General features: G+C 50.7%; 3 protein-coding genes across 6 annotated transcripts; 2 read left to right on the top strand and 1 right to left on the bottom strand.

The window, feature by feature from the left end:
- Positions 1–3069: 3069 nt before the first annotated feature.
- On the top strand, positions 3070–81758 carry FBXL20 (F-box and leucine rich repeat protein 20). 3 transcript variants are annotated; one of them, XR_003997635.1, is made up of 17 exons: positions 3070–3177; positions 18104–18175; positions 21632–21693; positions 34655–34709; positions 50841–50915; positions 54374–54468; positions 55087–55155; positions 57972–58067; positions 59489–59615; positions 64202–64276; positions 66748–66878; positions 68368–68428; positions 69057–69101; positions 71632–71688; positions 74621–74833; positions 75911–80366; positions 80440–81758. XR_003997635.1 is itself a non-coding variant. In XM_030541725.1 (16 exons), the coding sequence occupies exons 1-16, from the start codon at positions 3136–3138 to the stop codon at positions 76016–76018; spliced, it is 1383 nt and encodes a 460-aa protein (XP_030397585.1). In that variant the 5' UTR covers positions 3070–3135; the 3' UTR covers positions 76019–81758. The 3 variants fall into 3 exon arrangements, 1 of the variants encoding a protein (XP_030397585.1); XM_030541725.1 differs by having other exon boundaries at positions 75911–81758; XR_003997636.1 differs by lacking the exon at positions 18104–18175 and having other exon boundaries at positions 3071–3177.
- Positions 81759–84108: 2350 nt separating this feature from the next.
- Positions 84109–95840, bottom strand: LOC115639207 (transcription factor CP2-like protein 1). 2 transcript variants are annotated; one of them, XM_030541680.1, is made up of 15 exons: positions 95713–95840; positions 94317–94471; positions 94044–94117; positions 93767–93872; positions 92579–92685; positions 92341–92493; positions 91311–91421; positions 90613–90710; positions 90488–90542; positions 89209–89302; positions 88461–88551; positions 86921–87003; positions 86178–86323; positions 85551–85602; positions 84109–84943 (listed from the first exon to the last, which is right to left on the bottom strand). In XM_030541680.1, the coding sequence occupies exons 1-15, from the start codon at positions 95793–95795 to the stop codon at positions 84906–84908; spliced, it is 1446 nt and encodes a 481-aa protein (XP_030397540.1). In that variant the 5' UTR covers positions 95796–95840; the 3' UTR covers positions 84109–84905. The 2 variants fall into 2 exon arrangements, with proteins under 2 accessions (XP_030397540.1, XP_030397541.1); XM_030541681.1 differs by lacking the exons at positions 84109–84943; positions 85551–85602 and having other exon boundaries at positions 86194–86427.
- A 15786-nt stretch (positions 95841–111626) lies between these two features.
- STAC2 (SH3 and cysteine rich domain 2) lies at positions 111627–133957 on the top strand. Its single transcript, XM_030541306.1, has 11 exons — positions 111627–112020; positions 123149–123455; positions 124279–124376; positions 124790–124874; positions 125398–125510; positions 125901–125964; positions 126089–126150; positions 127381–127478; positions 127912–127963; positions 130556–130693; positions 132248–133957. Exons 1-11 carry the CDS (start codon positions 111931–111933, stop codon positions 132350–132352), a joined length of 1212 nt encoding a protein of 403 aa, XP_030397166.1. The 5' UTR covers positions 111627–111930; the 3' UTR covers positions 132353–133957.
- Positions 133958–140991: the final 7034 nt, after the last annotated feature.

A 140991-nucleotide genomic window follows, 5' to 3' on the forward strand; every position in this document is an offset into this window, starting at 1 on the left:
CAGGATACAGAGGGTACTCACTGGCCCAACTGAGGTCTGATGTGAGGACAAAGATGGTGTTAAGCAGAAGCACAAGACTGGGTGTCAAGGAATCTGGGTTCTAATTCCAGCTATACCACAGCCTAACTGTGATCTTGCGCAAGGTCCTTTTCCTCATTGTGCCTTAGTGTCTATCTGTAAATGACATGGACCTCTCTCACAATGCTATTGGGAAAGTTAAGTGAAGTTTCTAAGGTCCCTTGAGATCCTGTGAAGGAGGGCACTGTAGATGTACAGTGTGTATTAAACTGGTATTTGCCCACGGTGTAGCAGAGAATAAAAAAGGCTCCACCAGCCCTAATTTTCTTTTCGCTTCTACGCTGGAGTTTTATAGTAGATTCTAGGGTGCTGCTCCTGTTGAATCTGTTTCCCCGCAGCTGAAGGAATCTGTCATTCCCTAACCCAGAGACTTCTCAGATGGATTTTCGGTCAGAATGCTTCAGCACGTCTGGGATTCTGTCTGCAGCTAACGTTCAGCTGAGTCTGTCCCCAGAACCACCGCCCCTCGTCCCCTACGTCGCTCTTGTGGCTCGCTCTATTTAAATACCCCCCGCCACGCTTGATTTTCCCGCCATCGCGACGTCATCCCAAAGCCGCGCCCAGCGGGGAGGGGCTGTTCTTAGCGGAAATTGAGGCGGAGGGCGCCCCAACGCATTACGCTGCAAAGCGGCCCCCCCCGGGAGGCGGCCGAATAAGATGCACGAGGGCGCGACCGTGCAAAGCAGGGGACCAAAGCGTGGGAAGGGCTCTGCTACCTCCCGGGCCTGGACAGGGCTGCAGTCGGCCCGGAAGCCACAAACGCTTGGGGATGATGTAGTCTGCTCTGGCACCACAGGGGGGAGCGCTTCAGGGCAGCACAATCAGCCCCAGCTCGGGGTAAACAGTCTCAGCCCCCTGGGTGCAGGAGGGGGACAGTTCCTCGCAGGATAGGTCAAGGGGGTAAAGCTCCGCGGTGCGGGGGTTGCAATCTCCCGCGGGGCAGGTTTGGGGCATGTGATCTTGGGTAGATATGGGGTGATGGTTGAAGTTTCCCTGGGGGGTAGATGCAGCCCTCTAGCCGGGGTGGGAGGCGTGGGGCTCCTGGAGGACCGGAGGCGATCCCCCCGCTTGCAGGTTCCGCGGGATAGGTGCAGGAGGGGATGCACATGGTGTGGTGAGTCCCCCGGAGAGGGGTGTGTGTGTGTGTGTGTGCGCGCGATCTCCACGGAGAGGTAGAGGTGGGGTTAAAACCGACCAGTTGCAATCTCCCCTGGATTTTAGATGCGTGTGTAAGGAGAGGGGGTGTTGCTCTGTGCCCTGTATTGAACGGGGAAGGGTGCGTCCTCGGGTTGGGGATTACACGGTCCTGGGAAGGGGTGCAGTCTCCCCTCTGGTGGGGGGATGCAGGAGCTTGGGAAGGGGTGCAGTGAGTCTCTAGGATGGGGGGGTGCAGGAGCTTGGGAGGGGGTACAGTCTCTCATATTTGGGGGGTTGCAGGAGCTTGGGAAGGTGTGCAGTCACTCTAGGGTGGGGGGATGCAGGGCCTTGGGAAGGGGTTCAGTGAGTCTCTAGGATGGGGGGATGCAGGAGCTTGGGAGGGGGTACAGTCTCCCATATTTAGGGGGTTGCAGGAGCTTGGGAAGGGGTACAGTCTCTAGGGTGGGGGGATGCAGGAGCTTGGGAAGGGGTTCAGTGAGTCTCTAGGATGGGGGGATGCAGGAGCTTGGGAGGGGGTACAGTCTCCCATATTTGGGGGGTTGCAGGAGCTTGGGAAGGGGTACAGTCTCTAGGGTGGGGGGATGCAGGAGCTTGGGAAGGGGTTCAGTGAGTCTCTTGGCTGGGGGATGCAGGAGCTTGGGAGGGGGTACAGTCTCCCATATTTGGGGGGTTGCAGGAGCTTGGGAAGGGGTGCAGTCTCTCTAGGGTGGGGGTATGCAGGGCCTTGGGAAGGGGTTCAGTGAGTCTAGGCTGGGGGATGCAGGAGCTTGGGAGGGGGTACAGTCTCCCATATTTGGGGGGGATGCAGGAGCTTGGGAAGGGGTGCAGTCTCTCTAGGGTGGGGGGATGCAGGAGCTTGGGAAGGGGTGCAGTCTCTAGGGTGGGGGGATGCAGGGCCTTGGGAAGGGGTTCAGTGAGTCTCTAGGCTGGGGGATGCAGGAGCTTGGGAGGGGGTGCAGTCTCCCATATTTGGGGGGATGCAGGAGCTTGGGAAGGGGTGCAGTCTCTCTAGGGTGGGGGTATGCGGGGCCTTGGGAAGGGGTTCAGTGAGTCTAGGCTGGGGGATGCAGGAGCTTGGGAGGGGGTACAGTCTCCCATATTTGGGGGGGATGCAGGAGCTTGGGAAGGGGTGCAGTCTCTCTAGGGTGGGGGGATGCAGGAGCTTGGGAGGGGGTACAGTCTCCCATATTTGGGGGGGATGCAGGAGCTTGGGAAGGGGTGCAGTCTCTCTAGGGTGGGGGGATGCAGGGCCTTGGGAAGGGGTTCAGTGAGTCTCTAGGCTGGGGGATGCAGGAGCTTGGGAGGGGGTGCAGTCTCCCATATTTGGGGGGGATGCAGGAGCTTGGGAAGGGGTGCAGTCTCTCTAGGATGGGGGGATGCAGGAGCTTGGGAGGGGGTGCAGTCTCTCTAGGGTGGGGGGATGCAGAGTCCTGAAGGGGGATATGGTCTGCCCTGCGATAGGTGGGACATGGCACCCTAGGGTAGGTGGAGGGGTGCAGCCCCCCCAAGGTACGTGGGGAGATGCTGGGCCACGGGGGTGGTGGGGGAGTTACACGCTGCTGGGGGGGATGCAGGGGCCTGGGCACCTGGCTCACGAGCTGGGTGCATTCCCCCGGGGGTGGGATCGCTGGCGCGGCCCTGCTGCAGCCCCCCTCCCTCCGGCGGGTCCGCGCGTGCTCCCCACCGGCCGGGCTCGCGCCGGGGCTGGCTCCCCCCCCGCCGTGCCCGGCGCTGGCCAATGAGCGGCGCTGTTGCTGGCAGGTGCGGAGTGTTTTTGTTTTGGGTTGAAGTTGAGGCCGGAGGAGACGCGGCGGCGGGCGGAGGCCGCACCCCGCCCCCCCCCCTGCCCCGGCGCGAGGAGACACCCGGGGGGAGCCGCCCCGAGCCACCGGCCCCGCCATGAGGAGGGAGATGAACGGGGTCACCAAGAGCAGGTTTGAGGTGAGGCCCGGCCCGGGGGGGCCCGGCTGCGGGCTCCCCCCCGGAGGGGACCCGGCCTCGGCTCCGTGGGGGGAGGGGCTGGCAGTGGCCGTGCTGCCATAGGGACTGCAGGGGAGGGGGCTGCCCCACTCCGGGGGGGGCTGATGGTGAGGAAAGGGGGGATGGGGGGGTTCTGGTTGTGCAAGGCAGAAAGGAGACTCCTGTTTCGGTAGAGGGGGGACACGCTGGGATGTGGGGGGGGAGGTCCGGGCTTCCGAGGCCCTACAATTGCAGGGGGTGGGGGGCAGCGTCTATCTGGGGTGGGTGGGGGGGTGAGGTCTGGCGGGGCGGCCTTGTAATTGTAAGGAGACTATTACTGGGGGGCGTCCTTTTGTCCCCTTGGTGTGTAATACTGGGGGCGAGGGGGGTGCATGTTGTTTGCTGCTCGTGACATTATTAGACGTGAACTTCCTTGTAGGGACTGCGGCGAGGGGAGAGTCGCTGATGTGTGGCTGGCTTATTGTGTGCGTGTGCGCTTCTTGCGGAGTCGATGGCGGAGAGAGAGAGGTGAAAATACCTTCTTAAAAACAGACCAGCTGTAGATAGCCTGAGAGATACTTGAGGGGGAGGAGGAAGCTTGGAAAGAGGAAGGAGGTGCCACATTTGCATTGCTTTGAGCTGTCGATATGCTGCACAGGCAGTTGCGGGCAGAATTTGATTACTCGGGGTGGGGGATGGAGAGGGCGGAAGGAGCACAAGGAGCAGAGGGTAAACAATAAGAGCTATTCAAAGAATATGCCATGTAATCAGTCTGATCTGGGATAACACAAAGCACCCCAGCTAAGTCAGGGTTGTTTCCAGCACTTCACTGTTGTAACAGCTGTCTTTTTCTGAAGAGGGGGAAGAGGCAGTGTTGGTGACAGAAATGAGGGCAACTGCAAGGTTTACTTCTCATTTTATGGAGATTGTACGCAGGGGGGAAGTATCTTCCATTCAATTTTTCACCTGCGCGGCTTGTTGCTCCTTTTGCTCTTGAGAACAGCTTGAATGGGGGGAGAAGAGCAACCTAGAAAGGGACTGGACCAACGTTGGGTATGGCAGTGTTCTCTTTGCTGAGGGGGAGGGTCAACACCATCAAGCAAAAATATTTGTTAATGACAACTTGAGGAGTGTCTGATAACTGCAATGAAGAAGAACAGAGTGTTTATCCAGAAACTGACCAGTGGATTGAGACAGGTATAGAAATCAAATATAATCATGAAAAAACTTGAAATTTTTTTTACAACAGCTGATGCTGATTTGATGCGGAGACCATAGCGATCAGTAAGCATCCTTGTTTACAGTGACTTCAGATTATATCCTAGTAAAAGTCAGATTTCCTTAACCTGTGTATGATTTAACTTCTGAATGGAGTCTGATGTATGATTAGCCACTGTGTGAAGTCTTGCAGTTGATAGGCATTCAGAGAGAAAAGGCCGAATGCAAAAAGTCTCAGGACTGTGGTTATTGTTTTTTACCTTTCTGGTCCATTCTTGGTTGCATAGTTCTTCTTTACCACAGAGTAGCTTGAAAAGTAAGCACATGCTAGTAGCAGCCTTCTGTGGGAAATATTTATTTGATGTTGCAGGGACCTTTCATCTCTCCTGCCTTTCGATGTTCTTATTCATTTTAGTCTTCAGGTTAGCTGCCGATAAGTGATGTACCAAAACAAGATTAATGTGAATCATTGCAAAAGTAATGCTTTTTCTGAAAATGTGTACATTCACGAAACTGGAAGGAGGCAGGGAAGAAATGAAAAATCTAAAATTAAGCTAAGTGCTAAAGGACTATTTGAGACCTAAATTCATGTATTTCCATGTGCAGGTGAGAACTCTAAAAACATTTTAGTAGCAAATAGAATGATGGAAAATAGACCAAATATTATCCAAAATTTTAATTAGTTTCAGAACTGAATTGTCATGTTTCCTGAGCATATTTTCACTGGTTTAAAGTTATTGTTAGTAATTTGAGGGCATGGATGCAGTGACATGGTTTTGTTAGTGAGGGTTGGAGATTAGCAGTGCTGTCAAAAAAGTATTCTAAAGCAGTGAAGTTACTTACTGCTACAAAGAAGCATAAATTCTATTTGTTGACAAGAAAATGTTTTTAATGTAATGTGTTATATAGATATATAAAAGCAGACCTGACGAAGAACTTGTCTAAGCTCAGAAGCTTGTCTTTCTCAACAACAGAAGTTGGGACAATAAAAGATATTATCTCAGCTATCTCGTCTCTCTAATATCCTGGGATTGACGGGGCTACAACAATGATGTGTGTATGTGTATAAAATGTGCAGTCGTGCAAAACAGTATGTACACTGGAAGCTGCTGTTTTCTATTCAGTTATGGCATATTGCGAGATAAACAAAGATAGTACTGATTACGTCTACATAGCTCTGTTTAGTACCTTTTAAGTTAGGCCATGTCTACACTACCACTTAGGTCGGCAAAACTTATGTCGCTAAGGGGTGTGAAAAAACCACACTCCTGAGTGACGTAAGTTTCGCTGGCATAAATGGTAGTGGGCACAGCACTATGTGGCAAGAGAGCTACTGTTGCTTGTTGAAGGGTTTTTATTATGTTGATGGGAGAGCTCTCTCCCATCTGCTCATGTAGCCGCTCTGTGCCATCTTACAGCTGCTCAGCTGCATCGATACAACTGTGCTGTTGTAAGCTCGCTAATGTAGACATGGCCTTGGAACTCTGACGTTAATAGGATCCTTAACAGGCTGATGCCCCGTCCTGAAAGGTAGTGTGTTGTAGAACTATGAATAATAATGATGAACATCTTTAAATAAAAAGTAAATTGTTGAGTTTGTCTGCCCAGTTATTCAGACTTAATGTACATCTTTTGTTAAGCCGTACAAACAGTTTCTTGAATTTTTTGTTGTTGTGAGTTTTAAAATACAATCCAGGCTACTTTTGGGAATGGTCTTTTACTTTAGTAGTAATGTACAGTGATAAGATATTGGCTGTATTTCCTAAACATGTATTTCAGATGGATTTCTCATACCAACACATCAGCAGCTAAACTCTTAAGAATGAACTCTTCGGCAAGACTAGCTGAACAAGAGCGTATTCTAAATCTGCTCCCTATGGGAGGTTTGGCCACCACAAAGAAAATAAAGCAACTAAAAAAAGGAAAACATTACCCAGATTGACTCTTAATTCATTTGGCTGTGCTTTTATATAGGACAGTGCATCAGAACACTAGCCTACATCTGGTATCCTGCCTCCAGCAATAGCAAATACCTGATGCTTAAGAGACAAAATGTACCTATGTTACAGTATACTAGGGGGAGAGGAGGGAGTCTTTCCTGATGCTTGTGGTAATCAATTTGTACCCTACAGCATGAAATTCTGTTAACCTTAAGAAAGGTCCTAGTTCTCATCACTCCTTTAGTATCCTTTGCCCATTCTGTCCCGATGGCCTGGAGCGCCATCCCTGTACTCTGTGCCCTAGGCACCCTGCTCTCTTTTTAGATCTCTCAACTTGCGCCTTCCGTGAAACCCATGTCTGCAAAAAAAATTCTGTCACTAACCCATCACGAAACATAGACTCATAGACTCATAGGTCAGAAGGGTCTCCTGGTGTGTTTTGTGATATACAGTAACTCCTCATTTAACGTCGTCCCGCTTAACGTTGTTTCAGTGTTACGTCCCTGCTCAATTAGGGAACATGCTCATTTAAAGTTGTGCAGTGCTCCGTTATAACGTCGTTTGGCTGCCTGCTTGTAAGATTCTGTGGCAGAGCAGCGACTTTACAAGGGAGCATTGCAGAAGTTCTGCTTCTCTGCCTCCTCCCCCTCCCTCCCAACGTTTAGGACTTTTGTAGGGGAGGGATGTGATGTGCTCCGGAGAGGAGATGGAGTGGGGGTGAAAAGAGGTGGGCCGGGAACATTCCCGGCAGAGTCCGAGCCTGTTCTTCGGGGAAGCTGCTGCTGCAAAGGTGCTTCCTAGCGTCCTTGCCTGCAGCAGGCTGTGCCTGTGTGGGATAAGCCAGGGGCATGTCTCAATCACAGTACAGTACAGTATATAGTGGCTTTTGTCTGCCCCCCAAAATGTCCTTGGAACCTAACCCCCCGCATTTACATTAAATCTTATGGGAAAATTGGATTCGTTTAACATTGTTTCACTTAAAGTTGCATTTTTCAGGAACATAACTACAACATTAAGTGAGGAGTTACTGTATTTGTTTAGGCTGCACTACACTGAGAATTTTTATCAATACTTCCATTTTAATGCAGGCAATGATGGAAGCATTATCATCGAGCAGCTCTAGATGGTAAAAGGTGGTTAAAAACACCAGTGCCTGGTCTACGCTGCACATCTACCATTGCTAGTATGCGTTGTGCTGCCCTGGTGCTCGACTCCTGAAAATTTTCAGCACAAACAACAGTGTAAGCTGCTCCTGAGCAAGGGCTATGTCATGTTCTGAGTTTTGTACAGTAGTGAGCCACGTTGTTGATGCTTAAATAATTATAGCATGAAAAAATGCTATGGCAATATACTTAGTCTCCAATATAGTCTCAAAAGTAATAGCCAACCTTTCCAGCTTCCTCAAGGAGACTCCACACCCTCCAATTAGTGGGAGTTGTTTCTGGCCATAACGTCATTCTTTATGAGGAAGTTAATTGGCCTACCAAGAAAGATTCTAAACAACTTGGATATTTGCATCAATAAGCGTTATCCATAATAACCCTGCATACTAAAGCAGTTTGAGTACATCATCTTTATTCTTTTCTTAGCATCCATTGCCTATCAATATTTCAGATTCAAAATATTATTCTTCCTTCCAAGAGTTTTAATGGCCTACATGTCTGTTAGGCCTTGTCCGGAGTTAAACCTGCTATGAAATGATGCAAATGGAAATCAAAACTAAATATTTCAGCTGTTTCAAAATACAGTTGCAGACTATTTCATTCTGTATCTATACATTTTTCTAAGCAGAATCATCTAAATTTAATTTACACCCTAGCATCATCTCAATTCTTTTGAGGCCACTCTCCCCTCCCCTTTTTAAATGGATTAGCCATTGCTTGAAGTCTCCTCCCTCCAGATGAGATGTAGCTAGTGAAAAAATAACTGTATTGAATATTTCTATAATCTCAGATGGGTCTTGGACACCTCAGGGGTATCTGAATTACTCAGTCTAAAGTCTACTGAAATGCAGTGAAACTAAATTCTGGACAAATTGAACAAGGAATGCCAATAAATGCTTGAATCTCACTGTGTGCTCCTCTCACTCCTCTACCCAGAAAATATAAATTAATGTGTAGCCAGCGTTGTACTTACTATTGTGTGGTGTATTGCATAACAGAAAAAGAAGAGAAGCTACTGTTGGCATGCCATTGACACAGAGCTAAACTATAGAACAAGGTGGGAGTCGTCAGGTGGTGGTCCTGAGTCACATAACAGCATTTGCTTTTGTCAGATCTCTGCTAATAACATAAAATGTATTAAATAGTGATAGGAAATGGTGAGTAAATAGCAAAAACATCAATTTAAACTTTCCTGAATAAAGTTTTTTTCCTTAAAGGTCGTGGCCTCACCATGCTGCTGCCCTTCTGTCCCATATACATCTGTTTTAAATTTATCCCCAGCATACCAAAATAGACTTTATTTCCCCCTCCCCCCCAAAAAAAAACCCAACAAAAACAAAACTTCAGTGATTTGAGGACCTAGGGACTCAGTTTGTTGACTGACTCATATTAAAATCCTTTTATGTTTTAGAGGTGAGTGAAGAGTCTGCCTGAAGCTTAGCAGATTGTTTAACCTTTTGAGAGTTTATGCATCACTCACATGTGGCTTTGTCACTATAGAGGTACAGTGACCACACCTACATACTCTACCAAAGGGGCTGGGTGGAATTTAACCAGATTCAGAAGCAAAAGTCAGTTTAGCTGAGCTGTGGAGGAGTAGGATTAAACCGGAAGACTTGGCATTTTGTTGGAGGGAATGGGGCAAGAGATGGTAACATGAATCGTCCCCTATTTATCTCCCTTGTGCAGTATTGCCCATGTTTTGCAACTCTGGATGCCATATAGGCAACTTGCCAAGAGCCTGAGAATCTTGCATATTTTGCATGTAAACACAGGGCTTTTAGTAAAGTTTCTGAACACCCAAAATATGTTTGAATCTTGCTCGAGAGAATAACTGAAATTGCCTCAGGTTTGAGTTTACCATTGGTTACAATCCTGCTGTCTATCAGCTTTTGCCATTATGTTGTCGTTATAGTGGAGACAGTGGCCACGTGCAATGCTTCATATATCCCTACTGCAGTGTGGGAGACTATTGCTCATCCTTCCAGCTACTGAGTATAATGGCTTTAAAGGTGATGGGGAGCTGAGAGTTGTACCAAGAAAAAAGCATGTACCTTGATTGACCTCAGCCCTCTGGCCCCAGAGTCCATGCTCAGATGTCTCAAACACCTTTTGCTACCAAAGAAGGGTACTTGCAGACTGCTGACAGCTAAAGTGCAGACACTGGCAAATGACTTTTGGGGGGACAAACATGGGCAGCTGAGCAGTGGAGCATACGACCATGTGCAGGGTTTCTCAGAATTGTTGTGCATTGCAGCACGGATGTTTCTTTTTCTTAAAAATAGTGGATGTTGATATTGATATTATTCCAGAATAGATTTTCTGCTCTGGAAAAGTTAGAGCGCTTTTTATTTTTTGAGGGGTGGGGGAAAATGTGGGGAAGGAACCGTATGCTTGAAATTAAGGCCTTTGATTGGCTAAAGGTAAAGTGAAGTACAAGCCTGTACTGCAAGTGTCACGTGTTACATGATCATTGACCGAACATCTCCTCTTTAGATTCAGCAATGATATCTCCCTGTTGATTGCATATTACTTCTCCTGGCTAGGCCCTTTGACACATATGTTAATAGTCATTTTTCTTGCTTGTTACTGAAACAGGCATTCTTTGTATGCTAGGCTCATTTTGATTCAGACTATAGATATTCACTTGAGGCCTAAGACATATCAGGTAATTTGTTTTCCTTTCCCCTGCTGGATTGCCTTGCTACTTAATTTGTTCAAACTAATTTAGCCCCGTTATGTAAGTAATCTTGATGTGTGTTTTTGCCATATGAATGTGGTATGGTGCACTTAACTGTAATAATATACTGTCATAAATCTGCGTGTGGGTGTATCACTCATGCATGTTTTACCTTAACCTGTTGATCTTTCAATTGGAAGTACACTTTCAAATAGCTGATTCTCTAAAGTTTGGCAAACTTGCCCTGTCCCCTCCCCAGCACCCCATGTTAATAATGGGAACCATATAGCTTGATTTCTTTTATTTTCTAGCAAATGCACCAGTAATAGCAACATCAGCATAGCTCGGGTAATGGGATTTTCAAGAACTTGTGGTCCCTCTATTGGTTCTCTATTAGCCGAGTATAAAACACTAGGCCTTACAGAAACAGATTGTCTATGGTTTTGCCTTTCTAAGAGGGGATCATCGTTTGAATTATATGTATAATGTAGTATTTACAACTTGGAGACCTACCAAAGTCAAATAACTTTGACAAGTGAAGTTTTGGCCCCGATAATGCTGGACCATTTCTCTTAGATATGTCTTAATATCTGACTATATAAAACTTTATGGAAAACCACTGGAATTTTCTTGTAATTGTTTTAAAAAACAAATGGTGAAAGGAATATATAGCTTAGCTCAAACACTATGATAGTGGATGACCTATAGCATACTTCATGGAGAAAGCCATGCCCCTGTGAAGTCAGGAAGTCTGATAAACTGTAAGGGAGAGAATAAAAAGGAAATCTACTGTGAATACTAAATGTATGGCTATTTCAGTCTCTGTATAAAAACTCCTAACCCTAGCGCGCACACCTTCTCTTCCCCTCCCCCCCACATACATATGTAAGTTGAAGCAAGATATGGAGTAAGCCACCTAATTCTTTACAGTGAGGCTAATTCCCCCTTCAGGGGCTTGATTTTCTATTGTTACGAAGAGGAGTCAAATGCTTTTAGCACTGTCATTAACTCTTAGGGCTATTCTACACTAGAAATGCTACAGCAGTGCAGCTGCACCACTGTGCTGCTGTAGTGCATCTGGTGAAGACACTCTCTGCTGACAGGAGAGAACTTTCCTGTCGGCATTTTAAAACCACCTTGCCAAGAGGTGGTAGCTATGTTGATGGGAGAAGTTCTGCTGCCAACATAGCACTGTCCACACCTGCGCTTAGGTTGGAGTAATTTAGGTCACTCTTGGGGGGTAGTCAGTTCACACCCCTGAGCGACATAGGTTATACCAGCATAATCTGTAGTGTAGAGAAGTCCTTATAAATTTGACCAAAAAACCTTTTTGCACCTTATTCAGTAATCACTCATTAGAGGCTGGTTATACAGGCAGGGATGAAAACATCTTTCTCTGATACTTTTAATTACCAGTCTTTCGTAACAGACTGTCAAATCACTTTTCCTCATCAGCTGTCACTTGCGTGTTGAGTAAATTGCATATTAAACTATTTCTAGGACTAATAAGCTTATGAGAAGCCTCAAGGGCTAGGGTCTGTTTCATACCACTTAGTCACAACTTTGGGTTTGGCATTTTATGGCCTATGTCTGGTGCTAAGCCAGGATTCTCTCTGAAGGTATGTCTACACAGCAGCTGGGAGGTGCAGTTCCCATCTGCTCAAGCTACTGCACTAAAAATAGCAGTGGAGATGTTGCAGCATGGGTGGCAGCTAGGCTAGCCACCTGTGTCCCCATGCCACAGTGTCCGCACTGCTATTTTTTGCATGCTAGCTCAAACAGAGCTAGCTCAAATCTGTCTACCCATTTTGCAAATTGCACTGCTCAGCTGCATTGTAGACATATCCTGAACATGGGGAGTGTGGAATGAGGGCAGTTATCTATGTAATCGACAGTAAGATTCCTGTTCCCTGGTCCTATTGACGCATATTCTTAGAGAGGATGTTAAAGCAGTGAGACTGCTAGTGACAGCTTTATTCAGTAGACTGGGGTAGGCAACTTATGGCACGCGTGCCAAAGGCAGCACACAAGCTTATTTTTCAGTGGCACTCACACTGCCCAGGTCCTGGCTATCGGTCTGGGAGGCTCTGCATTTTAATTTAGTTTTAAATGAAGCTTCTTACACATTTTAGAAACCTTATTTACTTTACATACAACAATAGTTTAGTTCTATATTATAGACTTATAGAAAGAGACCTTCTAAAAACGTTAAAAAGTATTACTGGCATGCAAAACCTTAAATTAGAGTGAATAAATGAAGGCTCAGCACACCACTTCTGAAAGGTTGCAGACCCCTGCAGTAGACCATCATTTCCCTAGGAGATTTTATACAGATTAAACTTGGTAGAAAAAAGAAGCCCCTGGGTAACTGGAAAATTTACAAGAAAAGCTCACCCAGTCGGAACTGCTTGTATTATTTATAAATTAGTATTCACAACAACGTAATGCTCAGAGTCCTGAAAAGCCTTACATTTAAATATCACTTTTAATTGTGTGTCTTTCCTTACCAGAATTTTTCAGCACCTCAAACAGGACAGCACAGTTGGGCTTATATTCTTGTTAAATATAAGTGCCAGTTACAGTGTGTGCTGTGGAAAAAGACCTTCTGAATAAAGGTATTGCTAAATTGGATGATATATATATGTCACTTCATTAACAATAATGTTGAGTTTATTTTACAGGAAACCTGTGGTATATTCCCTAACCAAAGCCAGACATGATATCTGTGCACTTTGAGAGGATGTTAGCAAAAAGTCACAACTAGTATTTTTTTTTCTCAGCAAAAATATTGCCATTAGGCATTCTAAATTGTTCTTCTCCTTTTGGACTTGGTCATATTCCATGTGAGCTATATTTCATTCACTCTCTCACAACCTGTACCAGACTTGTTCATTTATTCCATAAGGGCCCTAAAAGTTAAAGGTAATGTTCTTGAATTCATTGATCCCATTTAATGCTAGATTTTGGACATGAGCCAGCTATTGTAAAGCCAAGAAGCTGTTCATAGGGTTTCTCTGATTAGTGTTTAGAATTGAAAACTGTACTCTTTGACTGTTTACACAGGAGTATCTATTAAATGAAAGTGAAAAAATCACAACATTCCTATATTTTTATAGCCTGGAAGGAACATTATTCATATTTGACCTACCAGACCATAGTTCTTGTAAACAGTCTATTGTTTATCTATATTTTAATATTCTGTTGTTAGCCTATAATGTTCAAACAGACTAGAGTATTTCAGGTGGGGATGTGAATTGGCACCTACAAATACTAAATTTATCAACTACAGTTTCAGTACTTCCAGATTTTAGTCCACAGTCTAGATTAACAACTTGCAAGATGTTTTTTAAAAAACCTCACTTAGTAAAGTGTCAAAATAATCCATGGAAAAGATTTTTGTTTCTAGCTGGTCACATGCCTTTAAAAGAATACTCGTGTCCTATTTAACTGCATTATCAGAAAATGAATTTAAGTGAGCTACAATATTTTTAAATTATATTGAACTGAGAATTTATACCAGTGTTTCATAGACCATCTATTTTAATTTCTATCTTGTTAACAAATCACACTATCTTACATTTTAGATGTCTAGACATGTTTTATAGTAACTGGGAAGCTAATGCCAAAAATGGGCAACTCTACACATTTACGGAAATATCTGAAGTCATCTTATCGTGTCAGGCTGTCTGTGTAGATGCTGCTGTAACTCTCCCATTCTCCCACAGCTTTGTACTTATTGTTAAATCCTGAAAACTAAAATCTCCTTTCTCATTCTCTTCAACTCCCTATTTCTCTGTAGATGCCAGCCCACACTTGGCTGAACACTTGAATATTTGCAATAGGAATAGCATTGCATTTCAGTCTAGTTTCTGTTGGGCTGTTTTAGTTTCTCTCTCACACGCATGCACGCACACTGGAACTATTGTCAGAGGACTGGGATTTGGCAGGCATCCACTGTATTGTCTCTCAGTTGGATGAACGTTAAGATGAATAACAACAGGTCTCAATGTGACAACATAGGCTAGAGGAGGAACTTGCGTCTATCAGCTGTTAGCTTGAAAAGCTCCAGATAAACTGCATCCTTTTTTCTGTGGTGCTTTGAATTTCATGCTTTAGAAGAACAGTGTTCAAGGTCCACATCTAGGCTAACGCTTAGTTAGATTATTGTGTTTGGCACTGTTTCTCTTAATCTTAAAGTCCTGTGTGATTTGATTAAAAAAAAACCAAAACCAACCCCTCACTGATGCTAAAGCCAGATGCAATCTCAGCTGAGAACCGGCTGACTTTGTCAGCAGCATAGGAAACACTCCTGACCTTGCTAATACACTCAACCAGCTGTCTTATACTTCTGACTACTTGGTGTTTAAACCACACAAAGAGCTACCATTGTAACTAGTATTTTAATGTCCACTTTAATTGAAATAAAATATGATTCTTGACCACTAAGCATGTTGCCATTAACTGACGTCTGTCAAAAGGCATTTCCACCTCTTGAGGTTGCTACACACACTCGGAATACTGCCTCTTCTTTCTTCTTTATATATGGTGGTATTTGCGATATGTCTCTTTAAAAGAGTGCATAGAGGATGCCACACCTCTCAGTTGATGTACCCACAAGAGTAAACCGTTTGTTAGTTGGAAATGAACAATGAATAAAATGTCAGCATGCAAATATACATCTTAGGCATCCTTCCAATGAGAGGGAGTGTGAATTTAACCTTGAAATTGCTTGCATATAAATTGCACTTGTTGATAAAGCAGAGACAACACAGGGGGTCTCAGTTCCTCCCTCTGATAACATCATGAATTTGGCAGTTTGGATGCTGCTGTCATTGTCTTGCATGTAGGAGAGAAGAGAATCTGTTTGCTATGCTGTCCAGGGTTTACTGTACATTAACTACATGTTTTTTGGAAGGGGGAAGGGGCAGACTTTCTTTTTAAAGGGAAGATTTTAATACTGTGTGTTACAATACATGTGTCACAGACTGGAAGGTGAACCCAATACTCTGAAAATTGCTTTAAGTTTTTAAGGTGATAAAATAATAAATTTTATGTGGACTTTGTTCTATAGATAAATGTTCTCAAACAGTTTTTGTAAACCAAGTATGTCTTAAAATGACAACTCGTTTTTAAGATGCTTTAATAAAAGTATAAGATTATAAATCTTATTGAAAAGAGAACTTGAAAAACACCGATGGTTAGTTTTTCTTCATAGGTTCAACTTCCTCCTGTTCTTTCTTACACACACTCACTCACTCCTCCACTGTGCCAGAGGTGACATTTATAGAAATTTCTTAAGATTTCACCAGCCCGGAAGACTTTTGCAGCACACAGCCTGGTTAGAATTGGGGTCCTAAACAGTTCATGTTCCTTGTTTTAGACTGTTTTCAGATTCAGGAAGACAGGACTGCACTGGTTTATATTCAAAAAGTTTTCTTCAGAACTGTGAGGACTAGAAGCTTAACCGTTTTCTTAAATTCAGCATTAACTAAATTCTAAGCACCCTTCTCACTAAAGAAAGTTTTCTACTCCCCAGTGCGACATAGGCATATCAGCATGTGGGTCCCTGAGAGAGATGAATATAGAGGTGTTTGTGTTTTCTTTAATTGTACATTTTGTATTTTAAAAGCAAACTTTCCAACATGTTCAGCAAATGGAAATTTCATTCATAGGCAGCATATTATATGCTTCACTAAGGCTTGGTGGGAAGCACAGCCTGGCACCAAACTAAATATACTCACCCACACCATAGTCTGTCAGACTGAAGTTGCAGAACCCAGAGTCTCATTGCACCCGCACTTTTTGAGGCTTTGCCTCTGATCGTGTAAGCGCTGTTGGAAAAGCTCTGAAATAATTGCTGTAATAGTATGATGATGTAGTACTAATGTATATTGTAACTTATTGATCTAGGACATGTACGCTAAGAATTTTCATTTGTACAACTTCACATTTATTATATTCAAATATTCTTTTTGTACATGTATGCAGTATGTTATACATCACTGTTACATATGCAAGAATATTCATAATTATGAAAACATACTCTGGTTCACTTACACATAAGTAGGTTTACCTGAACTACAATGCAGACAGTGCATTTTGCCACCTTATGCAGACACCATTGTCTAGTCCTCCGTTGATGGCCTAAAATATTATCCCATTGTAATCACTATGCCCTCTAATGAATGGTTGGTATAGCAAATGCCTAAGTAGCAACTTCAGCATCCTTACTATATAAAGATGATTAACTGTAGATGAATTTGCTTACACTGGTATGACTTCTTAAAAGTTACAATATTGTCAGTTTGCAGTAACTAATATCCTGAAGAACTAGAGGGGATGATCATAGCATAGTATGCAATGGAGGACGAAGGAAAGTGACAAAACAAACTAGACAGTTTAGGGAATTGATAGTTTTCATTTTCTGCCAAGTGACATCGATGTAAAAGAATCTCTCTTCTCCCCCCCCCCCCTTTCAGTCTGTACACTTTCCCAGGCTGTAAGATTTGTACTTACTTGAGCCTTTCAGATACTTTTGCCCATGGGCATACAGAATCCATTCAGTCAGATTTCTGTTTGGTTTGGATCACTATATTTGTATGCACACACTCATCAGGATTCTGGAAACAAAAGATAATTCTACCCATGAGTCAAATAGGGTTAGAGTTTTTCTTATTTGGCAATCAATGTAGCTTGTAGCCCGATTAATATATTAATACATTGTTAAAAGAGTTGATTGTAGGATAAAATCCATCAGCTTTATAATTTCTTCGGGGTTGCAAAGTCGCACTGCCTAACACATAGTTGCAATTAAATGAATCCTGTGTGTTCTCCCTTTTCCTTCCTGTCTCTTATAATAGGGGAGGTATTTCCATGTAGAAGTATTGCAGAACTGCATAGGCACAATAGCTCAGGAAATATTTCCAGAACAGTGAAATGACTGTGTGTGAAATGTAAAACTTCTAGCTGACATATGCCCTGGAAAATTCCACAGGTTCTGCCAATTTTCCAGCTTTGGCACATGAGCTGGAATATATTTATGGGAAATGCAAGCCATCCTAACCTACTGACGACCAGCTTCTTTAGGTATTGTGACGTTGGCATGTTGTCCACATCTTGGCCATGGTAACAAAAGAATCATTTCAAAATACAAGCAAACATTGCCCTCAGAGGCCAGTAAGAGAATAGCATTATTTAAACAGGACCGTCTTACTCTTGTCTCCCTCTCTCTCCCTTTTTCTGGTTATTTTATTTGGTGCGTCTATCTTGCCAAAATATCTCAGATTTTCCCTAGTCATGTAGCAGGTTATGGCAGCCTGTACAATCCCTGTTTTGAATTCCACTCCGTTTCCATGTTGGAGTGCAGTGTGTTACCTCCTGTCTCAAGAAGATATTTTTGCACCTTAGTTTGTGGTATTAAACACTGATTGCAGTGAAGCTGTGTTCTTTGGGTTATAGTCATCCAAGCGTGGAAGACCTCTGCCAGCCCAACACCGCTGAATCACGGCTGTAGCTGTCCGGTGGGGAGATAGGAAAACTGAGATACTATAGAGGGTCTTGTGCACATCAAAAAAGCTATATACTGCCTCTGAAAAGGGCTGTTTTGGTGGTGGTAGGCAGAGTAGAGAGGTGACTGGGGGGGATGGGAACAGTTTCAATAGATAAACTGGAAAAGTGGCTGGGGAGGGGCGCGTTACTGTGTCGTGGCTTGCCTTCAGGATGGAGGTGTGTGTGTAAATTCTATACTCCCCTTCTACCCCTTTGTTCTTGTGTAGTTCCCAGCACAAACATCCTGGGCTTTACATGGGTGGATTTCATTCTTTGTGGAGGCAGAGGTTTGGGGTAGGTTTTACATTTTATATGGGCAGCAAAATTAACACACAATAAATGCATTTGTTTTCTTTTAGTTTCTGGCAAGAAAACCCATTCAGCAGAAAAACATCTGGTGTTGGAGGGATGTTAAGAAAAGCAAAACCAAGGTCATTAAAAATTACTTCTAGAAATAAAGTCAAAAGATTTGAAGTCCCGGTTAACTTCTTACATTTCAGAAGTTAGCTATATTCTTGGTGCTGACTTGTTCGTGAGCCCCCACACCACAATAAAACTAGTCTCCCTTTTCAAAAGTTGTGCAGGTAAGCAGAGTCTTTACTTGGAACGCAGATTGCTAAACATGGAAGACTGCAGATTTTCACTGTACATCAAATGGTTTCTCTTTACCCTTTTTCTCCCTTTTCATTTCAATTGCACATGGAGAAAATAGGTAAGGACCTCTTACTCTGAGGAATTTGTGTCAGTTCTTGTTTGGCTTATCATTGATACACTGCCAAATAATTAAGGTTAGTTCTTGCCAAACGTGTTCCCCCCTCACGCATATCCATTTAGTGCATAGGGAGGAAATAATGGTGTATAAATAATTCTTGTCTGTATAATCTTATTTTGATTTTTACAATGCATTTATAGAACTTGAAGTGCATGTAAAAATCAGATTTCCAACTGGCCACATTAGCAATCCTAGTCAATCCCTCCCCCCATCACTTGAGTACCATGCTTTCCGACAAGGCTTGTGAAAATAGATGGCACGTTCTCTGTAGCCTGAATGTCACCAAACTCGGATTCTTTCAGAGCAGAATGAGGGCTCTTCACTGAAAATGTCCTGCCTCTAATCCCCTCACTTTAAATTTACAAGCTGTAACCATCAACAATTTGCAACTTCCTCAGTATTGCACAAGGTGAAGGACAGTTTCTGTAGTAGTCAGAAACCAAACAATGGGAAGGGCTTTATAGATTTAGGTCAACACCTTGAATTGCACCTGGAATGGACTGAAGCAAGTGGTCAGGTGTAATATGCTGCCTGTGGAAAACTTGAATCAGGCAGCTGCATTCTATAGTAACTGATTTCCAAATAGCCTTGAAGTATAGCCTCAGCTGGTGACTGGAGATAATTAATGTAATGCATGGGTCACTGCGGTGGTCAGAATCCAAAAGAAACAGTTGTAACTTAATAGCCAAGTTTAGGTGGGTTTGAGGGGTGGTAGATGAATGAGAAGTTCAGTTGTGCACTTCTAGGTGTCATCTCTATTTCAGGACTTTGTGCCTTGGATAATCTCTTCTAGCATGAATCTTTCTAATTGCTATCCTACTGTTATCTGGCTTCTCTCTTCCCACCCCCACAGATTGTGGAATGTTGGTTCAAACATACGATCCTGGCACCGACAATTATGGGAGGAGAAGTCAGGTACACCTCTGTACCTCTGTATTTCTTTGCCAATAGGACTTAATCCAGAATCTCATTTCCTTACTGAGCAGTGGGTTTTGTTGTAGGCAACTCACAGCTCCCAGAATGTTGACAATGCTGCTTTGGCACTCCGGTCATAGTCAGCCCCAAGTACAGCACAACAAACTTGTGATTCACACTATGGTTACCTGCAAGGCATCAGGTGATATTAATAGTAGGGAAATAGAATTTGGGCTTATAAATCACTAAGTGCTATTGAAAATTTTACCCTTATTTCCAAAGAGCAGTTCTGATACCTGCTTGGGATGGTGGTACGTGTGTAACTTTTTATATATGAAAAGAAACCCATATTCTGTGGACTTTCATTTACAGACCACCTTCTACATTACCTCTGCCTGCGGGTGATACTTAGCTAAGAGCCTACATATATGCAGCATGGTTTTTTATCGTGTTAAAGTATGATATATGTAAGGACTGTTTGGAGTTTTTTCTGGTCTCCTGTAGCATTTTTAACGTTCAGATGTCTTTCCTTACTTTGCCTTTTGTATTTCAGGCAGCCTATTTAAGACATAGGAGATTTCTACTGTTCTTTTTTAACTCTTAATCTGATCCTCTGTCAACAGAAGAGTGACCTACCTTGTGGTGTATTAATGCTGGGTGTATTTGCCTTGCATCTATACAGCCAGATTGGTTTAGTGAAGCCCACTTAATCAGCTGATAAGAATTAACCTTTTCAGAATGTAGCTTCACTGCTCATCAGTCTTGTTAGGCTTTGCATTTGTGGGGTATGACTTATCCATACACAACAATTCTTGCATGTGTTCTGGGAGAAAGGTTAGAAACCTTGTTAATGAATTAAACTTGTTGTTTTTAGACTTGTTTGTTTTCCAGGTTTGATATAACACTCTTTCACTGTCAGTTGGAAATGTGCTTCAGTGTTACTGTATGATAGATATAGGAAACTTGAATACTTGACCCAAGAATATAGGGCAGCAAGGCTGCACACATCAGTGATCTGGGTATTCATAGGTATTCTCTAATTGCCCCTCCCCCAGGTTTAAGTGCATTTTTCAATGTGAGGAACTACTAAGCCTTTAAATATGTGCAGATCATCCATGGGAGCACATGAGATTCTGCCCTCCTGCCTTCCTTATAAGACTCGTTGGTAACTAGAAAACTGAGGCTTGGCTAGTCTGTTTTTGATACAGTTAGTGAGATGGTTTTAAAATTGATTAGCTGATAAGCGAGCCCTTTTGTAAATTAGTGGACTGCTGTGTCGTTGAATAATCTTTAGGGATGTGGGGGGGAGGTGAGAGTGTGTGTGTGTGTGTGTGTGTGTGTGTGAGGGAGAGAGAGAACAAACTCTCGCTTACGAGCCAATGAAGAGGAATGTAGTATTCTCCCTGAGTCCTCTCTTCGCATCGCAGATCTATGCGTATCATACTACTCTTCAGGCCATGCTTTGTGGTCACGATCCTGTAGGGGAACAAAGCACTGCTGGTGATTTGTCTTCAAAGCTCTCACAAGCTGTTCTTTTATCCTTTTACTGCAATTGTACAGGCAGTGGTGGTACCCTTATAGTTAGGCTCCTGAGTTGCAATCAGTACCTCCTCCTCATCAGCTCTCCTTGCTCTTTTCTTCACTTTTTGTCAAGGAAACAGGAGCCAGCACACACCCTTCCTGAGTCACCATTGCCTGTACGTGGTGGCTCCCTGAGTGCCTCATTGTTGCCTTTCTTTCCAGTTCTTCTTGTCCCCTGGCACTAGTAGCGCAAGGTTGTTTGGTGTAATGTTCTATTTTTCTCTTTCCTTGGAAATGCCTGTGCTTTGATGCGTCTTCACAGCACTGTGACAGGGATTGAAAGTCCCTTGTTAGCATATGTGAGCAGATGCTCCTTCATAGGGTAGGTTTCAGTCTGTGACACCCAACAACCCCTATTCTCGCAGAACTGTTTATAATTAATCCCTCTTTATCAACCCATGAAGCATTTTTGGCCCAATTGAGCAAAACTACATCAGGCATAAAATACCAATCGCACAACGGTGCCCAATCTAAGAACTTGAGAATTTAAGCACGAAGTTGGCCCTGTTGATGTAGTTGAAACTGTCTTGTTACCCGGCAGTTTTGCTCCTAGAAGTAATGGTTTATAATGAAAATACAGGGTGGCTAAATGGTTTAAACTGTTTGTTTTTGTTTGCAGATGTTCTCAAACAATGACGAAGCTGTGATCAACAAAAAACTTCCGAAAGAACTACTGCTTCGGTAAGCTGCCTTCCCATTTGTGAAATTGGGGAATTACTGTGTCTGTTTACAAGCAATAGCTAATTTAGCTGGTTCATTCATAAGTTATGAGCTTGGATTGCTTCAATTATAAAACCATAAACACTACGCTGATCAAGGGCCTGCATTAGCAACAGTTTATGCTAAATATTTTGCTGTTGCTTTTTATGTCTTTGTGAAGTGTTAAATGAATTTGCTGGTCCTCTGTTTTCATAGATGAAAAGGTATAGGTCAAAAAGGCCTTAAATGAAAATAAGTGCTAGGTATAGGCTAGTCTAAAATAGGATACTCGGCCTATATTCTTGTTAATGTGAAATGTTTCACCTGAAAAAACCCCACACAACCCCTTTCTCCCAAAGACTTAAAATGTGAGAAACTATTGGAAGATGGCCAAGTTCCCACTTGAGCACATTGAGCTGCAGCCGCTGTTAAAAGGAGCCGAGTGCTCAGCATCTCATGGGATGGGACTCCTGTCATGTTGTTGTGGAATCTAGCTTGTGTTAGTATCTCAGTCTATTTCTGATGCTGGGAGTATTACCTTGACATTTACTACTGAAGTGAAACAACATGGAGCAACGTAAGTGGCAGCTACTTTTCAAATCTGGAAACAAACAAACAAAAAATTTCCCTTTTTCCATCTCTTGTTTTGCTCAGACTAGAGCAGAGATGGGCAAAGTACGGCCTGCGGGCCACATCTGGCCTGCAGGACTGTCCTGTCCGGCTCTTGAGCTCCTGGCTGGGGAGGCTAGCCCCTGGCCCCTCCCCTGCAGCCATGCGGGCAGCACAGCTAAATCTGGCTGGGCGATGGGGCTGTGAGCTCCTGCTGCTCTGAGTTGCATGGTAAGGGGGCAGGGTTGGATAAGAGACAGGGAGTTCCATGGGGGGTAGTTGGTGGTTGGATAGGCCCCCGGGACTCCCATGCCTGTCAGTGGGTGGAGGTGTGGATAGGTGTTGGGGTAGTCAGGGGACAGGGAGAGGGGATGTGGGGGTGGGAAGGGACGGTTTGGGGCTTGGGGCCCCAGGAGGAGGCGGTCAGGGGACAAGGAGCAGGGGGCTGGATGGGGTCAGGGGTTCTGAGGGAGGTGGGAAATGGTAAGGGGCGGATAGGGCATGGGGACCAGGCTGTCTGGGGAGGCACAGTCTTCCTTACCCGGCCCTCCATATAGTTTTGCACCTTGATGTGGCCCTTGGGCCAAAAAGTTTGCCCATCCCTGGACTAGAGCATAGCCTGTACAGAATAGTAGCTGTCAGTCTGTGCTGAGGATCTGAATTATTAAAATGAGCAAATTTCTTGATATGCGTATAAGTATTGCTCAGTAATAATCAAGATTTAATGATAGTAAAAAGTCTTTGGAGGTGAGCCCTGGTCTCTGAAAAAAGCACTTGTCCTTTTAAAATAAGATGAATAAAGATTATCTGATACCCTGTAATGTTTGTTACTTCTCACTATACCCCATTAGTTGAAGCCATAGATGTTGGGAAAAGCTTTCAAAAACACCTACGTGATTTTAATGAAAATCATTGAGACTTGAACTCTTAAGTCACTTAATTGTTGTGGAAAAATTTACTTATATCATTCTTGTCATTGTAGCATCTGGACATGTAATTCCCTAATCTTCCTTGAAGGGTAATGTCTGGTTGTTTACTGGCCACAGATTGGGGTGCATCCACCACTCAAAGCACCAACTCTGTTACATTGAATCTTGCTCTGGTCGTTTGAGTTTTCGTCAGGTGGTTTCTATTAAGAAACATTTTTTCCAGAACCATCTCCACAGGCATCTCAAAGCTTCCTAATACGGGAGTAAATCTTGAACTGAAATAACTGATTATTCTATAAAATGTTTAGTTCACAACTGACACCTCAATTCTCCTTGCTGTTGTGAATATTTGTTTTTGAATCTGCAGTGTACGCACTTAGTCCTTTGGGACAGGGACTGTCATTTGCTTACAGTACAAAAGACAACCCACCGTAGGTGGATGAGATAAGCTGGAAGATCAGGAGGCTAGGGTAACAGATATAGAATGTCTTAGCACAGACTAGCTGCGTGTACAGTTCTGAACCAGTTACCACAGATAAGTGTGGCATGGGAGTGAGTGTGGATGAATGGGTGATCAAGTGGCATCACTGGTATAGCAAAGGTAGGAGTCGACCCTCACAATAAGATAATTGGATGTATAGGTAGGTTTGGGTCCAGATTGCAAAGGGTTTTGATAAGGCAAGAATTTTGTGTCTGATGCAGTGGAAGAAGAGGTTCCAGTGGAGGAAGTTAGAAGGGACGACACAGTTGGTGACAAGCTAGAACGACATTAGTAGCATCATTTGAATGGACTTGTGAGGGGGAAAGATTGCAGGCATCAAGACCAGAAGGGAGTAGATGATTAGAGCTTGGATGAGATTTCTGGCACTGTGGTCACAATGGAAAGGTCTCAGTGGGGTCAATAGACCTTTCTGAATCTAGGGAAGTGGTTGTAACTGGAAGTTAAGGACTAGACGTTTATCCTAGATGTTAGCAGGAAGAGCTTTTTCTCTCTTGGTCATGTCTACTAGGGTATTTTGCACTCTCAAAAAACTCCCACTTGTGTTTAGTCAATGGAAGCAGTAATGCAGACAAAGAGCCCAGGGCTGGATGCAGTTTTAGTATGGGAAGGTTACCAGTAGTTCATCCCTTGATATCACTTTTCCTTGGTAAAGTTCATAAGTAAGGGTTGGAGTGCTGGAATCCATCATTTGCATTCTGTGAAAATTAATTAGTGCAGTTTGACAGTGCAGCCTTTGAAAGAGACTTGGATGCATTTATCTAGGGGGATCTCCTCTAAATGAATGTCAGTGTCTACAAGACAAAGACGTGTGTGTGTAAGCAACGCTGCTGGATAATTCCTTGTTCTCCAATTCCGTCATTCTGAGGATGATATTGACATTGCATGTATGTGGTTGTGAAGTGAAAAACTGTACTTGAGCCCATTCGGTTGTGGGAGGGTGCAAAATGGGCAGACAGTAGGCCTTGTCACTCACACAATGTAGAAATCTGTGGGAATTCATTATCATTCTCTCATCCTGCCTAGCTGCTGAGGTTTTTGGTGAAGACCTATAGCACTTTACATCTTCAGATGGTCTCTATCTAAACACTTTTGTGAATATGTAGGAATGGATTCATTGTCCTTTCTACAGATAAGGAAATGGAGGCACAGATTAAAAGTAATTTAAGAGTTCCAGATTGGAAATAAAGCGTAATTTTTGACAGTGAGTAATGAACCATTCGAACAATTTACCAAGGTCAATTTTTAAATCGAGATTGGAACTTTTTCTAAAAGACTTGCTCCAAGAACTATTTTGAGGACATTCTGGGACCTGTTATACAGAAGGTCAGACTAGATAATCACAATGGTCTCTTCTGGGTTTAGAGTCTGTGATTTCCATCCCACTGCTCAATCCAAAAAGCTATGCTTCATTTGAATTTATATGGGAGCAAATCTGCTAAATGCTGCTTCTCTCTCTTGAATCCTGAGCAGGAGATTTTAAATCCGTGACTAAGCAGTTCTGCTGTGGCTACATGGCCCACAGTATTGTTGGAAATAGTGACTTGATTCTTGCATTCTGTGAGTATATCCCTCTTAAGAGAAGCCAGTTGTACAGTGTAATTATCACTCTGTATGATCTTGCTGTCGAAATCTTCATTCAAATTCCAGGGTTTGCCCCAAATATTTTTGTATTATGGTAGTGCCTAGGGATCTCAGTGTGCAAATATAGAATAAGAGCTCTGTCCTGAAGAGTTTACAATCTAAATAGGCAAGACAGACAAAGGGTTGTGGAGGAGAGGGATGTAACATACAAGCAGGTGAACACTATGAAGTTTCACAAAAGCCATATTAGTTCCATTATTATTTTGTTGGGTTTTTTTAATTTTGCAGAGTGGAGCTTTGTTGGGAGAGGATTATTTCAAGAGACAAGGAAGCTAGAGGTCATATTAAAGGGGGGTAGAACATAAGGGGTACATAGAAGACGGGATGTGAGGCTTGAATAAACTGACTGTAAGGGAAGGGGCAGGAAAGACTGGAGTGAATGCACTTAATCCAGCAAAAAGGGAAGAATGTCCACAACAAAAGCTATTTAAAAAGTACACATACGTACACACACGCCTTCTGATGATATCAGAGTCTGCATGTCTCTGCTTCAGCTGCTTCTCTCTCCTTCTGCCCATCCAAGTCTCTGGCTGGCTACTCCCAGCCGTTTTTGCTCCCAATTTTCTGTGGCTGGAGTGAGGGATGGAATGACTTGGACCCTGCTGCACGAAATGTCTCTGCACAGATCTGAGTTCAGGGAGCATTAGGGTTGAGGTACTCGGGCTGGGTCTCTGCTACTCCCTTCTCTCTCTCTCTCTCTCTCTCTCTCTCCTCTCCTCCTTCCCCCCCGCCCCCCCCCAATATTGCTGTACCTGCTTCAGCCGCTTCTCTCTGCGGCTGCCAGATGAGTTTCTAGGGGCTTACACCTTTTTTAAAAATGTACATTTCTAAAAGAGCCAAACCATCAAAAGGTGGAATTCAGTTTATTGACTTCTCATTCCTGCAGAGCTGCCAACTTCTATTTGGACAATGTCTAGCTCCTTGGTTTGTGCAGCAGTGAATTTGGATGCACCCTCCCTGAGACAGGCCAACAGCTGGACTTATTGACTCTGAAGGGTGAATTCGTGTTTCATTTTTGGCACTAGTTGTGGTTAATTTAGACATCTGTTTTGCCAAAATAGCTGCATGCCAATAGTTTCTGTACTATCGAACATGATGAAATCGATAGTCCATTGAGAAAGGGCATTCATACGTTAAGGCAAGCTGCCAATTGACTTTTGAATGTAGGCCAACCTTCATCGGAAAGTCTGAAAGAGGTTTTCCTAGAGAAATGGTGGTATCGGTATCTACTAGTTTCCTAAGGAATTTTTACTTCTCAAATATACACTTCTCTGGCCCTGAGGAGTTTGCCTTTTCCAAACTGGTTCACATAAGGTCATTCAGCTTTAAAATCCTCCCCTCTCATGGTTTGATCACCTTCTGTTCAGTCCCCACTCTGCTGCCCCATAATCTCCTGCCTTGCCTCAGCACACAGCGCAGTGGCTTGCATCTACCTCCATACTGATTTCTCCTTTGCTAGCTTTAATTCTGCTCCAAATGAGTGAAGAACAGAACATAATTGAATGGTTCACCAATGAGAGGCGCAGCAAATGGTAGTCTGTGCCTACGTGGTCAGGCCATAGGAACCAATTTAATAAGAAGGGAACAAAGCTTGACTGTTTCCCTGAAGCTGGAAATGGGCGACAGGGGATGGATCATGATGATTCCCTGTTCTGTTCATTTCCTCTGGGGCACCTGGCATTGGCCACTGTTGGAAGACAGGATACTGGCCTAGATGGACCGTTGGTCTGACCTAATATGGCTGTTCTTATGACTTGAATAGCATTTCACTGGGTTGAAGGTCAAGGTGATAAATTGAATGGTAGTCTTTTGACAGCTGTATATCTTTAAAGGCCCCATTGAGCTCACCTTGAAGTCAAAGGCAAAACTCTCAGGAGCATCAGAGGAAATGGTGGTGGTGATTGGAGAGAGTAAGGAATCTCTTAGAAAATCCTGACTGGATTTGAAGAAGTTGGAACGATAAAGATGTGCTGGACTTTTCTTCATAGAATATATTGTGGCTACTTGCCTTGCTGTAGACTGTGCTAGTATGTCTGGAGAGGGCAGTATCCTGCCCTTTCATAAAGCTTTTCTGAACCCCTCTTGGTCTTACTGTTACTGAAGAATGGTCATAATTTGTTGCTTTCCAATGTAATGACTTAATCTCTATCATAACAAACAGATTTGACTCAGGTTAATGCTGATAATATTTAGAAAAGTATCTGCCTTTCCCCCTCCAGTGACTGTTTGAACAGAAGTTAAACAGCATGTATTAACATTATTCTTGCTGTCACTCCTCTGTGAGGAGGAAAAAGGCCAAGTGCGACAACATAGCAGTCAAATGTCAGCAGATGTATTTCATCAAAATAAATATGCTGTGTAGAACTTAAAAACAGAATGAGTATTTTCATGATTGATTGAAATTATAGCTGATTTTTCTCATCCAGTAAGGCAAAACTAGGAGTCTTCATGCAGATATACTATTAAATAACCTGTTAATTTTTTTTACCAGCTTCTCAAGGTTTGATTCCGAGTGATAGCTGTCTTTATTAGCCTGCTAAATAACAACATAGAGCTGTACAGTGGACAAGAAGGATGTTTTGTGCAACACTTTCATGCTCTGAGGCTTAGCCTCCAAAATAATTTGGAACAACTCCAAGAGGTGGCTCTTTTTAATAAATGAATGTTGCTATATGTAGGATCTAGGAAGGAGTAGGTAGGTCTCTTCCAGACTTCTGAAAGTACAGAATGCTTCCCTGTTGTATATTCTCATTTTAAACCAGTCATGGGATATTAACAAGAAATGTTTAATACATTGTAAGTAGGGTTGGATTATCTGTGCTTGGGTTTTTGTGTTCTGTTTCTACTGTGCAGACTACATAATTCAGACCAGGGTGAAGAGAAGCCCAGTATTTAATTATGACCCATACTGTGTGTGTATTGAAGGAGGAACCCTGTTTCATCATTGCCTAGCCATGCAGGGCAACCTGTTTTTCCCCTCTAGCAGTTTCTCTGAGGAGAAAAGCCTGTCCTTGGAGTTACTTTGGAAAACTAACTTCAGGTCATTCAGCCTATAGGACATTCAGTGTGCTCCTGTGTTCTCTCCAGCAATTGTGGGGTGCTATAGGTTGGAACCACGTTGTAAAACAGCCAAAGTGCAGAGCAGAGTAGTGACTGTTGCTGAAACAGTGTTTTTTTTCAGTCTGATTCTGCTGAGTCATTTTTTGGTATCAATGAGAAAAGACTAGGGAAAAAGTAGTGCAGACAGCATTTAGAAGGATCTTTTTTGCCTTTTTTAAAAAAAAAAAAAAGAAGAAGAAAACAAAGCTAATTTTATTTGCTATTTAAGAGCATGATTTTAAATTCACTGTTTGTCTTTCATGAACCTAGTCATTGTCGGACAACCACTTCCAAGCAACTAGTCTAGCTAGGGCTATCAAAAAACCTACAAGAAGAGCGCAGGGAGGCTATTGAGAGAGATGTGGCAGGAGAAATGGAAAGTAAGAACCCTGTAATCTAAGCATATTGGACCATATAGAGATGGACTTTTAGGATCGGGAAAACTTTTCATGTGCTTTTGTGTTTACTCTGACCTCAGAGGTGTATCCTCGAGGGCGAAAGGGGCAATTGTCAGCCATGTTAGCATCCTTTATACCTTGGGAAGGAGGAAGAGAGGGACAGAGTAGTGAGTTTGACAGCTATCCAACAGTCCTGTTACTGGAATATTTATTAATGGCTTGGAATTTCTATTGAGAAAGAAGATTTATAATTTGTGGAAAGTGATCTTGCCTGATGACTTAGCTCTGATTGTGTTCCTGTAGTTATAGATACTTGTGTGTCATGTAACAAGAATCCAGAGAGACAATAAGAGTATTTTCCTTGCTTCCAACGTGCCCGTAGTCTTCACATGAGGGCTGATACGTTGGGTGATGTCATGCTTAATTTGAGGGAAGATATTTGTATGCTGAGGGTTTATTATAAGTTTTCAAACAAGGTATTGGATTCCTTTCTGAAAACCCAGTATTGGAACCAGAGCTGTGTGTAATTATGAAATGGATGTTAGGACAGAAAATGAGGTTGAAAAAAGCGGTCATATTTCCAGTATGTCAGTGTGGATCCTACAGCAGGTGTGCATGTGCCCTGTGCACATGAGATTGAAATTTTCTGATTAACAGAGTTCTTTTTCCTGCATAACTTCATACTTGTGTGAAGACATAAAGGATAAAGTTATTGCAACCTTCCCTCAGTTCCCTCTGTCTGCCTGTGGCAGTGAGATAGAACTTAAGGGTCCTATCTGCTACTTTTCTTTTGAGCTTCAGACTCCTCTTCTAGACAAGTTTTGTCATAACCAGTCCTTCTTCACCCCCCTTATTTTTGGTTACTACTTTAATTTAGACTGTCCTAAAACAGCACAGAAAGTGGTCTAAAATTTTCACCTAGACCAGTCAGTCAACCTACCTTTCTTCTTCCCAAAACTATGCTCTGTGCTGGGAGATGAGAAATTGCACATCCTAAAAGATAGGAATTATTTTGGTGAAGTTCTCTGGCCTGTTACACAGGAGCTCAGACTAGATGATAACAATGATCCTTCTGGCCCTGGAATCTATGAATGTATATGGAAAGGACCAAACAATTCAGACTGTCTCCCTATCTGCTTATAGCCCTAGCCAGATGTTTTAAAAGTCAAGCCATCTCTTCACAGAGAATATTGAAATGGATAACAGTGTATCTCGCTGTCTTATCAGCTGGCTGGTGAGCCTCTCACTCCACCAGGGCACAAGCAGTGTCCTCCATCTGCTCCAAGAATGTGCCTGTATCAAATCTGTAAGGTGGCAACTCACTGACCTTTGTTAAACACCATGCCTTGGACTGGCTGCCAGGTCAGATGCCAAGTTCAGGAGAGTAGTACTTCAGTTGCTTATCCTGCAGGAACTGTGATCCTTCAAGATGATATGGTCAATGTGGATCCCACTGCCTTCTTTCCCTTCCACTCTTAGTCCTCAGTTACACTGGCCTTTTTTATTGCCTGTGCTCCCATCTTTTATGTCCCTGTACAGGAGCATGAGGCAGCCATGGGTGATGCACTGCCCCAATGGATCCGCTATGCAAAAAAAATCTCATCTTGTGCACGTGAGGCCCACGTGCTCCTATAGCAAAATTCACTCTGACATCTTGAAGAGTCACAGTTACTGTAGAAAGTAACTGTTCTTTTCCCACCCTACTGTGGACTGGCTGCCAAAAAGGTATTTGCAGTGTTGTTGTAGTGTTGGTTCCAGGATAGGAGAGACAAGGTGGATGGGATAATATCTTTTATTGGACCAACTTCTGTTGGTGAAGGAGACAAGCTTTTGAGCTTCCCAGAGCTCTTCCTCAGGTCTGGAGAAAGTAACCAGTGTCCAGGCTAAATACAAGATGGGACAGACTAAGCATAAGCATCATTGAGACGTGACAGTGGCTGTCTACCAAGTCATTCAAAGCTATCTGGCTACACAACTGCCAATACATGTGGAAGACCCTGTCTATATAAATGACTGTCCAGATCACGGCGCTTGGCAGTGTTTCCTCCATGTTGTGTGGAAATGATGCTGGCTTGCAGAAAACAGATGAATTATGGGATGTCAGAAGGGGAGTCATGGGAGTTGTAGATTGACCCCAAGCCACAGAATTCCAGGCGACATTTCACAAATTCACTGAGAAAAATCATAAAATATATAGAATCCAGTGGCAGAGCATTGCACCATGGGGTATGTGCCCAGAATGCTGTGTGGTTATTTATATAAAAAAAAATAAAATAAAAAAAAGCCCTGAGCTTTGTGAATGCAATGATTCACAAGGGAAGTAGCTTAAGCCAGCATAAACAAAGCTGTGTAGAAGCACTCTTTTGCTATAGTTATAGCAGGGGAAAATACACTGAAAAACCTTTCCCTGGAAGACAAGGCCTTAACCGCTTTGCTTATAAAACACTCAGTGCTCTGCTGTAGGTTTCTTGATGTTCTGTCCCACCCGTGGTGCGCTCCTCTCTCTCCTTGTCGTCTGTAGGGGAAAGAGCTACTGAAGAGCCAATGCAGAGTTGTTGAGCACCAGAAGTCAGAAGGTTAATGAGAACAAGGACTTGCAACCCTATTTCCTACAGCAAAGCTAAACGAAATGGCTAATGAGGGTGACCTTCAGCATGTTGACAAATGAGACCTCCAGCGAGGCGCATGTCTATGAATTAATTTTTGCCTGTCTGTATGAGAAGTGGATGTGATAAATATCTTATTTCCTTTCAAGGTAGTCAGCAGACATGCTTCCACTGATGACAGTGTCAGAGTTTTTCACTGTCTTTTGATAATGCTATTTGCTGTAGCAGATCATGTCATTCCGCCCTGCGAGTCTCCGCTTCTGAAAAATTGCAAACCCATGACTTTGCCCCTTACAGATTACCTTGTGCAAATAATTGTACTATCTTTGAATACAAAGTATGCACATTAATGTTCAAAATTTGCTTTGTCCTGCTGGTTTGTTGGCAGCAGCAGCCTTGATAACCCCTCCTAATTCTTACATGGTGTAAAGTGGAATTTGTCAGCAGTACATGTTTGTTCATTATTTTAAATGCCTCTTTCCCCCAGCTTTACCGCTGACTTTATGCAATTTATTCTCTGCATCTATCCCAGGCTGTGGATGCATTACACAATTAATGTAAAACAGTTTCAGCCTAGGGATCTTGCCAGGCTTATAAATCATGCAAGGAAAAACAAACTACCAGCAATATTTTCCAAACTCCCAAGTGTTTCCAAAACCATGCTTTTGTCCCCTTCCCTTCAGTTAGTCTGCCTGTCTTCCCATCTCTTACACTTAGACCAGTGGTTCTCAACCTGCGGCCTGCTGGCTGCTTGCAGCCCAATCAGCACATAGCTGTGGCCCATGTGACATCCACAGGGCCATACAGATAGTATTGGATGCGGCGGCCCACATAACATATTGTGGGCCGCACATGGTTGAGCACCACTGCACTAGACTCTCTTGGGGATGGATGAATGGAGTCTTGCAGGATCTTCTTGAGGTCACTGTATCCAGGCTCTCTCAAACAAAGGAGATAAGTGAAGTCTAGAACAATGGACACCTTACCAAGAACACCATGCTGCCAGCCCCTTCCTACTTATGCTAAAGGACTATTCATTTGAGCACCTCATGGTCCCAACTGTTGCAGTATCTGTGCCCATCAACCAGTAAGCAGTAGGCAGAGAGGTTTGTCAATCATCCACTTTATATAAGGTACTACTCCACCATTCCTATCAGTCTTTGCCTTTTCACTCCTGCTTCTTTTCAGTTTTAGCTTTCTCTCTAGCCGATTTGGAGAAAGATCAGAAGTTGATGAGGCTTGGGAGTGAGAAGGAGTTTTCTGAAGTAAATTCATGGGAGTGAAGGAGGGGAATAACTTGCTGGAGGGTTTCCAAATCCTTGTCCAACTTCTACAGTTCCCTCAGCTCTCGTCCCAGGTCCCTCCTAGTTCAGGTCTGGCAGCAATTATGGCAGCAACTTCCTGCTGTGTTGGGGTGCATTGAGTCTTTAGGTGCCCCCATCTACTTCTGCCATACGTGTCAGTGGACTATCTAGACAGCCTTAATTTTCTGGGTTAGCTTAATGCTCTGAAGCATTTGTTTGTGAAGCTCTCAGTCTTCTTTATGACACTTTGAAACTGTTTGATGTGTATCGGTCATATTGTCTAACCATATTCCTCATTAGCAAAGCCTGCATAATAGTCACAGCAGTTTTAAAATATTACTTAGATATTTCCACAATAAACTAATCCTGTTATGTAAAAGGAAAAAAATAGATGAATCAAATGTGTGCAAAAAATTCTGGGATTTAATAGTTCAATTGACCCCCAAATCCAGTAGAGAAAATCTGGGAATGAATAGAGTTAAATTAGTCATTGATGTTTCTAACCTTATATAAACACTTACTACAGTAACAAAGGCACCTTGAATGAAAGTAAACTGAAAATACCTTGTCAGTAGTTACCTGGAAAAAATAGCTTATCCTCTTAACCCTTGTATAATGCAAATGTTAATAAGTTTCCTTCTTTCTAAAAACTCTTCAATTTTAGATATGAATACACATATTTCATAGATGCATGAGTATGTATGCTGTCTTTTCTCTAACTAAATATGTCTTGTCTTTGCAGTAAACTATTGACCAGTGGTAAATTCAATTTTATAGTTGCCATCATGAGCATTTGCTGTTTAATGTCATTGAGCTCTATTTTCCAAACTCCAAGTGTTTCCCAAACCATGCTTTTCCCCCCTTTTCTGCAGTTAGCCTGCCTGTCTTCCCGTCTCTTACCCCTAGACCAGTGCTTCTCAACAGTATTAATAAACACCTTATTTCCTCTGAGTTTAAGTGGATTTTGTACTTTATTTGTGTATGCTTAAATGACCGGAGAGTAGAAAAACTGATAAACAGTGAAAAATACAACAAAGTGCTTCTCGGATTCTGATAAACAGGGCAATAAGTAGGTGGACTTCTGCACACCAAGCTGTTCCGAATACTTGGGAGTGCCCTCATGCAACGGAACGGCATTCCATGGAGGAGTGACCCAGCCAGCTCACTTCTGACACACGTGACCTAAACAGCTACACAGGCACACTAATGAACTCTGCTGACTTGATGCAAATTGCACTTACCTTCTGTTTCAAAGCAAGATACTCCTTCCACCTCATCCTTGGGGCATGAGGATCACAGTGTTTTTAATCATTTCTCATATTGTAGTATTTAATTCTTAATTATCACAGAAAATTATATATAAATTCCTGAAGTGGGACCAGATCCTCAATTTTTACTGAGGTGTTTAAGTTGTTATGCACTCCACTGAGTGCCATCAGAGCTATGCAATTGTTAAGGATAAAGGGATTTTTCACTGGTAAACAGATTTTTGTACAACTATTGTGTTGAACTGTAATCGTTTATCCTGCTGTTTCCTTAACTAATTGAACTTTTCTGACTGCTGAGCTACAAGGTAGCAGGAAGCGTCTGTTTTGATAAATAATTGTTCAGTTTACTCTGTCAGCAAATACTACAAGGTACAAGATGAAATATTTCATAGCAGTCCAATATCTGGGACTCTTTCATTTGTTAACTGCTTGGTTTGCACTTTTATTTGCAGTCAAGCTTTCATCTGCATTACAACGAAGTTTTCTATCTTCAAGCTTTTTTAAGCTTTCCACTTTCTTTTTATTTTAGATGCAAATAACCAAAATACCTTTTTATAAAGAAAGTTTGTCTTTTGTTTTCTTTACAGAATATTCTCTTTTCTGGATGTGGTCACTCTTTGTCGTTGTGCTCAGGTTTCCAGGGTAAGAGTCTTTATGTATCAGTTAAAATCTATCAGCACTATTTCTCTTATTCCGACTTGGACATTTCCAAATTGCTCTCTTTTTCTCGGATTGGGAAGAACATGCCGGCAAACTCTGTTCAAAGAATGTTTCAGCTATTTATACATATTCCTCTTTCTCAATAGTTAATCTAGTGACGCCAGGAGTTTCTGGTATTTACCGCAGCAGAGCGTGGGTTTGAATGTCTAGGTATATCCCTTTGGTGGCAGCTAAGGCCCTATTGAAGAGAAAAACTCAGCTACATCAATACTTTTAAAAAAATTACCTTATTTTCTAAACAGTTTTTAGAAGGGGAAAATGTGTTCAATTCATGTTAGCTGAATGATGTTTTTAAATGAGTTGTGCTAACATCTGAGCTTTTAATGCAGATGTACCATGTTCATGAATTAAACTTTAACACAGTGAAGAGAGCCCAATGAACAGTTATCCTTCTGCTCCAATGTAGCTGATGCAAATAGAGATGGAAGGAGAACTGAGTATTTCATTCAGTGTTTAATTAGTACAGTAGTTTGTAACTTCATGCAACTCAGCAAACATAGTTCAACTCGAGAATCCTTGAGGGAAAATGAGTGTACAACTTCCACTAACCCGAGTGCCAATTCAGCTGGAGCTACTAGACTTGTTTTATGGACTCTTGTCTAGAATTTCTGCTTTTTATCTTGCTGTCATCTAACAAGACACATACCTTGTTCACAGAAAAATTACCATAATGAATCATAAATTAATCGAGTTCTAAATGCTTATATAAAAATCCTTTTGTCTGTGGAGTCACTAGTATATTGGAATTACCTTATTGGCTGATCCCAGTATCAGCTGACTCTGTAAGAGAAAGCTGAATAGTTTTGGGTCCGCTGGCACATTTCTTTTCCACTTCATATTTTCTGGAGTGAGGGGGGTGGGGGGGGGAGGTAATTAAATGAAAAACAGGACATAAAAGCAATATCACAATTGAGATTTTAAATGCACAGAAATCAGACAATTCCATTATGGTTCCATTGGCTACTGTAAACTCTACCTCCTTGTTCATACAACATGCAGTATTTCATCATACTGTAATGGTAACTTCAGTGCATGTCTTCTGCGATTGTGTATTGTAAATAGAATGATGGCAGAGTTACAGGTGCTATGAGAACATAACTTTATATTTCATGACTCTTATGTATTTAAAACTGCAATCCTAACATTACTTTAATGTACCTTTTTGCATTTAATAAACACAAGCTACAGGCCTCCAATTACTTGTTCTCACTCATAGGGTAAGTAATACATATTTTTAAAAGCCTGTCAATTTCTTCTCGTTTAAAAAAAAATCACTTTTTAAAGTGAACAAAAGCAGTCATGGTGCTACAGAAATGTTTTGCAAAGTGCATTTTATTAAGGAGGTGAAACGTTAACAATGGATTCTTCTTTGGAGGACTGTGTGTATTCCCGCTTGTGGAATATGGCATCCCTGCCATAGAACTGTGAAACTGCTTTATAAAACTCTGTCCTCGGGGGAAACAGGAGAGATCTTGTGCAAAGTGACATACTTGTCCTACCCTACATAAGGGTGTGCACCACCCCACCCCAACTGCCTCAGTTCCTCTGTAGCCTAGTGTAAACAGAATTTACATTTGTGGCCTTGACCTAGATTATTTTTCTTGTAGTTAGAGCAGGGGTCAGCAACTTTTCAGAAGTGGTGTGCCGAGTCTTCATTTATTCACTCTAATTTAAGGTTTTGTGTGCCAGTAATACATTTTAACGTTTCTAGGTCTCTTTCTATAAGTCTATAATATATAACTAAACTATTGTATGTAAAGTAAATAAAAATGTTTGAGAAGCGTCATTTAAAATTAAATTAAAATGCAGAGGCCCCCGACCGGTGGCCAGGACCAGGGCAGTGAGAGTGCCACTGAAAATCAGCTTGTATGCCGTCTTCGGCACGCGTGCCATAGGTTTTCTACCCCTGGGTTAGAGTAGCATAGAACAGTTTAGCGTACACATCTTGTCCTTATCCTGGTATCCTTGGGCCCCCTCACCTGGGCCATCTTGGGACACCAAACCTCATAAGGGCTTCAAGAAATACACCTCCTGCTTGGCAGTCATACAAGAGACTGACTCCTGTGGCCAGTGCCTTCTCTGTCTGTGAGAGACTCTCCGGTAAGCCAATGTGCAGTTTGCTATGCCACCATCCCTCCTTGCACTAGAAGAGAGAAACTTCAGGCTGAGGGCTCATCTGGCTTCTCCATGCCTATACCAGATACTCTGGGCTCATTGAGGGTACTGAAACCAGTCTCTTTGCCAAAGTCCTCTGCAGGGGACCCAAGACTCATTTTACTGCTCTGGCCTTGGCACCGCCTTTTATATCAGTCTCGAGGCCTACATCTCCTCAGCCTCAGGTTGGGATCAAATCCCTTGCCCAGCGCCGCCAATGCCAGCTAAATCAAAAGTATCACTGAAGACTAAACCTACAGTGTGTATTAAGGCCTTCATAGCCATAGTGAATACTCAGAAAGTGCTCGTCTTGGCATATCATGCTTATTATGTACAATTACCCTCAGCCCTGACTCCAGACGTATCTTCTAGCAATGATGCCTCTTTCTCAGCGTTGTAAGTCCATGCAAAAACCATCAGGGTAAAAATAAGGAGAAGAGGAAATGCACTCCTGTGAAAATCATGACTGACGTGACTATAGGGAGTTGTGTGTGTGTGTGAAGAGCCAGAAGAGAATAGGAAGTTTTAGGGCTTCAGCAAGGTTTTCATCTCCTTCTGCTCCCATAACCCCAGCTTATGGAGAAATGCTAATAAATGAAGTTTTGGAACTTGGGAGACACTAACTTGACATATCAAATAGCTTTATAATGGAAGAACCTTTTATGTCCGTGGATTGGACTTACAAAGGAGAAATGCCCAAACCTCCCTGAAATTCCTTAATTCTTTTTTTCTGAGAAGTTAATTTTTAGTGTTGACTGGGTCTTTTCACTTAGTGGCCTGTTAGGAAATTAGTCTCTCCTCACAGTACGTACTCTGTCCTTTCAGAGCAGGAAGGTACTTCTCTGGGCAGTGATTTGTTTGTTCCAAATATGATGGAGTTTTTCCATCATTCCGAGGTAATCTTTGAGATGCAGAGACTTCCAATACAGGTTCCCAACTATATCTAACTGCACTGTCCTTATCATGGAAATCTGGTCTCCAAATATTATAGATGTGGCAAATAGTATAAGCTAAGCATCACTGTATTAATTATAAATGTTCCGTTTCCCCTTCTTCCCCCCACCCCCTACTGGATTTATTAAATTTCTGAAACCTGCTGTGTGCTCAAGTTTGCTATAAGCGGCCTTGAACTATGTATGAACAATTAAAGTTAGCTGATATTTTGCATTAACAGCGTAGTCTTTCTTTTTTCAGATTGTTGTACAATGTGGCTTGAGCCACTCCTTTATTTTAAAAGAAGAGCTGAGTTAATATCTACATGTTGGCTTCTGTGAATGCAAAATAACTCCTCTGCCTTCGTAACTACCATGATGTGCACATGTATGAGATGGTGTATTTACTCGCTTCGCATTTAAAAGATAAAATCCCAAGTACCATATATACTCGATCATAAGCCGGTTCGTTTATTAACTGACACCCCCTACCCCCAGATGGAAAAGTAAAAATGGCAAATGTTTATGACCTATTCATAAGCCAACCCTATAGTTCAGGGGTCGGCAAACTTTGGCTCTCAGCCCATTAGGATAAGCCGCTGGTGCACCAAGACAGTTTGTTTACCTCAAGCGTCCAGGGGCAGCTCCAGGCCCCAGCATGCCAAGCACGTGCTTGGGGCGGCAAAATCCCTAGAGCATCCCCTGCAAGCGTCCGCAGGCATGGAGCTAAACCTAAGTAAACAAAATGTCCCAACCCACCAGCGGCTTACCCTGACAGGCTGGGACAGCAACTGGTGAAGAAATTTGGGGAGAGGAAAGCTGGGGATCAAGGGAGTAACCCCTGTGACCACTCCTACATGACGCCACCCCTAACTCGGGACCTCCCACATGACCCCTCCCTGTGTAACCCCATCCTGCCCCACTCCTAGCCCGGGACCCCCACACTCTCCCCATCCCATCCCATCCCATCCCTTCCCACCTTGCTTGGGGTGGGCCAGGGGAGGATGTCTCTAGCCTGGCCAGAGTTGCCAGCAGGCCGGGCGACGCAGACGCAGCCTGCCAGCCCCAGAGCTTCAGCTGCTTCGGAGACTGGTGGGAGAGCAGCGTGGCCAGAAGCGGAGAGACTCTGACCCTGCCTCTTCCCTGCTGACTGTGCTGCCTCTCATTGCGCTGTCTGTTGTGGGGGGGCTGTGTCCCACCTCTTCCCTTCTCTATACCTGTTCATAAGCCAACCTCCTTCTCTGATGCTTCCCTTTTTTACCAAAAATATTCAGCTTATGAATGAGTATATACAGTATCCTCTGTCTCACTAAATAGCATTGAGTGACTGAAGTTACACTTGGCTGCTTGGATAGCCTGTGAGCACCAGATCGCCCTTCTTGGATGTTTAATCCTGCTCAGATCCCTCTCTCCCCTAGCTATTGAAACCTGCTTAGTCCCAGCCATCCTCACATTTATTAATTTATATTGCAGTATCACCCAAGAGCCCTAGCTGGGCTCAGGATCCTATTGTGCTAGACACTGTAAAAACATGTTACAAAAAGATGGGTTCTGCCCTGAAGAGCTTTCAGTCAAAGTATAAGATTAGCGAACAGGCAGATGCCACAAATGAAATTGGGGAGCACAAGATAACAATGAGACAGTTATGAACAGCATAATGATCAGTGGGGTCACACATCAAACCTTCGCATTGTAGGTATTGGGCACATTTATATAGTTCCCCACCCCCTTCCCAGTGAAGGTCCTTGGTGCATTCCGTAGGCTCAGTTTTTAGGAGTCCTCTCCATTTAGATTAGTTAACAATTTGAGCATTAAATATATACTCTGTGTGTTAAAGTCAGTTGTTCTTTGAGTGGCCTCTGCATATTCCCACTTGTAGGATCCAGAAAGCAGTGTCCATTGAGGCCACTCCCTCTTGCCCTCATCCTAATGAGTTCTGAAGGTGTGAAAGGGGGAGTGGCCCCAACTACCCCTCAGGCCTTTTCTAAATGCTGAAGATGCAGCGAGCTCAGATTGCACCGTGTCCTTGTCAGTTTTTCTTTTTTCTCTTTCTGTCTTTCTGAGGCAAATGTTGTTTGTAATGGGTTGTCATTTAGCCAGGTTTTTCTTTTAAAAGACACAAGGAGCTGCTTGTTGAGCATGGGCTTTGTCCGGACACAAACAAGCAGATTGGGCCTGCTCATGGGGAGGAGCGGGAGGTTCCTCCAGTCAGCCAAGCTGGCACTGGCACTGAATAAGTTTGTAGTCAGCTTCAATGATTGTCTTGCTAGACCAGGTTTGGCTGTCTCTCGCACCCCGGCACGTGGGAGGCATCTCAGGCTGATCACTATAAAAGTCTCTCTGCATTTGTCCAGATTGATCTGGATACCTAACTGTGTGTGCCTAAATTGGCTCTCTGGCTGTTGGATCCAATTTCCAGTGGATCTGGATTCATAGAGCTCAGGTCCAGCAGCCTAGTGTGTATCTACGGCTACAAAACCAAGTTCTTCTTCGAGTGATTGCTCATATCCATTCCAGTTAGGTGTACGCGCCGCGCGTGCACATTCGTCGGAAAACTTTTACCCTAGCAACTCAGTGGGCCGGCAGGTCGCCCCCTAGAGTGGCGCCACCATGGCGCTCCATATATACTCCTGCCGGCCCACCCGCTCCTCAGTTCCTTCTTACCGCCCGTGTCGGTCGTTGGAACAGTGGAGCGCGGCTTAGCTGACCTCCACTTCCCTAGCTACTCGTTTTCTCGTATATAATTATGCAGTTATAACACTTTTATATATATATATTTGTATGGTTATACGTGTTTTCCTTGCTAACATGGTTAGTTTAGTTAGCGGGGTTCAGGAAGTAGCCCCTTCCATGAGCCCAGTGCCGGAGCCATGCATGGCTCACCGGATTTTCAAAAGGGGCCCGGCTTACCAGAAGCCGCGGCCGAAGAGAGATCTACATGACTCCTGTTTGAAGAATCACACTTGACAGATAAGTGCCCCATTTGCAAGGCTTTTAAGCCGAGAACAAAAAGGTGCGGGGCTTTCACTTGCCCCTCCACCTTGGGCGCGGAGCGATGTTCAAGCGGCGGGCAGAAGCGCCTCCTCGGCACCGGACCCCGCCGGTACCACCAAGGCCTTCCGGCACCGACCGTCGCCGGCACCGATGTCGACTCGGCACCGTTCCCTTCTTCCGAGGTCGAGAGAGTCTACGATTCCTGCTGGTGCCTGGCGGCTCCCCGGCACGCGCCGTGGTTGAGCCCCCTGCTCCCGCTACTTCCGTGCCACCTGCATCGCAGCCAGAGAGCTCGCCTCAGTTGCGTTATCCGGCCTGCAGAGGCACCGATGACTTCGGCTCCGTCGATTCCAGTCCCCCAGGACCAGGGAATCCGGTGCCTGGCAGCTCCCCGGCTCGCGCCGTGGTAGAGCTTACTGCTCCTGCTGCTTCTGTGCCAGCTGCACCACAGCTAGACAGCTCGTCTAAGATGGCTCGCCCGGCGCCGACGACGTCGGCACCGTCGATCCCGGTCCCACGAGGGCCGTAGAATCCGGTGCCTGACGGCTCCCCGGCACGCGCCGTGGTTGAGCGTATTGCTCCTGCTGCTTCCGTGCCAGCGGCACCGCAGCCAGAGAGCTCGTCTAGTCGGATCGCCCGGCGCTGACACCTACTACGGCACCGATGACGTCGTCACCGTCGATCCCGGTCCCATAAGGGCCGTACAATCCGGTGCCTGACGGCTCCCCGGCACGCGCCGTGGTTGAGCGTATTGCTCCTGCTGCTTCCGTGCCAGCGGCACCGCAGCCAGAGAGCTCGTCTAGTCGGATCGCCCGGCGCCGACGCCTGCTACGGCACCGATGACGTCGTCACCGTCGATCCCGGTCCCACAAGGGCCGTGGAATCCGGTGCCTGACGGCTCCCCGGCACGCGCCGTGGTTGAGCGTATTGCTCCTGCTGCTTCCGTGCCAGCGGCACCGCAGCCAGAGGGCTCGTCTACGTCGGATCGCCCGGCACCGACACCTACTGCGGCACCGATGGCGTCGGCACCGTCGATCCCGGTCCCACACGGGCCGTAGAATCCGGTGCCTGACGGCTCCCCGGCACGCGCCGTGGTTGAGCGTTTTGCTCCGGCTGCTTCCGTGCCAACGGCACTGCAGCCTGAGGGCTCGTCTACGTCGGATCGCCCGGCACCGACACCTGCTGCGGCACCGATGGCGTCGGCACCGTCGATCCCGGTCCCACACGGGCCGTAGAATCCGGTGCCTGACGGCTCCCCGGCACGCGCCGTGGTTGAGCGTATTGCTCCGGCTGCTTCCGTGCCAACGGCACCGCAGCCAGAGAGCTCGTCTACGTCGGATCGCCCGGCACCGACACCTGCTGCGGCACCGATGACGTCGGCACCGTCGATCCCGGTCCCGCAAGGGCCATAGTATCCGGTGCCGGACGGCTCCCCGGCACGCGCCGTGGTCGAGCTACTTCTCCGGCTGCTTCCGTACCCACGGCACCGCGGCCAGAGGGCTAGTCTAAGTCGGATCGCCCGGCACCGACACCTGCTTCGGCACCGTCGATCCCGGTCCCGCAAGGGCCGTAGAATCCGGTGCCCGACGGCTCCCCGGCACGCGCCGTGGTTGAGCGTATTACTCCCGCTGCTTCAGTGCTGACGGCACCCCAGCCAGACGGCTTATCTAACTCGGTTCTCCCGGCACCGGCACCTACCGAAGCTCTGATGACCTCGGTACCATGGATCCCGGCCCCACGAGGGCCGTCGAATCCGGTGCCTGACAGCTCCCCAGTACGCACTGTGGTTGAGCCTGCTGTTCCCTGCGCGCCGGAGATGTTACCAACGGCGAGGGCTCTCAGTGCCATGACGGAGTCAGTGCTGCCTGACCCGGGCACCGCCGGTACGGGTAATACAGTCTCTTCAAGGGACTGTCCCCTGTCAGTACAGCAGAGCGGCACCGTCTATGATCACGGTCCCGCAGACGCTCCAAGTCCTGTCGGCACGCCAGACACCACTGGCAGTCCCGGTACTGTTTTCCTCGGTACTGGTCACACTCACTGCACCGGTCGGTATCCCGTTCGCCGACCCGCTATCGGCACCGTTCCGACATCTGGCACCGGGGCAGGTACCTTGACTCCTGTAGCTCTTCTCCGAGCCTCGAGATCTCGGTCGACCTCCCGACACCGTTCTGGTTGCGGGTCTGGATCTCGTTCCAGGTACCGATACGCCTCCCGATGCCGGTCCCCGGTGCCGAGTTGGGCAAGGTCCGAGTGAGTCAGGGACTCGGCCCGTGCCCTCTTTTAGTACCTCCATGGCCGTCCGGACACGCATCCGTGTCACCCCATATGCGCGGATTTTATGCTCAGGACCACGATCCTGATATCATGGCCAGCGGGCGCCAGCCCCGAAGCGGAAAGAGCCTTGGCGAATGCAAGGTGTACTCTGCAGGGGCCCTGCACCTCTGGGTAGCAAAGCAACAAGCCTTGCTTAGCTGCGATAATTATAGCACCTGGGTGGAGGAGTTTCTCCCTCGAACCTCCCACCTAGAGTTCGCTGCCGTCTTGGAGGACGGGGGAAAGAATTTACCCTTTGTTGGTAAAGGCATCTTCGCGGCAGAGACAGCCCCAGACTGCGAAGCCTGCTGGACAATAGGGTCCTAATGCGTCTCAGCATGTATACGCCTGCGACCAAACGCAGGCCTTTATGGCCCCAGCCGCCATACTCTGTGCCTAGCCAGAGGCAGAACTCTGGAAAACGGCAAGGCCAAGGTGGTCGCAGACAAACGTCAGGCCCCCTAAAAAGCCAAAGTCGAGGTCCCTCGCAATTACCACTGGGACCAAAGACGGACCTTCCAAGGTTCACCGGAGGACGGTGTACCAGTCGCAGGACGGGATCCTGATCCCGCTTTCTCCTGGCATGGCCCCAGTTACTTTTAGGTCGCTGGGTCCTGCGCACGATGGAGCATAGGTACCACCTTAAAATTGCTCCAGCCCTGTCCCCCTTCAGCGGACGAAAGGGGCTAGGGGTTTTACTCCCGTTATACCCTAGTCCCCCACTCGACCACAGGTCAGACCTTCCTGGTCCTGCATGGACTCAACCGGTTTGGGATAAGGTTGAAGTTCTGCATGGTATCCCTGGGAACCATTATTCCATCCTTGCCTCCGGGGGGCTACTATGCCGCCCTGGATAGGAAGGACGCGTACTTTTGCAATGCCATCTTCCCTCCGCATGGGAGATGCCTCCGCTTTATAGCCAGCGGTGAATACTCCCGGTTTACGGCCATAGTCGCCGCCTACCGTAGCTATGTCGGATATGCGTTTTTCCGTATTGGGACGATTCGCTTATCCGAGGAGACTCTGACACACAAACCACTCAGCCAGTGGGCATCGTCACGGTCTTATTCACAGATCAAGGCCTGATGTTTACTAATAGAGCAATCCGCTCTGGTTCCCACGCAGAGGTTGGGCTTCCTAGGGGCTATCTTGGTCTCCTACCTAGCCGGAGCCTGCTTATCGCAACTGCGGTTTTAGGCGATGGCATCAATCATCTGAGGTCTGAAGGCTTTCCCAACGACCTCAGCTCGTTCTTGTCTCAGTCTCCTGGGTCCATGGTTGCCCGCAAGTTTGTAACCAAACGCGCCAAGCTCCGCCTCCGTCCTCTCCAAGTCCGGCCCACCTCGGCGTACCGCTTGGACAGGGAGCCAATGGTCATGGTAGTCACCGTTCCCTCGAACGCCTTAGGCTCCCTAGAGTGGTGGCTAACTCCCTCCTTGGTGTGGACAGGATGCGGTTTCATCCGCCCCAGCCCTCACTGCCCCTGACGGCGGACGCATCATCTCTCTGCTCGAGTGCTCATGGTCACCTCCGAGCTTAAGGCCTTCGGTCTTCTAGGGAGCTGGCATTCCTCATTAATGCCCCAAGAATGAGAGTAGTCCGCCTGGCATGCCAGGGGTTCCATCGGCAGCTGCGAGGCCGTTGTATCTCGGTGTTTACAGCCAACACAATGGCCAGGTGCTTCATAAGCATTCAGGGGGGACGTAGTCCTCCCCCCTTTTTTTTTTTGTCAGGAGGCCATCCATTTCCGGGTCTTTTGCATGGCCCACTCGATGGAGCTGGCGACGTCCTTTCTCCCAGGCGTTCGGAACGTCTTATCTCTTTGACTCAGCAGGTCTTTCCTGTCTTACGAGTCATCACTCTGCCCCATGTGAGGCGTCCCGCTTTCCGGAAGTGGAAATGGTTCCTCGCACAGACCTGTTCGCTCACCGCGAGTGCAGGAAATGCCAGATGTTCTGCTCCTTCCAAGGTCTCTCCTCGGAATCGACCTTGGTCGCATTCCTGATGCCGTGGAACGGCCAACTGCATTATGCCTTCCCGCTGTTCCCACTGGTTCGTTACGTCCTGCTCAAATTCCGCAGGGGCGGAGCGTGCATCATCATCATGATCACTCCAGAGTGGTCCAGGCAGCACTGACATACCACGTTGCTCGGCCTGTCAGCCCAGACCTCATCACTCAGGGCAATGACAGGCTTCGTCACTTGGACCTGCAGCCTCTTCGCCTCACGTACCTGAGTCGGGGTGACAGGCAGCCTTCCGCCTGGTCAAAGTACCGAGCCAGGTGGAAGCGTTTCCTTTACAGCTGCAGTACGCTCGATCTTGCTCCTGCTGAGGTCTCGATCCCCTCTATTTGGCCTGCCTCTGGCCTTCAGCGGCAGGATCTGGCGGTATCATCGCTGAGGATACTCTCAGCAGCCATCCCTACCTTCCAGCAGGCTAAGATGGACGTTCAGTGTCCCACTATGGGTTCGAGGTCCCTCAAGGGCTTGGAGCGCTTGCACCCTCGGGTGCGCCGCCCAGCCCCGCCCTGGGGCCTCAACCTAGTCTTGGCCAGACGGGTCTCTGAGATCAGAGCTCTTACGAAGGTTCCACAAAGACACGGTGCAGTTATGACCGCACCCGGCTTTCCTCCCTAAGGTGTTTTGGCCTTTTATGTTACCCACAGCTCAACGCAATGGGCATAACCGTTGCACTCCTTGGACATCTGTGGAGTGCTCGCATTAGTTGTGCTGACAGAATCATTTCCTAAGGTGCCCCAGCTCTGCCCCGGTAGCGGGCCAAAGGGAGGGCTTGCTTGTTTTCCTCTCAGAGGATCTCATCTTGGGTGATGGCGGACATCCCCACTTGTTATGATTTGGCTCATATTTCCCCGAGCCACATTACCGTGCATTCTACCAGGGCTCAGGCTTCATCTGCCGCCTTGCTGGCTCATGTTTCTACCCACGAGACCTGTCGCGAAGCTCCATTGGTCCTCGGTCCTTACCTTTGCTTCGCAGTATGCCCTGGTTCAAGAGAGGCTGTAGCCTCTGGCTCGGCAGTTTTATTCTGCCACATTTCACTCCGACCCCACCGCCTTTGTACGGCTTGGGATTCACCTAACTGGAATGGATATGAGCAATCACTCGAAGAAGAAAAGACGGTTACTCACCTTTGTAACTGTTGTTCTTCGAGATGTGTTGCTCATATCCATTCCGCACCCGCCCTCCTTCCCCACTGTCGGAGTAGCCGGCAAGAAGGAACTGAGGAGCGGGTGGGCCGGCAGGAGTATATATGGAGCGCCATGGTGGCGCCACTCTAGGGGGCGACCTGCCGGCCCACTGAGTTGCTAGGGTAAAAGTTTTCCGACGAATGTGCACGCGCGGCGCGTACACCTAACTGGAATGGATATGAGCAACACATCTCGAAGAACAACAGTTACAAAGGTGAGTAACCGTCTTATCTGGTGGCCTAGCATGTATGCAGGGCTGTACAATCTTGATCCAGATCTGGTGGCCTCCTATGGATCTGGGAGCTGGAAAACCTGAATTCAAACAGAGCACAAATCTAGAGTTACCCTACCCGCCCGGGATGGGTGGGGGGAAGCTGTGTTTGGTTTTGGATCCAAATGGGAGGTAGGGCCAGAGCTTGAATCCAGATGCAGCAGTCACACATGAATGACTGGTGAGCACAGTTGCCGAGAAGGGATCTGATTACCTGGGATCTAGCCAGCATGGGGAGCTGACATCTCTTACTGCTGAGTCACTTGTCTAAGAGTTCTGTTCCACTGAGGCCCCAGATCTGCTCAGGTCATTGGACTCTGCTACCACAACACTATAATCTTTGCAGAACTGCTTGCCTGACTGATTCTGTGCCTAACATAGTGGCAAAAGCAAGCAGATCAGTTTGGAGGTCCTCACAAACTAGAAAGGGGAAATGCATTGCAAACTTCTGATCAGGTCTGGAATGCGGGTTCTCTGTTACTGCATAGTATTTTCACATTGTGCTTCGTGTTCAGTCATCTTCAGATGCACTCGCTGGATGCCCTGCTTATCTGGGAGAAGGTTTTCCCCTCCCAATGCTCCATCTATCAGACCCTTACCCTGGAGGTGAGAAGAAGAGGATTGCTCTATTCTTAAACTCTTTTTTACTATGAGGTGTTGTATAAGCCAATTTACTGAGTCCTGGAATTGTCAATTCCCCTTGGTTCTGGGTGGGAACTGCTGAGGCTTTCTTGGGTACTCAGACCATTCCTGAAGGCCAGTTCAGCTGTCCAGGACCAGATTTACAAGAATCTGACAGGCTAAGAACTGATGCCTGGCTCAGAGGCTTCCTTAGGTTGTGAGGGTACTATACCCATCACAGTTCTATTGATTCTGAGATTCACGGCTCCAGAGATTTCTTTGCAACACAGCCTGGATAGGAGGAACAGGATGCAGTGTCACAGGATCCATCTGATGCTCCAGAAAGGATCACCTATTGACTGAGTCACTTTGTAACCCTTGAATGCAAAGGCAAAAAAAGAGAGACTTGTTTCAAAAGGCAGATTGCCAAGAGTCTGCAAATAAGATGCGGTGAACTGTGGGTCCTATTTTAAATTAAGAGCTTTATGTGAGGGACTGTGATATTCCTTGAAGCTGACATCATAATATTTGGTTGCATTCGTGTCTGAGCTCTCATAGGAGAAAATGTTGTTAGAACGTTTCTGGGCTACCTACCTTCAGTTCTAAGCCAGGAAGGAGACTTTTCAGGTCTGCTTCCAGTTCTACCCTGGAGTACGCAGTGCAGTGTCTAGGATTAGGTAGTGTTTTTTTCTAGAACTAGTACAAGGGGCTATCAAACACAGAGGTACCCATCCTTAGCATTACCAAGCTTTCCTTGGAAGAAATAGACCTGGAATCTAATGAAGCAGTTGGCTTAGCACTTTTGGAATTCTCAGTAAACATGGCTTTGATTCCTCTCATCTTGGAAGGAACAGCTGCGTCTAAGGGTAGAGATTTTCATCACCTGCGCTTAGTGGTGCGTGAGATTTGTTTCCTGGCCACCATGGGGCAAGTCTCATTCACCTATCATATAATGTGGACAATAGGACTGTGTTGCATGGGGCAAAGAACTGTCTGGCTGTGCTAATGCTAAGATTCCTGGTGTTCACCTCTGGGTTCCAGAAACAGAACTCTCCTATTTCCAGAAGCGTACTAGTAATACGCGCCCTTTTGTGCCATAGTCACAGATCTATCCCCCTACACATGGCTTTGACTGGAGTACAAGAATACATTTTTAATGAGAGAGGCACCTTATGAATTGGCCCATGCTCTGGCAGCAAGTGTTCTATTAAATGCCTGGCTGTCATGACTACTCTCCGTGAATGGTTGGGTATCCATCTTTCTCTCTCTGTCCTGGGCCTCCTTTACTTACTTCTCTGAATGTATCGTACGTCTTCATATTCAGAAGAACTTGTTGTTGTATCAGGCCACAGCTTATCTATATGTTTCCCAATCCCTTAGAGAAAAGGAACTGACATGCTAGGAGCCAGTCTGTCATGGGCCAAAGGTTGTTCATCTGTTTCACAATTATGACTTCACAGGGCTTCATCTTCCTGGAATTGTCTGTCACTCCTTATCCTGGACACAGGGAGTGTCCTTGGCATGCTGTCACTCTGTCTTCATGGCATCATGTTGCATTACTGATAGTGGAACTATACATGTGTTTAGCACAAACGTTCCCTCATTTACACTTGTTTTGGGAGCGCAAGATTGGTTGCGTCTCCTGCCCTGGCATCCAAAGCTGATGCTTGTGTGGCAGTTCTGCTTTCCTTGTTTACCTACAACTCCACACCCTCCCTTCCTGAGGGTTGTACTGCTTGCTAAACTCCCACAAGTGGAACTATGCAGAGGCCACTTGAAGAAATGAAGGTTGCTTATCTGTAGGCAGAGATCTTCGAGATGAGCCTCTGCATATTTACACTACCTGCCCATCTTTGAGTCCCAGGGTTAGGAATTCCTGAATTAGTGAAACCAGCTAGCTGGGGGGGAGGGGATGGGTAGGAGGTTAGGGCCACTCCCCCTTTCAAATCCTTGGAACCCTGGGGGGAGGGGAGGAAGAGATGTGAGTGGCCCCAATGGACAATGGTTTCCAAAAGGTTCTGGAAGTTTGCCATGCAGGTGCTGTAATCCCACAAATGTGAATATGCAGAGGCTCATCTTGAAATACTCTGGTTACAGGTGAGTAACTTAGCTGGCTGAAAATCATGTATGTTCTAAAAATAGCCTCAGTTGCTGAAGTTTGATTGCTGGTATAAAAATAAACCATAACATCAAAAAAAAAAAAAGCATCTGATTTTTACTTTACAGAGGTAAGGAAATGCTAAGTTAAGGCTCCATCCTTGACCTACCTCTTTGTTGTTGGGCATTTTAGCATGTATGAGGTATAACATCTGATCTAGGGCCTGTTTACTACCTATGTGAATTTGGGACAGGCTCTCTACCTTAGCTCTGAGTATTCTTGTTTTTCATGTTTTAAGTCAGCTCTATAATAATCCCTTTTAGCTTTTTTTTGTGGTTAAATAGCACAAAATTGGTGCCAAGCAAAAATTCTAAATACCGTCCATTGTACACTGATTGGATTTGCTTATAGCGATGCTCCATGTCACTTCAGAAATCCCAGATATAAATATGTGAGACTCTTAGTGACTTGTAACTTTCATGCTGGAGCCCACATGAGCAGATTACCTTTGCCTGTGACTCTTCAGCATTCCTCTTTGCTGCTGTTGCTAATATGAGGAGACTGGTGTTTGTTTTCTTTTTCACATCCCTACCTCACCTGCTGCTTGATGCTACAGTGATGTCATCCTGTGTGTATGACTCTTGGTCGGTTTCTCGGGATTCAGCTGTCACAAATCCAGCATTGTGAAGCGACTGAAGAATTGAGTAGAAGGAGAGGATGGGAAATCAGGGAACTCGGAAAACTGGCGATGGAACACAGCTGTCACTGAGGAAGCAAAAGTGCCAGAAAAAGATATAGTGAGTGGTCTATTGTTTAGAGCAGAGGGACTTGCGGTCAGGTGGTCCGGGCCTGTTCCTGGCTATGCCACTGATTCACTGTGACCTTTGTCAAGTCACCTGTGACCTGATGGGTTTTATAGGTGCTGACTATCTACAGCTTGCACTGCTATCAGTGGAATCTGTGGATGCTCCACAACTCTGAAATCAGCCTGCTGGCCTCTGCCTCTTTCCCCCTCTGTGAAATGTAAAACATGATACTGATCTACCTTGCACGGATATTAAGAGGTTTAATGTTTGTAAAATGCTTTGAGGTCCGTATGTTGCCCCTGTATATGTTCTCCAGTTGGAAAGCTCCTTTCTAAAATACAAAATAAAAAGTCCAGTGTGTGCGGCCCATAAATGGAAATATTTGTGTGCGGATAATCTCAGTAACACCTTGGACTTGCCTGCCTAAGTGTTCAATGATATATGGGGAATTAAGAGGGCACTGTGTCAGTGTGGTAAGTCTTGTCTGAACTGAGGATATTGCTGATCTAAGGGTTTTTCATCAGTTGCAGTAATTATCTGGTGCCTTTTCACTTGAGACACAATGTTGTTTCTAAAAGGAACAAGTTGTAACTAGATTCCCACTGGCATTTTTTTCATATTAATCATGCACTGACTTTTTTCCCCCAATAAAGGCATGGAATGTTCTGGCCCTGGATGGCAGTAACTGGCAGCGAATTGACCTGTTTGATTTCCAGAGGGATATTGAGGTATAATTAAGTGACATACAAATCCATTTTTCTTGTTTAAAAACATAATTACAGTATGGAATAGATTAATACCCCCAGCATAACCCTTTCCACCTTCCCTGGAGATAGAAATCGTTAATTTCAGTTTTCTTAGCTTCAGGGAGCCTTTAAACTCTTGGCAATTCATTCAGCTTTTGAAAATGGACAGAACTATTTAACTGTACCAGGACTGAATAGTATTTGTGTGTGTACATGTACACTTATTTTAAAGAACCAGTTTTTTTGTTTACTTAGAGTTGAAATAACTAGAGTAAATATGTGCTTTTGCTGAAAGATATTGCTGATAAGTGTTGGTCTAGCTTTTTCTCTCCAGCTCAACATAATCAAATATGGCTTTTATCTGGTATACTTGGACTTATACCATTAAGACTGTGAATTTCTCTTAGTCTCTAGTGCCTGTTTTCCTTTGTTGGAAATGGAAACACAAACCAGGAAGATGCCAGAGATTTCCAGTTCTGAGTTAGTTCTAAAAGATGTACCTCTGTGGGAATGCTTTCTTGTAACTTTGGATCAATCTGTTAGAAGTGAACTGTGGCGTCCATGTAGGTTATGATAACTTTTTGTGCCTCGTGTAATCATACTGTTCTGAAAACTGAAGTCCCTATATTCTTCCTGGCTGAATTTTCAAGAACAAACTAAACTAAAATCCTTATCAGATTGTTGCATTCTCATTTAAAAAAATATTTTTTGGAGATAGGGAGAGGAGAGCAGCATTGTAGCTTCACACAAACTGAAAAGCATAAGCCGAGAATGGCTTGTTTGATGTCCTGGTGGAAGCTGCAAGTTACTGAGCCTTTGTGGACAGAAGCGTTAATGTATTCTCTCTGCCAGACGTGTCTAAGCATCTTATGTAGACATAAAGGAACCAGCCTCTGATGTGGCAAATTGTGTACCCAAAAAGTCTGGCAGGTGCCCAGAGTGTTTTGAAGGAGGAAAGCAAATGTTGTCCTGCTCTCTACTGCAAGTGTTTCTTCAGACACACATCACTTGATTAAGGGAGAAAGTAAAACTAGTAAGAGCCTTCCTAAAGTTCTCTGCTGGGATAAGACTTCACTTTCACACAGGTGCAGGGAGATGACTGGAGTTCCCTGATCCAAGGTAGGAGCAGGAAATGAGGAAAGAACTTCTCAGCCGTGGTGCTTTGTAAGAAGGAGAGAGTAATGCTGTGAATTTAAACTAGGCTTTTCTCTCCCTTTAACATGGCTTTAAAGTCTCTCCGTTCTCTTACTCATCTGTGTGCTAAATATGTATTTGTGCACTAGCATTGGCTTATATTTTAATACAAGCTGCTCCAAAATGCTACTGTTCCTTAACCTAAAAGGACATTCTCAGGCTAAGTCCTAAATGTTGTGTAACCCCTTTGGGGTTTAGAGAGCATGATCCCTTTAAATCATTTTCGGGGGGGAGGGAGAGTGAGAAAAAAGGAGGGAAACTCCAGGGTGTGCAATGTAGGTGTGTGCATGCGTGTGCTGCAAAGTCCCTGTATGGGTCACCAAGTGTAACTTTAGTGCCCTCGTGGTCAATATGGAGTCTGCTCTGCAGGCAGCTCTGGTGAAGAGAGAGCACGTGCAGAAATGCAGCAGAAAAAATGCCTTCCATCCCAGGGGCACCTGTTCCAAACCCTCCAGAGTAAACACACTCATCCACAGGAAAAGTACAATGGATATAAGAAAGGGGAAATATTTATTTACAGAGGGATGAGAGGAGGAAAACAACAAGGGGAAATATAGGGAGGGGCAGCAGAACAGGGCTGCATCCAAGCCAAGGCCCCACGGGTAGCACAGAGAGTTCAGGAGTCCTGAGCAAAGTTCCAGTCCAGTGGTGAGTCTTGGGTGCTCCTGGTCGTCTTCAGTGCCAGTGAACTTTCCCCCAACAAACACCTCCGGTGCCTTCTCCTGCCGCTCTCTGCAAAGACACACAGAGCGACCACCTCCACACTTCACTATTTAGCAACCTACCTTCCTTGTTTCCAATGCAGAATCACAAGCCCCAATACTCACAGCCCCATAAAGCTCTGGGCGGGCATGATCCTGGGTCCAGCTCCAGCCTGTCCTCCCTGGCACAGTGCTGCTCCTGTCCTGGGGTGTCCCTGATCAGCTGCCCCATCCTTCAGTTCCCAGGATTCAGACAGGTTCTCTGCTGCTTTCCTTTGTAAGGGCCTGCGGGCTGCCCCCTCTCTCTCCCTTGACGCTCCAAAGCCACCCCTACCTTGAAGTTTCCCTCCTTTTTTCTCACTCTCCCCCTCCCCACTAGGAAAAAAATGTAAAGTGGCCATGCTCTCTAAACCCAAAGGGGTTACAGTTATATGCTTAAAGGAAGATAAACGTGCAGCTTTTAAGCGTTTTCTTTAAAATATATTTGAATCCTCTGCGATCCCAAACATATTCATAGCTGTGGTGAGGCCACTGAGGGCCTATACAAACATATGTGTGGTTTAAAGTTCTGTTACCTTCCTTTTCTAAAATGCCGCATGGAATTTATCTTCCTTTATCCCTTTTAGCCATTGCAACACTTTGGCAGCACATCCTAGCTGCAGTTGGCATTTGAAAAGTAGTAGTATTTCAGAGTAGATTTTAAGGAAGGTAAATGAGGGGGCCTCAGCACATTGATAGCCCTTTTAGATCATGCTACTAATACCTTGCAGCTACCCTAATGTTCACACACATTTGTAGTTTGGGAAGGAGGGATTAAATATTTCTTAATACAAACTCTTAGTAGCTAACACTTGAAAGTGATTGATGTTTTCATTCTCCAATGATTAGAGGAGGAGAATTAACTACTACTGGACACTGAAACTTGTGTGTGCTGATAGAGTTGTATAGTCTTTCTCTCCTCTCCTTTGTCTCTTTACCATTTCATCATCCAAAGTTGTGGAAAATTCAAACTTGTCCTGGGGAGATACTCTGTCATGTAGAATACAACATTAAACTCCATTTCTCCAGATGTCTTTGAGAGGAAAGTTGAAATGCTTCCTCCACGAGATAAGAGAAGTCCCCTACACTATTCATCTCCACTCTGTCCCCCAAAACAAAAATCTTTACATCTTTTACGACAACATATGCCTATTTGAAATCCTTGTCACGTGGTATTTCTGTGATTTGTTGTATTTTTTCAGTAATTATACTTCAGCCATCTCTTGGGCAGCCTCTTGCACTGCCACTAGCTCTGACTGTGGAGGATTTTTCTACTGCTTATCCTCAGCTTTCTTCCTTGGGTTTTGGGTAATTGTTCCTTGTCCATTTTTAGAAGTTGAATCGGTCTCCTTTAGTTTTATATTGGTATGATGGTAATAGTGTTTGTTCAGTGCCCTTATGCCTGGAATAATATACAAACTACAAAGTTTTGAATTTAACTTTAATGAAGAGATTGTGGAAACTAAAAAGTGATATCAGTAGAATTCTTTTCCTGTCTTTTTACAGGGTCGAGTAGTGGAGAATATTTCTAAAAGATGTGGGGGTTTCTTGCGAAAGCTAAGCCTGCGTGGGTGTCTAGGAGTGGGAGACAACGCGTTAAGGTAGTGGTATGGCTTATTCTTCTCTTAACTATGAAGCAAAGAATGGTTCTCCTTCCCCATCCATAGAGGGATGGAATGATGTATATCCACTCATCAACATGCTAGAGTGAAACTAATAACAATATACATCCAAAAATAATCGCTTAAGTAAATGATGAACAATATGCATATCCTTCTTTTGTGTGTGTGTGTGTGTGTGTGTGTGTGTGTGTGTGTGTGTGTGTGTGTTTGTTTGAAATATGAGTCATTCTCCCTAGCCCTTCTTAAAAAATAGCAGTATAGAGTCAACCTGATGGGGGAATTGGCACTGGAAACTCCCATGCTCCTGGGCTGAGAGAACTCCAAAGACAAGATATGGGTAACAGCTCATTGTTGCTCTGGATTGCCCTTTAAGCCTAGTATTCAGCAGCCTATTTGATTCTATGTGCTTGAGAGATGCACCCATGTAAAAGGCTGGTGGGGAGGATCAGCAGTTTGCCCAAGATAAACAGTGCCTGGTTTTGGTTTTTGTTTAATTATTTCTATAGTATTGAGGGTAAAGCATCTGTTTCAAAACCTCTAGAAATGCATTGTCTGAAAAGTAGTGTTTTATCTTTTTTTTTTTTTCTCCCAATGAAGGATATTCGCACAAAACTGCAGAAATATTGAAGTATTGAACCTCAATGGCTGCACCAAGATCACAGATACGTAAGTAACGTGTTTATTAGGGGGAATGTTGGAATATTAACCCTTGTAATTATTAATATACATGAATTCTGTCTCAACTGAATGGAAGGTTCCAGATTCTCCTCCATTGTCCCACCCCATGATCTTACTACCGTTTGTTTTCTAAATGTGGTATGAGTAAGTGATCTACCTCCAGATGGAATGATTTGTTATGCTCTGATGATAATTTGAAGACATCAGGAAACCTCTTATGATGCGTTGCTCACTCGTTATTTCAAGGCAGATGATCATACCAGGTTGTTGATATTAAGGGGAAAATATACTGAGGAAATAATTCTTTTTAGACTAGTCTGACTCATGTTTTCAGATGCAGAAAAGGCTGCTAAAGTGTCCACTTCAGAACAGTAAGGCTCACTCTAATGGAACAAAACAGTGATGTTGTTCTTATCCTCCCAAGTCAGAATTTATGGAGACTGCAATTTCTCTGCACATGGAGCGGCTACAGTTGCTTAGTTTATGGTGCTTGTGCTCATCTGCCACCTCTTGTATACTTCAAACAGTTCTGATTCTCCTTTGAGTGATTCTGTCCATTAAATTCCAATGTCCACAGTGTTTTTTCCCTTTTTCATGCCAGTGGTGGGGGGTGGCTTCACTCTGAGGCTTTGCAGTCTTATTCTCATTTCTGTGATGAAAGGAGATGGTCTCAGAGGGAATCTGAGTATGGAGAGACTGCCTGTCTTGGTGGAAAGGGGTCTCTCTGTTTGAAGCCTTTGCTGAGAGGGAGAGCTTCAGAAGAGAGGGGGGAAAAGGAAGTTCCCCACAAAACCTTATCTACGTTAGCCCTGATCAGGGAAAAGATAGGGGGTGTTTGTCTTTGCAAAGAAACCTTCCTAAAAGAGTTGGCAAGAGTCAACCCGCCTGTACTTTAAACTCTAGCTTTCTTTAACAAATGCTATGAGTATGGATGGATGTAATTTGGTTAATATTTTATTATCCGAGGACCGCAGATGTCATCAGTAAAATATGTGTCAGTTGTGGTGACGCACGTCAAGCCGTACTTCCACATTGCCGAGCACAGACCGTTAAGAGCTGGGGGAGTTCTTCTGCTTTTCCATCCACTCCACATAGATTTGAGATTTTTTCCTATGGACAGCTGGTCAGCTATGCTTTAGGTTACACCTGGATTGCCTTGAAATAGGCGTGTATCAAAGTTTTATCTAGTTTCTCTGCCACTTTGCCATCTTCCTGCTCAAGTGCTATTTGTAACTCTTTAAAATAACATCACTTGCAAAACTGTAAGATCTCTGTTTCCTACAGTAGCAGTACCTGAGGGACTAATGGAAGAACCATGTTGCATGTGTTCTCTTTCTATACTGATTACCTATAGATTCTGCATCTGAAAGTATAGATCGGTCTCAAAATGAAAGTGTGATGGCCTAAAATACTCTTCTTAGAAGAATAGTGGTGAAATCCACTAAATCAGTTTGCATCCTTGGACAAATAAGATCTGCCAACTGAAGGAACCCTTAAAAAGAATCTTTTTTTATATATATTTTTCTGATGCAAATAGCAACTATTGTTAAGAAATAGCTTCACTTCATGTTGTCGAATTTTTGTTGTGTTAACTTCTAAGCATCAGTGTTACAATAGCTCTTAAAAACAACTCATACTTTTGGGGGCAGACAATGCAGCCTAGTCATTGTTCATGTATCTTGTGGCCTTCCACTGGAGATAACGCATCCTGCAAAGACTAACAGTAGCCAGCAAAGATGTGTAGGGATGAGTTATTTATTAGCAGGTGGAAGTACTCCTTTTTGCATTGCTAGTATTTTGATAAGCTTAATATAGGCCTGTGAGTCAAAAGCATAGCTCGTCTTTATTTTCCAGGCCAGAATACTCAGCACCTTGTGAGATCAGACTCCCTGCCTTTGCAGTTCTTCCTGATAGCAGAGTCGGTGATGGCATCTGAGTTTCTCAGCTGGCCTTCAGACTGGCCTCAGTACTAAAATTTTTTTTTTAAGGGGTATCGCTGGCTGTCACTCGCAGTATATTTCAGGCACTTGTGGGTCTTTCTACACTGTACTAATTGAATAATTATTTTGAAGGCTTTGATAAAAGAAGCAGCCGGTTTCCTCAGTACATAGCTGCCTACAGTTGGCACTTGCTTCCCAAAATCATATTTTGTTGCTATTCCCTCAGAAATGAATCCTTAGGCAGGTGAAATCACTGCCATTGTTGTTGGGGAGTTTGAAGTCACAGCTAAACAGCAAGCCCCTGAAATGTGCTCCATCTACTGCCAGCACCCAGCTCCTGTTTCTGGTGTGCAATATGTGCCATTAGTCATGTGATGCTTGGTACTTTCCCTTGTTCATTTTTGGAAGTTTCTCAGTACTATCAAAACAATCTTGAGCAGAAAGCTGGGAAAATAGGGTAGAGGGTACAGATGTAAGAGTTATTTTGGTCCTTTTGATAGCAGATGTAAGAAATGCCCTATAGAACAGTCTTCAGCATTGGGTTTTGAGCAAACGAATCCCTCAACGAAAGCTGAATGATTCAAAATGTGAAGAAAATCGCTGTCTTCTTCACAACATAGACTGCTTAGAAAGAACATTTCCTCTATCCTCTCTCCCACCAGCCGACCTCCAATACCTGCCCATGTTGTATTCGCCATCCTTTTATTTTTTTAAGTGGTGACTTGTGTAAATATACTTGTGAGCATAGTGTTATGGAAGAATGTACATGATCATTTCTGTGTATGTCTTTGATGGATAAATGTACTGTCTGAAGTATTTTTTTTCTAATATAATATATATATATAAAAAATATTTCTCTTTCAGGACATGTACCAGTCTTAGTAAGTTCTGCTCTAAACTGAGGCACCTTGACTTGGCTTCCTGCACTTCCATAACCAACCTGTCTCTAAAAGCACTGAGGTAGGAACTGACAGCATTGAGATCCTGTGCACCAGTTTAATTCTAAATAGCTTGCTCCACCATGTCCCCTATTCTCTGAACTCCCCTGATGGAGTTTTCAACAAGTGACTAGGTTACTAGGATTGCAGTCCAAACCTAAGACATGAATGCTGAGCTCTGCTGGGTAATGCCTGCCTCCTGCTCTGCAAAAGAGATAGGAACTAAATAGAAGGTGCCTTGTCCTGATAATGATTAGCAGCAGTAGCATAATTGGATTGCACTGAGGTTTCTATTTTTATTATTTTTTGAGCAGGGGGCAGAGGGTTTTTTTTTAGTTTTTAATTAACATGCCTTGTAAATACCTATTTGTTAATAGTTGACTTTTGAATTACACAACTCCCATTGCATAGATAGCAAGTGTCCTGTAGTTGCAAAATAAAGACTGGCGCATGACTACTTGTCTTAAACTGATTAGGTGACATGGTAACTACTTAACCCTACTAAATGTATTTGCCAAGTAATCTAGAAATGGAAGGGAATGGTGACAAGAGTTTGGGACAGAAGAAACGAGGCAAAAGAGAACCCTGAAGGTAAAGATAGGGAGTGAAGCCTAAACTATTAAAAAAACAAAAACAAAGTGAGTAAAGTAGGTTTTAAATAATGATAAATTCGTATATCTAAAAAGGATAAAAATATAGACTAATTTGAAGGAAAACGAAATAGTGAATAGGCTGCATTGAGAGATCAAAGGAATCAGAGTACAGAAAATGGAGAGAGGCTTATTTTTGTAGCTAGCTTTCAGAAAATTGAGCCTGTGGGTTTTTTTTGTTTTTTTTTTTTTTTTGTTTTTTTTTTTTTTTTTTTTTTGGTTTTTTTTAAGGGCTTCAACCTGGCCTCCAATTTTATAGGGTTAGTTTTGTGCCTGCAATTATTTGCAATCACAGTTGATAGTATTTACATATCTGTCCACCTGACTGCAAATCAAATGTATACATTCTCTTTGTGCCAGCAGCTGTTTTCAAGCACAGATGTGTGTCTGGAAAATCAGAGGCTATGTTTCAAAAATGAAGCCCTTTGAATCTGATTTAATGTTGGTTTGGCTGTATCTAGGCCTCTCAGCCAATAACACTGTGGATGCACCCAGTCTCTCGACAAGGGGGTGGGACACAGCCCTATGACCGGCTTTAGATGCAGTAGATCAACCTTCTTTTTTCAGAGTGCCACAATATTGAGTTACTGGTTTCTGAGCCTACCACTGGAGAGCTGCTCTCATCTGGGGATTTTTATGTTTAACATGCTTAATAAGTGAATGTTCCATGTGGGTGTGGGGTGTGCGCGTCGCTTCCTGTGCCCAGCTGAAGTCTGGAAATTGAAATTTCCTGTAATCCGGCTTGAAGCTGGATTTTATAAGTTTCCACCCATTTTTCCTTTTGCCTCCCAAGTGAGGGATGCCCACTGCTGGAACAACTGAATATCTCCTGGTGTGACCAAGTCACTAAGGATGGCATCCAGGCTCTGGTGAGAGGCTGTGGAGGACTCAAAGCCTTGTTTCTGAAGGGCTGTACGCAGGTATGACTATGAAGAACATGCACATTAAACTAACTACAAAAATAAGTGTCTTATGCATTCAACGCCAGTTACAGCAATGTGTGAAGTGTTGTAGGGCTTGTATTTCCAAACATTACCTTATTGAAATAACTATTCAAGATCTACCAACTAGACATTAAGTGCTTTATTGAAACTCTTTACTAGCTGTGAGCCCAGCATGAATAGCTGAACACTGAATAATGAAAACTATCTAGTAGTGGAATCTCCCTATTCAGAGGATGTGGTGAGCAAAATCACACTTGCGTTGACATTTTTTTAATAAGCTATAAAATATCCTGGCTGTGTCCATAGACTTATTTTAGCCCTTTGTAGGAGGGTCAGACAGTAGTAAAAAGCCTGGCTATAGTTGCATCTGGAATCACATGATAAAAATTCGTGACTGAGTGGAATCTTCCAGCTGGCTAATGTAAAATTGGACTGTAGTTGTTTTGTTTCAGAGGTTTTCCTACAGCAAATTAGACACCTGGCACGTCTCTGAAAGGATGGCACTATGTTCAGCAGTGCAAGTAGGGCGGCAAGGGTGTACCAGCAAGATACTTATGGCTGGTATGGTGTACCGGAAAGAGGGACCCATGTCAGCAGCTCCTTCAGTGCATGCAGCTGTACTCCCCTGGTCCTTCGATGCAGGGTCTCCTCCGTCTGACAGCAGCCCTGACGGAGGACAGGGCTGAGGGGGCAGTGCTGGGAGCAGTACAGCCACTGGAGGAGCAGCCAGCATTCTGCTCCTTTCCCCGCTGCAGTCCTCCGGCGGGATTGGCAGCTGTACAGATGGAGGAGACCCTGCGTGGAAGGGCTGGGGTGCTACAGCAGCCCCACGTTTTGCTCATTTTCCCCGCTGTGTTTCTGAAGGCTCAGCAGGAGAAGGACAGAGCTTCCCCGCTGCCCCCAGGTAAGGGGGGGTGGATCATGGGGAGGAGACAGGGAGAGCGTGGGGGTCCCAGGCTGGGGGCAGGGCGAAGTCACATGGAGGGTCACGTGACTGCTGTGGGGCCCCCCTGTACCAGTAAGAAATGGATTCCACTTGCACCACTGGCCATGTTGCTCTTTGGACTGTGTCCAGACCAAGATGTCATATCTTTAAAACCTGTTACAAGGATGGATCTTCAACCCTGACGCTTTAGAATAAAAATTGTGCGTTAGCTTTTAAGGCTGAAATTTCAGTTACCCTTCGTTGTTTGGAGTTTATTTTCTTTAACCTTACTATTTTACATGCTGGGCCATGAAAGTACCAACACTTCAAACTAAAATGAACTTCACATAACTCTTTTCATACTCTAGGTATTTAAGAATTTAATAGGTTAAATATGGATAGTACTGTGACTTTATTTAGGTAGATGTTATAGTTGTGAACTTAGAATAGCTGATATCTGCCTTGAGTATTAGATTCTCGTGTAGTGAGTCGGGGGTTCATACCCAGGTTACAGGTCCTAATGCTTGCTAGCCAGAAACAAGCCGAGGGAGCCCATTTTAATGTCATCTAAAAAAGAGTAGCTTCAAACAGTGTAGTACCTTCTCTAGTACTCTTGGTTGTAGTCTTTGTATATGAACGAAGTTCTGATGTAGGACTTGAATGTATGACTGTTTTGTGCAGACAGACCTGCTCCTGGCTAAATCAGAGTGACACTAGAACCTGATACAATATTGCATCCCAAGAACATAAGAATCCCAAAGTGTGTGTAAGCATAGGAATTACTTCAGCTATCAATTTTTGGCTGAGAGAATGGTAGGTAGGCAGAAAACTGGCACCCAGCTTGCTGAAGAACAGTGAAGACAAGAGAAATGTTGTCCAAGAACATGCGAACAAATCCCCTTACTCATTTTAGAAAAGGTAGCCATGGGATCTTCAATACACACGCAGATCAGGCAGGAAAGACTGAAAGAGTAACATGCAGTAAACTATGTAGAACTCAGCATTCCTGTCTTGGGAAGGTGAAATGCTGAGTTGTCCCTGCTGTAGTTCCAGCCTGTGGTTCCAGGAAATCTACATAATTAAAACCTAAGGATTAAACCTGTGAGCCATCTTCTTGGATGTATGTGGTTTGCTTTTTCCCAACTCTTGAAATTGTGGTGTGGGAGGTCGGGGGTTTAGATTGTAGTTCTTTTTGTTCCTCTGAAACGGGATCAGTATTTTATCTGCTGTTGACATGTAAACTTAAATAACATTACTTTCCAAAAGATTAGTCTCACTGTACATGGGTGTAGAAAGCCATACATTTTTAGAATGCTAAGTAAAGCAGTAGTGCATATATCACTATGTGCAAAACAAGCCCAAATGTTAGGACCATTGCCAGTAGTTTCCTAAGCTTACGTTACTGTGGTTTTTAATAGCCTAGGAGACTTGACTGGTAAGAGGTTTAACAATCCGAGCCTATTTTCAGAATTCAGATCACTGGAAAACAATTCGAACTTTTGGTTATTTGTGGACTCCAGTGAAATATTGATGGCAATACATCCTTATCAGTTATTTGCGATCTATTCTCAGGGGTGTAAGACTGGCCATCACTTTTTGTTAGCAGCCAAAGTGATATAGAGGAGGAAAAATGGTGATATAGAGGAGCCCTCTGAAGTATTAATTTATTAGAAACACAATTTATCAAAATTAAGAGTAATTTCAGCTCCCATTCCGTCTGTTATGCTCAGGTCAAAAATACATGATTAAGGTACTGAAATCAATAAATTAGGGCTGTCAATTAATCGCAGTTAACTCATGCGATTAATTCAAAAAAACTAATTGCAATTAAAAAAATTAATTGCAGTTTTAATTGCACTGTCAAACTATAGAATACCAATTGAAATTTATTAACTATTTTTGGATGTTTTCTACATTTTCAAATGTATTGATTTCAATTGCAACACAGAATACAAAGTGTACAATGCTCATGATATTTATTTTTTATTACAAATATTTGCACTGTAGAAAAAAAACAAGAAATAGTATTTCAGTTCACCTAAGGTACTGTACTGCAATCTCTTTATCATGAAAGTGTGACTTACACGTGTAGATTTATTTTTTTTGTTACATAACTGCACTCAAAAACAGAACAATGGAAAACTTTAGAGCCTAGAAGTCCACTCCAGTCCTATTTCTTGTTCGGTCAGTTGCTCAGACAAACAAGTTTGTTTACATATACAGGAGACTATGCTGCCCGCTTCTTGTTTACAATGTCACATGAAAGTGAGAACAGGCGTTCGCATGGCACCATTGTAGCCAGCGTCGCAAAATATTTACGTGCCAGATATGCTTAACATTTCTGTGCCCCTTTATGCTTTGGTCACCATTCCAGAGGACATGCTTCCATGCTGATGATGATTGTTAAAAAAATGTGTTGATTAAATTTGTGATTGAGCTCCTTATGGGAGAATTGTATGTCTCCTGTTCTGTTTTACCTGCATTCTGCCATATATTTCATGTTATAGCAGTCTTGAATGATGACCCCGCATGTGTTGCTCATTTTAAGAACACTTTCACTGCAGATCTGAGAAAACACAAAAAAGATACCAGTATAAGATTTCTAAAGATAGTTACCGCACTCAACCCAAGATTTAAGATTCTGAAGTGCCATCCAAAATATGAGTGGGACGAGATGTGGATCATGCTTTCAAAAGTCTTAAAAGAACAACACTTCCATGTGGAAACGACAAAACCCAAACCGCCAAAAAGGAAAATCAGTCTTCTGCTGGTGGCATCTGACTCAGACGATGAAAATGAACATGCGTCAGTATGCACTGCTTTGGAATATTATCGAGCAGAACCTGTCATCAGCATGGATGCATGTCCTCTGAGGAATGATGGTTGAAGTATGAAGGGGCATATGAATCTTTAGTACATCTGGCACATAAATATCTTGCGATGCTGGCTGCAATGGTGCCATGCAAACACCTGTTCTCACTTCCATGTGACACTGTAAAAAGAAGTGGGCAGCATTATCTCCTGCATATGTAAACAAACTTGTTTGTCTGAGCAATTGGCTGAACAAGAAGTAGGACCGAGTGGACTTGTAGGCTCTGAAGTTTCCCATTGTTCTGTTTTCGAGTGCAGCTTTGTAACAAAAAAAAAATCTACATTTGTAAGTTGCACTTTCATGATAAAGAGATTGCAGTACAGTACTTAGGTGAATTGAAATACTATTTCTTTTGTTTTTCACAGTGCAAATATTTGTAATAAAAAATAAATATCAAGTGAGCACTGTACACTTTGTGTTCTGTGTTGTAATTGAAATCAATATATTTGAAAATGTAGAAAACATCCAAAAATATTTAAATGGTATTCTATTATTGTCGAACATTGTGATTAATCACACAATTAATCACAATTTTTTTATCATTTGACAGCCCTACAATAAACTAACCTTGCAAATCGGTAGATGCTCAATCTCAGAGACAGTGGAAGGTAGACTGTGTGATGCTTGCATATTGCTATTACACACATTTTGAGAACGGAGTGGCTTTTTCAACCCAGTGACAATTCAGAGTGATAACTCATATTTTCATGTACAGACCACTTTGAATGTAACAGATTGTTTCAGTCTATAAATTTTTCTTTCCAGCTTGAGGATGAAGCTCTCAAATACATTGGAGCACACTGTCCTGAACTAGTGACTTTAAACCTGCAAACCTGCTTAGTAAGTAATTTTTCCTGTGGTTCCCATATTACATGCAATGTAGCTATAAAGGGCATCTCTAAACAGGATTGAATAAGATCAGCTCCACCCTTCAACGTTGTAATTTTTGCAGACTGGAGAATTGCACTTTGGCAAGTTCTAAAAATAAATGCTTTTTTTTTTTTTTTTTTGTGGTAGCATTTGGTAGAGTCATGCAAGCCTCCAAAATAGCCTTGTTAGCTTCAGTTTGTGTCTCTTTGCCCTGCCCATAGGGCTTCTAAGCACATTTGCAGGACTAGCTGGAAAAATTCTTTCCTCTGGGCTGGAATGTAAGTTTGTTTGCATCTAAACTTTTACAGTAGCCTTTAACACTGAATCAAGCAGCACATTTGCCCTCTACAAAAAGACACTGAACTAACCAAGAAACAGAGCAATAAAATAATGATTGTATCTCAAATCTTCATGGAACTTCAAACACCTATTTACCAACTGGGGAGCAATGAAACTTTCTACTCTTTACTTAACGGATTTCTTTAAAACATGTCTAGGGGAATGAGGTGTGTCTGAGGGAATGAGATGTAACTGACGACAGTGCCATGGCTGCTGCTATTTTCTGGCTCTGCCTCAGTTTTAGATAAGCATGTATCTTATAAAGATATTGATGTATAATTTGGAACTATTAACAGTGTCAAATATGTACTTTGGAGCCAAAAAAGGAACTGGAAAGAGTTCTTTGTGTACATCATCCAGCTCTTCAGATATGGCAGAATTAACAGACTGTCCCCAAAGTTGGAAGGGGCTTGGAGATGTGTAGACAGGGCCGGCGCTTACATTTAGGCGACTTAGGCGGTCGCCTAGGGCGCCAGGATTATGGAGGGGGCGACATTTTGCCGGGGGGGCGGCAGGCGGCTCCAATTGACCTGCCGCAGTCGTGCCTGCTGAGGGTCCCTGGTCCCGTGGCTCCAGTGGAGCTGCCACAGGCATTTCTGCAGACAGTCCGCTGCTCTCGCGGCTCCGGTGGACCTCCCGCAGGCACCACTGCGGCAGCTCCACCGGAGCCACGGACCACAGGACGCTCCACAGGCACGACTGCGGCAGCTCCACTGGAGCCACGAGACCCCTGCGCGGGGTGGTGAAATGGCCCGGCACCTAGGGCGCCAGAAGCTCTGGCGCCAGTCCTGTGTGTAGATCTGTGCCTCACAGAATAGTGTGTTTTAAGGAGTAGTGTTTACACTCTGAAGGGAGATGATGATGTATACATGATGAGAACGAGGATGTTGTCAACAATAACTTTTCACTATTGACATTTGGACCTGGAAGATACTTAGTGTTCCTTTCAGCTCCTTCTAAAAGTTGCAAGTTTCTTGCTCACATTTCATTTAACCCTTTGTAGAAGGTTTTTTTCCCCCTTTTTTCCTACTTCAGCAGTTGTTCCAAAAGAGCTGCTGCCAGTCTCCAAGCTGATGCTTTCCATGTGGGAAATCAACACTGGCCAGGTCACAAAACCTTGTGGGGGATAGCTCAGTGGTTTGAGCATTGGCCTGCTAAACCCAGGGTTGTGAGTTCAATCCTTGAGGGGGCTATTTAGGGATCTGGGGCAAAAATCAGTACTCGGTCCTACTAGTGAAGGCAGGGGGCTGGGCTTAATGACCTTTCAAGGTCCCTTCCAGTTCTAGGTGATAGGTATATCTCCAATTATTATATTATTTATTGTAACCCAGTGAGGCTCAGTTTGTTCCTGTGTCTATATACTGACTTGTCTCTTCTCCTTTCTTTATCTCCTCCCACGGTATATCTTGGTCTTGCCATCACACTCTGTCCTCCAGCTGGCAGGGCTCAAATGAGCTCCAGAACTTTGTTGATATTACTGCTGTCAGCCAGCGTGTCACTCTCCTGACAGGTTCTGCCTCAAACGTTGCCATCCCAAACTGGTTCCTGGAGGTAGACTGAGGTCCAAATGTATCCCTGGCCAAATGCGATGCAGCTCCATTGAACTTAATGAAGTTACACAGGTGCTGAATCTGACAAGGATTCAGACCTGTGTCTTAGCACTTATCTCTTGGGCCTGAAGGCAGTAAGACTGAGTTTTAAAAGATTGTTTGTAAAACTAAGCGATGATCATGTTGTGACCTCTAACAGACTTTCCTAATTAATCTTTCAGCCAGAATTACTTTGTCGGCATTGCTGAGGAAGCTGAGAGCGCTGTGGTGTTAGGCAGCAGATTCTGTGGTGCCTTCCCCTAAAATATTTGCATGCCTGTGGAATCAGCTGCAGACTATTTATAAGCTGTATCAGAGTGCCTTATGCTGTTTCAGCTCTCCTGTAAAAATATTTGAACACATTTCTTGGCTAATAAGCGTAACTTGGCCTTCATCACTCTAAGTTGAATGCCTCCTTGCTTGTCTCAAAAGGTAAAATTGGGCAATGCACTGGATCTTCATCATCACTACTAATGGTTCTGATGTTGTTTGTTTTTTTTTTTTTTCTTGTAGCAAATCACAGATGATGGTCTCATAACAATATGCAGAGGTTGCCATAAATTGCAATCCTTGTGTGCCTCAGGCTGCTCTAACATTACAGATGCCATCTTGAATGCACTGGGACAAAACTGCCCACGGCTTAGGTGAGTTTTCAGTCTGGAGTCACACAATGCAGATTGAGTAAAGATGTGGGGGACCTGGTAATGGAACTCCTTGACTTTATTCTAAAGGTCAGGACTTCTAGTCCAATCTGGAAGTCCACTAGTTTACCACTGAAGTTATTTCCAGCTGTCCAGCGGGAAGAGGCTGACAATGAGTTAGTTATGTCCTAACTTCTGGCTCCACAGAATATAATTCTACAAGATATCTTGCAAAAAGAACAGGAGGACTTGTGGCACCTTAGAAACTAACACATTTATTTGAGCATAAGCTTTCATGGGCGACAGCCCACTTCATCGGACTCACAGAATGGAACATGTAGTGAGGAGACGTATATACATACAGAGAACATGAAAAGGTGGGAGTTGCCCAACCAAGATATCTTGGTGCAGCAGTGTTGTGTGCCACTCTGATGAGCTTATATAGAATTAGTGACAATTTCCTTTTACTAGTCCACGTATTACCTTATTTTTGGTTAAAACAACTGAAATTGGTCCACAGATTTTTTGTGTTAAGAACTGGAAACAAGGTTTAAACTGCTTTATTCCCTGCCTCAATACCTAGTCGTTAGTGCGTGTTGAGGATAGTTTGGAGCAGGTGAAGCAAAAAATAGTGGTGGTTTTGTTAATTTTCACTATTTCAGATGGAGAATGGGCTTCAGGTGCCATCTCTATAAAGATTTTACAGCATAATTAGGAAAATGACATGGCAGAGAAAAGAAAAAAGATGAGTATTGTCTGGCATCTGTTACAGCTGTGTGCCCTGTTTTAATTTGGCTAAAATAAGTGGTGTCTAGAATAGAAATGGAATTTTTATAATAAGCTTAAAAATAAAGTAAAAGATTATGGATACATGTATCAGTTTTCATACATATGCAGTTCAAACTTTGAAAGCGGCAGATAAAAATGCTGTGATTCCAACTGGATCCCATGTTTATGTTCAACTGCCTGGAGATCAACTGCGTAAAATGCCAAAAACCAAAGTATGTCACACATTTAAAGAAAGTCCTGATCTTCATAGAAATGGAAATAATGCTCTCCCCTGCAGCATTATAGCACTGAGAAGTAAAACATTATAAAACAAATGAGGAAAAGGGGGAGGCACCACGAAACTGCAGTTGCAGAAGCAAGGAATTTTTGACAGCCATCTGAACTGGGAATGAGAAAGTTGCTATGTAGAAAACTTTAAATGCATATGTTATGGCCTTAAGTTCTTATTCTTGCATGACCTGAGCATCATTATGAAATACTATTCCGTGTAATACACTACCTCATGGTGAGATTATCAAATGGAGTGAAGGGGGACCTCCATTCAAATGTGCATGAGTATAATACTCCATGGAAATAATACTCTTTGAGAGTACTGCCTTGACTTATTCTCTTCCTGCTCTGCTCCCAATTTTTTAATAAAACACACTCTGTAAAGCAAAATGATTACCCAATAGCTAGTACATTCTTAATTCTTTCTCTACAGAATATTAGAAGTCGCACGGTGTTCGCAGCTAACAGATGTGGGCTTTACCACTCTGGCTAAGGTAAGTGCTGCATTCCACTTTGTACCTGGTGCATCTCTGTTTCCTGGAAGCTCAGGGTAACAGTAGCTGTCTCCCATGAATTTATATTTTGCAGAACATCTCTTTTTGGTTTTGAAGTTGCATAGAAATGAGAGGGCTAAGTAGATCAATAAATTGTTCATTATTGCTTAAATTTTCAACGTTGTATTTAGCCACCCAACTCCCAGTTTAATGAGTAATATGCATCTAAAGTCAATGAAATTATTAACGTTTAGTAGGAAACAAATCCCTGTACAATTTAATGCATTAGACAAATCAACCTGTACTCCATATGAGTAACACTGAGTTTAACCCCCTTTTCCTTTCTGTAGATTAAAAAAAAAAAGGTAAACAAGTTAGTAGATATTTTATAAATGTCTTTAAATGGGCAGGCTTGATAGGTATTCAGTATTATGCTTGTTTTTAGTAGCATTGTTCTCCAGGGAGCAACAAACTATCTGTCGTCCTGACCAACTTTGGAAAGTAGACTTTCTTTTCAAACACACTTCATCTGTGTTGAGAAAGGAGGGATCCAATAATTTTACAAGTACTGACTGGGCTTAGTGTCTAATTTGCTTGTGTGTTTTTATTTCCTGCCTGCACTATATAGAACTGTCATGAGCTTGAAAAAATGGACCTGGAAGAGTGTGTTCAGGTAAGAGCCCAGCCTTCTGACTGTGGTGGTTTCATGCAGGAAGTTTCAGCAGTGCGGAAACATGGTCTGTGACAAGTGTGTTAGGTTTTAATAACCACACCTAAAGGGTCAGAGCACAGAATCCCAAAATCCTTTTTTTTAAATGAAGACAACTTGTTCCAGAATCCTGATCAAGAAAAGGAGATAAGTTTGGACGAGATAAGTTACTTGTATATGTTTAATCACCTCTAGTCCAGTTTTCAACAGAGAATTGTATTGAAATAATATTGAAAATGTTAAAATAATCTGAAGATCCCATCAAATTTAGACTATGTGCTTGTCTGCTAAAGACGATGTATAGTTCTGCAGATCTAGGCACCTTTGAAAAACCTTGTAACTGCCAGAACTACAAGCCCCAGGGTGAGATCTTTGCTTCCAGTCAATGGAAAAGTCTCTGGTACATAAACTGATAGAGATCAGTAAAGGTAATCTCCGAATATTAAATGTTACTGCAGCTGAAGTGTTTGAACAACTGTGACCTTGTGCGTGAAGGTGGAGGGAAATAACTAGAAATAAAGATGAGGTGCTCTCCAACCAAAAACCTCCCCAGAAGTCAGTGAGCTGCAATTCTTCACCACCCTATGAGTCTGTTATCTGACTTTCCTAATAACTCAGTGCCACAGACTCATTCAATGGTTTTTTTTAGAATGCCCTTCATATGTGACTGAACACTGTCCTTTAACAAATATGTCATGAGAGTGATAAGATTAAGGTAAGATTTAAAGGTAAAGTGAAATATTGTGTTAAGTGGGTATGAGGAAGCCCTTAAAGAGACTGAATACCATAAGGGCAGAGCAGTTTTCAGTTAGAAATGGATCAGAAGACCATGAAGGTAATAGGGTTTCACCTCCTGCAGTGAGAAAATAGACTGGCCCCAACATTCTGCACTGCCTGACAATTCTAAAATAGGGATTTCGGAAGGCCACGGAAGAGGAAATAACAGTAGTCCAGACAGGAAGTGATCTAAAGCTGTGTCCAGTCTTCCTGCTTTGTACAGAGACAATCTGAAAAGGTTTTTCTGTGTTTAAATGGCAAGGGGAGTCAGGGTTGTATGTTTCTTAGCTTATAAATTCATGTCTTGTTTAGCCTGGAAGGGTACGTCTACATTGCAATAAAAAACCTGAGGCCGTCAGACTCGGAGCTCAGATCAAGTGACTTGGGCTTACGGGGCTAACAATTGCAATGTAGCTGTTCAGGCTTGGGCTGGCCCCCAAGCTCTGAGACCTCCTGAGGGGGAAGTGTTCAGAGCCCGGAGTCCAGCCCAAGACCAAACATCCACACTATAATTTTTAGCCCCACAAGCCCCAGTCAGCTGACCCAGGCCAGCTGTGGCTGTGCTAACAGGTTTTTTTATTGCAGTGTAGACATGGGCCACGTCTACACTACAGCATAAAATCGAAATTACTAAAACCGGTTTTATAAACCCGATATTATAAAATCGGTTTTATGCATCCACACTAGGGCACATTAATTCGGTGGTGTGCGTCCATGGTCCTAGGTTACCATCGATTTCCAGAGCGGTGCACTCTGGGTAGCTACATTAAAGGAATGAGACCAATAATTTCGATTTCCGTCCACACTAGCCCTAAATCGATATCATAATATCGGTTTTAGGGTTACTCCTCTCGTTGGGGAGGAGTACAGAAATCGATTTTAAGACCCCTTAAAATCGATTTAAAGTGCCTTGTAGTGTGGACGGGTACAGAGTTAAATCGATTTAAAGCTGTTTAAATCGATTTAACTGTGTAATGTGGACCAGACCATACTCTAATGACTGAAAAATGAGTGAAGTGAGGACACTTCAGGAGCCAGAGACCGAAATCTGGGCAGTTTAGAGCAGAAGGGGTTTTTAGCAGACTGTTAACACCTATTTAACTTCAGTGATAAATGAACATTTTGGAGAAATGTATCTGTAAGTATTCTGTAAAAAGCAGCCAAGAGTCCTGTGGCACCTTAAAGACTAACAGATGTATTGGAGCATAAGCTTTTGTGGGTGAATGCCCACTTCATCAGACGCATTCACCCACGAAAGCTTATGCTAATACATCTGTTAGTCTTTAAGGTGCCACAGGACTCTGTGTTGCTTTTTACAGATCCAGATTAACACGGCTACCCCTCTGATACGTAAGTATTCTGCTCACTCCAGCAAAACCTGGGAAAACCCAGACATTCCTTATGTTTCAAATGGGAAGAACAAGAAAAGAAGAAAAACTTTAAAAAACCCTTTTAAATTACCCATCATAAGGAAACAAAAAACACAGACCCGATTTCTTAAAAATCCTTTCCAGTCTCCTAAAGAATAATAGGAACCTTTGGCTGAAATGTGGTCCAGAACCAGACCAGTTCTGGAAATGTTTGAGATAGTGATTGCCATTTCCAGTGCAGGAGAAGAATGGTGAATATTTAAGATACTAACTTGGGGTCATGTTTTGGCTGGGAAGAAATGGCTGTACAAAGATTTCAGTCTTAAAGGGCTTCGTCTCTCTTCCAGATAACAGACAGTACGTTAATCCAGCTTTCCATATACTGTCCACGGCTTCAGGTGTTGGTAAGTGTTTGGGCAACAGTTTTCTGTGTTCTCACTTTGTAAAATGGGAGCCTCCAAATTTTGCCCAATTGAAGATTGCCTCTGCAATCTGCCAGGCATGTGGTGGTTGTATCTAGTCTGTATAACATCGTCTGCAGCCCCTTGTCATCCTGTTTATGGAACTGGGACCCGTGGAAACGAGAATGCAGTCCCAGCTTAGTCAGTCCTATGGATATCAAAGTGCACTGTTGTCGTTAGCTTTCATGCCTTGCTTTCCTGCCAAAATCCTTCAGACACCTTTCCTTTTCCAGTGGCATTTTATCCTCTCTCCATTCTGTGAGCTTCCAGCTCCATTCTGGTTTCACAGCTCTGATCACACATTGTATAATCCAAAAAAGAAATTCTTTCCCGTCTCATTACTGCATTGCAGTTGTCTGCTCATCTGAACGCTGTTTCAGTGATTCCACACTTTGTGGCCTGAAAGCAATAGGCCTTGGTCTGGGATTACGTTTAGCGGTTTAGCCAGTTTTCCCCACAGAAATATTAATAATAATAGTAATATATATGTTTGGATTTTTATTTGTGTTTTTAAAGTAATACTTCTGATCTATGAGTGCATTAATCTGTTCAGACTTTATATAATTTGGAAAGTAATTATCCTGGCACATGTTACTATCCTAGATCATAGAAGTCTATATAATTCATTCAGGGGCTGGGCTGTCTGCCCTGGGAGGGAGAACAGAGATGAACCCGAGGTTTGGGAGCACTTAGTTCAAGTCCCTGCTCCACCACAGACTTGCCATGCGACCTTGAGCAAGTCACTTATCCTCTCTGTGCCTCCATTCTCCATCTGTACAATGCAGGTGGCAGCACTACCCTGCCTCACGCAAGCATTGTGAAGAGCAATATATTAAGATTTTGAGGCAGTTCAGATACTGCAGTGATGGGGACCAGATAAGTATGTGAGATGGAAATCTGCAGCCACCCTCGTTTCCTTTCTTCACACTATACTTCAGAAGCTGTCGCTGCTGAAAGACAGATTCAGAGGCGACGAGTGCTATTAAACTTACTCCATGTGTGAAATGTGCATTATTGCTCTCATTCAGGAAGTTTTGACTTGTGAGTTAGCATTTAACAGCCTTGGCTACAGTCTTCAAGGATGTAGTCATAGAATAAAAGGCATAAGTGATGGCCCTAAATAAAAAGACTTGTGGTAGGGATGGAGAAGTTTCAAGGAGTTCTCTTCACTCATTTGGAGCATGAATGCTTCTGGCCTGTAACCTGTTGAATCCAGCTTTGACAAGCCTCGATGTTCTGTATTAGTCCCTAGTGAGTTCGACATCACATTGTGTGCGAGTGTCTGCTTCAACCTGAAGTGAGGTGACAACAAAACAAATTTTCTCACTTCTAAATAGCATGTTCCTTTCGTGTGAGGGGAGGGACAGCAAAGGCCACTAGGGAAGGGAGTGCTCACTGAAACTGCTTGCACTCTACCTGTCCTGTGCCTTAAAGTGGCAGTTCCATCACTGCCAGCATTTTAGAGCTGAAGTGTTCAGGCATGCTGGCTGTGCTTCCTTGCACCCTTTGGACAGGAAAGTCCTGTAACGTTGGATTTCTCTTTGTCTGCGCAGTGCTTCATTGTCTTAGCTGCAGAGTTTCTGTCTCTGGAGCATTCACCCAGTGCATTCTCCTCCACAATCAAGTGTGCACCAGCTCTTGTTCCTCGTTCCTCCGCAAAGTAAATAATACATGAACTGTGCAGATGCTCTGGTGATGGACCGACATCACTCACAATGGTGGAATGGTGAAGTCTCCCAGCTCCCTGTACAGTTCAGTTTCACGTACAATAATATTTAAAAATAAGGACAGCCCGCAAATGGTGTGAAAGGCTCTGTCCTTACAGATCCAGTACCTGCAGCTCACAATAGTCCTTCCGGGTGTGTCTGAGCACGAGGATGTGTGTCTGGGGGTCCTTCTACTGTGATGGGGGTACTGTATAATACTGTAGTACTGAAGAGCGGGTAAACTTTATAGTTGTCTTCTTTTCTTTTGACATTACATGGCTGTACATGTGTTGTATGTAAGACAAGGGAGGTATTTTTTTTCCACCCTGCTCTGCCCTGGTGCGGGCTCACTTGTGTGTCCAGTTTTTGGCACCAAACTTTGAGAAAGATGTAGACAAATTGGAGAGTCCAGAGGAGGACAAAAAAATGATCTGAAGTTTAGAAAAACTGACCTATGAAGAAAGGCTAAATAAAAAAAAAACACAAAAAACCTTGGCATCTTTAGAGGTGCCGGGGGGTGGTTGGGAGACGCACCTGATAACAGGTTTCAAATATGTTAAGGGCTGTTGTAAAGAGGACAGTGATAAGTTGTTCTCCCTGTCCACTTAAGGAAGGACAAGGAGTAATGGGTTTAACCTGCAGGAAAGGAGATTTAGGTTAGATACTAGGAATAACTTTCTAACTCTGAGGCTAGTTAAGCACTGGAGTAAGTTACCAAGAGAAGTTGTGGAATCCCTGTCATGGGAAGCTTTCAAGAATCAGCTGGACAAACACCTGTCAGGGATGGTCTAGGTATTCTTGGTCCTGCTTCAATGCAGAGGGCTGAGGTCCCTTCCATCCCAGCATTTCTATAACTTTACTGGCTCCCTTCTCTATTACATCTACATTATATGACCTTCCTCTGTGGCCTACAGAAACCTTGGCTAGTTAGAGGCACAGGGACTCTGATCACCAGAGTTCACAGCTCACAACCCTCTCCAGCATCAAGGGACAACTGCAGACTTGCCAAGAACTATGTTATGGTAGATTTGCTCAAGGGTGTTTTTGTTCTTCTAGGACTTTATCTCAGTTCATCCCATTATCTCTCCAGAAAGCTTCCTAGCCTGGTGTTCTTGATGGTTGTACAGTACTGTTTTCAGAGACCACTAACCACCTCTGTTTGGCTTCAGAGTTTGTCCCACTGCGAGTTGATCACCGATGATGGTATTCGTCACTTGGGGAATGGTGCCTGCGCACATGACCGACTGGAAGTGATCGAACTGGACAACTGCCCTTTGATCACAGATGCCTCCTTGGAACACCTGAAGAGCTGCCATAGTCTGGAGAGGATAGAACTTTATGACTGTCAACAGATCACACGGGCAGGAATCAAGAGACTCAGGGTAAAAAAAAAACAAAAACAAAAAACCAAGGCTTTTACTTACACGTTACTAAGTGGCTGGATGGGGAGAGGGTGGTTGTGAGGATCCGGACTCACTATAATCTAGACCAAGTCCTTAAAATGCCTGAGTGCTTCAAGGGTAATGCCATCATCTGTTAACATGATAGCTGCTTCATTCAAGAGAAGGCTGATGACGGGTAAGCACTAGCTGGTGGGGAAGGAATGCTCCCTTCCTTCTGTGTAGGATCCAGTTACAGTTCCTGCTGAATAGAACTAAAAAGGAGTACGGGAGAAGCCAGCTCTCTAATGCTCACTTCACAGATCCGCAAACCGGATGGTGCCCCCTCGAAACCTGGGAGTCTCGCCTCACTTCTCAGCAAATAAATAACTTGAGCTAGTGTTCATATTAAGTCATCTAATGAAGTATATGACAGAGCACTTCATATTGAAACTTCCCCATGTGCTAGTAAATAACTCAATCTAATCTCTTGCAAATAAATGACAGCATCTCTTGATGCCTTACCCTTTACAAATTGTTTTTTAACCTACTGGCTAATTCAAATAATTTGGTAATCTGCAATATGTCCCCAAGTCACAGTGCAAATCTGCAAAGTTTGACTGTTATTTCATGATATAATTTAACATTAGTAGCTTTCATAAGTAAACTATAGCATCTTAGACCAAAGAAGGGCAAAAAACTATTATTTAAGGCTATCACTGCCTCGCCATAGCTCATCCAATAAGGATTTTTTTGGGTGAGGAAATGTGGGTTTTGGTGAACTCTGCTGGAGTAGGAGAGGTTTCCAGGCCACCTTCACTAGGCAGAAAAGGGAAATTGTAGATGAGAAAAAGAACTTGGTAACCGTGCAGGAAGATAAAATTCCAACCCTCTGCTCAGGTCTGTAAAAGGCTTGATATTTTGTGAAAGAGGAAACATGCTTTTATTTAGGTGGCCAAGCTTAGAAAAAATAGCAGGCCCTTCAGCGTCTCATGCGCTTTTCAGTTGCTTACCTATGTGTGACTGTGTATTGCACTGCCACAGCTGTTCTTTCTTTAAATACTGTGTTTATCTTTTCAGACCCATTTACCCAATATTAAAGTCCATGCCTACTTCGCTCCTGTGACTCCACCTCCATCAGTAGGGGGCAGCAGACAGCGCTTCTGCAGATGTTGCATCATCCTATGACATTTGGAATTGGTCATCCTTGCAAACTGAGTATTTAATTACACTTCTAGAATTACAGTGGACACCCGTATCTTCAACGAAAGAGATCCCAGTGTCATTTGCAAGGGCCAGTGAAAAGGGCTGTGGCACCGGGCCCCTGTAGCCACCCATACACATGCATATACACACGCACCACCTGTTCCAGCAACTGATGAACTCTGTGACTTGGGAGCTGGATCTGTGTTGTCTTTTGCTGTAGGTGGATTGATACAATTCTGAACCATTCCTACTGGGCATGCTCAGAAGAAACTACTGGGGAGGGGGTTGTGCAAACTCAAAACGATGCTGCTGGTTTTTGTTTCTTGTTTTTTTTAATGTTGGAACAGCACCAAAATCCTTCCAAGTTGGGGCAGGAAAGAAATGAATGTGCTTTATTCTTGCATCCACTGTCAAAAAAAAAAAAAAAAAAAAAAAGGGAGGTTTTGTTTTCCGTTCTTCAGTAAGCGAATGAAAACAGCAGCCATTGTGAGACATGATTTACTGTGCTTCAGTACTTCCTTGTTTCCATGCTAACACACTGAGCATGCTCACATTGAAGGTTCATCAGTTTCTTCTGTGTTTTGTAGCATTCAGCTCAGAGGCTTCCTAGATTGTTGTGATGATATAGCTTGAAATCTGTAATGTCAGGCTCAATTTTTTTACCCCACCCACTGCTCTTTTTTTTTTACAGATTTCTAATTTAGTAATTTTTTGAGATTATTGAACATAAGTTATTTATCAATAAAAATAAGACACTTTTTACCATTAGAAGGCTGCGCCTGAAACTGCCTGTCTGATGGAAAGATCTTAAATAGAAAGAGAGAGTGGAGCGCAGGCTAGGATCTCGTGGGCTTGTTTGCCCATTTTTACCAATATTTGGGTCTCACCTCTTTTGTATTTCAAGTTTTACCCCAGCAAAGAGAACATAGCTCACAATGTAGGGGACACAGCTGCATTCTACAGTCCAATTAATATTGATTCCCTGGCTCCTGCCCAAAAAAGGGGAAAAAAAAATAAATCAGAATTGCGTTACTGCTTGTTGCCCTCTTCAAGGAATGACTCACTGTTTGAAGCAGAAAGGACAGAAGACCTGAAAATCTATCACTGATTATTGCCACATTGTCGTGTGTTGAGTTTGTGAACTCTCAGCAACTTTGCTGACGTTTTGCATGTTCCACAGGTAAGTGTCTTGTCCTGGAGAAGCATCCATTTGAGTGAAATGGGAGCTTCTTCTATGTCACAAGGATATACCATGCTTCCAGTTCCTCCCAACTTTCAAAAAGGGTATATTCTAGCACATTGACGTGGTTGATCTATATAGCAGCTGCGTTTTGAGTGATTCAGGCAAGCTTAACCCTGCTGCTTCAAGGGAAGGTCGAGAACCTGAGACAGCCTCCATGTCATCATTGATTCCTTGATACCAGGAGTCCAGATTGCCCAGCACAAAAGATGCTAACAGACGCGCTGGCATTACGGGCTTAATGGGGCTGAACTTGATCAGACTATAGCAGGTTCCTGGAAGGAGCAATCAGGTGTAAGGAATTGCTCTTTTCCTGCTGTCAGCACTCTGGGATAGAAGAGAGAGCACATGTTTTGTGAATTGTTCCCGACTGACTGAGACACAGAGGAATGAGTATGCGTAAATCATTGTAATTGTCAGAGACTGAGGAAGCGGCACTCCACCTTTTATGGAGAAGGATTACAGGAGATGGGGAAGAAGAGATGGTTTTCTAAAGTACTAGTAATAGATTTCAGAGCTCTGAGGGTTTGTTTTTTCCCTGAATATTTATGTGGAGGGCAGTGTTACCTTTCCCGGGCTGTCATCACCACCTGAGTCATTCAGGCAGTTAAAAGGGTCATTTTAAGCACTGTATAAGCTATGTTCTTTCATCTACAGTTCATTTCACCAATCCATCAGTATGTTTGTGAATCTGCGAGATCCTGTGAATCTGCTGGAAAGGCATGTAGAAGAAACCCAGTATGCACTGTTTAAAAGGACACTGACAGCTGTTTTCCCCCACAGATATTTTAATTTGTGTGTCTGTTATATTCATGAAGCCCTCTTTAGAAGCTGAGATAATCTTTCCCCTGAACAGCAGAGCTCAAATTCCATTTGCAAAACTTACTACTTTCCCTTGATTTCAATATGTCAGAGGGAACCTGGCTACTGGTTTACAATGTTGCAACTTATTGACCTCCTGAGCAAGTCAGATGTATGTCAATTGGGGCACTAGAAGTGGTCAGTGTTAGCACAGCTCTGGGAATAATCTTGTAGCTAATTTCTGGTGGGGCAGGAGAAGAAAAACCAGTGATTTTATAAGTCCAACTACAGAGGAGCTGTTTAATTTCTTGGCAATGGATTGCTGGGGGGGAGGAACACAACTTAGAATCCAAAGCGTTTTCTTGAACAGGGTAACCGTTTGTGTGGCATCCCAAACTACTTGACAGAGTCCATTTATGTCAAGAATCTTTTAAATGGTCTCTTCCTTATGTTTTGTATTTATAAATACCAATAAACAACCACTTTCCAAGTTTTGTCTTATCAGAAGAATGCCTTTGTAGGGAAAGAACTTCAACAGTTTAGTGTTTTGGACAAGCTCTGGCTTTTGGAATTCCAGACTAGGTCCCAGGTGCATTCCCACTTTGTCTTGGTTAGCCATCAGTCAGAGATATGAGATTTCTAGGCACTGGCAGCAGGGTTATGTCTCAGCCTAAGTGTTGCTGATGCAGAGGTGGTAATAGACTTATGCACCATTGTTTGACCTGATGAATACAGGAGGTATCACATATTGAGATGAAGGGATCATCATTTAGGTGGGTGGAGGTTTTTGAGGGGGAAGGGGTGGGAAGTAGTGGAACCTCTTAAGAGGTTCAGCGAGGAGCAAACCTGTGCTGAATATCTAATCTGATTTGAAGACGACTGTTTGTGCCAAATATGTGAGCTAAATTGAAGGACACCCGACTTCTTTCACTGGAGAGTGTCGTTTCCAGCGACCGTCAATGCAGGTCTTAAAAAAAGACGTATCAGGCCATTGACTGTTGCATTTACTTATGGGCTCCTGCCTTGCACACTCACCAAAAATCCCCACATGCAGCCTAAATTGCTGGGGTGATTCCATGGAAATCCGTGTGATCCACAGTGATAGTGGTATAGGTTGAACCATATATTAATTCCTCTGCGTAACCTGTATCTGTCTTTTCAACATGCAGCAGCAGCAGCAGCCGAAAGTTGTCCACGGACTGGTGCAGTGGTTCTCAAACTGCACCAGTCGATGCACTTTTGGGAGGGGGAGTGGGGACGACCTTCAGAACAGACAAGAAGGTAAAGTAAATGAAGATGTGTCTCGTACAAAGTGATTCACAGAATAGACAGAGAACCTCTGGACTAATGGAATTTGACATCCTCCAGTAGAGGTGCTGTGAGGAGCTCTAACAACCAAAAATAAGAGGCTTTTTTTAATTAATAAAAAAAAAAAAAAGACAGCAGTACTTTCAGTCATGATTCTAGAGCTGCTCCTGAAAAGGGCAGGATGAAAAGGTGTAGCATGCTGTCACAATGAATATTTTAAAAAAAACTAAACAAAATTCCTATTTTCTAAACATTATTGTATTCTTCCTTTTTCCTTTTTTTTATTTTAATCGAATGTGTTGTTCATGGCTGGCCCATGGTGTTGTGTGTTTGGTTTTTTGGAGGGGGGGTGCAGGGGAGACCAGTATGACAAGATTCTTCACTACAGTGTCCTATTAGTGGGGGTGGGCAGAGCCGAGGGTTGAACGGACCTGTGATCCTTTGTCCACACAGAGTGTGGCTTAGTGTTTGTTTTTTGTGAGAGGCATCCACCCAACTTGACCAAACTGCAGATTTTTCTCTTTATGCGGCTTTACCAACGATACTGCAGAGTTAACCAGAAAACTCCCAGGCACCGGGAGTCTCAATCCTGCCCTTCAGCGCTGGGCTTCCTAACCCCATGCCTACCTCAAGGGCTTTCCAGGCACGTACCAAAAAACATACTTTGATCTTTCAAAGCTTCAGGCCAAAATCTTCACAGCCCACATTCAAAAATCTGGTATCTTACCTTCTTAGCCCTTCATTTCCATCCTTGAAGATAACCTTTCCCTGGGTTACATGCCAAAACCCACACAGTTGATGGCAATTGCAGTAGCCCAGGTGCAGAGTGGATTCCTCAGCGCAACGCCACATCTCCAGTGAAGTCTGCTGGGTTTTTTAAACACTTCTCGTCTTGTTTACAATCCACTCAGATCACTTCTGCTCCCTTGTCGTTTACAGCTGCAGGGAGCGTGGCCTTGTACCTCTGGATTCCACAGTGGAGTGACTGTCACTGCGACAGGGCATTACTCTCCTATTGCTTCTCCCTACCTCCCAGCAGGCAGGGCAGGAAAAGGTTATCACATGTTGCCATGTCCTTGCAGCCACTGAATGGGTCTAGCTCTCCACACTACATTTACCATCTAGTTTTGTTTGTACTTGGACAATGATTTTTAAAGCAACAGCCACGGTACGTGAAATTGCCGGCTTTACCAACCTGCCTCTGCTGCTCCTTCACCCCTCTGTTTACTGTCCCCACCGAGACAGTCTCCCTCATGTCCCCTCAGATGTGCATTATCCCTCCCCAGCCACGTGGAGGCCGTTCCTGTCCTAGGCCCCATCTGCACCATTGCCTAGCAAGGCTAGTATGTGGCAGCTGTTGATCAGTCTTGGCCCCTCCATTCTGTCCAGATGTCATCAGCTTGGCTACCCTTGCACTGAGGCATGACGCTTAGATTGGTTGTAAGGCCAGGACAGATGGGGTCTTGCAGACTACTTAGCTCTCACCATGACAATCCCTCTTGCACAGTCACCCTCTACAATCCTCCTTTCCCTTTCAGGCCATTCCTGCCGCACTAAAATCTTTAACCTTTGTGGATTCCTGCAGCTGACCAAATTCCTGAACTAAGGCCAGGTCTACACTACAGAGCCTATGCTGGCATAGCCCGTTCGTACAGAGTCTAGATGCCACGTATGCCAGCAGAAAGAGTTCCACCTGCATAGTAGCGCCATGTCCTCAAAGGACATGAACTATGCTGACAGTTGCATTTAAACTGGGGACTTTGCCGGCATAGCGATGCCAGCTAAGGGGTGTCATATTTTTTTTGCACACTCCTCCCAGCATAGCTATGCTGGTGTCACTTCGTAGTGTAGTCCTGACCTGGCTTTCAATTCTTCCAGAGAGTGGTTCAGACTCTTTATTTTTGGCTGTGGGGCTTGTAATTTTAATTGAATTTTACTCAAAGAAATAGTTTTTATTGTGATGAGAAGACCTTTTTGTGTTTTATTGTTTGCTTTTTAGCATTCACGATTGGGCTAATGTTCTTGTCTTCTAGTTCCTTTTTCTTTCTCCCCCCCGCCGCCTCTTATCTCGATCCAATCCAGATAGCTGCAGTTTTGGATTTGTTGAGTGTACTGTTCTCTTAAAGTTGTATGTGTTGGAGAGGGTTTCTTTAAATATTTTTAAACTTTGGTGGCTGCGTCATGTCCATTAGGCTAATTTATTGGACACACAAGTTAGAACCTTGTCATACACTCCCTTAATTATATATATTATAGAGAGAGATCTGTAAAATATTATTTTAATGATATTGTAATCTGTGCTTTCCCCTCTCCTGGACACTAAGTGTGGATATAATATTGCCAATTAACTAAAAGTAAAAATATATATATGTAGCTAAATTGTACCTTTTTTTGTCTGTGTGATATGCCGTAATCCTGACTAACGCTGAGGTTGCATTGTGGTGATGGTAGTGCAAAGGAGTGCATTTAGAGGTCACACAGTAAATAGCTAAGGATCATCCGACAAAGGCTCTTTAACCTATTCTGTTTCTTACACGCTTAGGCTGGGCTTTACAGGAGCAGAGTTAGGCCAGCACTGAGCACTTTTGAAATCCCACCATTAACGCAACTTAAGGAGGATCTTAATTGTTTGGGGGAACAATTACATGTCCTGACTGATCCTCAGTCCTTGGTATTGCTACTTGGCACATGCATGTGTTGACTCTCATTATTTTTGAAGTAAACAGCTCACTTTCTTTTTTCCAGTGTGTGGGACTTGGAATCTCGGGGTTTATGTTCTATTCCTGGCTCAGCCACTGATGCACAGTGTGACTTCGAGCAAGCCACTGCTCTGTGCCTCTCTTTTCCCCATCTGTAAAATGGGGATGATACGGACCTAATCTTCTGGGATGTTGAGGCTTACGTTGTAGAGTGCTTTGAGATCCTTAAGTGGAAGACTGGTTACTAAAGGACCAAGTGTTAATATATTTGGCAACAGCTGAATATCACTGACACATTAGCCCCAACACCACTGTTCTCCCATTGTGATGAAGCCAAGAAGGATATTCCCTTCTTCTGTTGTTTATCCTCCTTTCATAGTACCAAACCTGGGGGGGAGGTGCCCCCACGCCCCTGCAGTCCTTGTTGATAAGTGTGTGTGTTACCTACTCAGAGCATCCTAAACTTGTAATTTACAGGACTTTGGAACCCCTCTAGTTAGACTGTAAAGAAGAGAACATGAAAACCCCAGGTGAGTAGTCATCAGAAGGAATGGAGTGATAGTGACAGACCACAAGAATAGCTTAATCAATATTTCATTCACCGCCAGCTTTCCTCCCCGGTCCATCGCTATATGTAGTCAGGTTTGGATTTGTCTGTGGCTAAACAATGACAAGAGACCCTTGAGAAAAGGGAGAAAACCAACCTATTTAAGATGAAATTCTAGTGCTGAGCATCCCTGGTATTTAGGATTGATAAGGGGTTTCTTAACACAGGCGTGTAGGAGTTAAGTTCCTAATTTCCAAATGCAATGGGAGTTGTCCCACCCTTTATCGATGCTTCTGAAAATTCCAGCCTTAATTATGGCAAGTGAAATATGTTTGGTCCATTAATGTTTCATCACACCACACTGCTTCTCTTTCATTTGACTGGAAGGCAGATAAGGGGATGCAAACAGGTACCTAGTTAAAGAAATCTGGGTTCCCTTGGTACATTTTCATTCCCAGCTGGATGAGAGGGGCTCTGAACGTGAGGGGTCATTGCTGGCATTGAGTCCTCACTGTATTGAGGCTCTATGGGTGGGTAGAGTTATCACCTTTCTGAAGGTTGCTGCTTGTTGCAGACAGCATTGCATCGTCTTCAGCAGGTTTTCATCAGTGCTATAAGGGCCAGATGGTTTTCTTAAATGAAAGCTAAACATAGGGGGCCACCCCTCAGCTTGGGGAAAGCTATGACACCTCCCCACTTGTCCTAAGCTCCATAGGCTAGAGTGACTAAGATGTGCCCATGTGAAGGTGCAGGGGGGATTTGGACTACAGGGCTTTCCCTGGAAGTGAATGCACTTCCCTTTTAAGATGTATTTTTCCTCCTATGTAGGAAGCAAAGGCATCCAAGGTTCAACAGCTTTTGCTTTTCCTCAGTCCCGTTTCAATGGCTGATTGTGGCGCACGAAACAGAGCTCTGGGGATTTCTTAAAAAAATCATTTTTAGCAACCAGGCTTAATACAAAAGCAAGAGAGAGAAGGAGGGACGCTTTGCATTGAGCCTAATGCCAAAGTTTAACCAGAGGCTTTTTAAGCATTTCAATCCTAGCCTCCATAACTAGTCACAGTGCCTCAGGTGTGAGTCACCTGCTCCCTTTCAGGATACAAGTGACAGAATATGGTTTTGGGGAGGGAGTTTGAACCAGCCAGGCCTTTGCACCCAAGAGATTGTGGGGGGGTGGAGTTAATCCCTGCCTTTGCAGTTGTATTGATGGGGGCAATCCCACTAGGGCTCCATGTGCAAGGCTCTGCCTGTGTGGGTCCAAATGGAGGGCCAGGGCTTGGAGCGTTCAGCTTTCATACTCCACTGGCTTTGTTCGGTGAAAAACCTGTGTGCAACAGCCCAATCCTGTGTCTGAGCAGGCCGGACTCCTCCTGGTCCCCCCACACACATTTTGCCCTCAAACTAGTTGCTTGTGGTTAGTTTAATCATTAAGAGGTGCCCCCATGCCGCGATACAGAGAGGGATTTGAAATCCCATTAATGCCCCCGCCCCAAACTGAAGCAGATGGCAGTAATACACTAAAGCTTCAGCTCTGATATTTTTAATATAAAAAGGATTAGACAATACAACATCCAAATAAAAATAGAACTCTAAAAACGGCAGTTGATTTTCAGTGTTAATATTAAACCAAATGATACAATATTTAAAGGAGCCTGCTTACCTCAGCCTGAGGTTTTGCTTACAAGTCAGGTCTGTGAAGGGGAGACTTTAAAGAGGGGCGAGGGGATTCCCCAGCAGGCAGGGATTTGCAAAGGTTCCCAAGGGGTTTGGGTGCCTTGCTCACTGGACATTGGGTGCTCTGGAAATTCTGCCCAGAAGTTCTCTGTCCACAGATTTCCCCCACTAACCTCATGACGTAGAGGCCTCCAGGAGGCTGAATATCATTACTGACTTATGCTGAATTTGCACCAACAGCCTAGAGGTGAACTCCGGATTGCCGAGCCCCTACGTGCAGGAGGCCACTGGCTGTGTGTATGACAGTGCCACCATGGAGCATCTGTGTAAACATAATGTGCCGCACTCTAAGGCTACGCAAGGAACATGTGTTCAACCAGGGGGCACATGGCCATTTCACAAATGGAGCCCTGGGCTGCTGCGGCTGTCCTGGCCTAGATTCTTTCCAGCACTGGGAGAGGACTGCCTCGCTGGGAAATCCTCCTGTTGGCTTCTTCAGCAGCTGCTTTGTGGGGAAATCTCCCTTGGGTCCAGACAGTGATTTGGATTTGCTTCTCTCATTATGCTTCTCTGCAGTGAAGTGTCCAGGTCGCTCTGCGCCTATCTTAAAATTAAGTGGTAGCCTTCTGGAGCCTGCACTGAGAGAGACAAAGGCCCACGCACCCGTCACTTTCCCCGATCGGGAAATGAAGTCCTAATGTCTCGTACTCGGCTTGAGCGAGGGCTTCTCCATGCATTGGAGAGGACGTAAGACGGTGCTTTAGGACAGCATAAAATCCTGTCGCACGGTGAGAATGAAGGAGCCTTCCCCACCCCCAGCTGGACCTGCACAGGCAGCTGTGCAGATACAGTGCTAGTGAAGAGCAGGCTGTATTGCAGTAACCATCTGCTTCCCCCAGTAGCCCTTCCCCCTCTATTGACTGTGCTGTGTGCTCCTTGGCTGCTTCTCTCCTCCCCCAATGAAGCTGCATTTCAGTGGAGGCATGTTTATAAATTAAAGAATTTGGGGATCAGCGTAGGTAGATCCCAAAAATGTGTTATCAAAAAGACCTCCCCAAGCCCCCTTCCCACCTCATGGGGTCTATTTTTTCTCCCTCTTCTTTTATGACCAAGGTTCATATGAGTCATTTTCCCCATTCTATCGTGAGCCAGGGCCATCACAACTGGACTACAGTTTCCTCTCCCAGGCTTGTTTTTACTGCTCATTCCCCCTGCCCCTTTCCTTTTCCCAGGGAAGCCATATACCTTTGGTAACAGCTGCTATGAAACAGGATTCATCTGGCAGGTTCCTGACCATCTGTGGTGCCCCGGAGAGGAAAGAGAAAAGGTTAGAACGTGGGCAGGCTGCAGTGTGAGTCAGCTGCTCCTTCAGTGGTGCTCTGGCAGGGTTTTAAGAGGCAGGGTGCGAATTGCTAGGGTGGGTACCAGTTGCTTGGTCATCTTGCCAAGTGCAGGTGTGATAGTGTAATACCCAGCTCTTATAGAGCACTTTTCAGTGGTAGATCTCAAAGCACCATCTTCATCGTTATCCCTATCTTACAGGAAAGTGGGCCACAGAGAGGGGAAGTGAGTTGCCCAAGATCATCCAGCTGATCAGGGGCAGAGCTGGGGCTAAAACCCAGTTTTCCTGAGTCCCAGGCCAATGCCCTATCTGCAAGGACACACAAGGCGGGACATGCACTGGCCAGTTGAAGGGGCACTCCCCTTATCCTTCTCCTGACTCCCCCTCCCCCATGTGATGTCCTACCCCTTCACCAACAGCAGCTGAGCTCTTATGGGAAAGTCCAGCACAAAAGCAGGCTCTGCCAAGCAAGGGAGGGGTTGGAATGGGTGAAGGGAAGAGCAGGTTTCCCAAACTGGATCCCCCCTTACCAGGTCACTGATGAGGATGTGAATCCCCATCGGGCCCTGCTTGGAAACCTGCTGGATCTGGTTGGCTGGGAGGCTGAGCAGCTCTGCCAGTTTACTGGTCAGTTCTGTGGCAGTGAGTTCTTCCAGATAGACTTCTTGGTATGTGGCTTCCAAAGAAAACCCCAAAGAGGAAGTGAGCCAGTACCGGGATTTCCTTCCCCTTCCCAAGAGCTTTGTTGGGCGACAAAAGGACCTTCAGGATCACCTGCAGCTACAGTGGAGAGAAACCCGCCCTGCAAGCCCAGCTCCAGCCCCTCCTGCAGTATGAGGAAGTTTGGATTCAGATGCAGCCTCTGTAGCTGCCCCCAATTCCTGAAAGCTCCTGCTGACCTAAGGCAGGGCAGCCACTGCTTGATTGCAAGCCAAGGGCTTGATCCAGTGCTTAGAGAGGGCTGTCTGGCTAAAGGTTTTACACAGATCCTCATCGGTGGGGATTTTAGCCCCTTTCCCATAAAGTTGATAGGAAAGGTCCTAGTGGATTTCATCCAGCATAATTCTATTGGCTTCAAAGGACTGTGGCCCCAGCCCTGAGCCAAATGTGCAGCCGGGGCAGCTTTGCGTGGATGGGTGCACCAGAAATGCATAGCTAGAGTCCACTGCGGAATCTCTCCTGAGCCTAAGACTAAGGTCAAAGGAGCATTGACCTGGCTCCCTGAACTTGGCCCTCGGGAGCACTCACGGTGAAGAGTAGCTGCTTGTTTTACCTGGGGGCGAGTCCTCGGGGGTGTGTCTGCCATTGGCTTGGGGCTCCCTGGACATGTACAGGGTGAGCCGAGGGCGGACGCACCTGCGGGAGAGGAGAGAGTGGTGACTGGCCTATCGACCTGTAGCTCTTGTAACCATGCTAATGTAACATGTATTGCATCCAGCAGCGGTCAAGTGCTGCCTGCATGTGTGCACATATCCTCCCCCCAAGACCTCAATGCCAATTTTACAGGTGGGGAAACTGAGGCACGGGGCTTGTGATTCACTGGATGCTGCCTAGGGAGTTTAGCAGAGCTGGGAACTGAAGCCAGATCTCCTGGGTCCCTGGCACAGGGCTTCAAATGCACACCCCTCCTTCCTCTGCAGAATTCAGGGACACCCCACCCCACCCCACCTCTCTACCCTATCTCTGCAGCTGAAGAGAAGCTTGTAATTTAACTCTTTAGACTTGCATTGATCTGCCCCAGCTGGGGTGGGTGGGTGGGTGGGAGAGAGAGAGAAATATTACCATGGTTGTGAGATTGGAACATGCTCCTTTGTGAACAGAGCTAACGGGGCCCAGGCTGTACTGTTTGGGAGGGTGGGGATAGCAATAGCTTTGCCTAGTAAAGAGAGGAGGCTGGGCTGAGACCCCACGTGTCAGAGCATCTGGGGAACGGGGGTGAACTGCAGGGTTGCAATGTAGGCTGACTAGCAGGAGCCCGTGGCCCGAGAGCAGCTGGAAGGAGTGGTAACCCAGGTGTGCAAGAGGGAATGATCCTGCACAGGCTGGGAGAGGAGCTTGCTGTGACTCCATGACACTCCCACGTCTCGTCAGCTGAGATCAGCAGCATCAGACCTCAGGGCTTGTGATGAGATCACCACTGTCTGCCGGCGCAGGGACCTTATCGCTCCATGGCTGCTGCATTTGTAGCAGAGCCCTGGCCCTATCTCAGCGGTAAGCGCCACAAGACTAGCCCGTTCCTTGGTCCTGGCCCCTCAGCTCTGCCCGGGCCGGCCTGCGGGGAGCCAGGCAGGGCCATCGACCCACTGCACCACCTCCTGCAGGCTGAGGCCAAGATTTCCACAGGTGATTAGTGATTGTAGGGGTCCCAGTTCAGATTCCTTACAAGGGCTGAGCACCTGCCCTCTGAGAATTGGGGTGCCCCTCAAATCACTAATCCCTCCCTGAAATCAAGGCCTTAAACCTGGGCTGGCTATAGCCACCACATCCCACCCCCTGTGACAGCACTGAGAACTTTCTGACTTGTGACAGGCACCAGCCTGGTGCAAAAGACAGGGAGCTTCTCTTTAAGCTACTGCTAGAAGAGGTAGAGCAGTGACTTGGTGCAGCAAAGCGATTGCTTAGAGTATAAAGCTGTTCAGGCAGAGACCGTCCTTTTGTTCTGTATGTGCAGCTCCTAGCACAGTGGGAGCCTGGATGGTGACTGGGGCTGCTAGGTGCTACTGCAGTGCAAATCAGTGGGTTCTGGGTCTGCCTGAGGGCTGCAGGAGGGGACCCTGTGTATGGATGCAGAGTGAAGTTCTCCCTCCTCACACCTGGCTTTCAGCGCATTGGAGAGCCGGATCCCATCAGCCGCTCCACAGATCTGGATGAGGTCACTGCGGGAAAGCTTCAGCAGGTCGGCTCCTGCAAAGAGAGAGACAGACAGATGTGGCTGGCACGGTCATCCCAGTGCAGTGCTAAATCCCGGGGCGGAGCAGTTCACAGGCAGGGGCCGGATGTGCCATGCCGCAGGTCCCTGCCCGGGGAAGGAAAGCATCTCCCTGGGTGAGACTGAGCTGAGCAGGACTCCTGTCTGTTTCAAACCCTCCCCTGACTCCCCGCAGAGGAAGGTTAGGTCAGCAGGGGATGAAGGCAGCCATCTCTGTATCAGACCAATGACTGGCAGCACGGACCTGTTCAGAGCAGGCTGCTCCTCCAGCCCCTGGCTCAGCTGGGTTCTTCAGACAAGGCCAGAGCCCAGCTGGCAGAGCTGGTACCAGTCACGTAGCCCATGTCCTTTTGTAAGTGGAGGCTGCTGTTCTGGGGTGACAATGGTAGGTCCCCAGGGGCATGGACAGACGTGCCTTCTGACCCCCAGCCTCTCCATCATCCAAGCCACCTGGAGTTTATCAATGCATCTCAGCACCTCTCCAGAGCACAGAGATGTATTTATCTTGTGAGCATCCCCTTAGGACCGGGACAGAGCCACGCAAGGGTGAGCCTGGTCCAGAACCCAGCATCCCACCGGGGCCCCCCAACTTCTCCCTAGTTTCATGGGCTCAGGAAGTGAGACGGCCTCACCTGTGAAATTAGCCAACATCCTGCAGTAACTGGAGAAGCGATTCTTGTGCAGCCACTGCTGGGTTTCCAGGATGGAGGCACAGGGATTGAGAGCCTGGGACAGACAGATGGAGAGGGGAGTGTTTGGAGTGACAGGTGGGCTTGAGACCCCAATCATGAGTTTTGTACATACTCAGCAAGCCTCAGCCCAGCACTCAGCTGGGTCCCCTGGACCTGGTGGAGTGACTATGAGGGCTAGTTGGACCCCTGTGCAGAGACAGCCGCCAGGCGTGGCTCCAGGTGGAGAGTGACGCTGGTAACTCCCAGGAACCTGAACGCCTTCAGTGTCTGTCCCAGCTGGGCCCAGACCCCCAGGCCTTGTCCTAGGACTAAATGCTGCAGTGTCCCAACCCAGGTGTGGGATCTAACCTCTGCAGGAATCCCACCGTCATGCCAGGTGGTTGTGCCCTGCAATCTCTTGCCAGCCACTGTCTCATCAAGGTATTGGGCAGGTTTAGTAAAAACCCCAGTGCATCCACGGATGGCTGAAGCTTGGTTACCTCTGCAGCTTATTCTGGTAGCAGGACTGGGGTGGTCCCTGTGTGGCACAGGGGTTAAAACAGGAGCAAAGGGCTCTGAGTTCCATTCCCAAGCGGCAGGGGAGCGTGATCAGGACATGAGAGCGGGAGCAGGGAGTCAGGACTCCTGGGTTCTGCACTGGGCTTTGGGAGGGGACACACGATCAGGGGCCTAGAGGGGTTCATGGGAGTCAGGACTCCTGGGTTCTGTGCTGGGCCCTAGGAGGAGATGTGCAATCTCGGGGTTAGAGAAGGAGCAGGGAGTCAGGACTCCTGGGTTCTGCGCTGGGCTCTGGGAGGGGATGTAGAGCAGAGGGCTAGAGGGGGTTCATGGGAGTCAGGACTCCTGGGTTCTGCGCTGGGCTCTGGGAGGGGATGTAGAGCGGGGGGCTAGAGGGGGTTCATGGGAGTCAGGATTCCTGGGTTCTGCGCAGGGTTTTACCCCAGCCTTGCTGCAGGGCATCGGCTCCAGTCACTTAGTCTCTCTGCCTCAGTTTGCTCTGGGGCGAGGTGGGTGCAATAACACCCACCCTGCAGCATGCAGAGACTCGCTTTGAGTTCCCCCACCCACCCGCCGGGAAAGGAAAGATGGTTCCTCTGTTACATGCAAGGCCCAGGTCCCCTCCTGCCACCTGAGGGCAGCTGGCCATGGCACATGGTGAGGATGGCAGAGTGGAAGAAAAGCAGAGTGAGGGAAAGGGGGGGGCCAGGCAGGTTCTTACCTCGGCCGTGTTCTCTGCTGGGCTGTCTGAGGGGCAGCTGGGCGAGGAACAACCCCTGCCAGGGAGAAGGGAGATGGTTATCCTGCAGCATGCTGCGCAGGAGGGTGAGGGTCTTTCCAGCTTACCTTTCAGGGGGCAGAAGTTTGAAGGCGTGAGGCGAGGGGAGCCCGGGGGTGGCTGGGGGGCTCTGGGGGCTGCTGGAAGCTTCTGGCCAGGGGCCGCACTGGAAGCAGAGGGGTAAGGATTTGATAGTTTCCACGTCTCTAGCACTGCTGTGCTTTGCGTGCAGCTCCCCCCTTAATGCAGCCACCTCTGGGGTGGAGAGTGAGACCTAGTCACCACCCTCACCCACAACCACCTCCCACCCTCTCTGTCTGTGTTGGGGGTTATATGAGTGCGCACTTCCCAGCAGGGCGCCCTACCCATAGGAACCCTACCCATAGGAACCCTAACCCTAGGGTGGGGCAAACTACCCATAGGAACCCTAACCATAGCTCCAAGTGCCTTACCCATAGGAACCCTAATCCTAGGGCGGGAAGCCCTACCCACAGGAACCTTAATGCTAGCTCCATGTGCCCTATACTTAGGGGACACACCTCTGGTTATCTTCCTGCCCCGTTGAGAGCATGGCACCGATCCTGCCCCTTTAAAGGTAAAGGCCTGCCCAGCTCTGCCCTACCCAGGAATGCTGCACTGCCACACCCCACAGCTGCGCTGCCGTGGGGGGCCCAAGATACGGCTAGAAACTCTGTGCCAACGTGGCTGGTGCCCCTCTCAGCTGCCCCGGGGCTGTGGGGCTTCCCCACACCTGCCGCAAACCCACCTCTGCCAGCACTGTGCTCTCATAGGAAGGCTGGTATTTTTCTCTCTCCTGCGGTGACTGTTTCTCGATTTTCTCCCGATCAGTTTTTTGTTTCCTGTCCGCTCCCTTGGGCTGAAAAAACAAATTCCCCTGATTCCAGCTGGCCCTAGGAAGTGCAGACCTTCCCGCAGGCTTGGCCAGCAGGATAGGGTCCTCTGAAAGTCCCCAGCACCCTCTACCTCTCTGCAGCCATCAATCTTCGCAAAGGATCTTAGTACTGCTATCTGCATTTTGATGATGGGGAAACTGAGGCAGAGCGGGGCAGTCACCCAGCAGGTCTGGGTCAGAGCTGGGACTAAAAGCCCAGCGTGCTGAGTCCCACTCTGGGGTCTTAACCACTGTACCACACTGCCTCCCATGCGGTAGTGATGGCAAAATATAAATCTCTGAATGGGGGCGCTAGCACCCCTCTGGTGTCTTTGAATCTAGCCCTTGGAGCATCCCCCCCATACACAGCTCCTCTGCTGGGCCTCCTGACAGACAACTTGTGTGTTGTTGACACCAGCCTGCCAAGCTGAGGTGGGGGGGACAGAGTTGACCCCGAAGACAAAAGTCGGGGGGAGCGTGGGAGAGCTGAGGCCTGCACTGCTCCCCATCCTGTGGAAGCTCAGGCCTGGCTGTGGGAAGCTACTGCCAGTGGGGGCAGAGCCGGAGCAGCACCCTGCACGCCTGTGACAGAAGGGAGGGAGCAGAATTTAGTGGCTACAGCAGGGCAGGACTCCTGGGTTCTCTTGGGGACTGCGAGGCCGTGGACCCAGGGGAGGGCTGGACCATCTAGTGGCTGTATCGGAGGATGACGCATTGGACTCCTGGGTTCCATGCCCCCGGCTTGATCGCAGGGTGCCAGACCCCTGCCCTTGAGGACTGTTACCGTGACTGTCTGTTTGAATGCTGCTTCCGCCCGGCCTCCCCCCGGCCCAGGCAGCAGGGGACGTTAGGGGAAGCCAGAGAGGGTGCCCAGTCCATGCCTGGGGCAGGGCGGCGCTGGCACCTTGAACACTTTGACGAGGCAGCTGGCTGAGTGCAGGTGATCCACGTGCTCGCCCTTCTCGTTGGCCTTGTAGGTGTCGATCTGGATGCGGAAGGGGACGCCCTTCTCACCCCCGTTCTTGCGCAGCGTGAACTCCGTGCTGATGCAGTGAACCTGCCGGGAGGGGAGGGGTGAGAGTGGCCCCCTGGCTCCCCCCCCGCATCCGCGCTCTACCTTTCCACCCTCCCCGTGCTCTGACCTGCATGAAGATGGACGTCCTCTTGGTGGGGTCCCAGAGGAACTCCACGGTGTTCAGCAGGGTGGGGTGGATATGCGGCTCCAGCACCCCGACAGACATGGGGATGTCTGCAAGCAGGGCACAGAGGAATCAAGCAGGACCGGAGCCAGGGAGACGCGTATGTGGGGCAGCAAGTGCCCAGACACCACAGGGATGGACATGATCGAGGAACCCAGGTGGAACAGAAGAGGCCGAAGGATCCAGTGCCCGCCCGTGAGCCTCTGCCCAGCCACCTGCTGGCTACGTTCTCGGAGCTCTCACCCCTCCCATGAAACCCAATCACAAAGCCCTACTATGCCATAGCAAATTCAGCTTCCCAGCCCCGGGGGTAGGCAGCTGTTCTGAAAGTGAGGCCGAGAGAATGACCAGCCCAAGGTCCTCAAGCAGGTGCTAGGACCCAGCAGTCCCAGTGCCTGCTCTGACCACTGGACCAGGCTTCCTCCCAAAGGTGAGAATACGATCCTGGAGTCCAGGCTCGCAATCCTGTCCTGTAAGCACTTTATGGGCTCAAATCTTCACAGGTGGCCCAGCTCCCGGTATCTGCAGGAGCTGCGCCCGCGTAGGCTGCGCTGAATTGAATCAGCTCTCCAATGCCCCCAGTTCCTTTAGCCTGGTTCCCAGCCCTCTGTTCTCATCCTCTGCTTCCTTCCCCCACCGCCTCTGCATGGGCTGGTGGAGCTGGCCCAGACCCGGCAAGGGGGAGCCTGGGGTTCCCCCAGAACTCTCAACTGATTGCCAGGGCTGGGATGGCATTTCTGGGGTGTCAGGACCAGTAAGTGACGCGATGGAGGTGGGAGGGCACAGGTATAGGAGCATGCCCAGCCTGGCTTAGCACAGAGGCCCAGCTTGGATTCCTCCTGCCCCCAGAGTCCCCTCTGTGCAGAGTCTGGTTCTGGTTCCTCTCGGCTCTGACCTAGGGACCCCTGCCCTCCCTGCTTCACCCACATCAGAGGCTGCGTTGCTCTTGAGGGCTTCCTTGCCCACATGGATGGGATTCTAACTACGAGCTGGCTGGGCTGCAGATGCCAGGAGCGAGGGGCACCGTGCTTAGTGTGTGAGATAGATATTAGGGGTGTGGACCAGGTACATGCCCCCCCTTCCCTATCCCTTGGGCACAGCCAGGCTGCTCCCAGGGGCAGCCAGACTCACCGATATCCAGGATGCGGTCGCCGGGGCGGTTCCACCTCCATCCCTCCAGCTGCTGGTGCTCCGTGTACTGCAGGCGCCGGTCGTGAAACACCACCCTGGCCACACTCTGCAGGAGAGAGGGGTGTCAGGCGCTGTCACAGGCCGTGACTCAGCCGGGCTCCGTGGCCAGGAGCAGATGGGCGGTGGAGCCACGCCAGCCGGGGAGGGAAAGGTCACATCACGCAGCACGGGTAGCCTGGGCACTAACAGCGCAGGTCCCACTCTCTGCCCCACTCACCTTCAGCAGCTTCCGGCATTCGGAGAAGTCGCCCAGCTTGGGGTTGCACAGCATCCGGATCTCGTAGGACTGGCCTGGAAGAGACGGCAGGGCCCTGGTGTGAGACCCGGGCAGAGGTTCCCCAGGAGTTCTCTGTGCCCCGCTCTGGGCAGCTGGACCACTGCTGGCCTCTGGGCTTACCCTCTCCGGCTTGGCTGGGTGGGAGCCGAGGCAATCACAGCGTGAGCATGTGCAGAGACCCCCTCCGCCCAGGGCACGGCCCACCCGGCTCACCTTGGTTGAGGTAGGTGAGGGTCTCCTCGTGCTGTTTGATGGCGGGCGAGGTGGGAGTGCAGAGCACGTACTGGAAGGCCGGGCAGTGCAGCTCGGCCGATGTAGAGATGTTGTTCTGCTCCTCCTGCTTCAGGAAGGGCAGCGCCAGGGACTCCCTGCGGCAGAGCAGAGCACATGGCGGTGGGGGCGACTTCCCCTGTGCGCGCCCCCTTCCCGCAGCCTTCCCAGCATGTTGGAAGGAGAGGAGGAGAGTATAATTCTCCTCTCACCCTTTCTCCCCAGCCCCTAGTGTCCTGAGCACAGGCCTGGGAGCCAGTCTCATCCCAGCTCCTACCACTGGGACCTGGGCACATCCCTCCCCCTCTCCTGAGCCTCAGTTTCCCCTCAGAAGCATTATCCTGACCCATCTGCTAGTGCTTAGCTCTGAAGGGGGGTGGGCCTCCAGGGATTATTTTGGGTTAGGAGGAAGGGGAGGGAATATTTCTGCTGAGTGGCAAGAAAATGCCCCGGACCCTGGAATCGTCTCTCGGGGGTGGAAGCCCGTTGGCCCTGGGGACACCTAGACCGGACAGCACAGGAGGAAACACAAGCGGGAAGGATCCTGCCCTGACTCCGGGGAGGTGGCTGGAGCCCGGTGGGGGCTGTTCCGGCTCTAGCCCCTGCCTCCCAGGGCTGGTTGCGAGTGTTGGGAAGGCGCCAGCATTAACCCCGGGGGGCTCTTGTCTGCCAGCTCCTGGCTGAACGCAGTGTAGAGGTTTATTGGGGGTGGTGCTGCCAGCCTGGCCTTTTAGCTTCAGCAGCAGAAGCCTGTGCTGTGAGCTCCAGGGGCCCCACGTTCAGTCCCTGCCAAGGGCCTGCTGGTGTGGGGAGATTCAGTCAGACCAGCCGTGTCTCCCCATGGTGTGTGTTGATCACAGGTGACACAGCTTGGGCAGCCCTTGGCAATCCATCGTCATCACGAGCCAGCCAGAGAGGTTCTTCATGCTTGGGGTTTTAAAAAAAAAAATCCTCATTTTTGACAGAGGGTGGGGAACAGACCAAAACCAAATGCCTTCTCCCATCCAGAGCTTGGAGCCTGTGAACTGCCTTGTCAGACACACGAAGAGAAGCGCCTGGGTCTTTTCCGAACACTCACTGAAGGGCCTCTCTCACATACAGAGGGTACTGAAATGGGACAATCCCCTCTCCTCGCTCGCTTGCATTTCTGCAGTTTGCAGGACAGCCCTGGCGCCTCTCACGTATGTCCATTTCACACACACGTACGCCTTCAGCTAGCACAGAACAGGATCTCCAAGCCAAGCAAAAATTGATATTCCTGTTTTACAGAAGCGGGAAACTGAGGCACAGAGGCAGTGAGGGTTGTGGAGCAATTTGGGAATGCGAAAAAACCACTTACCTGAGCAGATTGCCGCCGGAGCAGGGGTACATCTCCCCTGGCCCCGGCCAGTAGTGCTCGGGCTGGCTGTGCCAGAACAGCATGGTGAGGGCGTGAGGCTGGACAGAAAAGTCCCCAGATCTGAGCGAGGGGCGCTGTAGGTGGCTGTTGTCCGGAGATGCAGCTCCTGGCACCTGCCTTTATGCTCCCAGGCTCCCCAGGTGGGTGTGTGCAGGGAGACGTGCTGAAGGATTGGCCAGCGTCCAGCTGGCTCTGAGCAGCTGGACACACCCTGGGTAGGGGGAAGGACGGGAGCTGGAGCCGTTTCACGGGGGCTGCCCTCGTCTGTGTTATAGGAGGTGGGCGGTCATGGCTAGGACACGAGCGGGCAAAGCGCCTCGTGCTGGAGCCACGAGGCAGAGATGGGTTAACCAAGAGCTGTGGTAGGAGGCAGCAAGGACCTGGTGGGATGTGGACAAACAGCAAAACCAAGCTCAGAAAACCATAGCCACATCCAGCTGTCCCCGGGGAGCTGGGCCAGAAGGCTTCACCTTATAGCAGGCATTGCCTGAATAACCCCCTCCCCATGCTTTGGAGGCGCAGGAGACAGGTGATGGCACAGCTAAGCAGTGAACTGGCACGGGTCTCTCTTGCCGGGGGATTTACCATGCCCTGTCTGCGCTGGTGCAGGAGAACTCCAGACATGCCATCGTCCCCCGGGCCTTTCACCTCCTGGACGCTGCAGCTTGTGGCATGTCATGTTGTGCACTCGGGCCTGGGAAAGCTGGGACAGGGAATGTGACATGCGTGACGAGACAGTGACGGCCGGTTTCCTGCATCGTCTCTGTCATGTCACATGCCTGTTTTTCCCATGGGGCATCTCCGAGGTGGGAGAACGCTGCAGAGTCAGCAACAAACGATACCTAAATTGGCCTGCGGTTGAAAGGAAGGGAGACTTGGCTTTAGGGGGGAGGCAAACGGTGAGGAGCAATGAAGCCAGGCCAGACGCGGGCAGGACCCAGAGGCGGCAGTGGCCCATCAGTCTCCACAGCCCCCGGTTTGAGCAGGAACCCCGGCACCGAACCAAAAACTCCTTAACTTGCTCCGCTCCGGCGCCGAGTGCTCGGAAAGCTGGGCTCTGCGGCTGCCGCCAGCCTGGTTTAATGTGGCTACATGTATGTCAGGAAGGAAGACGGCAGGCCGTACTTCCGAGATGGGGGCCTTTATCCCGGGAAGCAGTGGGCTCTCCAGGGGTCAGGCTAGATCACAATGGGCCTTTCCGCCCGGGCACACGGTCTATCCCAGCAATGCCCACCTGGCGTGCACGCGGCTGGCTCAGGGTCTCCCCCGTTCCCAGCTCTGCCCTCCCATCACCTGGGTGGGTCAAGTACCACACCTCTTCCCATCCTGAGCGGGTGTAGCTGCGCCAGCAGCTGTGTGGCCTGTGTGGGCCTGGGTCTCTTCCCAGCTGCATGGAGCTTTCCGGGGCTTCCAGGAACAGGCTCCAGGGCTGAGCCGAGGGGGTGGGGTGAGCAGAGCCCAGGACTGCCCCGGGGAGGGGGGCTGGGAAGAGCTGCTGGTTTACAGCAAACACTTTGCTTGGGTTTGTTGTGGAAACAGGCAGAGCCAAGGGCCCTTTGTTTTGCTGAGCTGGGGAAATTCTTGTCTTCCCTGTTTACTGTAGCAGGGGCTGGGAGGTGTCTCTGGCCCAGGGGTTGTGGCAGCAGTGGGGCTGGGTCAGGGGAGCCTGTGGCCTAGGGGGTGGGTGGGAAGCAGGGAACAGTGCAGGGGGTTGGGGGGAACATTAGGAAAATAGGCAGCTGCTGCTCCTTCCTGTGTTGGCCTAAATTGTGCATCGCCTGGTGAAAGGGCAGGGCTCTGGGGACGAGAAGCCCCGTGGGGCTGAGACCGGGGAGCCTGTGGCCCGAGTTTCCCCCTGAGTCTGTGCAGAGCTCCGAGCCAGGACGGAGGCCCTGCATCCCCCAACCCAGTGCTGCTGGAGGCCGTTTCAGCCACGGGTGCTGCCCCGTCCGTCTGCTGCAATGACGCCCATGAGCTGCGCCAGCCCCACGGATAGAGCTGGGGTGGGGGCACACTCTGCCACCTACATGGGGGGAGCCCAGAGCCAGGGGACCAAATCTGTGCCTGTGGGGGATGCTCTCCAGGCCAGGGCTTTTGGGCACCAACTAATGGGCAACAGGGCACCGATGAACCTCCCCTCCCTCCATCCATCTGATTTCATCCAGGTGATGGGTTCCATCCCATTGGGCCTGGGCTGGCATCAGAGCAGCTCCCTGCCCACTCTGGCAACGCCCGCCGCCCCCCCCCGACACTCCCGTGTGGTGTTTACACACAAACACGGGGGCGTGCTGCTGGCTGGCGGGGTGCACGGAGTCTGCTCCCCCGGCCCTGTTTACACAGCACACAGCCCAGGCCGTAACACGCTGTCCCAGAAACCTGGAAAGACGTGTGTGTTTGGTGTCAAAACAGACGGAGCTCACTAGTCCAGGGATGGGGGAGCACTTCAGGAGGGGCTACCCACGGGGGGCCCGGGGTCAGAGGGACTTCAAGCCGTTGGTCTGATCTGGGGGCCTGGGAAGCTGGGGGGAGGGATACCTGGCTAGATGGCCCCACACTGATCCCTGCAGAGCGGCTGGGGGGGAAGCACCTTCCATTGCAGTGAGCAAAGGCTGCTGCTGCAGAGAGGAACCAGCTCCCCTGTTCCCCAGGGCCCCTAGGACGGGAGTCTAAGTCCTGCGGTGGGGGCGATGCTCCCCCTGCCTGAGAGGTCTGGGGGCATTAACCCCTTGGTGCCTTGGCTCCTTTACACCAGGCTGGCACCAGATGGCTGCAGAATCAGGACTGAGGGTGCAGAACCAGCCCAGGACTCCTGGCTCAGTGGCAGGATTGAACCCCGGAGTCTGGGGGTTGGCATGGGGGGAACCCTGTCAGGTCCCCTCGGCGCCCCCCTGAGGTAGTGACCAGGAGGGGGTCACCCATGCATCTTGCTGCTCTTCATTCCCTATAGCCAACCCCCTACCCCTGCTATCGTGACCCAGCCCATTCCTAGACCCAGTGGCGGGGGGCTCCCCAGTTCCCAGTTCTGCCCCCATCCCCTCCCCCTCCTTTCTGACTCCCCTGCCCCACCTCTGTCTCTCCTTCCAGAGCTCCCTCCCCACAGCTCTCCTTTGCCAGACCCCCACTTGGGGTGGGGGCCATCCTGTCTCCCCCAGCCTTGGCTTTGCCCACTCCAAACATGGGTGGGGACATCTCCCCTCCCCCGCAGTCCCATTTCTAAGCCCCCCTATCCCTGGTCCCCCCTTTCCAGGCCAGGGCCCAGCAGGGATCACAAGCCCCGGGTGGAAACCGGGCCCGCCCGCGATGTTTGCTGTACACAAGCCCTGTTTCCAGTAAACACCAGCCCTTGCAATGATCCAGGAGCTGCTGGGAATGGAGGATGGAGGAGGGGCGGGGGGGGGACTCTCCACACACTCATCTCCCCCAATGCAGCCAAACTGAAAGCACGGAGCACCCCAACCTCTGAGCGCGCCCCCCACCCCCCAGATCACAGCTGGGAGTCACTGCGGAGGAGAGCCAGGCAGGGTTTGGGGGTGATTGGGGGGCCGCGCGGAGCCAGGCAGGAGGCTCCACCAGGAGCCTGGAACCCCAAAGCTGCATCCACTGCAGGAGAGAAGAGACACTGCGGCAGCTCTGAACGTGCAAAGGGCTTCTTCAGTGAGGCTGCTGGACGCAGACAAACCCAGCAGGTCCCTCTGGTTCCCAGCCTGTGCTGGCTTGTGTCACCGCACGGGGCCCCCCTGCCTGCCCCAGCTGTGCCAGTCCAGCTGGATGGACTCCGAGCTCAGCCCCTTGGAGCTGGATCTCTGTGCCCTATGGGTGGGGGTGCTCCCACGGGCTCCTCTTGGGGCTGCTGCGACTACTGGGGCTGCAGGGGCTCTCACCCCACCAGTCCTTGCCTGCTGACAGGGATGCATCACACCAGCACCTCTCCAGCATCTGGTAGCCAAGCTGTGCCCGCCCCAGTGCCAGCCATGCCCCCAGGCAGCCCCACACCTGCAGAGCCAGTGGTCCCGCTTAGCCCCCAGGAGGCCTGATGAGAGTGGGACCCATCCCAGGGACACTCTCCCTGCCTGCTATTGCTCTCCAGGGCCAGGCCCTGCCTCACCCCCACTGACCCATGCTTCTCAGCCCCCAAGGCTTCTTCAGCAGCCCTCCTAGAAGCAGGCTGAGGCCTTTTGTGGGGTCACCCCTGCTCTCCCCAGATGCCCTGTGCTGTGGGCAGGGGCAGGGGGCTGACATCTGAGCGACGCAGAATTCGGGGCTAGAGGGGAGCGTTCGAGAATCTAGCCTGAGCCGGCAGAATGCAGGCGAAAGCCGCTCGCCCAGTGACCAGCACCGAGCCCAGTTTGACTGACGCCAGAGCCTGGGGCTGGGAGTGGAGCCTCAGGACTGGGCTTTCCCTCTCTCTTGCTTTCGGTCTCTGTTCTTGCTGACCCGGGGGGGGGGTTGTTTTTAATGAGAAAAATAATTAACCTGAAATGGTGGCGGACTTCCCTTTGCTTTGCAGTGCCTCCTGCTGTCTGCAGTTCCCTCCAGGATCTGGGAATAATTAAGCATGGGGGCAGGGAGGAGGACCAGCTCCAAGGAACCCTGTCCGACCCTCCCAAGGGATGGGGGGCTTGGTGTCTACATGAGAAACGCTGGGTCTGTCACCCCTGGAGGGCTCTGTGAATGACTGGGGAGCTGGCAGGGGTAGCTGGGCCTGTCACCCCTGGAGGACTCTGCGGGTGACTGGGGAGCTGGCAGGGGTAGGGTAATAGGCAGCATGGCCCAGTGGGCAGGGCACTGGGCTGGGACCCAGGAGACTTGGGCTCTGTTCCCAGCATGACCCTCTGACCCAGGGCAAGCCCTGCTCATCGCTCTCCTGCCTGTTTTGACCACAGCACCTGGGGGCAGGAATCGCCTCAGGTGCCCCCTTGCTCTCGACTGGGGCTGGTAGGTGGTACTGGAGCACAAACAACACAGCCTGGGTGACGGGGACGGGGTTTTCCTGGGACTGATGAAGACTCTCTGGGTTTTACTGCCAACCATTTTACATAAACACACACAGGGTCCCGATTCCCACCAGCAGGGGGCAGCACTACCCAGCTTCCCCCCCCCAGCCCTGATTCCTCCAGCAGGGGGCAGCACTGGTCCTCCCATGCACAGTGCCCTGATTCCTGCCAGCAGGGGCAGTGCACTCACCCACACAGAGCCAATTCCATCCAGCAGGGGGCAGCGCTGCCCCCCCATGCACAGTGCCCTGATTCCTGCCAGCAGGGGCAGTGCACTCACCCACACAGAGCCAATTCCATCCAGCAGGGGGCAGCGCTGCCCCCCCATGCACAGTGCCCTGATTCCTGCCAGCAGGGGCAGTGCACCCAGCCACCCACTGACACACACACACACACACACACACACACACACACACACACACACAGCCAATTCCCGCCAGCAGGGGGCAGCGCTGCCCCCCATGCACAGTGCCCTGATTCCCTCCAGCGGGGCAGTGCACTCCCCCACCCGCACACACACACAGAACCAATTCCCTCCAGCAGGGGGCAGCACTGGACCCCCATGCACAGTGCCCTGATTCCCTCCAGCGGGGCAGTGCACTCCCCCACCCGCACACACACACAGAACCAATTCCCTCCAGCAGGGGGCAGCACTGGACCCCCATGCACAGTGCCCTGATTCCCTCCAGCGGGGCAGTGCATTCCCCCACCCGCACACACACACAGAACCAATTCCCTCCAGCAGGGGGCAGCACTGGACCCCCATGCACAGTGCCCTGATTCCCTCCAGCGGGGCAGTGCATTCCCCCACCCGCACACACACACAGAACCAATTCCCTCCAGCAGGGGGCAGCACTGGACCCCCATGCACAGTGCCCTGATTCCCTCCAGCGGGGCAGTGCACTCTCCCACCCACACACACACAGAGCCAATTCCCTCCAGCAGGGGGCAGCGCTGTTTGCTTGCACACACCCTCCCACAGGAAAGCTGCTTGCTAGGGCAATTCACCTCCCCTCGCCCCTGGGTGGCGCTGCTGGAACCGCAGCCCTTTGCCACCCCAGGACGCCTCCAGCAACAGCAGACACTCGATCGTCCTGATCTCGGGGGTGGGTGGGCGGGCGAAGGACAAACGGGAAAACCCTTTGGCCAAACTTCTTGCCGCCTCCGCCATCCATTAAAGGATGATAAGAAAGGAGGTGCCCTGAGTTGTGGGCCTACCCCCCCCCCCAAGCTAGAGAATGCGCATGGGGACCCCTCCTGGACTGGCTGTGGGGGATGACTGGGACCTGCTGGGACGTTGCTCGTCTTTTTCCCTTTGCCTCCCACCCCCGGGCTCCTTGGCTGGAGCCGTACCCACCCCCTGCCCCAGGCAGTCGCACTGGGCTGTCCCCTGGCCCTGGCTCGCCTGGGCTCTGTCCTCAGGCCGGGTTGGCCCCAGCTGTGCGCTCAGGCATGGCCGGGAGGGGCCAACCTCTGAGCTTCATCGACAGCCGGGAAGCACAAGCATGCCCGGCCCTAGGAGCGTTGGCCCCGACATGGAGCGAGGCGCCCGAGGCCTCCCCTGAAGGGCACGTCCGTGCGCACGCCAGCTCCAGCGCCTCCAGGGCTGGGGGTGGGGCTTTGCTGGGGCCAGCGCAGCAGAGAGGCTGGCCGAGCCCAGCACGGACAAGGGCGCCAGGACTGGGTGAGCGTATTGTGCCAGCCTGTCTGACCCCCAGTTCCACGAACGGGCCCCAGACCCCAACACACACTGGCGCCCCCCAGTGGCAAGTGCCAGAACGACACCCCTGAGGTCTCTATTTCCCGCCGCGCAGGGCCGGTGGCAGGGTGAGCTCCCCCGCCCATGGGCATCACCTGTGACTCCGGGGGCCCTCCTAGAGCTGGGAGTCAGTCTCCATGGCCGATCCAGCCTTGGGCTCCTATGCTGCTGGCTGGGAGCTGCTGTCTGTGGTGAGCGCTGAAGATGGAAAACCACTAAGCTGGGAGCGGGGAGGGGACTTACAGTGCTAGGACTGGCTATGGGCAGAGAGAAACCAGAGCGGGGCTTGTTGGGGAAGAGAAACGGGGACACCTGCCGATGGGAGGTAACTGAATGGATGGAGGGCAGCTCTTAGCCAGGCCCTCCCAGACACGTGCGCTAAGCGGTGCCCTGCACATCCTGGCCCCAGTTTCTGGCCCAAGTCTCAAGAGCTGGGCTTGGCCGCTGCCAGCCTGAGCAGAATTCAAGGAGAGCCGTGCTGGCCGCAGGAAACCCCCCGCCACCAACTCCACAGCCCAGGTCACCCTTTCCAACGGCTTCCAGTGCTGACAGGCCTGGGGGGTGACTGGAACGGCCCATCTCAGCTCGTTTCCAGGGGCAGAGCTGCAGCAGGCTGGGAGTGCTGGGCGGTCTCTGGTTTGTTATTGTAGGGTCTCGCAGGAATGCTGGGGCTGGGTGGTCTGGTTTGTTATTGTAGGGTCTCTTGGGAATGCTGGAGCTGGGTGGTCTGGTTATTGTAGGGTCTCTCGGGGTGCTGGGGCTGGGTGGTCTGGTTTGTTATTGTAGGGTCTCTCGGGAGTGCTGGGGCTGAGTGGTCTGGTTATTGTAGGGTCTCTTGGGAGTGCTGGAGCTGGGTGGTCTGGTTTGTTATTGTAGGGTCTCTCGGGAGTGCTGGGGCTGAGTGGTCTGGTTATTGTAGGGTCTCTTGGGAGTGCTGGAGCTGGGTGGTCTGGTTTGTTATTGTAGGGTCTCTCAGGGTGCTGGGGCTGGGTGGTCTGGTTTCTTATTGTAGGGTCTCGCAGGAATGCTGGAGCTGGGTGGTCTGGTTTGTTATTGTAGGGTCTCTCGGGAGTGCTGGGGCTGGGCAGCCCGGCAGTTATCCCACAGATGATGCTGTGAGCCCAGACTCCTTGCCCTTTGTCTCATGCCTGGGGAGCCGTGGCTGGAAGGAGCTGGGGATACACACTGCGGGATCCCAGCATACAGAACCCCCAAACCTCGACTTTTTGTGATGATTCCCTCTGCCCCCGTGGAGGAGTTGGGGTGACCCCCCCCATCACCCAGCGGCTCCCCTCCCTGCTTGGCCGCTGTCTCCTTGAGGCTGCATTGCAGTTTCTAGGCAGTGGGTTATAAATCTGTGCATGACAAACAGTGGCTAAATATAGCTGATGCTGGAACCGTTTTCGACTGACACACACCTGCCTGGCCGGGGGCGTGCGGGTGGGGGGGCGTGGCTTCCGGGGCCTGTGACGGCAGCTGGGGCGCTGAGGCAGCAAACACAGAGCTAGTGACCCACTTCCAGCCTCGCCGAGGTTGTTCCAGGGGGAGAAAATAACCCCCACGCTCCCTGCCCAGAGGAAGTGAAGGGCAGGGCAGGGCAGGGCTGGGAGGTGGACTCTGTCTCAGAGGCTCCTGCTGGAGCTGGGAGATGATCCCCACTGGGGTGGGGGGCTGTGATTCCACCCCACACCCATCTCTGAGGAATTGACGGCACCGTAGTAGGGCTGGGTGAAAATATGCACCGTTTGGGAGAAATCAAATCAGCCCTCATGAGATCCGACTGGGACCGGCCCACATGGCTCCTACCTAACTGGCCCATTCCGGAGAGGGGGCTCCTGGCTGGGACCAGCCCAGCATGGCTCCTACCGGCCCAGTTGGGGGAGGAGGCTCCCAAAGCCATGCGGGGGTGTGGGGGTTAAATGCACTCTGTGCTATTGGCTGGCTGGCTGAGTGTGGGGGCACTGCGGCCTGGGAGATGCCCCCCATCTTCCCTTCCACCCCATCCTATTTCACTGCACCTTGTCCTGAACTCTCCACTCCCCCCCACACACACTCCCTGCCCTGGCCTGTGGCTCTCATGACTCCCAATGCTTCAGTCCTTGCAGGGGGAGAAAGGGGCAGCCGGAGCCACCACCTTGAGCGCGGGGCAGGGACCCTCCCATGGCCCCTCCATTGCCTGCCCCAATCTGTAACCCACAGGCCCCATCCTGTGCCAGATCCCTGCGCCCTCATGGGTGCTCGGCTCACACCACAAGAGCAGCCAAGGAGTGGGCTGGAGCAGGGCCACGCCTGGGGTGGAGGAGTCCGTCTGTGTCCTGGAACTGATTCCTCCCATGCTGGGGAATTGATCCCACCCTGATGGGGGCTGAACCAGCATCTGGCCAGGCTGGTCCCATCTCTGATTACTATGAGTGACAAGGCAGGGCTGGAAACCCCACCCGGCCTGGCCCCCCGTAAAGGGGGTGCAATGCCAGGAGGACCCAGCAGCCAGCGCCAGGGTAAAACACCGGCACCCTTCCCTGAGCACATCACATCTCCACAGAGCCTTTCCCAGTCACCAAAGCTGCATCTTTCATCAAAAAAACCTTTGGATGGAAACTTTTCCTCCATCTGCTGCTAGCCTGTGTGGTTCTGCGCAGGGCCAGCAGCAGAACAGTGAGCCGTGGGGGGAGAGGGGGCTTATGCTCCTAAAACCTCCCCTCCCAGGCCCCATGGCATCCAGTTGCTGTTTGCCCTCAACCCAGATAGAAAGCCACCTGCCCCTTTAGTGCCACCTCTAGTGCCCTTGGAGGTGGTTAGCTTTTCGGGGCACCCCTAGCAGAGTTATCGTTGGGTACCCATCTCCCAGCGCCTGCCTAGGCCAAAGCCCGCCTCCCCCAGGCACTGACCCAGCCAGTGGGCAAGGGCTGAAGGCTGGCACTGATCCACCAGTTTGTTTTGTCTCCTCTTGCCATGACAACAGAGACTGCAGGGCAGGGGCTGGCCTGATATATGCAACACGCTGGCCCGGTGTCCCTCAGCGAGGGCAAAAGTCTACTGCTGCCGCCAGCTAATGGAGTCACTCATGGGGCAGCGCCTGTGGGCTTTCTGGGACGTGGGTTCGAGCCGCACTGATGACTGGTTGCGGGGAGGCTCCTCCAAACCCTTGGGGGAGAGGGTGGCTGTGAGCGCTGGGGGGCACCACTTCCTGAGGGGGTGGGCAGCACGATGGGTGTACTGGGTGCTCAGCGGCCAGTCCGGTACCTGCTCCAAGCGCTGAGTTCCCAGGCTCTTGCCCTCAGTTCCCAATGCCACCCATTTGCTTTTCTGCTAAGGGTAAATCCAGCCGTTCCTGCCACAGCCCCTAGGGGCAATGCAGTGCAGGGCTGTAAGGGGGCAAGCTCACTGGGAGGCAGTGCGGGCCACTGGCCAGACGAGTCTGGACTGGGACTTGGGACAAATAGGTTCTATTCCCAGCTTTGACATTAGGGGACCTTGGGCAAGTCACGTCCCCACTCGGTGCCTCGGTTTCCCCATCTGTAACATGGGGCTGAGATGCCTGACCTCCGTTGTGAAGTTCAGGGAGCCCGACTGATGAAAAGTGCATTGTGGGTATTGTTAAGGTGACCCCTTCTGCCCTCTCCCCTCCTCCTGCAGGTCCTTCCACCCCCTGCCTGGCCAGGGTGCCTCTTCCCAGCCCCCTGCAGCCTGCGGGGGCTCTTCCCTTGCCTGCTCCAGAGGGCTCACAGAGCCCCGTGCTGGCTGGATGTGGAACTGGAGTGTAACACAGGTTTATTACACTACACAAGTAGTGAAGCACCCAATAGTCACTGGGCCCCAGCTGGCAGGTCAGAGCAAAGGCCCCGTCTTGGGATCCCGAGCAACTCATGGGCCAGCCCCTCAGCTGGTGCGAATGAGAGTCGCTGCCTTGGCTTGAATGATGCCGGCGGAGGAGTGAGCACAGTGCATTTAGGGGCACAGTTCCTGAGCAGCCCCAGCGCCCCACTCCCAGTCCTGTATCTAGACTGATGATAGGACACCATTTTGCAGGGGCAGGGCTGGCTGCGAACGGTCGGTTTTCTGGGCGTATTCGCCAGGCGCCTTGTTTAGCCGCAATTGGGCCTGTACGTGTTTCACAGCACCATTTCCGTTCCCTGATTGGCTGAGCCTGCATGACCTACCAGATTGAATTGGTCTTTGAGTTTTGGCACAAATGTAAAAGCAGGGAATGCCTGCTGGTGACGCACAAATCCTCGTGGGACACGAATGCCTTAACGTGTGAGCACAGGCAGGGTGAAGGGGAACAGAGTGCCTGCCAGAGGGGATCAGCCCAGAGACCCAGCCAGTCCTCTTACAGGGTTGCCACCTTTAAGATCCAAAAGATTCAGTCGTCCGCCTGCCCTCCACCACATACACCCCTGGGTACTGCCTATCCCCCACCCTGGGCCCTGTCTCCCCATCCCACCTCCAGGAGAGAGCACTAGTCCTGCAAGATCCTGCTGCCCCCGGCACTGACCTCGCCAAACTGACTAAATCCACCCTGGCGGTGACCCACCCAGCATAGTGGTGACTAGGCGCTGCCAGCCTGGAGCTCCCCCTGTCCCCTTTGCTACTGACCCATCCCCATGTTTCCCAGACACCCTGGAGCCAGAGGTGCCTTTGCACAGCACTGCTGACCCACCGGGTGCAGCCAGTGACGGCTGGGGGAGCCAGCTGGGCTGTAACTGACAGAACTCGGGACTTTTAAGGGCCTGGGCAGACATCCAGATTTCCCAGCACAGCTGCCTGAAAAAGCAGGGCCAATCCTGGGAAAACCTGGATGGGTGGCAACCCTATTCCTGAATCAGCACCCAGCATCAGCTGCTTCAGAGGAAGGTGCCAGGGCCGCCCCCTAGTGGACAATTATGGCATAACCGGTCCATGGGGAAATTTCCTCTTTGTGGGGTTAACACCCCCCACCCCGCACCTCGGGGCCTCCTCCATTGCTGAAGGGAACACTGAAAACACAACTCTCGGATCCAAATCCAGAAGCAGCTGCTGCCTTTGCTCTGGGAGCATCGCTTTGTGCAAACAGCAAGCCACCTGCACCATCAAGCATCAAAGCGCCTTCCAAAGCCAGGGTCCTGGGAATGTCAGCGCTGATGCCCAGGCTGGGGGATGCAAACCGGGAAGAGATAACGTCGGGGGGCAGCGGGAAGAGAATGACTAGCTGTGAGCAAAGCTTGCGTTCTGACAGTCACTGGGCGGATGCTCATACTCGCAGGCAGAGTGAATGAGCAGTAAGGGGCAGACAGCACAAGAGAAGAAAAACTAGGCTCTAAAATACCATGGCTATTAACCCATTGGTTGGCCGTTCGCCTCTATGGGAGGTCCCTGCGTTTTGATGCCCAGGTATCAGCTCCTGGAGGGGGCAGAGCAGGGTGGAAAAGCATTTGCAGACAGGGAGCTCCAGTCTGAATCCAACCAGAGCTTGCTTTGAATAGGCAGTGGGGCAGAGAGGGGTGTCTCTCGCTCCTGGGCCCTGGCCTGGCATGTTCCCCAGCTGGGCTCAGAGGTGTCTGGAGCCAGGGGTGATGCTCGGGGTTAAAGAGCAGCCTCTGATATTTCCACTGCAGGAGGCGCCAGCTCTCCTCTGCCCCTGAATCCGGCTGACAAATGCAGGCACCAGATAAGCAGCCAATTCTTGGGATCGAGGGGAACTCACCCTCAAGGACGTGGCGGAGTGGGTCCTGCCAAACCGGATGGCTCTCTAAAAGTTGGACTCTAGCTAAGCCAGAAGAATGTTCTCAGTGGTTTATTGTGGGCTAAAGAGATTGCTCATTTATATCCCTGTAATCGACGTGCTGGCATCTAGCGGGAGCGCCTCTCTGTACATTCCCATGGGTTGGCTGCAGGAGTAGGTTGCTACTCAACACAGGTAAAGGGGAGCAAATTGGGGCCCGGGGGTCAGATTTCCAGTGCCCAGCATCTCCCTGGTTGTCCAAATCCTGCAGCTTTTGCTGTGACACTCCAGGACTGGCTGGTCAAAGGAGCTCAGGTCTCAGCAAGCAGGATGGAGAATCCTCACGCCCCAGAGAAGAGCAGGAGCAGCCAGAGGCTGAGAATCTCACAAACGCTTGCCAGGAACATCTTGTTAAAAACCTCTTGTCTTGGGGATGACTGAATCAAGACAAGGGGCTCTGGTGCATTTTAATTCCCTGGGCTTTGAAGGAAGGGACTAAACAGCTCATCAGTATCATAAATCAGCCCTTTGCTCTGCACTGGGGGCAGTGACGCTTGTAACACACGTCCTCATCCTGGAGCTGCGTCAAACCAGCCCTGGCTGAATCCACCAGTTCTGCATCTAGAAGTGTGGGGAGGAGTAACCCTCATCTCAGTCGGCCTTGGGGTTCACCCCCAGCCAGCAATACCAGCCCTCGGAATTCCCCCCGCCCGGTGATTAGTGCGTGGCATCCAGCTCCCCTGCCCTTTGCCCTTTTGATGGGCAGCGGAGCTTCAAAAGGCTGCCAGACAGGCGGCTTCTGGAGGGAGCGGTGTGATGTGGGATGCAGTGGGAGGATTGCGTTTTCTGGTACCACCAGGCCTGCATCGGCATGCGGCTGTGCTGGCCCTCCGCTGACAGGGCTCCAAACAGGCAGGAGCTTCCAGCGCAAAAGCTGCTGGCGATTTTGGTTGGGGAAGAACCCAGAAATGGCCTCATGCCTGTCTCTGCTGAAAAACACCAAATTCTGCTGGGGCAACTTTTCGAATAGCTACCAGGCCTTAGCCAAACTGAGCACTGGTGAATTGGGAGTGACGCCGCTTTTGAGAGGGCTCCAGAGGTCTGGTTTACACTTCCAGGTTGGATCAACATAGCTCTGCCGCTGAGGGGCGGGGGGGGGTGTGTGTGTGAAAAATTCACACACACACCCCAAGCCCCACGGCTCTGCCAGCTTAACCGGGCATGGGGGTGATCAGATCTCAGGCATCAGCTGATTGGCACCGACGCATTCTTCTGTCGACCTGTCTGTCTTCACTCTGCGAAGTGGAAAAATGCCTTCCAGCACAGTAGGAAGTGGCTACACGCTGGCATTACAGCGGCACAGGTACAGCACCATAGTGCCTGGAGTATAGACCAGCCCACAGGGCTGGGAGGAGGAGCAGAGGTAAATTCTGCACCAGCTCACGCCCCTCCCCAGGAAAGTCAATGAGAGTTAGGTGCCGACACAGCCCTGGGAGCTGGGCCTGCTGCCCCACACTCCTCCCTCCTGCGCAGGGTGCCCAGCCGTGCAGGGATGGGCCTGGTGATCAGGGCAGCAAGCAGTTAGCGGCCGGCTAGGGCTTGTGTTCTGGGACAGGGAACAGGGAGTGAAGGAGAAAACAGCTCATTAGTTTAACACATGGTCTTCTTGCATCAGTGTGGAGAAAAACCCAGACCCAGTTTGTACTGAGCAGACCCTGGCTTCCCCAAGTGCCATGGTGCCCCACGTGCCCCCACCCATAACTGATGCTGCAGGAGAAGGTGACCCCCCTCCCCTCAGCCCATTGTACTATGCTGTGAAGCAGTGGTTGGGGGAAATCCCTTCCTTCCCCCCTGCCAAACCTCTGTGTGGATCAGCTAACCCCAAAATGACCCAGACCTCCCTCTTGTCTTCAAAACCCAGCTACAACATGTCAGCCTGGGGCCTTGTGAATTCTGCCCACTTGGATGGCAACTTGGGCTGGGTGCTAGAGCCCATGTGGGGGGGGGGGAGTTTTCTCAGCCTGGCTCTATCACTGAGGCACAAATTGCTGGGGGAGGAGGGGCAGCTATTGCCACTGTCCGTTGGGCAGCTCCCTTCCACCCCCTTTGTCCCTCAGCTGACCCTGTGGGGAATATGGGGCCGGTGATGCTGAGGGAGGTGAGCGCCCGGATCAGGGAAGGAAGCTCTCTGGGATGCTGGCCTGAAAGACAAAGCAGCAGAAGACAAGCGGGCTGGCTCCAGCCAGCGTCTGGCTAGGTTAATATGCTGAGGCATGCTCAGTGGCTCACGCATGAGTAAAGATGGTGGGTAGCTGAGTAGGCCCAAGAATAGCTGGGGTGAAATCATCAGCAGCCTGATGCCACTGGCTTGAGCGAGAGAAGCATGTGGCCGGGGAGGGTGGGGGTGGGTGGAGAGCGAACGATGGGAAGAAGCCAGGAAAATCTGCTCGCGCTGAGCAGCCTTGTGCTCTGCACCGTACAGGACCCTGCTCCCCGCCAGTCCCCCCATCAATCCAGCGGCTGCAGGTGCACACGGCAGCTGAGAACCTGACCGTGAGCTCATTGTTTGCCTGTGTGAGCAGATGTCTGGGAGCTGGGCCTAGCGGGCAGCAGGCTGGGTGGGAGGGGGAGCTGATGCGTGGCAGCATGCCAGAGAGGACCAGCGAGTGGGGCGCAGCGGGGAATGGGTCTTATTCTCGGGGGGGCTGAAGGAAAACCACCCACCCGCAGGGGGATGTTAGCCTCACTGACAGCAGGCAGCAAGGAAAATTCCACCTTAAAAAAGGGAAAATACTTCCACATACCCCCCCCCCGCTGCCACACACAGACACACAGACACACACAAATCCACCCTACATGAAGGATCCCGCTTTGCAGCCTTTGCACCATTCCGCTGTGCAAGGCTGGGAGATTCCAGCCGTGCGGGGCTGCAGGAGGACCCAAGAGCATCGTGGCTGAGGGGAGATGGCGGGAGGAGCGGCAAACCCCCCAAAACACCACCTGATCCCACAGAAGATACTGCCCCCCCCCCCGGGGAGCAGGGGCACTGGGACTATTTGTATGGGAGGGATGGGGTGCTGAGAGCCACTGAAGCCCAAACTGTAACCCCTGGATATGATGGAAACCGCTTCAAGCCAGGGGGTGCGGCACCACCTTCGCCCCCAGGGCTGCTCTAACACCGACCAGCACCCACGGTGCCCGAGTAACTTCTGAGCGAGGCTGGGGCCGGGGCGCGGAGGGACCGCTCCGCCCCCTGCCGGGCAGCCAATGGGCAGGAGGCAATCGGCCCCCTCATTAGCATAGCCAAAGAACGAGCGAGGTTAATAAACTTCTCGTAAAGCGAAGGGGGCGGAGCCAGGCAGCCTCCTAAATCAAACGTGTGTCCCCCACGGTGCGCTCGGGCACTCCGCATCCAGCGCCGAGCAGCCTGGCTGGGTCCCAGAGTGGGCTCGGGCTCGGGCTCGGTGGGTGCCTGGAACAAGCCAGGGGCCGGGATTTGCTACGCGTCTGGGGGGAGGATTTATTGTAATCGAGTTAATAAAAGGGGCGATCAAGGAATTCGATTTCCAAGTGTGGACAGGGCGAGCCGGGGCTGCCTTCCCCCCCAGGAGCACCCAGGCGGGTTTTTATTCTTTTTCTGAAAACCAGAGAGGTCGGAGGGGGATCTTCCCCCGCCCCCATCTTGACCTATTTGCACCAGCATCATGACGGAGCTAACCGAAAAGGAGAATGACCCCCAAAACCCAGATGCTCAGCGGTCCCCGGGCACCATCTCCAGCCTCCACGAAACGAAGGTAACTCTCCGACCCATAGACCGGGGGGCACGTATGTCCCCACCCCCCTTTTAAAACATTCACTTGAAGTCCCAGCCCCCTCCCCCCCGCAACGTGTCATCGCGTCTTGAAAGGGAGGGGGTCAATGCATCCCCCCCAGCTCGATTTCCAAATGATGGATCCCCAGTGTCACGCTGCCCCAGTTCAGTCGCTGACTGCCCGGGTTGGGTGGTTTGGCTTGCTGGGGTCAGCCGCCACCAGCCGGTTGTGGGGATGAGCCGCCCTTTTCTGGGGCTCTGGGTGGCTTTCCCTGGCCAGATGTGAGCGCAACCTTGGAATTGGGCTGAACCCCCCCGCCCCCGGTTGTGCAACCCAAGGGCCAAGCAAATCAGATAAAAGCCGAGGAGGGCTGGCTGATTTCCTTCCCCCCCCCCCTCCGCTTGCTGCATAATTTGGCTTAAACTCTTGCTGGGGGTGGGGAGGAGATTGTTTTGCTTAAAATACAACTGGGTTGTAAAAACTGCCGGGCGTCCAGGCTGGAGCCTGGATTCTCTCCTGACCTCAGCGATTTAAAAGGCAAATGGGATTTAAATAGAAAACAGCTGGGACTGCTCTGGTGTTTGTGGTTCTCTGCTTTCCCCTGGCTAGGGTGACCAGATGTTCCGATTTTATAGGGACAGTCCCAATTTTGGGGTATTTTTCTTATGCAGGCTCCTATTACCCACCCACTCCCCGTCCCGATTGTTCATATTTGCTGTCTGGTCACCCTACCCCTGGATCATATGTGGGCGGGTGGGTGCATGGGAGAGGGGATGTCTCGCGTGGCACGGGGGGTGCCACACATTTGAGGCTGGCGGGGGTGAGGCAGGGGTCCAAAGGGTTGCTGCGGTTTAGCATGGGGATGTCTGGGATGAGGCCATGTAGCTCCGTGCGTATCTGCACCAATGTCACTTGTTCTCCCACCAGCTTAATTGCAGGCTTTGTTGGCATCATCTGTGCATGTTGAGCAGCCGGAGCAGAGAGGCGGGAGCCCCTTCCTTCACTTGCAATCAGAAGCGGTTTGGGGGGAAAGATGAGAACGAATTCAGCGGGAGATTTAAATGTGGGAGTTTGGGGTTCACACAGCTTCAAATCAAATCAATTCAAGCAAATACAGCAGCAAGGCGAGACCTGGAGCACAAACTGGGCCTCCGGATTCCCAATCTGATCCTCTTTATACCCCCCCAGTTTTGCTTGACATAACTCCTGGGAGTTCAGTGGAGTTCCCTGGGGGTAATACTGGAGTAGTGTAATGGTGGGCTGACCCCTAGGGCTTACATCTGAGCTGCAGGGGGAAAGGGGGGTGCAGATTTTACAATGGCCCTGAGCTAGGGGAGCCCCAGGGCCGCCCTGGCATGAGCAGAGGATTGTAATGGGGAAAAGTTCAGAGGGTGATTTGTTTATTTTGCTCTCGCACTGGTATAAATCAGGAGTAGCTGCACTGATGCCAGTGGAGTGGCTCTGGTTTTGCACCAGTGTAAATGCAAACAGAATCAGGCCTCGTTTCCCTTTAGCAAAAGGTGCTGTCAGCAGCTTTGGTGTGTCACCGATCCGTGGAGTAGCTGCAGGTTACGCTCGGCCTTGGAATCACGTCGGAGTAAAATGGATCGCGTGTGGTTGTGACTCGTAAGGGAGGCTGGGCGCACAGCCTAGAGGCAGTGGGTTTGGGAGGGAGGCTGGGCGTACAGTCCAGAGGCGGTGGGTTTTGTGGCGGGCAGAGACAGACTCTAGAGCATAATTTTCATCTCTCAACACAGCAAAATCAGGGTTGTGACGAGATCAGATGCCACAGAGATGGGTGCATTGTTTGCATGGGGCAGGTGGATTCTGGAGCATTAACCTGGGGACTCCCCAGCACCATGGGGGTGGGAGGCAGGGAAGGGGGGCGTGGGTGCAGAATCCCAGCAGGTCTAGTTACTACAGCAATGCTCCGTGGCGGATGAGGGGGTGAGGTCACCCCACTGCCCAGCAGGGGACTCGCAAATAAATGCCGGATTAGTGCTGAATAAATTCCAGCCCCCTACACCTTCAGCCTGGCATTGAATGGTGACCAACATGGGGGAGCTGCCCTGGGGGATCGGTTTTGCGATACCCTGAGGGGCTGCAGTGCTGATGCCCCATGCTGTGTTGTGCATAGAGCAGGGAATGGGGGGTGCGGGGGAGACACAATACTAAGGCCGGATCTGGGGAAGCCTGGCTCAGTGCAGTGGTGGGAACCCCAGGAAACTGACGCCACAGTCCCATTGACTTTGTCCCGGCCTTTCCTCCAAGGAGGTGGGGGAGAGGGGGAGGGGAGGAGGGCCAAGGGATCCATTGGGATGGGGGGCTGGCAGGAAGTGGGCCCTCACCCCAGTGTAAATCCAGAGTAACCCCCTCCCCTGCCTTGGACCCCGATGTAAGTAGGAGCAGAGTTTTGCCAAAGGAGGATGAATGGGAAGAGGATCCAGGAATCTGGAGGCCAGTCGGGATGAGTCTGTGGGAGGGGGCCGGATGGGGGTGGTTAGAGGCCCCAGCAGAGACCCCTGGCACTTTCCTTGGGGGCTGCTGGGCTTCCCCTCCCTCAAAGGGCCGAGTGCCTCCATGGGAGTCTGATGAACTGGACTCAAGGGGCCTTGAAATTCCCACCCCTTGTCCCCAGGATCTCGCCAGCTGGGCATCTGCCTGCGCCCCCCTGCACCCGCTCCCAGGTCTGCTACAGCCCTAGGGCCTTACCCTTCCTTGAGGCCAGGACTCCTCCAGGCTGCTGATCAGCTCACACAATAGCTGATCAGTCCTGGGATCTCCACCCTGATTGTCTCTCCCTTTTCAAACCTTGGATCTCCCCAGGGACCCAGCCAGGGGGAGTGGGGGAGCTTCTGCAGCTACTGCAGAAGGGGCAGATGAGAGCAGGGTGTGGCAAGGAGCCGGTTGGGCCTTGGGCCTGCTGACCCCTGGGGGCGGGCGGGGGAGATTTCTGTAGCTTATCCCACTGCAGGGAAAGGGGGTTGGAGCTGCCAAATAAACTTTCCTGCCACTCAAATTCATTCTCCATTTAAAAACCTGTCTGTTGGCTTATAAAGATTGGACCAGCTGCCAGGTAGAATCCTCTGCTCCTTTCCCTGACCCACTTCAGAGCAGACACGGCTGTGCACGTAGGCATCTTGGGCAGCCTTCCGGCACCTCGGAGCAGCCTGGCAGCATGTTTGGGGAATCCACGGGCCCTATCTCCTGCCACCCCACCCCACCTGCAGCCAGAGCACAGAGCAGACACAAAGGCTGCCAGGTCCTTTCGCCACTCGCTCTGTGCTGGTATGGGGAGCGTGGGGAACCTGTGGCCATGTGCGGACGTGGGGCAGCGAGGCCCCTGGGTCATGGTGGGGAATCAGGCTCAGGGCAGTAGGAATTGGGCCCCGAAATCAGGAAGGCCCGGTGATGAGGGAGGATTTCAATCAGAACTCTCAGTTGTGCACTGCGGACTCAGCAGCTTTTAGCTAGTGCCCTCTGCCCTGCCTGTGCCCTGTGCTCTGCAGAACGACGGGCACCCCTTGGCGAAATCTCTGCCCACGTCCCCCCCTCCTAGGAGCGGGGTCTGCAGCTCGATGGGTGTGACCGTCTCCCCTCGTAGTTACGGCCTCCTTGGCGTGGTGGGTCTGTGGCCTGAGGCTCCTGTGGCCAATCCCCCCGCAGGGGTATGGTGCCTGGCCACAGCGCATTCCAGGATCCCTGGAGGGTGAGGCTTGCAAATTCCCCCAGCAGCCCCCGGAGCTCTGTGCCCCACGGAGGAGCAGGGCAATGGGAGAGGGAGTGAGTGCCCAATGGGCGGGATAGAGGGAAGGTGATATTGCCAGAGCCCTGTCATGGGAGTGGGCAGTGCAGTGGGATTGGGATCCTGGCAGGACGGGGGGAAGAGAAGGCGATTGACACTAGAGAGGGGCAGGGCCAGGATCGGCCTCTTGGGGCCCCCTGATACCTCGGCCTCAGGATCCCCTGGGGCTTTCTCTGGTGCTGGTTCTGACCCACATCAAACCTGGCAGCAAAGCTCAGCGGCTGGAAGGGGCCTGATCCTTCCCCTCTCCCTTTCCCACGGCTGCCAGCTGCTCCTGCCCTGCAGTGGGTGAATTTGCCCCAGGATGGATTGATTAACCCTCTTTGATCCAGGTGGTAAATGTCATGATGCAAAATCCGGTGCCCTGGTTCTGAGAGCTGGCACACGGTGAGGCACGACGGGGCATCCACCCCCTCCGCTGAGCTGAGGTAGCATGCCAGGAGGGCTGCCCTGGTTCACGCTCCTCTGGAGGAACTGGGGCTTTGTGGTGGAGGGGGAACGACGTGATGCAGCAAGTCACATCAGTCGCAGTGCTCAAGAAGGGACCCAATCTGCAAAGCTGGCAGCAGGAACTGGGTTTTGAATATCTCCTGATGTTTGGATCTGGGGTTTTTAGTCCATTCTGGGGTTGGGTGCCCAGCTGTGGAGTTTGGATCCAGGGCAGGGGGTCTGATCCTGGCCTCGTCTGGGCCAGGGCGGAGGGCTGTCTGGGGCCGGATCTTGGCCTTGCAGCGCATCCAATGCCCCAGAAATGAGCAGAGCCGCCTGGAGACAGTAGGCCACGGAGAGCTGCCATTATGGATTTTGAGGGTTAAGGGCTATTCCCCTGCCTCCCCACTACCCCTGGCTAGCCAAGAATCCAGTTAATATCTCACCATCATGCAGCACTGGTTGGCTTGGGCAGCTCCCTCTGCTGGCTGCCCCAGCAACTGCAGCCAACTCCTACATCCTCCCCGCCCAATGGGTTCCTCTTTCAGCTCCAGGGGCCACTGGCTCGAGTCCCGCTGGCACCTGGCTGTCTGGAGAACCGTGGGGTGGGTTGGGTGACGCCAGATCTCTCAGAGGAGGAGTGTTCCCCTCACACCGGGGTACGGCGGCATCAGGGCTCATTGGCCCCCTCGAGTGGCAGGTTTGTGTGTCTGCGCCTCCCGCCAGCTCCCGCAGTAACACCTCATGCACCAAGGGCTGGGGTCAGCCCCTGCAAGGGGCACGTGCCAGGCGTGGGGGGTGGTTTTGTTTCAGGAGGGGAGAGGTTTTGGGAAGGCGTTTGAGGGGGCAGCGTTCTGGGCTCATCCCGTCTCCGAACTGCAGCACCTGCTGCCTTTTCCTCCACTCTGTGCAGCGGCATCTAGGGCAGATTAAAAATAGAGCTCGGGGTAGGGCCGGGTGTCAGCGAATATCGGGCTTTATAGCTCAGGGGAGTGGCTGAGGGATAAAAGCGAGAGCTGTGGATGGCTCCTGGCCCTTCCCTCCCTGCCACGGCCTCGGGAATCTCTCTCGCATCCTCAGATGGCTGCTTTGATTCTGGCTTTGCCAGCTTTTTCTGAGCATCCAATTAAAGGGGCATGGGTGGGCGAGGGAGGGATCACCTGGGTGGGGGTCTGTGTCCTCACTGTCATTTACTATCCTCCCCGAAACACCCACCTTCCCAGCCTGGCACCTATGAGGACAGCCCGACATGAAACAGCCCAGCAGTCAGAAGCAACCCTACAATAAACACAGCAGGGAACTGTGCCTAGCCCTCACCAGCAACCTACAATAACAAACCACCCCGCGACCCTGGCACAGTGCCCCCCCTCCAATCGCAGCCCTAGGGCTCGCTGGAGACTTACCCCCAACCCCTAAAGCACAGGCCAGTTCTGGGGGCGACCCAGCGCTGAGGGTGGGGGAGCTGGGATTGGAATGGACGCAGGGAGATTTCACTGCCCAGAGGCAGAGAAGCTGGGGGGAGTTGCAGACAAGCAGCCAGCTGTAGACACCCACATGTCCACGCAGATGTTAGGCGATTAAAGAAAGACTCTGGGGATTAGGGTTTTAACTGGGGAGGGACGGGGGGGAGGGACGGCAGATCAGTTTAGTGCTACTGAAAGAGTGAAATTGGCCAGTCACCTGGGAGTGTAGGGGAGTGACTGGCTAACCCCTCTGCCCCCCTCTCCCCACACCTGCTCTCTCAACCTTGTCCCCCTATAGCTCTGCTGGTGCCCCTCAATCCCGACTTGCCACCCCTGATATCTCAGCCCTGCCCCCACAAGCTCTGCTGATGCCTTCTCAATCCCGACCTGCAAGGGAAGTCGGGGGACTTTGGAAAGTGGGGGCAAATCCTGACTGGTGAGCTGCTCTTCCCTTTCCATATGGGTGGAAATTGTCCTTTCATCAGTGCCGGCCCCTTACAGACGCAGCCCTGGAGCTTCTGGGGCTGCTCCAAGAGGGGGCACAGGGTGGCGGGATGGGTGGTTGGGTGGGTGGATCTAGGATCCAGGCTGTGTGGGGAGATCCGGGCTGGGATAGATGGTCTCTGATGGAGACTGGGGGGTGGGGATGTGGAGTAGGTGCGGTGCGCAGGGGGTGGAATCCTGCTTGGGTGCCCATGACCGGCTGCTGGGCGGGTGGAAATGAGCTGGACTCCAGCGGGGTGTGTTCACGCCAACTGTGGATCCAGTCCATGGACCCATCAAACAGGCAGACCCCAAAGGAGAGCAGGAAGGGGGGTTGCATGAGGTTTGGGATGGAGTGGCATCAGCAGAGCCTGGGGTTGGGGTGGCAGGAGGCTTTCACTCCTCCCCTCCCCAGGCTGGCATCTTCCCCCACTCCAGTCTAATTAAGATCTCTCGACAAGTCCCTGTGCTCATGGTTAATCACCTTTTGTTCCCCGAGGAGGGACCGGGATGCCAGCCAAGCAGCATGCCATTATCCTGCCTGAGAGCATCCTCCCAGGCACCCTGCCCGCTGCTGCCAACGCCCCCCTGAGTTGGGACTGGGTCTGTCTGGAGATAGTGATGGAGTGGACCCTCAGGCCTGCCCACCCGCCTCCCATGGGCTGGCAGGGCCCTCTGACTCAGCTGGCGCACAGGCCACCTGCCCACCCCAACTGCTTTGCCCCCCGGGGAGGAGGAGGGAGATGGATCGCGCTGGAGCACAGAGCTCCAGCTAGCAGAGAGGGAGGGAGATGAGGAGAGTGGGAGAGTCAATGCAAGGGAAAGAGAGACCACCCCCATTTCAGCCAAGAGCTGCCCCCTGCCTTGTGCCCTTGCGGAGCTCCTGATCTGTCCCCAAAGCATATTGCCCTGGGGGGAGGGGTGTCCCTGCTCTCCCCCGGCATCCTGAAATCTCTCAGCGTGTGAGCCCCGCCAGGAAGTACCCCAGGGTTGAGGGGGCTGGGAGTGCTGGGTGACCAGGGTTGGGGGGTGAGCATTTCTGCCGGTGCAGAGGGTCTTTGTATGGCTGTGATGTGGAGGGGACTCAGCCCTAGGCCAGGAGTCTATACCAGCGGCTCTGTATGTACTCCCAGCGCCTTCCATTTCCCCCTTCCCACCCATGCCAGGGGCTCTGTCTGCCCCCCCCCATACTAGAAACCTCCCATCTCCCCCCCCCCGCAGGGGCCCTTTATGCATGCCCCCAATCTCCCCCCCCCCATGTGCCCCATTATGATTTGGGGGAGGGCCCGGGGTAAATCATTCAGGGTGTCAGCTCTTGCTAGACTCTTGGGAGGATGAGCTGAGCTGAGGTGTGTAACAAGGCATTAACAGCATCCTCAGCCAGTTCTTTGAGCTCCAGACAACCGCAGAGGTGCTTGTGTCTGTGCTCAACAGGCGGCAGGAGCTCCATGTGTCCCCCACGGTCCCCCTTTCGGTTTTCTTCTGTCCCTCCAAAATCAGCAGAGGTCTGGCCACAGATGCCTAGAACATTGCCTGCGATTTTGGAATTGATCAGACGCAGCGGTCAAGAACTAGTGTGTGGCAGACGAAGAAATGCCATCAACTGAGTACATGGCCCTGAAAACTCAGCCGATTGTTCCCATCTGCATGCTGGATTTTGTGCCTCCCCCCACTGCCCCCCAGGGTACGAGGCATGTCTCGTCTGTCCATTCCCAAGGGTGCCTTGCAAAGGTCCTCACTTGTCTCATGGATGGGGAAACTGAGGCACTGAGTAGGGGAAGGGACTTGCTCCAGATCCCCAGCAAAACAGCCATGGAGCTGGGACGTGAACCCAGAAGTCCTGCTGTCCTTTGCCTTGTTTTGACCAGGTGACGCAGCCCCTTATGTGGCTCTGGTGGCCATGGGAAGTGAGAGGGGACCCTCCCTCGCACAGCTGAGATTCGGTGAGCCGGGCTGGGTACTCTGGAATAGCCCAGAAATTGTGGCTGTGCCAGGTTAGCCTGGTGGCTCCCCTTCCCCCTGGGCATCCTGCGATCCTCGCACCTTCCTGTCCCAAAACCTGGCCCCACAGCTCCTTTGCAGTGGTGGTCACTGGCCTCCCCCTTATTCCCAGTGCGATTCCCCCACTGAGCCAAGCACCCTGCCCTGCAGCCCCATGCTGGCCAGGGTGGGCAGAGAACAGCCCTGGGCCTGCCTCTGGGGGGTGACGGGCGCTGGGACCCCCTGGCCCAAAGATCCCTGCTGCAGCACCCACGCACACAGCCTTGGAGCCCCAGCACCTCCTCTGCAGCAGCCCCAGGGTCCCTGGGTGGCACGGCGGTGGGAGCAGGCGTGGCCGAGGCAGACGTGGGCTCTGGCATCCAGGGGGGCCATTGCAGCAGGGCTGCGGGGACTGTGCCAGACCTTGAATAAATGAAGGACAAGAGATCGCTCCGAGCCAGTGGCAGGATGGATCTGGGTGCCAGGCTCATTCAAAGCTGATCTGAAACCTCAGCCCCAGCGAGGGTTATTTCATGTCGCCCTTGCTTCAGCCACTGTGGCTGTGTCTGGCTTGTTATCCTGTGGCAGCAGGATAGGAAAGGGCCTGTCTATTATATTGAACTGGCAGTTGTGTCTGAACCCCCAGTAACCCCCGCTTGACAGGATCAGCACTGCTCAACTGTGTGTCACGAGCCCTGTACTGGCAGCAGCTCATGGGGATTCCCCCTTAGCTCAAATGGTGCAGGGCTTGGCTCATGGAGGGGTCTCCACCGACACAGTATGCAGCAAGGCAACAGCATGACCCAGATCTGCACCGACAGTGACGTGATGCCCCATGTGGCGCCTGCCTTGGGGTACAGCTGGGGGTTCAAAGCAGGTGCGGTTAGCCTGCGATGTCTGTGCTGTCACACAGATGGGGAAAGCAAGGCAGGGAGGGACGGTCCCACAGGGCTAGAGCGTGTGCTATTCATGCTGGCTGTTCCTTGGGCGGGAGTCCTGATTCCCAGTCCTGCCCCTCCCGCCTCGCTGGCTGCTTGCACCCCAGATCCCATGATGCTGCGGGCGAGCGGGTGATCTCCACACTGGGTCCCTTGATCCCCATTCAGACAGGGCCTGGGGGAGTGAGGGCTCAGCCAGGACCAGAACAACTGAATTCCCACCAGGCTTCCAGGCGATTAGTTCCGGAGCTGTGGCCTCAGCTGGCTGCCGGCAGCCCCAGGCTCTGTGTGTGTGTCAGGTCCTGTCCGTGGCTAATCGCCTTGTGCTTGGTGTCTCTCCCGGTTTATTATCTCATGGGTTGGGGACCCATGTGCCACGTGCAGCGGCATGGAGCCCACCACATGTTCCACCTCCCTGCCCCGGAGCAGCCTCCAGGACAGACATGCTGGGGAGAGACAGGAGACTTGGGGCCTGTATCCCTGTGGAAAGAGCAGTCACTGGGCTGGGGAGATCCTGCACCCCAAAGCATGTGGTGGGGGGGAATGAGGCTGTCATAGTGGGGTTGGGAAGAGGCAGATGGGAAAGGGAGGAGCCATGGATGTGGGTGTGGCCACAGGAAGTGGGTGTGGCCATGGGCAGTGGGCGTGGCTAAGGCATGGAGGTGTGGCCATGGGCAGTGGGTGTGGCTAAGGGGAGAAGGTGGAGCTATGAGTGATAATATTAGTGGCCCAGTGACCCAAAGGGTTTTAACCCTTGGTTGAGATGAAAAAGGGAGGAGCAGTAGAAGTGATGGGGGTGTGGCTATGGGATGGGGGTTGGAACTAGGGGTGGGAGTGGGGCTGTCGGTGGGATTGCCTTATCCCTGGCAGGTGCAGCTGCTCTCCTAAAGGTTCAAAGCTGGATCCGGCTCTGCACCTGCCTCCACTCCCAGAGAGGCGAGAGCCCCAGCCGAATCTGGGGTGGGAAATGCATGGGGCTGAGTCCCTGGCCTGCTCTGGGGTGCAGGAAGTGCTGAGATCCTGGCTGGCCCGTGGGCAGATGCTGGGGCAGGGGGTCCCTGCAGCCCTACGTAGATCAGGCTGTACCTCGCGAGCAGGGGGCTGAGCGGGACAGGATGGGGTAGGGGATGGGAACTGAGGGGTAGAAGTCGGGGAGGCAGGACCTGCTAACCCATTCCTCTGTGGAGGGGGGAAGGGAGAGGCCTTTGCAATGAAGGGAGGGCCGGCTCCTCCCCAACATCACCAAATGGGGTTTCTTTTGCCCCCCTTCCCGCCCCTGCCTTCACGCTGCCTCTGCAGGGGAGGGGGATTAACAGATTCAACAAAAACATCTCCAAACCCAGATTACGGCTGGGGGGGGGCAGATTCCAGGCCAGAGAGCAGGATTCAGAGCCATGGCTGGTGGTCTGTGTCCCCCTCCCTCTCCTGGGGTTACTGGATCAGTAGCTCAGAGAGGTTGGGGAGGGGGGACTCTGTGCAGTCCTGGTGGGCTCCATGGCCTGGTGCCTGAGGCTGGCACATCTCCCCCCCCCCCCGCCTATTTGCCTCAGCACAAGAACCCCCCCAGGATGAGAGGGGAGCTTGGCCTTCATGCCCATTTACTCCCCAGCCAACAAGGGGGGCGACTGGCACCAGCTGTGGTGCTGTGGGTGCCTGGGCTGGGACAGAGACACCCCCCGACCGTGCTGCTGTCCCCAGCTGTCAGATGGGCTGGGGCCTGCATGTGGGGAGGCTCCATGGCCCATTTCCAGCCCCCCCGCCCCAACTGCTCCAGGCCATTCACGGCCTTGAGCGTTTACCAGCTGGGCAGCGACGCCCCTGGGGCCTGTTCCTGGGGGACCCTGGCAGGATGCAGCCTGGGAGGGGGGGTCACAGAGAGAGGGAGCTGGGCTGAGATGCTGGGCTTAGGGTAGAGGGTGGGGTAGGGGGCAGCAGTCAGAGCCCCCGTGCCTGGTGCTGCTCCTCCCGTGACGCTCCTCGGGTCTCTGCTCTGCTCCCCCTCATCTCCCCAGATGCAGAGGCTGAAGCGCTCTCTGTCCCTCAAGACCATCCTGCGTAGCAAGAGCGTGGAGAACTTCTTCCTGCGATCCAACAGCGAGCTCAAACTCCCCTGCGAGGTGCTGCTCAGCCCCCCGACACCCTTGCCGCCCCCGTCCCCCCCGCCGATGCCCACCGAGGCTGTCCTGCCCCGGGCCGAGCACTCGCCCATCGCCTGCCATCGGGCCCTGGCGCCCCTCAAGCCCATGCGAACGCACAGCTTCCAGGAGCACGTCTTCAGGAAGCACAACCCGTGTGAGATGTGCCACCAGCTCATCGTAGGTGGGTGCCGCGGGGACCCTGTTCCCAGGGCAGGCGAACTAACCCAGGGATGTGCTGCTACTTCGGCCTCTGCCGATGTCCCCGATCTCAGCCCGCAGCCCCCTGCTTTCCCAGCCTGGGCACCCCCGTCCCCACCCAGCTCTGCCTCCACCCCTCAATCCAAGCTTGCAGCCCCCTGCTTTCCCAGCCTGTGCACCCCCATCCAGCACCGCCCCTCGATCCCAGCCCTCAGCCTCCTGCTTTCCCAGCCTGCGCACCCCCATCCCCCTCCAGCACCGCCCCTCGATCCCAGCCCGCAGCCCCCTGCTTTCCCAGCCTGGGCACCCCCGTCCCCACCCAGCTCTGCCTCCACCCCTCAATCCAAGCCTGCAGCCCCCTGCTTTCCCAGCCTGTGCACCCCCATCCCCATCCAGCACCGCCCCTCGATCCCAGCCTGCAGCCCCCTGCTTTCCCAGCCTGGGCACCCCCATTCCCATCCAGATCTGCTGATGCCCCTCAATCCTGCCCTGAAGCCCTCCTGCTATTTCAGCTCCAAGCTTCATTCCTCTCCCTCCTTGAGCTTGCAGAGGGGGTGCCCTCTGGGTGGGGCTGTTTCTGACGTCCCCCTTCCCCCCCACACAATGTACAAAGGACTCTGATCCTGCCCTTTCCTTCCTGGGTCTCACCTCCAAGGTCTGGCTCTGCTCCAAATCCTGGTTGCTCTCATGCCTCTCCCACAGTGAGACCCCATGAGGGATTTTCTAAATCCTTCCCCTGCCCCATCCTCACCCCCCAGGCTGGGGCCTCTCTCACCCACCACCTGTGTGTGCTTGGTGTATTGCAGGCAATTCGAAGCAAGGCCTGCGGTGTAAAACGTGCAAGGTTAGCGTGCACCTGTGGTGCTCGGAGGAGGTCTCGCACCAGCAGTGTCCTGGCAAGACGGTAAGCATCCGCCGAGCTGGTCCCCGGGGGAGCAACATCACCCTCCTCTGTCCCTGGCGGGATGATAGGTGGGGGCACGCAACTGCCCTCTGCTGGCCGGAACATCACACACACGTGCGCATCTCCAGACCTGGAACGCTGCCACCCCCTGCTGGCAAGGACGGGGGTGCTGGGAGCCCAAGTTCTGACTTCTAGTCGAACTGTCGCCCCCATGTGCCTGGTTGTATCTGTCTGGCCCCTCGGGGGGTGGGGGGAAATGAGGCTGGTCTGGAGGTGCCTCTGAGTCTGGGCTACCACAGCAGTGGGGTGGAGGGTGCCCCACTGGCTATGGGGCCACAGGCAGACCGAGGGGCTTGTCCGCCACCCCCAGTCACTGTTACATTTCTCTCCCTCTTTCCTTCCTCTCCTGCCAGGCCACCTCCTTCCGGCGCAACTTCAGCTCCCCCCTCCTGGTGCAGGACCATCAGCAGAGCAGCTCCAAGGAGTCACCCCCTGCAGGTGAGACCCCCCCCCCAGCCCTGTCCCACTGGAGTTGTTGGGGTGAGGAGGGATCCTGAGCCATATGAATCCTCAGGTTCCCTTTAATCAGGATCTACCAAATGCCAGCTGCAGCAGGGGGGTGTGACTGGCCCTGGGGAGGGGTCTCTGTGGGTGATGCTGGAGCAGTAGGGCAGACCCCAGGGATGTTCTTGGGCTACTGATCCCTTCGGGGGGGAAGGGAGGGGGGATTACAGCAAGGGTGATCAGATAGCAAAGATAAAAAATTGGGATGGGGGTGGAGGGGTAATAGGCACCTATAGAAGACAAAGCCCCAAATATTGGAACTGCCCCTATAAAATCGGGACATCTGGTCACCCTAATTACAGCGCTTGCAAGGAGAGAGGGTTAAGGGGATCCTAGGGCCTCCAGCGTTAAGCCTCACCCCTTATGTAGCAAGCTCCTCCCCCTGGTGCAGGGTCTCCCAGCACATGGTTGGGTTACAGGCTGGCTTGGCATCCCTGACCCTCCCCTGTCTCTGCAGGCCCCAGCGGGAGGGTGGATCCCATCTACGAGACACTGCGCTACGGCACCTCGCTGGCCCACCTGAACCGCTCCAGCTTCAGCAGCACCTCGGAGTCACCCACCAGGAGCCTGGTACGTGCCAGGGCAGGATGGGGGCACCGAGCCCCCATACGGCACCACTGGGCAGCACAGACGAAGCCAGAGAGAGACACAGGGTCTGTCTGCGCCCAGCAGCCTCCAGAGAGAATCTGCCTCGGCCCTTGTTCCAGCCCATCCTGACCCAGCCCTGGTAGATCATCCCAGTCCCCATCTCAGGCCCGGGTCGCAAGCCCAGCCATGAGATTGGGGTGGGCGAGGGAGACATGCATTCGGCTGGACCCTCTAGAGGAGGGTGGGGACGGCATTCGGGAATGGGAGATTCCTGAGGGAGAGGGGTGCAGCTGGCACTGGGGAGGAGCGGGGGCAGCGCTGGAACAGCCCATCCAGTCTCCACCCAACCCCTGGTGTCTCCATCTTCCCTAGAATGAGAAGGACGAGGCCGGGGAGGATGCAGATGGCAGCGCGGAGGAGAGCCACAGTGACAGCGGTAAGCGTGGGGAGGGTATGGGGCGGGGGGCTGCTGTCCCTTTAATAGAGCCCCCGCCCGGCTCCCCCACTCCACGGCCCTGGCCAGGGGGGCCCACGGGGCTGATTGTCTCCCTTTCTCTCAGTGTTCACAGCCCCCCCTGAGGGCGAAGGTCCCAGCTCAGAGGAGAAGAGTCCTGAGCAGCAGGTGAGCTGCGCCCCATGTCCCCCCACAGCTAACCCTGGCTACCTTCCCCCACAGTCGCTCCCCAGGCACCTCCGCTTCCCCGAGCTGGCTCCTATGTCCCTGCCGCCCCGTCTCACATCCTCCCGCCGCCCCGAGCTGGCTCCCGTGTCCCCGCTGCCCCGAGCTGGCTCCCGTGTCCACACCGCCCCATCCCACGTCCTCCCGCCACCCCGAGCTGGCTCCCGTGTCCCCGCCGCTCCGTCCCACGTCCTCCTGCTGCCCCGAGCTGGCTCCCGTATCCTCGTCGCCCCGTCCCACGTCCTCCCGCCACCCTGAGCTGGCTCCTGTGTCCCCGCTGCCCCGAGCTGGCTCCCGTGTCCCCGCCGCCCCATCCCACGTCCTCCCGCCGCCCCGAGCTGGCTCCTGTGTCCCCGCCGCTCCGTCCCACGTCCTCCCGCTGCCCCGAGCTGGCTCCGGTGTTGCTAAAGACCCCACCTAAAGCCCGCCAGCTGCATGGAGCTGCCCCCCAGACACCACCCCAGGGCCACGGCTGGCTCCTTCCCCTGACTCTGAGTCGGCTCTGCTCCTGTTCCTTGCAGCCCTGACTCCTTCCACTTGCCCCTGGGGTGGGGATCCCCTGGTTCCTTGAGGTGCCTTTGGACTCCAAAGGATGCCCCGACAAGCTTCCTGCCCCAGGGCATGGGGGTGGGGATTGGGATGGAGCACGGGCCCTAGGCAATGGGGCTGGAGTGCACAGGTGTAGGCAATGGGTATGGGGCATAGGAGGCCGCGGGCAATGGGGTGAGAGGCCGCGGGCGATGGGGTGAGTGGCCACGGGCATGGGCCCTGGGCGATGGGATGAGTGGCCGCGGCTGATGGAGTGAGTGGGCGTGGGCCATGGGGTGGGGCCCATGGGACATGGGCGATTGGGTGAGTGGCAATGGGCACGGGCCGTGGGCGATGGGGTGAGTGGCTGTGGGTGATGGGGAGATGGGCGTGGGCCATGGGGTGAGTGGCCGTGGGTGATGGGGTGAGTGGCGATAGGATGAGTGGCCATGGGCGATGGGGTGAGCAGCCGTGGGCGATGGGGTGAGTGGCGATGGGCGTGGGCCATGGGCCATGGGGTGAGCGGCCGTGGGTGATGGGGTGAGTGGCGATGGGCGCGGGCCATGGGGAGCATGAGTCCAGCTCGGGCCTGTCCCTGGCTGGCTGTGACTCTGGGCTTGGGGCCCTCGCTCTCCGTCGCTGCAGGCTGCCGGGGGCTCCTTGCGGAAGGACGTCTCCCCCATGTACTCCTACGTGGCTCTCTACAAGTTCCTGCCCCAGGAGCACAACGACCTGCCCTTGCAGTAAGTGCCCGTCCCCTAGGGGGCAGCCATGAGCACGGGGGCAGAACGCGCTGGCAGAGGTTCTTGCGAGGCAGGTGTGTTCGAGCCAGGGGGTGGGGGGCTGCCCTGAATCCCCGTGGGGCAGCCCTAGGAGGGAGCTGTGGGCAGGTGTTGGCCCCTCACTGACTTTGAATGGGCTAGCGGGAGCAGTCGGGGGGTGGGCCAGGCCGATGCACCAGGGTCTCTTGGCTCCAGGCCCAGCACAGTGAAACCCACCCTGGCTGCCCTGGGGGTGGTGCTGGTAGGGCACCCCTGGCCATGGGGCAGAGAGTAGGGGGCAGCTGTCTCCTCCCCAGCTGCCCTGTGGTGGGTAGTGATGCCGGTGACGGGAGGCTGTACGGGGCTGGCCTATCCCCCCCACACACACCCTGTCCCCATATCTCTGTCCCCCCAGACCCGGAGACAGGATCATGCTGGTCGATGACTCCAATGAAGACTGGTGGAAGGTTAGTGAGAGCGCCTGGGGGCTGTGGGGAGGGTGTGGGGGTCAGGAGGGGATGGGGTGGGGGGTTGGGGAAGGTGTGGAGGTTGGGAGGGTGTGGGGGTCAGGAGGGGATGGGGTGGGGGTCGGGGAGGGTGCAAAGGGCTGGGGGACAGCAGGGGGCTGGGCAGGGAGGGCTCAGGGGTTTCTGGGGTCTTGGAGAAAAAGGCCAGAGATTTCAAAGAGGGGCCCCCCAAGGCCACATCAGCCCCCCCCAGCAACTTCCTGCCCCGCCCCACCCCCCTGGCTGGCCCCGCGGGGGTCAGGGCTCCCATATTTACTGCAGCAGTGAGGAGGGGCTGGGAAGGAAATAAATGGGGCCATAAACCTATCTCAGAAGCCAGCCAGCGAGATGCTGCTGCAGGCACCTGGGGGGGGAGAGCAGGCTGCAACAGCCTCACATGCAGGCCCCCATGCACAGGGTGGAGGGGCAGATTGAGTGGGGAGGGCGTGGGGGGAGGGAAAGACAGGGGGGTGTGGTGCGGAGATGGAGGGGCAGATCGAGCAGGGGGCTGGGAGTTGGGGGGGAGGAGGGAAGGGCAGATCGAGCAGGGGTGGGGAAGGTGGAGGGGCAGATCGAGCAGGGGGGCTGGGAGTGGGGGGGAGAAGGGAGGGGAAGATCAAGCAGGGGTGGGGAAGGTGGAGGGGCAGATTGAGCAGGGGGGCTGGGAGTGGGGGGGAGGAGGGAAGGGCAGATCGAGCAGGGGTGGAGGGGCAGATCAAGCAGGGGGGCTGGGCGTGGGCGGGAGAGGCAGATCGGGGGGCGGAAGGAAGGGTTAACTCAGGACATGGTGACTGGGAACTGGGGTCTACACCCCCTTCACACTGGAGTTGCCTCCTGGACTCGGCTGGGGTCCCCGCCCCCTGGGCTTCACTGGCGACCCCCCATCCTGGGTGGGATCCCCCACATCGCCCTGGCAGGGCGCGTCCCCCCTGCTGTGCCACGTCCTCGGAGCAGGTGGGCAGGTGCCCGGCTCCACACACCGGGCGCAGGTCGGGCGGCCTCTCCCGGTTGCCATGGGGACGGACCCCCCCAGCTGACGTGGCGGCTCTGAGAGTGTGGGTGCGAGACACGCGGCTGGGCCTGGCGGCCTGCCAGCAGGGTGGGGTCGGGGGCAAACCCCATGGGCTTCAGCCGGGTGCGCTGCTTTCCTGCCCTTCCGCACCGGGCACGGCCGCCCCTCCAGCCCACGGGGCATGTTAACGGGTTACTGCGGGGGCAGGTGTCGGGCAGTGCCGTGTGTGTGTGTGAGAGAGATGGGCAGTGCTGTGTGTGTGTGTGTGCGTGTGTGTGCACGTGATGGGCAGTGCCATGTGTGTGCGTGTGACGGGCAGTGCTGTGTGTGTGTGTATGTGTGTGCGTGCACGTGATGGGCAGTGCCATGTGTGTGTGTGTGATGGGCAGCGCGCTCTGTGTGTGTGTGTGTGTGTGTGTGTGTGCGTGACGGGCAGTACTGTGTGTGTGTGTGTGCACGTGATGGGCAGTGCCGTGTGTGTGTGCGTGACGGGCAGTACTGTGTGTCTATGTGTGTGTGTGTGAGAGATGGGCAGTGCTGTGTGTGTGTGTGTGTGCGTGTGTGTGCACATGATGGGCAGTGCCGTGTGTGTGTGCGCGACGGGCAGTGCTGTGTGTGTGTGTATGTGTGTGCGTGCACGTGATGGGCAGTGCCGTGTGTGTGTGTGATGGGCAGCGCGCTCTCGTGTGTGTGTGTGTGTGTGTGTGTGTGTGTGTGTGCACGTGATGGGCAGTGCCGTGTGTGTGTGAGAGATGGGCAGTGCTGTGTGTGTGTGTGTGTGAGAGAGATGGGCAGTGCTGTGTGTGTGTGTGTGTGTGTGAGATGGGCAGTGCTCTGTGTGTGTGTGTGTGAGATGGGCAGTGCCGTGTGTGTGTGTGTGTGATGGGCAGCGCGCTGTGTGTGTGTGTGTGTGCGCGTGATAGGCGGCGCTTTGTGTGTGTGTGTGTGTGTGTGAGGCGCTGCTGTTTGTGTTGGCTGGCACTAGTGTTGCGGTGTGTGTGTGAGATGCAGCTGAACTCTCCCAGGTGATGGAGCCACAGTCTAACAACGCCCCCATTTGCCCCCCACCTGGGAAGCTCCTTCTCTGGCGCCTGCCCTCTGCATTCCCCCCCCCTGCCCCGCCCAGCTCCTCCTCCCCTGGTTAAACTGGCCACGTCCCCCTTGGCGGGTGATGCCAAGAGGGACCCGCCAGCGCGACCAGCCGATGGGAGGGGGGGGTAATCGGCCATGGAGTTGCTAACCGTGAGGGTGGGGTCCCAGCCTGGCTGGGAATTGCAGCTCAAAGCAATACCAGCTGGAGCCCTGCCCCATAGGGGCACCGACCCATCCACCCCCCTGGCTCCCTGCTCTGAGCCCAGCCCAGCCAGAAGCTGCCATCATCTTGGGGCTCTGCGGTGGTTGGCACCCGCATGCCACCAGCTCGCTGGCCGTCGGCCCTGTGCCCAGCGCAGGGGTCTCCACGTGGCGGAGCAGCAGGGGTCCGGTTGGCAGGCTCAGTCCGGGGGGGCCGTCGACCTCACGGCCCCAACTTGCCATTGCAGGGCAAGATCGGCGACCGGGTGGGCTTCTTCCCGGCCAACTTTGTGCAGAGAGTGCGCCCGGGCGAGAGCGTCTGGAGGTGCTGCCGGCCCTTCTACGGCAACAAGGAGCAGGGACAGATGAGCCTCAAGGAGAGCCAGGTATGGGGGGGGAGGTCTGGCCTGGCTGGGGGGCAGAGCAGGGGAGGTCTCGGCCGGGCAGTCTGTGCTGGCAGAAGGGGCTGGGCTGCAGAATAAGGAAGGGGGGCTGTGCCGGGGGGAGTCTATGAAGGGGGACAGAGTGGGGTGGGGGTGTCTGTGCTGAGGGTATTGGGGGGTCTGTACTGGGGGGACAGAACAGGACAGGGGGGTCTGTGTTGGGGGGGCTGATAGGTCCCTGCTGGGGGGCAGAGTGGTGGGGATCTGTGCGGTGGGGGGTGTAGGACCTGTGCTGCAAGGATGCAGGTGACCCCAGTGGGGAGGCCAGCAACGTGCTTACATGTCCCCAAGGTCAGTGGGTCTAGTCTCGCCACACACACACACACACACACACACACACACACACACACACACACACACACACACACACACCGGGGCGCTGGCGCTCGAAGGAGGCTGCTGTGAATCCTGGACCGTGACTCTCCATGTGCTCCAGCCCCTCCAGCTTCTGTGGCTGCACGAGCGGTCGCCCTGCCTCTTCTCCGGGGGTAATGCCTGCTCAGATGCACACGGGGCTCACAGTGTTTGGGCTGGAGACTTCGCCGAGAACTGCCGGGCGGGACAGACCCTTTGGACCGAGCCCTGGGCTGCAATCCAGCTCCATGGCAGCTTCCCAGCTGATCTGCTGTGGTGGGGGGCTGCAGCGGGGCTGAACTCCAAGCCCACAGGGCTCTTCCAGGCCCGACTGCTGGGACACTAATAAGGATCCTGATCCCTTCCCCTGTCTGGAAAGGGGCTGCCCCCTCCCTCCGGTCAAGGGCCGAGTGGGCATTCAGAACAGCTTGCTAGGGGGACATTCCTGTCTCTGCCCAGCGCCCGCAGCCCAGGGGATGGGCGATAGCCCAAAGCAGGATGTTTGCTGGGCTTTGAGAGCAGCAGCCTCGACCCTGCTGGCTTCGTGTCTAAAGCTGTTACTTGGCAGTGGGGTCCTGGGCTTTGGTGGCACAAACTCGCCCGCGCTCAGCTCTTCGCTGGCGTCAGCCGCCTGCTCGCTCCGTTGCTGCAATGAATGAGTCAATCTCGCCAGGCCGGGGTGGGCGAGGGACAGAGAGAAAGTGTGTGTGCGGGGGGAGTGTTCAAAAGACAGCTCAGAGCATTTCTTCTAGCAGATTCGCTTTATTGTGGTGCCTTCCTCCATTTACACCGCTGAGCGCGAGAGCGGAATTGGGCCCCGGTTACTCCGTTTCTCCCCCTGGCATCTGACTGTAACACCCGCCCCTGGGACCTGAACTCCCGCCCTGCGGAGCTCAGAACATCAATTAGCCTTTATAGCTTGATCTAAGGACCAGCCCTTGCTGCTGGCTCCTGATCTCTGGATCAGGCACAGATGGGTGGGGGCGGAGGAGGCTGCATGCTATGGACCAGCAGTGTACGTGGGCCCTGATCTGGCTCTGGCATGTGTCGAGTGTGTCCTGTTCTCAGCTGGCTTGTGCTGGATGCCTGGGTCCTGCTGGTGTCATGCCTGACACGCTCTCTCCTTCTCTCTCCCCCCCTCAGATCTGCGTTGGCGTGGGGAAAAGCAAGGAGAATGAGGGCTTCCTCAAGGTGACCAGTGGCAAGAAACGAGGCCTGGTGCCCGCCGATGCCCTGACGGAGATCTGAAGGGAGCAATTGAGTCGACTGACCCTCTTTCTCCTGGCAGTGGGGACGGGGCCTCTGTAGCCTGCCCCAGCCCAGCACTCACTAACCTGCCCCTCACCACTTCCCTGTGCTAGGAGCACCTTGGCTAATATAGTTTCTGCACTGGACTCTGAGGGGTTTCTTCTGAGGGTGACTACTCCCAGGCTGGCACCAATGCCATCCTCTCTGCCATCTTGTTGACCAGCAGAGGACAGAAGCAGGTGGGGGATTAATTCCCACCCTCCTGTCTAGGCTGAGCCTGCCTGATCCTCCCCCCTCCGGCTTTGTTTTTGTAGCAGGGGTGACGGATTCCCCAGCAGCATGTGTGTCATTAGCCCCGCAGTGCAGCAAGTGGCAGGAGATTCCCCCAGCTGCATCTAACCCTTCGCCCTATCCCTTTCTCCGTCTTTTCCCTGGTGGGCAGCACTCCCCAGACTGAGCCATGAGCCGGCTACAAGACAACTCCAGATCTAGCCGGCCGGGATGCCGCAGGGAGAGGGCCTCAATTGCCCCCCGGCTCCCGATAGGAGGACACTGCTGCCCATGCCATCCCGCATGCATAGAATCTGTGGAAATCCAAAGGCTCCTAGCTGGCCTTGTGGCTTGGAGGAGCATGTAGACTGCGTGTAGCGTGTCTGTCTGTCTGTGTGTGTCTCCATGTGTTAGTTTAATTGTGGGACCTCTTGGAAACCACGTGAGTTTGTCCTTTAACCACTCAGGGCCGGAATCGTCCATGTCAAAGCAAAGGGGCAGGCCTGTGTTTTCTGTGGGACCGAGGGGGGGTGCGGAGGAGGGTTTTCTCATGATTCAGCTCTGCCTCCCTGGAGGTTTCTTCGGCACTGGTGGCTCCTCCATGGACTCATTTACCCAACCTCAGGAATCTTCGGCCAGATCCACGGGAGACTCAAAGCGCGAGAGACCCATCCCTCTCTCCAGGGGGTTCCCTGCCCATCCAGGGTCCTTGCCGGCTCCTCCTCCCTCCCCCATGGGCTTTGCCATCCCTGCCCCTTGGTGGGCTGGGAACACCGTCACCCATTTCCCTGGACCAATGCCAGTCTCCGCTCTGTACTCCCCCCTTTAGTGCAGCCCCCCACCCCCCGGATCATCTCTGCAGCCCCCTCCCCAGGTGGGTCGACAGCCCGGCCTCACACTCCCCCTGGCTCTGTCTGGTTGTCATTGGAGCACCGAGGTGGGGCATTACAGAGCACGGGCATGGGGCAAAGCTTGTCTCCTGGGCGGGGTGACCCCTTCCCCAACTTGGGGCCATTCAGCGCTAGATTGCTGGGGAAGGGTTCCCAGGCACCGATTCCAGGCAGATCCCTGGGATTCCCTCCCTCCTGGCGCCCTGCGGGGCCACCTCCTCGGCAAGGTCCCCCTGGCACCAGCCACGACCCCCCCCAATGTGCACACACAATCACTGCAGCCTGACGGGGGGATTGGGGCAAAGCGGCCCCACTCCCGGGTCAACTCACCTAAGCAATAATGTCTGGCAACGGTCCGGACCCAGCAGCACGGTGCATCACCTGTACATAGAGGTTGCATAAGAGCTCAGCCAGCGGCCTGCCCCACCTCCTTCCACATTAAATGTTTCTGTGTCACATTCCCAGCCGTGTTGGGTGGTTTGTCTCTGGGCCGGTGAGGATGACTTGCTGCAAAGGGACCCCCCCTCTGCTCTGTCAACCCATGAGCTTGGGATCTGCCCTTTGCCCACCTATGGCATCTGAGACCCCTCAGACACCCTCCCCTCACCAGGACACCCAGGCTGGGTGGGGAAGCTGAGGCATGGAGCGGCAAGACGGACTTGGATGGCCGTTAGAGCTGGGAACGGTCATTGCGGCTGGCTTGCCTTGCCTGAGAGCGTCGGCCTTCGGAATAGAACCCAGGAGTCCTGGTTTCTAGTCTCCTAGTCTAACGACAAAGCAATACACCTTCCTAGCCCCCGGAAAAGATGGATTTTTTCCTGCTTTAATCACTGTACCAGGCTTTTTCCTGGAGGTGGGCCTAGAACCCAGGAGGCCTGGCTCCCAGCACCCTGCTATAGCCACTAGCTCACATGCCCCTCAGAGTGTCCCATGCTCCTGTTCTAACCACTAGACTATACTGTTGCCCAGGTCCTATGCGACAAGCACCTGGGACCTGGCCTGTCTGCGCCCCCAGACTCACGCACAGGTTGTTTGCTGTTAGCTCAGCGCTACAGGGCTGGGATGATGCAGGCAGGTGCTGTGCTAATTCCCCCCAAGTACTGATTGATGCGCCTCTGCCTGCCCCCGCCCCACCATCATCCCAGACCCTCCACACCAGCCAGTCCCATCCTGGGTGCCTGGTGCTAAGAACCTGCCCAGTTGCTGGCCCCAGGGAAGCTGCTGGGCTGGCACCCTCCTTCTGCAGCATCACGGCCTTGTTCCCGCAGGATGCCTGGGTTTTTTCCCAGTCCCCGGATGGGAATGTGGGGGCAGGGTTAAGGTACAGGCTGGGTTCTAGACCCACAGCTTGATAGGGAGTGGGATTTAGGGGGTTAGGACAAGGGGTTTAGGCGTCAGGACTCCTGGGCTCTGATCCTGGCTCCCTGGGTGATCTTGGCCAAGCCTTGCTGTGGCGTGGGGAAGCTGCAGGGGCCCAGGCACGAATGAGGTTGGCCCCGCTGCTTTGCCCCAGCATGATGGAAGGATTACAAAACAGCCCCCACGATGTCTCTGCCTTGGCAGTGACTGGGCTGGGGGCTATAGAGTTGGCTCAGGCCTGGGTCCATCAACGAGGCTTTGCATGAGGCCGAATGCCAGGGTGTCGCCCAGCAAGGCGCTGCGTGCATCCTAATAACCCGCTGCACTTCCATAGCAGGCACGTTAAGCCAGAGCATTGTCCCCATTTTACAGCTGAGGAAACTCAGGCAGGGAAGGGTCCCCTAATTTGCTCCACAGCAAAAAAAGTAGCCAAGCTAGGAATAAAACCCAGGAGTCCTGGCAAGCAGGTGCCTGCTTTAGTCCCTATCTAGCTCATATGGCCTCTATTACCCTGAACACCTCACACACTTTAATGCCGCACTGCTGGGAGGCAGGACAGGGCTAGTATCTCCTTCATACAGATGGGAAACTGAGGCACAGAGAAGATAAGCGACTTGGCCAAGGTCATACAGAGAGTCTGTGGCAGAGCAGGGACTTGACCCTGTGTCCTAGGCTAGTCCTCTAAACACTAGGCCCACACCCCTCCTGGAGCTGCCCCTAGACCCCAGGAGGCCTGAGTTCCAGTCACCTGCTCTAAACACAGATCCTGGGGTGGGTGTGGGGCCCTGGGCTGTGGGGATGGGTGAGGGGCAGGGGTGGGGTGGTGGTCCTTGGATGGGGCCCAGGAGCGCGGCTCAGCCAGGAAGGAACTGAACTCCTAACAAAGCCACGCCAGGAAAGGGATAACGAGGCAGGCGGCTGGTGTCAGACGAGCGATGACTTAATTATCCCAAATAATTGGCTCTGTTCCAGCAGGGACAGGCCAGCGATGCTACAAACACGCACCCTGGAGCCAGCCTGGGGGCTGCAGATGGGCTGTGAGGACACCGGAATCCCTAATGGCCTTTGCCAGAGCCGCTGGGCAGCAGCAGAAGCCAGCACCAGCCCTGCCGGTGGGGATGGTGGGGCGAGGGGAGATACACAGGCTACTGTGACTGAGCGGAGACTCCCCAAGGCCTCAGCCAAAGACCCCCCCTCCCCAGTCCTGTCTCCTCTGTGGTCTGAGCCTTGTCCCGCAGGGACGCTTGGCTCACACTCAGCCGCACGTCCCTAGGTGGGTGAGAAGCACTTTCCTGGCTCTGGTGCTTTGCAGTTCACAGCACTTTGTTACCAGCCATCCATCACTCTGTGATCCAGTGTCCCAGCCCGGCCACACCTGTCACGCTAGCCAGCGCTCTATCTCCCCCCCCACTCGAGCTAATCTAACCTAGCCAGCCAGCCCTTCCTGCCCCGCTCCATCCATCCATCCATCCACATGCACATCATCCATCCGTCACCCCCCCCACACAGACACACGCCACCCACCCCCGTGGCCATCCAGCCCCATCCTGCTAGCTAACCTGCCCATCACCCTGGTATCTGCCTGGCGTTCGCACTCACTCATTACCTCCAGAGCGCTGGTGTTTGCGCTAGCCCCCTGTGGCCAGGCAAGTGTTGGCAAGTCAGCCCTAACGCGCTCCCCGTACTTCGGCAAGCCTGGGGGTTCCAGTGCCCGCTCCCTTTGTAATGGCCTAGCTTGCCCCTGCCTGCCCGGACCCACTCCGAACCGGGATGGCAGGCGGGGGATTAAAACCCACCTTTGACAGGTACCATTTGAATTTTCCAGATGGGGAAACTGAGGCAGCATGAGGGACAGAGCCCCTGTGACCTCAGGGCCAGAGGATGGACAGCAGCCCCCACAAGCCATGTGCCAGTGATGTGTGATGATGAGCCCAAGCTGCCAGGTGGCTTTGCACGCACAGGAAGGCCATTGGCACCAGACTGGGGCTTGTGCCCTGTCGCTGTGGGTACCTCTCCCCTAAATGCCCTGCACCCCACTGAAACCGGCCAACCACTGAGCCATGCGTAGGGACTGGGGGTGGGGAGGCTGATTAGCATTTGGGACCAGCATGCTCTTCCCTGCACTGCCCTTCTCCAACCCCCCCCCCCCCCCCGGAAACCCACTGCCACAGCTGGGTGGAAAGGCCGAGATGTGACTGGGTCGTTGTGCCTGGAGCACCTCCCAGAGGCTGGCGTGGGGCACTGCCCTGCCCTATGGCGAAGAGGCGCCCTTGGCAAGATTGCCTCAACGAGCGCTGCAGCCATACAAAGCGCCCCAAATATTTCATAGCCCCACCCTGCCCTGAGCAAAAGGCCTCCTGGCTCCCTCACTGATGGCTCTGAGGGGCCCTGGCTGGCTCCTTGACAGCAGAGAGCTCGTCTCACTGCGCCGTGACGTGAGCAGCGGAGAGCAGCACAGGACCGGGCATGGGCAGCTCCTCTGGGCCGCGAGCTAAAATGGGGTGGGGGAGCTGGATGAGGCAAGTGCCTGCAGTGGGTGGCACTGGGCCTGTGCTGAGTGGCGTGGGCCGGCATTCTCTGCCCACTGGGTGTCTGTGTCTTTTCCTGATTGGGTTATGCAGGTGTCCCAGCCTGGAGGCCAGCTGTGCACATCTGGTAATCCCGGTCTTCCCAGTTGTGCACATCTGGTAATCCCGGTCTTCCCAGCTGTGCATGTCTGGTAATCCCAGGTGCGCCTGCTGTGTGTGCATGGTACTCCTAGGTGTTCCAGCTGTGCACAGCTGGTATACCTGGACGTTCCAGCTGTGCATGTCTGCTAAACCTAGGCAGTCCAGCTGTGTGTGTCTTGTAAACCTGGGCATTCCAGATGTGTGAATGGCAATCCTGGGGGTTCCAGTTGTGAGTGTATGGTACTCCTGGACGTCCCAGCTCTGCACAGCTGGTAAACCTGGGCATTCGACCAATGTCCATCTGCCCCAGCTGGGTGTGTGATGCACACACGGACAGTCTGGCCTCCGGCCCAGTGTCGAGAAGTCTGGATCCCACTTGCGTAGGTGGCCTGTGTGCCAGAGCCCAGCTGGGCCTGTATTATGCTCCTGGGGCATCTGGCTCCCTCTGCTGCTTGTGGCAGGCTCTGACCGCTGTTGTGAGGAACACCTCGGCTCAGCACGTCCTTTGGGGTACGACTAACACACACACATGTGCAAATGTACATATACAGACCTGCCCACCACACACACAGAGAAATACACCCCCTCCACACGCTCAGACGCACCCTCCCAGAAGCAGAGCGACCCTCCCCCACAAACACACCCACACATGTGGTTTGTTTGGACTCAACATGTCTGTGGCGAGGCCCCCCGTGTCCTTGTCCCTGTTTCCGGAAGCCGGGCAATACACCCCACACTATATTCCAGGGTTAACAATTCACCAGTCCTTCCCTTTGGTTGTTATGGCACCACAGGCCCAAGCCCCAGATTCAGATCTGGGTTCAGATTCCAGGCTCCCCGTGAGGTTCTGATCCGGGCCTTGGACTGGGTAGGTCCCATGTCCATGCTTAGTGGGATTGTTACAAACCTCCCTCTCTAACCCAGTGAAAGCAGCAGGAACGGCTCCGTTTCCCAGCCATCAAAGCCAACAGCACTGTGACTCACAGCAGGGAAATGAGCTCAGCGGAACGGACATCGCATTAACGGACATCTGCGGGGAGTTCAGACACCACGTCCATTTCCAGCCTCCTGGCCCTTCCCCTGGGCAGCGAGCACAGGGCAACAGGGGCACTGCCTGGGATGGATGCGGCTGGAGCATGACCTGCCCCCACAGCCCCTTTTCCTCTATCTGCTGGAGGCTGTTGGAGCAGATCCTTCCCCCCTGGAGTCAATGAGATGGAAGCCAGCTCAGAGCCCAGGCAGCTGCTTGGCAGTTACACACCACGTCTTTCCCACTAACGAAGTCGACAGGCACTGGGTAAATCTCTGAGAGGCTGACTGGCCTGAGAACAGGCATGTTCCTGCAAGGAAGGAGAAACCCCGATAGAGGAGACAGCTCCCCCATATCACAGCAAGTGGCAGGCATCCTACAGCAACAAAGCACCAACCAACCATTGGCTCACCCTAGGAGGCAAGTCGGCATCAACATCCCCCAGATGGAGAAACTGAGGCACAAAGGTACCCACAGACACCTAGGGAGGCAGGGCTCCCAGTCCACACGCAGTCCACTGGTGCTGATCAGTGCTAGGGCAAGCCAAGCCCAGGCACCGCCCGGTCGGGAGATCCCAGAGATCCACCCGCTCTGCGTACACTGATGCAGATGGATGGAGACACAGCGCAGGCCTGTGGCCGAGCCTCATGTCAGAACAGGCCATACCCCTGTGCTGGTGTCATGGTGCCCCCCCTCCCCCTGAGGTGTTGAATCAGGAGCACTGCTTGGCTGCCCTGGAAGGGGGGTGCTGCTGAGTGGCATGGGGCCCCTTTCACCACCCTGCCATGCTGAGCAGAGTAGGGGGCAGAGACTAGAACTGCATGCGCGGAAATGCATTGTGCTGTCTGGAGAGCCAGCCCAGGTCAGGCCTCTGGGGACCTCCCCCACCTCCCCCACCTGCCCGCATCCTGGCCTCCAGCCCCCAGGCTAGGGGATGACATTCCTCCAGCAGCTGCTTTCCCAGCCCCCTGGCTTGCTGCCCTCGGCTGCTCGGAGGACAGCGTTCCCAGTGCCTGGCTGCAGCCAGCCACGACCTGCCCTGGACCCATTACACCCCCACGCCCTGCCTCTGAGCCCTCCTGCTGGCTTGTCTCCACCAGGGGCTGCGGCTGAGCCAGGAACAGGGGACCTGTGGCTGTTCCCACGGGCTCGCTCAGCCCAAACTCCTGGGGAGGCTTGGCTCTGGGGCAGCACCCAAGCCCTGTGCTTTGGCTAAACCAAGAGCCCCCAGCACAGAGGCCATAATGCCCCATTGCCCTCCACAGTGCCTCAGTTTCCCCAGGAGGGGGCACACATGCCCTGCTCTCTTTGGCCACGCAGCAGGTTTCCCTGCCTGTTCCTGCTTTCTCCTGGTTCTGGGGCTGGCTCGGCCCCTGACATGACCTCCCCTGTCCCGTCTCCGTTCTGGCTCCCAGCTTTGCTCACAGAAGCCAGGTGGCCCCTATCCCGAAGTGGATGGCACATGGACACCGTTCCCGGGAGTGCAGGACCTGTTGGGTTGGCACGAGCCGTCCCATGCTACATGGAGAACGTTTATGGCTCCAGGTGGAGCCCAGCCACCCTTCCACCCCCTGGGGGTGGCTGCATGGCTTCGGGAGTTGGGAGGGGGGGTGCTCACGGGTGCCAGGCCAGGCGGAGGAGCTGAGGTGGGTGACCAGTAACAAGAGGCCAACAGTGGGTCTGGCAGTGCCCAGGGGGCCCCTCAGAGCTGGGGGTGGCTTGTGTTTCTGGGGCAGGCGCATTCCCACGGGCAGAGCTGAGTCAGGGCTGGGTTACGGAAAAGTACCAGGAGCCAGGAGGCAGCAAGGGCCCATCAGGCTGCATTAGCGTCTCCAGCCTGGGCTAGGAATTTTCCATCGTCTCATGTGTCATGTCACATTGATATTTACTTCACTCGTATGCCGGAGGAGCAATGCCACAGGGAGGTTCAGGCTGTCTCAGCAGCAGCTCGGAGGGCGGCTCCCGGGGGGAGCAGGTCTGTGCTCCGCACGCCCCGGTGCTGAGGTGGTGACTGTACGCACAGCACTGGGAGCCATCAATGCCCCCCAGAGACACAGGGCACTGTACGCACTACGCTGGGAGCCATCAATGTCCCATCCCCCCCCGGAGACACAGGGCACTGCACGCACTGCACTGGGAGCCATCAATGCCCCCCCGAGACACGGGGCACTGTACGCACAGCACTGGGAGCCATCAATGCCCCCCGGAGACACAGGGCACTGTACGCACTGCGCTGGGAGCCATCAATGTCCCATCACACCCCCCCCCCGGAGACACAGGGCACTGTATAAACTGCACTGGGAGCCATCAATGCCCCCCAGAGATACAGGGCACTGTACACACTGCACTGGGAGCCATCAATGCCCCCCAGAGACACAGGGCACTGTACGCACTGCGCTGGGAGCCATCAATGTCCCATCA

This window comes from Gopherus evgoodei, chromosome 23 (assembly GCF_007399415.2).
Source record: "Gopherus evgoodei ecotype Sinaloan lineage chromosome 23, rGopEvg1_v1.p, whole genome shotgun sequence".
Taxonomy (NCBI): domain Eukaryota; kingdom Metazoa; phylum Chordata; order Testudines; family Testudinidae; genus Gopherus; species Gopherus evgoodei.

Bases quoted from the DNA above. Each gene is read 5' to 3' on its own strand.
- LOC115639207 (XM_030541680.1), bottom strand. From the start codon at position 95,795: ATGCTGTTCTGGCACAGCCAGCCCGAGCACTACTGGCCGGGGCCAGGG. The intron at 86,324-86,920 runs GTAAAACAAGCA...TTTCTTTGGAAG, and splicing joins CCCCGAGGACTCGCCCCCAG to CCACATACCAAGAAGTCTAT. The intron at 84,944-85,550 runs GTATATGGCTTC...TGTCTCTCTCAG, and splicing joins CATAGCAGCTGTTACCAAAG to TGCAGGCTCCAGAAGGCTAC.
- FBXL20 (XM_030541725.1), top strand. From the start codon at position 3,136: ATGAGGAGGGAGATGAACGGGGTCACCAAGAGCAGGTTTGAG. The intron at 58,068-59,488 runs GTAGGAACTGAC...TTGCCTCCCAAG, and splicing joins CTGTCTCTAAAAGCACTGAG to TGAGGGATGCCCACTGCTGG. The intron at 68,429-69,056 runs GTAAGTGCTGCA...TGCACTATATAG, and splicing joins GCTTTACCACTCTGGCTAAG to AACTGTCATGAGCTTGAAAA.
- STAC2 (XM_030541306.1), top strand. From the start codon at position 111,931: ATGACGGAGCTAACCGAAAAGGAGAATGACCCCCAAAACCCAGATGCT. The intron at 125,511-125,900 runs GTACGTGCCAGG...CATCTTCCCTAG, and splicing joins AGTCACCCACCAGGAGCCTG to AATGAGAAGGACGAGGCCGG. The intron at 127,479-127,911 runs GTAAGTGCCCGT...CTGTCCCCCCAG, and splicing joins CACAACGACCTGCCCTTGCA to ACCCGGAGACAGGATCATGC.